At 43.4% G+C, this 144179-nt stretch overlaps 2 protein-coding genes and 1 pseudogene across 2 annotated transcripts; 2 read left to right on the top strand and 1 right to left on the bottom strand.

The window, feature by feature from the left end:
* The first annotated feature begins 27767 nt into the window (after positions 1-27767).
* On the top strand, positions 27768-34034 carry BMP10 (bone morphogenetic protein 10). Its single transcript, XM_008147511.3, has 2 exons — positions 27768-28101; positions 33094-34034. Exons 1-2 carry the CDS (start codon positions 27768-27770, stop codon positions 34032-34034), a joined length of 1275 nt encoding a protein of 424 aa, XP_008145733.1.
* Positions 34035-45200: 11166 nt separating this feature from the next.
* Positions 45201-45292, top strand: LOC114233731 (U6 spliceosomal RNA; annotated as a pseudogene).
* A 17827-nt stretch (positions 45293-63119) lies between these two features.
* On the bottom strand, positions 63120-140741 carry ARHGAP25 (Rho GTPase activating protein 25). The gene is made up of 11 exons (XM_008147512.3): positions 140274-140741; positions 102476-102675; positions 96027-96114; positions 90969-91085; positions 79008-79215; positions 74218-74350; positions 73297-73370; positions 71506-71627; positions 70503-70699; positions 67108-67640; positions 63120-64335 (listed from the first exon to the last, which is right to left on the bottom strand). Exons 1-11 carry the CDS (start codon positions 140332-140334, stop codon positions 64128-64130), a joined length of 1941 nt encoding a protein of 646 aa, XP_008145734.2. The 5' UTR covers positions 140335-140741; the 3' UTR covers positions 63120-64127.
* Positions 140742-144179: the final 3438 nt, after the last annotated feature.

Raw genomic sequence — 144179 nt, 5'->3', positions numbered from 1 at the left:
TCCAAAGTTAGGCAGGCATGGACCTTATGGTTTTTTAGGAGATATCAGTTCCTACATTGCGGAGCAACAAGACCACAGCCACTCTCAACCATGGCCTTAGCTTTGGAATCAATTATGTTCTAGGGCAGTGATGGGCAACCTTTTGAGCTTGGTGTGTCAAACTTCGCCAAAAAACTGAGCATAACTCAGGTAGTGTGTCACTTTGAGGAAAAAACTAACTCCAAGACTAGTCACAAATGTTTCATTCTCAGGAGCAGCAAATGTTTCATCCTCGGCATGCAGCCGCGTGTCATCAGAAATGGCTACGCGTGTCAGTGCTGACACGCGTGTCATAGGTTCGCCATCACTGTTCTAGGCCATGCTAATTCCAGCAACTCTGAGCCAGGGATCTGGTAGCTCAGAGACTGTGCTGCTTTGACTCTGTTTCCTGGTACTGGTTACTGAGCTTTTGTCACATTCCTTATGAATGGGGCTTTATTTTCCATCCAGGCCCAATCATGGTCTTGTACCTGAGCTCAGCCCTCAGTTCTTCCAGCTCCAGAATCCTGCCTCATGGGTCTCTCAGAGCCTGCAGGCTTGGTCTTAACTCAGCCTTCCAGGTCTCCCTGACGCTGGACGTTTGCTTCCCTGGATCCCCAGTTGTTTTCTACCCAAGCTTCTCTGCCATCTGATTCTGCTCTGCCTACAACCCCCTAATGGACCTTCCTGCTGCTGAGCACCTGCTCTGACCTGGGCTCTGCCTGCCTCTCTCACATCCTCCCTGAACTTGCCACGGACCTGCCCAAATCACCTCTCTTTGTTCCTCCTGAGTCACCTACAGGAGCCTCTTGAAAGTGTCTCCAAAGACTAGGGCATATAGTCTATTGACCCCAGAAAATGGTAAGATCAGACAAGCATGTTGGAACAAGCAGCAGGAGCAACAGGCAACCCCTCCATTGCCAATCACCAAGAGGCTGCTGAAAAATATGCACCCTCATGGGGCCTGTTTTCTAAGACTTGCTGAGTCATTGAGGAAATGTGACCCTGGGGCCAGGCCTCTCGCAGCACCTGCTGTTTCTACTTCCTATAGCCTTAAAGAGAGAAATGAGAACGTTCAATTTTGCCTTATAAGGTAAATGCGGGCAATTCTTTTGGAAGGTGGGGCTGTGACTCAAAGAGGCCTGCAGGAGGCCAGAAGAGAAGGTTTCTGTGCAAGCATAGATCAGATGTTCACACACACACAAACACATACACACACGAGCAGTGCCCTTGTTCCAGGTCTGGGGAAAAGGACATATTCCTTCAGCCACCACACACACACAGCTCTTCTTTGTCCTCTGTGAGTTCTTTCCCTCTAAACTCACAGAATCTGGATTCATTGCTGCAAGAATTGGGGGTTTTGGGACTTTCATTCCCACCACCTAGGAAGCAGGTCGACATGACCTGTGCCTCTAAAAGGAAACCATCTGTCAGATCTAAGAGCCCATCAAGGGGTGGGGCATGAAAAACAAGGAAACCTTAGCCAATTTGATGAACAGAATCAGAAACTGTATTAGATTTTTAAAAGATTTAACCACATGGTAAACATTTCTTCAGCTGCATTGTGAGACCACATCCTTGAAAAAAAAAAAAAGACCTTATTTACGAGACAGTTATGAAAGCCCAACATCCTCACTCGATTCTTTTCTTATCTCTAATCTAGTCCTATAACCTAAGTGAATGCAAGTGGAACCCTAAGCAAGTAGAATAAAATAAAGAGAATTGAAAGGCCTTCTACTTTCGCTCTTTTGGGCTCCAATTTACCCTGTGGCCTGGCAACAGCAGGTGCTGAATAATTCGTTGAATGAACTGGGGGGTGGTCTGGACCCAAAGAAGGACAGCCACTGGAGGATTAGGACAGGCTGGGGAGGACCACACCCAGATGTTTCACCTTGGTCAGGTCATCTCCCTTGACAGCTCCTATTGTCCATGCACGTCACTGGAGGTGACCTATGGATATAGGTAGCTATGGCCAGAGCACCTCCATTTGTGTTTTGACTCAAGGGTCAAGGACACCTTAGGCCTCTGGACAACTGATGCCATGCCTTGCCCATCTCCTAGCTCCTGATATGTCTTCACGTCATATCCCCCCAACATTCAATGATCTCCTTAGGAAGAAGGGCCACTTTATCTCCTGGCATAAATCCCCCATTGCAATGCCTTCTTGTTTGTGAGGGTGAGCGATTTGCCACCCAGAAATATACCTTTTGGGATATTGATTATTTTAGGCTGATTATTTTTAAGAAACAGAAGACCAAAGAAAAACCTTTGACCTTCCCCTAACTGCCCAAAAGGATTTAGATAGAAGATCTGCTCTAAGAAGGGCGTTATCATCTTAGATAACTATAGTTTAATATGAACTCGGTGTGATAGACAGGGAGGAACCCAGCAAGGCCTGTTTGACCAAAGTCCTTTCTCTGTCCCATTGTTAAGGATGACCCAGCAAATGTTTATTTACCAAAAGTTTGCTTTTCCAGGTCCATGTGAATTACCTTCCTCCCCTTTGAAGTACAAACCATTATCCCCCTTTCTCCTTAGCTCAAGATGTCATATAACTTTCAACTGCCTGATTCGTCATCAGTTCCCATATTCTTATGTGTACACATGTAATAAATTTGGTTATGTTCTCCTGTTAATCAGTCTCATGTCAATTTGATTATTAGACTAGCCTGAAGAACTAAGAAGGGTAGAAGTAAAATTATTTTTTCCTCCCTACATTAGTGTGCTATTCCTCTGCCCCTCTCCTTATTTAAGTTAGCTGATAGCCAACCTTTGTCCCTAGTTAGTATACTGTTTTGGAAAGTGCTGTTCAAGGCCCTTCACAATTACTTATTTACTGCCCATGACCTACAGCCTAATTGCCAAGTGGACCAGTTCATAAGATAGCAGATATACATTCACAGTAGATCAGCTGTTTCCCTCTTACCATATAACTGTTCCATTTATCACACAATTTATTTACATCATTTTCATGTGCTCGCCAGCCATATCTCCCCTTTTCTAAGTGCAAGGAAGTATAAGAAACTGTATGACTTTTCCAAATATTGACTGCCCCTCCTTTGGAGGGAGGGAAGCATTTTATCTCCCGCCCCACTGATGTCAGACTTGCCCATATGACTTGTTTGGGCCAATAAATGTGAACAAAAGTGGGATGTGTCACTTCTGGGTAGAAGTTTAAGGAATCAGCATTTGTTCCACCATATTCCCTTTCCTCCTGTCAAAAGCAACAGAGATGTTGCAAATAGAAGCGACTCTGTCCCCCTTAGTCCCAGGAAGATGACACGAAGTAAATCTGCAGCCAACATGTAATGCACATGTTATCAGCAAGAAATACACTTTTGCTATTGAAGGTTTTGAGGCTCATTACTGCAGCATGATGTGCAGGGGGAAGCACTACACCCCTGCTCCTTGTGTCTCCATGAAGGGGAAGGCGTGTCTTCCATTCTTTGGGAAGAAAACAATATGGTAGAAATACTTCCAGCTTTTCTCCATCCTCCTCCCTTCCTCTTAGAAGATACGCATCTTACCTGTTTGGTGATGTGGGAGTGGGAGGTGGCATAGGGAGCTCACTTCTTCCAGTCTCCCATCAGGGTCTGTGAGTGTGCAGAGTGTTGGCATCTTCTGCAAGTGGCAGTGAGGTAAGGTCCCAGGGGCAGGCCTTGTGGGGAAGGTGGTGCCAATAAGGTGGTTGGTAAAATATTAAAAAGTCCATGTGAGAAAACACCTAAACCAACCAAGCTTTTATTAGTGATAAAGATGATAATGTTGATATCCATATGTCTGCTCCTGTCTGTTATTAACATTCACATCTGAACTTGGAAACAAGGGTGTTATTTATTTACCCCTTAATATTCCAAAGCACAACATCTATGTGGTCCAACTCCATTTCTCTAGCTTATCATATAGCATCAGTGACAACCCCCAAAGATTCCTGGGGGGAGCTGTGAGCCATCCAGAAGGACTCTCTGGCACAGCCTGACAAGCCAAAGATGGTGTAAGGAAGGTGTTACTGCTCTGACAGCAGACGGAAAGAAGGGGATCAGAGGACTGCTGTTGGGGGTGTATCAAAACTCAGAAGTTATCCTTTATCCATCTTTCCACACCGTTCCTCACCAAACTGCTTCAGTGACCCAAAATAGGGACTCAATATCTGATTGAGGAGGTCATGGGCTGCACCTCTGGTCCACACCTCTTTGACCAGGTCCACTCACTTAGAAAATACATTTGAGCCATTTGTCTCACTCTGCTCTAACTCTTCCTTCCCTCTGAGGAACTAACCCAGGAAGGCCAATGATGGAACTAGACCAGTCCTTGCTACTAGGCCACCCCAAACTACTAAAGCATTTGGTTTAGCCTCTCCATCAGGAGAGGACAATGGCTTTCAATGGGACATTAAATAAGTGTTCCATGTTGAAAAATGAGAACTAGAGAAGTTATGTGACTTATTGCAGGCCACACAGCTATTGTTTCTGTGCCTCCTTTCAAACCAAATAATACTAATAACAATGATGATTCACTGAATATTTCCTGTAGGTCCAACCCCATGCTAACCTCTTGCATTTAATTCTCATTTAACTCTCATACCGTGTAAAGTCAATCTTATTATTTATTAATTTAAGGATGAAGAAATGAATAATTTTTATAACTTGCTTGATACTTGATCCATAATTGATTCTACTACCCATTCTATGCAGTTGTACTGTAAAAGTTAGTATTACAAAATTACAATACTGTATCATAAAACTTGAAAATTGAGCCTGAGGGCTACTCAGTATCTTACATGTGGTAATGCAGACCCTACACATCCCCAAAAAGATTTGAGAGTGTTAGAGCTGGGAGGCATTACCAAGGGTTTGATGGTGTGGGGTCTCTCCCACTCTTTCTCCTTCTATCACTACCCTAAGTGTGCACAAGTGTACACACACACACACACACACACACGAAACACAGAATTTCAATGTCAGCTACCACAGAGAAAAAAGATCCTCAGAAGGCCAGCTACAGCTATACCTCGCAGCCATGCTGGTCATTTTATCCAGACCAACAGGTCTCTTCCAGTTTGCTCACTGCATTGAAACAAAAACTAGTTTGATTCGGTGGAAATGTCTAATTTTAAAAATTAAATAGTGAACTGGTCAACTGAATGTCCTCACCTCTCATGCCTTTGTTAAAAAGGTAAATGCTGGAATGCTCACCACTAAGGGGCTTTTGATGGAATAAATTAACATCCCATCTTGATGGGCTCATTTGCCAGTGTAAGAAAGAACAGACAGAGCAGAATGCTTCCTACATTTCATCAACAGATGAGCACCAGTTCCATGTTATTTATTTATCCTTTGTTTTGACTTTGACACAATTACAAAAGTTGTAATTAAAGAGCAAATAACTTTATTTTTCTGACCCCTTTGAGTGTTAATTGCCATTCTGATGCACATTATCATCAAATTCTTAGTTGTATTTCCTACAAACCAGAACATTCTTCTACAAAGTCACAATACAATTAACAAGATCAGGAAATGAACATTGCTACCATCTAATCCTTAAGCCCTCAATCATGTTTTGCCAACTGTTAAGGACCTTTATAGAAAAAGAACCCAGTTCAGAATCACCCGTTGCATTTAGTTGTCATGTCTCTTTAATTCCCTGCAGTTTGGAACATTCTGCAGTCTTTCCTTCACTTTAATGACCTTGACACGTTTGAAGGCCACAGGCCAGTTATTTTGTAAAATGTCCCTCCATTTACGTTTATTTGGTGTCTCCTAGGGTTAGATTCCAGTTATACATCGTGGGCAAGAGAATCACTGAGGCAATGCCATGTCCTTCCCATTGCATCGCATCAGACGGTGCGTGACTTATCTTTGTCCTGTTCCTCATGATGCTCACTTTGAGCACTTGATTAAGGTGGCTCTGCCAAGCTTTTCATTGTAGTTACTCTTTTTCCCTTTTATAATCAACTAGAGGCCTGGTGCATGGAATTCGTGCACAGGGGGTGTGTGTCCCTCAGCCCAGCCTGCACCCTCTCCAATCTGGGAACCCTTGAGGGATGTCCGACTGCCCGTTTAGGCCCGATCCTGGTAGGACATCCCTCTCACAATCCAGGAGATTGCTGACTCCCAACTGCTCACCTGCCTGCCTTCCTGATTGCCCCTAATCACTTCTGCCTGCCAACCTGATCACCCCCTAACCACTCTCCTGCCAGCCGGATTGATGCCTAACTGCTCCCCTGCCAGCCTGTTTGCCCCTACCTGCCTTCCCCTGCAGGCCTGGTCATCCTTAACTGCCCTTCCCTGCAGGCCTGGTAGCTCCCAACTTCCCTCCTCTGCCAACCTGGTCACCCCTAACTGCCCTCCCCTGCAGGCTTGATCACCCCCAACTGCCCTCCCTTGCAGGCCTGGTCCCTCCCAACTGCCCTCCCCTGCTGGCCATCTTGCGGTGGCCATCTTGTGTCCACATGGGGGCAGCCATCTTTGACCACATGGGGCAGCCATCTTGTGTGTTGGAGTGATGGTCAATTTGCATATTACTCTTTTATTAGATAGGATAGAGGCCTGCTGCATGGGTGGGGGGCCAGCTGGTTTGCCCTGAAGGGTGTCCCGGATCAGGGTGGGGGTTCCCTTGGGGCATGGGATGGCCTGGGCGAGGGGCCTGTGGTGGTTTGCAGGCTGGCCATGCCCCCCGGTGACCCAAGAAGAGGCCCTGGTATCTGGGATTTATTTATCTTCTATAATTGAAACTTTGTAGCCTTGAACGGAGCCAAGCCTCCTGCTTGTTGCGTGGCTGCAGCCATTTTTGTTGGGATTTATTTATCTTCTATAATTGAAACTTTGTAGCCTTGAGTGGAGGCCTAGGCTGGCCAGGGTGTGCTGAAAGCTTGGCTTCCTCCATTACCAGGGAAACCCAAGCCTCCTGCTCATTCTGTGGCTGCAGCCATCTTGGTTGGGTTAATTTGCATATTCACTCCTGATTGGCTGGTGGGTGTGGCTTGTGGATATAGCGGAGTGATGGTTAATTTGCATATTACTCTTTTATTATATAGGATAAGGATTTGGTTGAGAGATGTTTTGGAAATATGTAAATATTCCATTTCTCATTGAGTATTCTATTTATTTATTTACTTACCTATTTATTTACTTATTTATTTACATGTGTCATATAGACTCTAGTTTTCCTATTTTATTCAGTGGGTTTTAACCATTAATATCATTATTTATTTGATGCACAAATTGTCCTCAGTTTGGTCAGAGGGCATGCTTCCCACTGTTTCCTGTGAGTGCCCCATCATGCCTTGAGCACTTCCTTAGTGTCTTATTGAGCAGAACAGATGTGCCAGGCTCTCCTGTAATCTCCCTGCTCTAATCCTGGAACGAGCCATTTCTTCAAGGAGCAATGGCTCCTTTTCCTGGAGAATGGTTCAGAAAGCAGGATCCAGTCTCTAGATGTGCTCACTGCTGTTGTAGTACCTGTGTCTCAGGCCTTCTCAGTGGTCAGAGCTAGGGAGTACATGGATGTATATGCATACATACATTCATACATACTTAGAACTGGATTGAGACATAGATATAGATGTGTATGTGTCACATTTTATATCTACATATTGATAATTTATCAATTTATCATTCATATCATTAATTTATCATTCATATCAATATCTGTATTTATAAAAAATTATAGTTCACACTGATAGCTACAATTTATATTTAACAGCACAGGGTTCATTTTAGTTTCTTACTTCCCATATTTATAACTCCCTTCTCATACAGCCAGGAATCTGGCTCCCATTATCCTTAATATATTTACTCATGTCATCAATCATCCTGCAAGGGACCAATGCCCCGTAGCCAGCAGCACACCTCTGCCACGTGGATGCCCTTCTTACCCCACTCAGACCCTGACTTCCTGCATTAGCCTGCCACGCTTCCCACTCTCACCCATCTCCCTGGCATGGACGCCTACTCTGTTGTGTCCACCTAATGGACTTAGGGAGAAATTGTATTAAATTTTTCAGGAAGAGAAGGAAAAAAAACCCACCAGAGAGAGCACTTATTATTATTATTATTATTATTATTATTATTATTATTATTTTGCAAGATAAAGCAGAGGAAATCTCCACCATAGCACTGTATTATTTGAATGTTCTTAATGGCAAGTATTTGAACTGGCTTAGATTTGAAGGGAATAAATCTGGAAATAATATCCTGGAAGTTTTACACCAAAAGGTGTTCCCAAGTAGAAAAATCTTTGTTCAAAGACAGCCTCGACAAGCTGTGATGACCTAGCCCAGAAACGACAAAATTAATGTGCATAAAGGCCCTGTGGAAGTCTCTTTGTGGTTTGTCCTTCAGACTGGGGGTGGGATGGGTTGGAGGTTGGGGGAGAATGTGCTAAGCTGGGAGTCAACTTTGGTTCTAATCTTGGCTGCACAATCCATTTAAGGAGAATCCCAGACAGATTCTTAACCGCTGAGTATCAGTCTTGTTAGTAAAACCTGATCCTCTCCCTAGGTGCTTTATAGTCAGACAGCAAAGGATCCCACAGGACCCCTGAATTTATAATATCGTCTCCCACTCACCTTGGGGGCAAGGAGCAGGCCTTACTCATCATCTCCACCGTGCCAGCCGCCCCCGCCCCCCCGCTTTTGTTTTAAAGAGGCATTTAATTTAATATCTATTTTTTCTTTATTGATTAAGATATTACATATGTGTCCTTATCCCTCCATTGCTCCCCCCCGCCCCCCCGGCCCACCCCTGGTGCCAGCCCTTGTGGGTGAGTGAGTGCAGGACCCAATCGCCCCAGGCGGCAGGTCCCCTCTTTGGAAGCATCCTCTGTTCGCACTGCTGAGAGCTCACTCCAGATTGCATTGCCGGGAGGGGAGTCATGCTTATTAGGACAGCTGGTGCCCTGCAGGGACTTACATCCACCCCACCCAGGCCCTCATAAAAAGCCCCGATTCCCTGATAAGGGGAGGAAGTGACTGCCGCAGGAATTTGATCTGTGATAACCCGTTCCCCGACTCTCGTGGACTGCAATGCGCAGCACTTGGCCTGTCGCTGGAGGCAGCAGCAGCTGCAGCCTCTAAGGAATGTGTGTCCAGTCCTTGCTGCTGAAAGGCTGGAAGGAGAAGCAGAGCCCAGGACGTGTCAGGGCGGATGCGTCCTGATGAAAAGGGCATGAACCTCATGTGGGCAGCAAGTGGGGACGGCGGGGTCGCAGGGAGGAATGTAGAGAGGGTTAGGAGGTCTTGCCTCCCTGGGCCTAATTTTTTAAAGAAACAGAAAATCTATCCTATCTGTTTCCCTTTAATCTTGTAACCTGGCTTCTCTGAAAACTGGGTTTTAAATGAATTAAAGTTAGCGGTGCCTCTTGTGCTCATTCATGAACTTTGTAAAGCGCACCCTCCCTCTGGAGACCAGGAAATGGTCCATCATCTTAGTTTGCCGTCTAAGGATCCCAGATTTTTCAGTTTAGAGTGGCCAGGGAGGAGGCACATTTTCAGAAGAGTCAGGTAATTAAGAAGGGAATGAAGGAGGAATTCCTACACTGTTCAACCCCCTGGCAGGCATCCCACCCATTCATTAGGATTATCTGTTAGTGGAAAGAGCCCTGGATTAAGTGAGGGAAGACCTGGGTATCACCTCCCCCAGAGAAGGAAGGTGGACCCCTGAGCCTCACATTCTCCATCTGTACAATAAACACCACACGCTTCGGCAGCTCCAATATGAAAGTGCTGGGGAAAAGGCCAACAGCTACAAATAGGCACCAAGTATTATTGGGGACTTTCCTTCTTTTCAAACACACATATTCCCTGGAGGATGAAACCTACTAGCATTCACTTCTTAGTGTTAATTGTGTTAGCAGATAGCATTCTCCTAATCCCTAACTATAATTAGCAGCAGAAAAAAAAGAGAATTTTGTTCCTACTCTCACAGCACCAGTTGATGGGGTGAAGAGCTTTAGAGCTGGGCAGTTGCAGGGCAGGTGGAGAAGGGATTAGCTGTGGAATGTTAATGTGAAGTGATGGGAATGCTCTGGATTCATAGAGAGCTGTGTTCAAGTCCCAGTTCTTTTAGAGACTACGTCATCTGGGAAAAGTCTTTTAAACATCTTCAGGCCTAAGTTTCATATCTGTAGAATAATGATGGAGGCCTTCAACAGAGGATCTGCAGGCACTAACTGTGGGTTAGGTTGTGATAGTACAATACACCTTAGAAAACAAACCACTGTCTGGTATATGATGTACAATTACCATGAATTATTTCCTGAAAAGAATTAGGAGTATTTCCTCTGAAGTGGTAATTGAGGCCTGAACTAAGGACTATTAATTAGTGTCATTTGTAGAATCCCCAGTACAAAGCACAATGTCTGGCATGCAGTAGGTGCTTATGTATGATAGAGACAGATTTATACAGTGTAAGCCTTCATTTTAGCGCAAGGAAAAAGTCAACTCCTCTGCTTGTACCACTGACTGTTATGAGTTCATCCCGTCTGCTTATCAAAGATTCCCCCTGTTAATTTTTTTTAGGTACAAAGAAGTATTTAAATAGTAAAAAGAAGAGGAAACAATCTAAATAGTTAATAAGAGATTGGTTAAACAAATGTAGATATATGCAAATGGAGTTTTATGTAGCCATTTAATAAAGATTATGTAAATGTACATTGGCATAAAAAGATATTCAAGTTACATTGTTAAATTTAAAAAGGTAGATGTCCAACCAGTGTGGTTCAGTGGTTGAGCGATGACCCATGAACCAGGAGATCATGGATTTGATTCCTAGCCAGGGCACATGCCTGGGGTTGCAGGCTCAATCCCTAGTAGGGGGTGTGCAGGAGGCAGCTGATCAATGATTCTCTCATCATTGATGTTTTTCTCTCTCTCCCTCTCCTTTCCTCTCTCTGAAAGCAATAAAAACATTAAATTTTTTAAAAAATAAAAAGGTAGATTACAGCTCTCATATCATGGAGAAAAGTCCAGAACACTTATTCCCCAAAATACTTACAGAGGCTATATATCTTCACAGTAGGATTAAAGGTTTATAAACTAAACTAGAGGCCCAGTGCATGAATTCATGCATGGGTGGGGTCCGGCTGGCCTGCCCTGATTTGGGCCTATCAGGCCAGGCTAGCTGGGGGGAGGGGCCACAGGTGGTTGGCTGGCCCTGCCCCCTGGTTGAACTACCGGTCCAACTCCCAGTTGAGGGTACAATTTTCATATTAGCTTTTTATTATATAAGATTTCTTCTCTCTTTTTTCCTCTTATTCTTTATAAAAGCTTAAATGAGATATAATTTACATATTTTATAACTCACACTTAAAGTGTGTAATTCAATTACTTCTAGTATATTCACAGAGTTGTGCAATCATCACCACAACTTTAGAACTTTTTCAACACCACAAAAAGAAAATTCGCATTCCTTAGCCATCACCCCTGAGTCCCCCACACTATTCCTTTGCAACCACTAGTCAACTTTTGTCTCTATAGATTTGCAAATGCCTGCTGGTTTATGTTTTAAATTCACATTTATATGTATTAAATGTGCTTTTCAGTGGAAGTCCCCTGAGAGTACCTCCAATGATCATGCATCAAAACTACCATCACTTAAGTGGATCCTCTGGACTGAAACCAGGGACCAAAGTTGCATCTGTTATTAGAGGTGGTTTAGACCCGGCAGTAATGCTGCTTAGCATGTAAGGTGAGATCTGAAGATCCCAAGTTCCTTTGACTTCTCATGGTGCTCTTATCCTGGAGAGAGAGCTTTGTAACTTGTAGCTTCTTGCATCTGGGATCTCTTTTCATTGTTTGGAGAGGGGCAGAGATATGCCTGAAACCCCCACCTTTGACTTAATACCCATTTCCATGCTATGGTTTGCACAGTCTTATTTTTCATCCAGAATCACTGTCTTGAAGTGAAATGGTTTCTAGAGCATAGATCTCGTTCCCAAACTCAACCAGGTCAACTCAAGTCATACATATTTGTTATTTATGTTTTTGAAATGATTGTGTCAACTTGATCTTAGGTATCAGAAAAAGGATTTTATAACTCAGGAAAATAGGGTGATTTTTTTTTAAGTAGCTAGTTGCCCATTTCCTAAAGTTCAGATATTTCATATATATAAATTTATTTCTCCAATATTTATTAGTCATCTCCTATGTAGATGTTTATTAATCAGCTCCTAGTTAAGTGCTCAGTTATATAAGAAAGTATAATCCTGACTTAAGTAAATTTATAATTTGTATGCCTACAACCCCAGTCTTTGAACGCCATGTTTCTTTCCTTATTTACACTATTAAAGAAGTCAGTCTCCTTAACTCTGATAGCAACCAACATAAGCCCATCTTGAAAACACAGCATACATTAAGTTGAACCATATGAAGTTACTAATAATCTACATTTTTTATATATAAAAATGGCAATTTCAAATGGCTCAATCTAATAGAAAGAGAAAAATTTGCACTAAATAATGATGATGAGTGCTTAAAGTTTACCTGAATTGGATTTAAAATATTTTATAGGCCTTATCTCTTTTTAGTCTCACAGCAACCCCATGATGAAGATAGTACTTTGATCTCCATTCTATAGATGAGAAAAAAGTATCAGAAAGATTCAGTAATCAGTTCAAGTTCATATGGTCAATAAGTGGTCTTATTGTCTGGTCCCCAGAAAGGTCTGCATGACACAAAAAGACCATGCTCTTAAATAAAACTATATTAAATAAAACATTAAAGGAATTGGAGAGAAAGGAGAAGTTTTTATCCAAGTGTCTAGCATACAGTGTTTGCTTAATAAATTTAGAAGGCAGAGAACATGATTACTGTTAGTAAAAAAGCTGAAGTATGAAATTCTTTCCATAGCCTTCTTTTATATTCTGAAAGCTAAAGAACAACACCCCTCAAGATGTAAAATGTGTCCCAATGAGTCCCATCTCCATCTGATTTTGTTTTCAGAGGTTCTGAAAAATGGAGGCTTCACACAATTCTCCTTTAGTCAGTAATCTGATGACTATCAGAAATCTTCAGCCTGTTGGCCAAAAAAATTTCATTTTCACATTAAGCTCTTCTATTCCAAAGGGGCCTCAAACACTCCCAGTATGCAACCATAAACAAGTTAAGAGATAAGATATATACTCATAAAAATTAATAGTGATAGGAACAGTCAGTAGAAGAGATATATGAACTATGAATGGGTCCTCTCCTAATACGTTCCAGCAGAATTCTATTGCATCTATGATTCAGGCAGTCTTTGGGCAGAAGTAATCTGTCTGGTAGGATACCTCTGAGTTTGCTAACAACAATCAACAACTGATAAAACACCAATGTGTGAACCACTTGACTCCATCTTGTGATGAATTCGCTTTCCCAAAATTCTGTCATTGTAATCCACCACTCTATAAGGCTTTTCTTTTGCAAACTGTGTGCTGGCAACTGCTTACACAGCTATTTCAGAATCCTTGACATTTATTGACGCTTTTTGGGCAATGGAATGATACACGTCGTTCTCATAAGTCATTGGTACCAAAGGGCAATGCTAAATTCTTCCAAAGCATTCTGGGAAGAGCATCAAGAAGATGGCCATAAATGCTATCAGGCACTGCCTGCCACATGAGCAAACGGTTCGGTGAGAGGAGAGATACAGAGGAGTGTGACAGGGTGAGCATGTGCAGGATAACTAAAATTAGTTTCCAATCTGAGATCCTTCTTTCTGCCTTCTCTGGAATGGCTGTCATTATCCACAGTTTTCCCCATACATGGTCCATTCTGAAATACTCGCCATTCAGAGGTCTAAATGTCAACTGCTCTGAAAAAGCTACTGAAATTCTGATGATGAATGAATGTATAACATTTCAAACAGATACTCTGTGGAATCTTATCACTCTGCCAGAAAAGCAGCCAGAGAGACAGCCATGGTCATATATTGATGAAGGGCCTCATTTATGGCCTTGTAAAGCGATAGCTCATAAAATACCAGCACATAGTTGCAGGTTGATACCTCACCCCAATAACAGATCTCCATGTTGACCTGCGTGCACTTCTCAGTCTTCCCAGCGCTGCCTGTAGGCAGCCCCACCCCCCAGTCAGAGGTTGGACTGTCAGTAGGCAAATGAAACCCTCTCCCAGAGTCTCAGCACAGAGCCCTTCAGAGACCAGCTGTTGCATAGGCCCAAGTGAAAGGCAAGGATTTCCCCCAAAGTTCTCCATCAGAGAAGAGGTCACCTTACATGGGAAGCCTTACAAAGTCTCATCCTACAATTACTGTCTCAATTACTGTTGACGAATGAAGTACTGCTTGGGGAAAACATCAATCTAATAACCTTAGTTCAATATTTACTGAGGTCTGTCTGTTTGAACTGACAAAATTAAGAAAAAAAAAGCAAAGAAATGTAACGCATATTTTGTAAGTTTTTTTGGAAGTATGATTCCAATAGCTACCACTGAATGATAGAAGAAGAAAAAAGGACCTTAAAGGCAATAAAATAGGTGTTTACCCTGGACAGGTCATAAAAATACACCTCAGGACAATTGAAAAAACTAACAGCTAATGTTTTCCAAGTGCATGTCTGTGCTTGGGATCAGTTTTAGAAGTGGATGATAAGATCTGGAAGCCGTGCTAAATGACTTGAAAAGTGGCTTGAGTGATGTCACTGATGTTGAAGATTTATGTGAAGACTTTACCTAAAAGGAAGAATAAGTAGTTTTAAACTCTGGAGCTAAATAGATCTCCAAATCCATGGTAATGAATATGAGAACAAAGCCTTATTACATGGTAACAATTATTAGAACAAAGCCTCATTACGTCAGGCACCATTATCCCTGCTTTGTAGATGGTAAAAGTAAGGCCTTGGGGGGTTAAGAAAACTGCCTAATCAAAGCAAGTAGCAAGGCTCCCTGACCACAGGTCACACTCTGAGCCACAGGAAACCCTAGGCTGGACTGTGTCTGATTCTGGGCTATGTGTCTGAGTTCTATTCTCAAGCCATGAAAGCGAAAATAAAGTATGCAAGGATTTTTAATTTCATAGGAATCAAAAGAATAGAAGCTTATCTACAGATTTAATTCACAGCTGAGGTGGAAGCATCACTTTGCTTCAGGGTACTGCACCTCGAAGATGCCTAAAGGACAATTCCCTAATGTTGACTGCTTGTTGAAAGCCCTGTGGGTGAGGTCCCTGCAGAAGTTTCCTTCTGCAGAGCATGGAAACAAGCAAGCCACATGTGCACAGAGCAAGAGAGTGTATGGGCGTGGCTGAGGGTGATGGGAAAGAGTCGATTGAGGGTTGTGGGAAGGAATGGATAGGAAAAGTTTGAGAAACATTGGCCATGCTGGTAAAAAACAAAACAAAACAAAAAAGGTAAAGATGGTGTTACGGACTTTTACTAAGTTACTTGGGACATTCATTAATTTAGTAAGACACTTGAGTGAGTGACACTGGAACCTGACACCTTTAATAGCAGAAATTCAGCAATAAAAGAACTTCTTTCTCTGGAAAAATTGACCTCTCACTGGTTTTGTACCAAGAAAAGAATAGCAAAGTAGCAAAGGAAATAAAGCAGAAGCTATTCTTTATCTTCTCCCTGGGAAACCCCCTATTTCTGCAAGGCCCTCTCCCTCTGGTCCTTGGCAGCCTCCTTCACAGCTGTCTCCCTCCTCTTCTCACTGTTGAACTCACTATTTCTACTGAGGACCTCGTCCTGCTGTAAGGTGACTGCTGCTGGTACCATCTATTCATTTTCTTTACCAGATGCTTACTTCATGTAGTGTCTCAGAGCAGCCCTCCATATTTGTCATCAGCCCTGTGGTTCTGTGGATCCAGTTGACTTTACGACTGAAGTTTGCAATATTACTTCAATATTGCTGAAATTCCAAGTAGAGTTCACTTTAATAATTATGGAAATGGCTTTAGTCCTACTTGTATTGACTGGTTAAGATTCTTTAGGGGTTGCCTAACATTTGTTATATTTTACCAAACTTTATGGAGAGAAAATGATATGTTTTAGTGACATCTATTGGTGCTGGGATATATGGATTGAGTTGTATTGCTCACTAAGTCAAAATTTTGGAAGCTAGAATACATCATACCTAAATAACATGTTGTTGCTATTAAAACGCTACACATGCCCTGGCCAGGATGGCTCAGTTGGTTGAGCATTGTCCCGTGCACCGTAAGGTCACAGGTTTGATTCCCAGCCCGGGCACGTGCTGCGTTGTGGGCTTGATCCTCCATAGGGGGCATGCAGGAGGCAGCCACTGATGTTTCTCACATCAACATTTCTCTTCTTTTCTCTTTAAAAAGGTTAAAAAAAAAAAACATGGTTGTTTAAAACACACACACACACACACACACACACACACACACACACACACACAAAATACTACACATAATTTATCTCCTGAACTTCAGTTTCAGCATTTTCAGCTATTTCCCTGACATATTGACTTTGCTGCTCCCTTTTCAGTTCAAGTGTACTAAACTAAAAACACAAACCAACTCTAAGACCACCAATTTTCCAATTTTTATATTTTAAATGGAAAGTAAGTGAAAAGTCATTTTTTAAATATGTTCCTGAGCAGACATCTCACTTTTCTCTCAGCTGCTTAGACTCTGGAGTTAGAATTTCTGGGTTTAAATTTTAGTTCTACTACTTATTACACAATCTGCTATAGGCATATTATTTCACTTCTTTGAACCCCAGTTTCCTGAAGTGCAAAATAGTGTCTACCTCATGGAATTGTGAGAATTAAAAGGGATCACTCCTGTAAATAAAGTACTGCATTGTCAATCACAGAGGGTACTCAGTATTTGCTGTTATTATTATTATTATCATTATTATTATTACTTCTACCTTATTCTTGTTCTCATTTTACCCATCAGATGATTTTGCCTCTTAATTCCCAGAGGAAATTGAGGCTATTAGGTATGAAGTTACTCAACTTCTACCACCTCAACTATTGTTGTATTTCCACCCATCTTTTCCTTTCTCCCTTCGTTATAGACAAAGGTATTCTCTTTTCTATGCCTTTTTTTCTCCTCCCAGCTGTGGTCTCTCTGCCACCTCCTTATTTCATCAAATCAGCTCCTCTTGGGAATGTGCAATAGTGTTGAAGTGAATGACTGACTTTGGAATTGTCAATCTTGGATCTTCTTCCTGGCTCTCTATCTAGCATCCTCATCTGTGGAATGGAGATGATTATAGCACCTAGGTCATAGGGCTTGGAAGAGAATTAGATGAGACAATAACCAGAAATCATGGGGCTCAGTACCTGGCACAAAGTATGATCTGAATAAATGGTAGCTTTTTATTGTTATATCTGTTGGAGTTGCCAGAGCAGTGCCTGTCTTTGCAGCCTAGTGCCACTGTGCATTACACAGTGTAGGTGCTTAATAAACATTTGTTCTAGTGGTGGTGGTGAATGATGAATTATTAGCCATGATAAGTTGCCTCTGGCTGGGGCTCAAGATTCTTGATTTCTCAAAGAGCTGCCTGATATCACCACCACAAGTTCCAGAGAGCAACATTTATGTAGAAGGGGGAAGCTCCAGGCAGAACAATTTTATTTCTATGAGGATTTTCTCCAAAACCTAATGTGGTCTCCTGATGAGCCGGACTGGACCAGGCAGAGGAACACTTTTATTTTGGCCATAAGCAGGTTCAAAGTTTAGAACCCAAGGGCAGAAGCAGTGTCCTTGTCTCAACCCAGATAAGAAGAAAAACCACATGCCCAGTCCATGGCTCAGTGGTTGAGCATGGACCTATGAATCAGGTGGTTATGGTTCAGTTCTTGGGGGAATGCAGGAGGCAGCCAATCAATGGTTCTCTCTCATCATTGATGTTTCTATCTCTCTCTCCCTTCCTCTCTGAAATAAATTTAAAAAAAATATTTAAAAAACCAAAACAAAACAACGGTATGGAAAACACAGCTAAAAAAGAAGAGGCCCAGGGACTTTCACCCAGAAGGCCTAGAGAAGGAGATGGTGGGTTGGGAAGGATATGTCCTCCTAACTTAATGATGGCCAGATCCTTCTTGTCTCATCAACCACTTGGAGGACCAGGATTCTCATGAATTAAGCCCTGGCTAATATTCCCAAAATATGTAATCCACAGAGAAATAGCCAGTGGAATCTCAATATTTTCAAAGCGATCCCTGAGGAAGAAGAGTAGGTGGCTCTGATGTGGGACAGAAGGTGGATGGCAAGAGGCAGGAGATGGAAGTGCATTTAAGAATTAGAATGCACCAGCAATTTGAGGAATATTGGGACATTAGGCAGGTTAGTATCATTAATTTAAATATAAGTTCCTTTGAACATCTTTATGCTTAACTGTATAGTGCTATATAGAACCCAATGCAAATAAATATGTAATAATATTCATCACAAATGTACTCTTTGGTTTATTGATTCATTGAGCATGTGCTGTGTGCCAAGATTCCAGGGATAAATTAATGAAATACAGCCTCCACTCCATGTATTCAAGAAGACAGGCATTCTAACCTTATCTCAGGGAAGCTGATACAACTCACAAGTATGTCAACCATGCAACAGATCATGACCATTTCTGTGCCTGGAATAACAGTTTGGGGATGCATATTTTGAAATTCTTTTGATCACAAATTTGGTCAGTTGGCTTTCTTACAGAGTTCACTTAGGTGTATTATCTTAGCTAAGCCAATGATTGCTATGTGGCAAGAGTGGCAGGATCAGGTGACTACAGAATCTCCTTAAAACAAGTCTTAACATTTTTCTATTATTCAGCTACCAAACTCCATTTGGTTGTCTGTTTGGCTACTTAAAGAATTCTAATATTATCATCAAGTAGAATTCCTTCTAAGTTTTGTTATCCATCCCAACTGTACAAAATCCTCAGAGATAATTAGCCCATGAATCCTAAACACAAAACCTTGATAGATAATTCTCTAATAACAATTTTGGTGGGCATGTGAAGGATATACATGGCTTTGGTCCCCTGGACTTCCACACAATGTGAATTACATCAGAACAAGTTTAATTGAGGGCCCTTATCTAAAATGCACTTTGTCATTTTCCAGTTATATATTCACATTGGTTTGTAAGAATTGCTGTCTTATGACCATCATATGATTACATTGCAACTTGACTCTGTCACCTGACCTTTTTCCATTGATGGGAAGAAAGAAAGAAATATTTTCTTGGGAGATAACAGCCTTTTAAGGCAGAATTGGCCACCCTTTTCTGTTCAGAAGCCAGAAAATTGTTTCTGTAAATAGATCTGCTATTTCCATGTTGCCTAAAGCCAAAAATCATCCATGCTTTCCTTTTCTCTTTGTTCTACGGATGGCATTTAATGAAGATGGGTTACATGTAGACCCTGATTTCACCAAGAAATGTGTGATGTTCAGCAGCAGTTCTGTCACAACACACTCAGGCTATCACTCTGATACGGAAGGCCTTCTCCAAGAAGCCCTTCTGGCATGCAACCTTCAGAACTTGTCAAGTGAAAGTAGTCAGAAAAGTGGCTGCCCACTGATAAGGCGGGTCTCAGTTATTTCTCTCTCCATCCTCCTCTCTTCCTGCAGCCTGTCTGAGGCCAGCCGGGTTGACCTCCAATATTCCTTCCAACTTCAAGAGTCAACGGTTCTAAGTGACTGATATGCCTCAGTGGATCATGAAGCTGGGGAACAAGGGGTTACATTTATAATGTTCTGTATGGTTATACATTCTCAGGCCATGACACTGACATTCACAGATTGACATGACTGAAATGAATCCTATCTTTTTTTTTTATAAAACCATATTTATTTTTATTCTAGGTATTCATCCTCTTGTCATAGTCACCTTCCAAGTTCAATAATATCAGGGGAGGGGGGTTTTGCTTGACCTTGCAGTTCTAAGGAAGGTCCTGGTGGTGATCACTCAAAGAGGGAATGCGTGTTGTTCCTGCAAAGTGTATTCTACAGATAGGTGACCATATTTTGTAAAACTATGAAAAAAAGAAAGGAGGCTAATATTTTGCCTATCCTTCTGGGGAAACAGGACAAAACATTTGAAAGTGGCACTGTCCTATGAAATTTAAAAATATTAGAGGATTCATTTGGCCTTCAGGGAAACCACATTAACAGCAAGTACATTAACAGAGAAGTGTGTAATCATATAGTGAAAGCTTTCTGTCATGCCCTATACACCTTCTCAGAGTTCAACTATGTGGACTAGTAAGTAATCTAACAAAGTCTGGTTAGACAAATCGGAGGGAGCAGTGGCAAGAGTATGCATCCAAGTTCCCCAGCATGTGACATTGGGATGATTCATTTAACCTTTTGAACCTCAGTTTCACCTGTAAAATGAGGAAACAAAATGCTACCTTGCATAGCAGAGATCAGCTAATGCATGGGAAATGGCTGACACTGGGGTTATTCCTTTTTCCACATGATCCTGCTTAGAGAGCCCTGGATACGGGCTCCTCATAGAACTAGAATCAAAACAACTGGAACTCTACTAATTTCCTTCACGGAAAGATTGTCCTTATTCATGTCTCTTAGTTTTTCCTCTGAACTGCTTTCCAGATCTGAGTGTCTTGTGAGGCATGAATGGCAGCTTATCTTGCTGAGAGTGTGGAATAAACCCTTAGCCAGTCTCTGGTGTTAAAGGGCTTGACTTATCGCAGTGTGGTGGCAAAGCGCCCTGGCTGGGTTTACATCTTTGTCTTTGCACTCGGTACGGTTGCTTAGCACAGCTGTCAAACACCTCGAGTGATTCTAAGAGCATGTTGATGGACAATCCATTCCACTCCTAGGATATCCTAGGTCAGTGGGCATTTTCATTTTTAGCATTTACTACTTAAGAAGGGAAAGCCAACAAAACTTTTGTTAGATTTTAAAAACTATGAAAATGTTATTTTAGATACAGATAATGTAATCTTCTGCAACGTTTAAAGCTTCTTGTCTCTATGAACAAATGTGTTTCTCAAAGGAGGTTACGTGTAACAATCTCCATTTAAAATGTAATGTGAAAACTCACTATTCTAAAGCTAATAATAATACTATTTTGCTACTTTGGAATTTTATAGTAATATCAGTTTACATATTTTTTCTAAATGTGGGTTGTCTTTATCCTCCCACAATTTTTTTAGCAAAGGGAAATAGGATAATAATTTTTAAAATATATTTTATTGATATTGTACAGAGAAGAAGGGAGAGGGATAGAGAGTTAGAAACATCGATGAGAGAGAAACATTGATTCATCTGCCTCCTGCACACTCCCTACTGGGGATGTGCCCAGCAACCAAGGTACATGCCCTTGACCAGAATCGAACCTGGGACCCTTGAGTCCGCAGGCCGACGCTCTATCCACTGAGCCAAACGGGTTAGGGTGGGATAGGATAATAATTTATCTACTTGTTATCTTCTAGGGTTGGAGATAGCATATGAGGCACTAGTTCTTAGGATGAAAGGAGTTCTGCTCCCAAGACTTCCCCAAGGTTCTTTATATGACAAAGATAAAGGTTCAAAATTGTTTTTACGTATTGAGCCCTTAATTATTCTTTTGTCCAGAAAACTGCCTCATGCTGTGCTGCAGATCCCAGGAATGAATGGGTACAGCAGGAGAAGAAAGAGAATCCCAGCCTCAATTAGAGTCCCTAAAGTCAACCAACACAGGTATTGGCAAGGAAGTGAAACAGTAAAAAACTCCTGCTGGGAGGAAGTGAATTGGGAAAATCATTTAGGAAAACAATTTGTCAATAAGATTATTGATAACACACTGTATATAATAAGGGGAAAGAAATAATCCAAATGTCTATCAACAGTGTAATGAAAGCAATAAATCTTTATATATTTCTAAAACAAATAACTATGCAATAGTAAAAATCAATGAACTACAGCTACATGCATCAACATGTGTGCATCAAAACACATTCTGCTGAGTGCAAAAAAACTAGAAAACATAGAGCATGGTTTCATTTATATATAAAAATAGGCAAAACTGGCCTGGCCAGCGTGGCTCTGTGGTTGAGCATTGACCTATGAACCAGGAGGTCATGGTTCAATTCCTGGTCAGGCCATATGCCTGGGTTGTGGGCTTGATCCCCAGTGTGGGACATGCAGGAGGCAGCCAATCTATGATTCTCTCTTATCATTGATGTTTCTATCTTTCCCTCTCTCTGCCTCTCTGAAACCAATAAATACGCAAATTAAACTGTGTATTCTTAGGGATGTGTTCATATGTAGTAAAATCATAAAAATGTACCAGGCTGATTAGCAGAAAATTGTCTAGTAGCTAGGGTTATATTGGAGTTTTTAAAGGTATTAGTCTTTTCTACATTTACAACTGGGTGGTAAGTATACAGTTGTGTTTGTTTTATTATTGCCTTAAAATACTTTTATATACTTTATATAAACATTTTGTGTATATGGCACATTGCATAATTAAATTTTAGAAGAATGTTAAATTAATTCTTTGCAAATATTTAGATGAATAGTGTAAGGTGGTATATAATCTATGTAGTGGGTCTCAAAGAAATAAATACATATAGAGGATCTCAAAGAAATGCCTGCATACTTTGATAATGGATATTTATTTTAAGTGACATTTATGCTTTTATGGTATTACTATAAGTCATCTAAAGATGAATATATTTAGTTGTTTGCAATCATATATTCCTTCAAAGACTGTTTATTAACTACTATGTGCCGATCTCTAGGCACTTAGGCTATATCAATGTACAAAACAAAGATTCTTGCTATCAAGGAACACATATTCTAGTTGGGGAGTGAGGGGAATGGCAGAGAGAGATGAACATAAAGCAAGGAACGTGCCATATTAATAAATTCTATCTTATGCTGGAAAGTGATGAACAAATGCTACAGCAGGGTAGGTAGGTTCAAGATTGCCTGATGGATTGCAATTTTAAATAGGGTGGTCACAGGGCAGGTTTCATTGAGGAGGTTAATTCTGAGCCAAGACTTGAAGAAGCTGAGATTGACCATGTGAATTATCAGTGAAAGATTGTTTCAGGCAGAGAGAGCAGTTGAAGCAAAGGTCCAAAGTGGAGTAAGGAGGCCATGGGGCTGGAGTGGAGTTGATGTGTCAATGACATCAGAGAGATAGGAATCCCAGGGATTTTGCAAGACTTTGTCTTTTTCTCTGAGTGATGATCTAATATCATATCAGCATCTGGCTGCCATGTTGAGAATTGACTGTTAGGAGGTGGGAGCAGAGGCAGGGGACCCGGTTAGTAACCTATTTCCTCAATCCAGACAAAAAGTAACGTGGCACAGACTATTAGTTTCCACTTATTTCTGAGGCTAATGGCATTTTACAGAGAATAAATGTTATTTACCACTCGGCTTTTTTTCTTCCTCCTATCCGCATTTCAAGTAAGCAAATATATTATGTTCTCAATCTTACAATATGTTGTCACTCATATTTCAAATGTAAAAATCCAATGTCTTTACATTTCAATAGAATTGTTAGGTTTTTCTTTACTACTTAAAAAATCCTCTTACAAGGTTATGGGGCATCCACTCAATGGAATTAGGCAATTACAATGATTAATGGCTGTGAAGATTATATGGCAACATGAAACACCCTTAAGATGGAATGTTCAGTGAAAAAACAACAACAAGAGGCGAAGTTGTGTATTTGTGTAGTATGATTAAAAAAAGATCCATCACATCCGAATTGGCCCAGCCCTAACTTACTCTTGGACCTCATTTCCTGTAACTCTCCCCTTTTCTGGATGTTCTATAACCATTCTGACCTGGCTGATGCTTAAGCCTTACAAGCAGGCTGTCATTTTAGAGGCTTCACAAAGGTTGTTCTCTCTGCCTGCAATGCTCTTCCTGCATGGGCCCCCAGGTACCTCCCCAGCCTCCACCAGAAAGGCCTTCTTTGGCCTTGACAGTGAAATAGCAAACCATCCCCTTGGCACTTCCTATTCTCTTACTTGGGCCTGTTCTTTCCACTGTACTTATTTTATTTGTATATTTATTATTTCTCTCCCTCCAACTGGAAAGTAAATTTCACAAGGTCAACAGTTTGGTCTATTTTCTTCAGGTTTTGTTTTTGAACAGTACCTGACTGAGAGTATGTACACACAAGAAATCTTGTTGAATTAAATAGTCTTACAAAACCTCCATTTTTTTTTATTGCTAACTTGATTATGATGGTAATTCACATTAAAGGCCCTCTGGGACATTGAAGGGATTATATGGAAGGTTATTGAAGGAGAAAGCTTAGGAGTATTTAAAGCACACCATTGAAAGAGTTTTGAGTTGAGTTGAGTTGAGTTGACATGGCCTCTGTGTGTGGCTGTGTGGGAACCTTATGGCAGACTGCTAAGCCTTGGGTAAGCAGCAACCTAAAGGCTAAGTGGTAACTAGAGACGAGGAAACATTTCTCCTACTGAAATGTAGACTCTGGAATCTGGAGTTGATGAGAAATGCCACTGCCAAGGCAACTTCTAACCCTTGAAGGAGGTGATGGGGTAGATGGTATCAGAAAAGGGCAGAGCTCCCTGACCCATCCTAGGGACAAAGCCCTCCCCCCGCTCTCATGGTTTCCTAGGTCTGGGTACAGTGGGAAAAATCTGGACTGATGAATGAGAGGACATCCAGATAGCAGTCAAGGGAATAAATCAGTGCAGACCATCTGTCCTTATATTGAATTTGCAAATTCTAATGCCCATAGCTTATAGAGCTCCGGCTTGGGAATTTTAGGCTGAACTTATAGTCCCCTGTAATACATAGTACAACAGTACTGTGTAGTGCTAAACTATTCAAATATTTCCATACAAGTGGTAACTAGCTGCTGCCTGAGCCCATCCCCCAGCATCCCATCTCCTCAGGATCCAAAGCTCAAGAGGGAAGCGTGGGGCCTCTGGGGTCCTGCTCTGGCACTACAAGTAGGATCTGTTCTGATTGACTGGAGCCTGGTATATAGCTTGCTAAATATTTTTATCACACTTGGTTTGAGAAGGTATACCCCAAAGGCCTGAAAATTTCTGAGTAGGTAGCAAGAGTAGTGTAATGCTTCCGAAGTGAGGTCCAAGGTGGAGGGTTCCAAGAACCTGGAGTCATGCATGTTCAGAAACCTCCTGACTTCATTGACCTCTTGTCAGTCAGGAGAACGTTATCAGTAACACATATCCAGGGTCTGTGCTTTACTTACAGGAAGCATCAGCATTCACAGAGGGATAGTCCAGGGGTCGCACCTTGTCTGGACCACAAGATCCCTTTGAGAGGCCAATGAAATTCAGTCTTAGATCCTTCATATTTGTACAGTTATTGAAACTAGCCTTAAATCTTCGAGACTGGGAAGTGTAGTAGGATCCAAAATAATGAGGTCACTGCAAAGTAATACATGGTGTTCAGAAAAATCAAGGTAGGGGAAGGAATGGGGAGCTTTTTGAACCGTTTAGAATCATCAGGGAAAGCTTCTACAGAAAATCATAAGGATAATGAGATTCTGCAGTTAAGTTATAAGCTATCCCAGGCCTAGAAGAGGGAAGAAGGTTATATCCCCTTCCTCTTTGTATGAAACCCCATCTCCCTCCTCATCTACCCCCGCAGAGGTGTGGGGCTTAAGGACATTGCAGTTAAGGAAGCCATAGGCATTGAGATGTGGTTATAGACATTTTCCTATTCTATCCTTTGATCAGCCCCAAATATAAACATTTACGATTTGGAAACTGGTCCTAATATTAAGCCCCATAGTCACTCTGGCACGGAGTACAAGGTGGCCGGTGATAGCTCAGTTGCACATCTTACCCCTGAGAATGGAAAGAACTAGAACTCTGCAAGGTGGGATGCCCGTCTCTCCTCCTGACCTTTGAAACGGTGCACCCGGGTTATAAGTGCCGCCACTTACTCTGCTGTCCTGTGGCAGTTACCCGCACATGCCTGCCGTTCAGAGATCTGGAGTGTGCGTTGACATCTGTGTGTGTGAAGATAAACGGGCTTGTTTTGATGTAGGATATGATACAGGAGCCCTGCTGGCATGCTGTCAGAAAACTCATGTTAAAACGAACCACCCACAGGATGCGGTCCAGCCCCCGGATCACTCACTGGTGGACCTGGTCAGGGTGTAATCTATTTTCAGTCTATGGTCATCTTTTTAATGTAGGAGCAGAAGTTTCAACTGAAATGGAGCAATGAAGCAAAATCAACAATTACTAAACAAATGGACAATTTTGAGAAGTTTTTTTCTTTAAAAGTCTGTTCTTTTTTAAGGTATTTTTTTTTAAGTGCTGTAAAATTTTGCATTTTAGGAGAGGAGAAAAAATCAAAAGATGATTATTAACCTTGGGAGCCTCGAGGAAGTAAAAGGTGAAGATACTGTAGTTAACCTATTGAGGTAAATGCGGGAAAATTTAACTCAGAACCTAAGAGTAGTTCAGTGTACCCAATATCTAGACACAGCCCTTGAAGCACAGTCAGGGCGCCTGAATCATCACACAGGGAATGAGTGCACTGAGCAAGCCAGGGAGACACCACCAGTCCAGCTGCCTCAGCGGTGAAAGCCCCACCCACCCACCCCAGTGCTGCTACTACCACTAATTGGGTTGGAAAGTGAGATGAACTTGCTTTGTCTTTCCAGTCAATGCCACCATGGTTTTTCGGACCAAGGCATTTGTCATTTTTCATTTGCCTAATAATGTTATGCATCAAGCTTTTACTAGAGCCACTTGATGATCATTTTGATTGAGCCATCAAGGTAGATTTGTCAGGGATTTTGGTGTTCTTAATAATTCATTGCATGGGCGAAGGACTTGCAAATTGTTGCCTGCCTCCTGACTATTGACTCCCTGAGGAAGAGCTGGGCTGGAGATAGTTAGCCTTTCAGCATCGCTGCTCATGCCCCAGTCTAAGGGGACACTGATTCAAAAGTTAGATTGTCTTCTTCTTTTTTTTTTTTTACAAGAGTCCGACTGCCTGGGTTCAAGTCCTGGCTCTAAGAGTTTGTAGCTTTGCGACCCCTGGCAAGCTCTTGAACTGCGGTGACCCATACGTATGATGGGGATAATAATTGGGTTATTACGGGGAGCACGTTAGGTCATATGTAAAGCACTTAGAACAATGCCTGTTTGTAGGAAAGCACCTAATACATTTTGGTTCCTTTTATAATGAAGCACTCTCCTTATTTTTCAAAGCCATTACAGCCAGATCAAATCTGTACAAAAAAAGACCATTGACTCTAAAGTGTATATTAACTCACTTATATCTATTCATTTAACTTGAAGATTTTGGATATTTGGTCTGTCTTAAAAAATGGTTATGTGAAGATGGAAGCCCCATTACTCGAATTAATAGATACCGCCATCGATGTGTATTGTGTTGATTCTCAATATTAGTTATATGCATGTGTGAAAATGAACCGCTTAAAAGCAGAATTTAGGCATTCCTGCCAAAAGGAAGTGAATTGAAAGGAAGGGAAGCAGAGCCTTTGCAAGGAGAAAATTGTCCTATCTCTCAGCCAGTGTCAGAATGTGGAAATGTTTACAAAATGCTCATTAAAAGAAAAAGGGATTGCAAGATAGAAACAAAATCTGGTGCACAAGTTTACACTAGTGAGATAAGAAAGGCTAGGCCCCTATAGGGTATTTTGTTATCCAATTACTGCAACCTGACTTTTGGGGGAAGCGGACGAATGGTAGGGGGAGGGAGAGAGAGGAAGAGTTTCCAAACTTGTCTCCAGTGACACGAGACATTTACGCTCAGTGAGATAAAACTGCCACTTAGAGCCCAGGGGAGCTAAACCTTCCTGGGTTGGCCTGGGGGCTTGAGCAGAGTCATGGATTCCCTGGCCCTGCAGCTGTGCGCTCTCCTCTGCCTAGCGGCTCACTCTGCCTCTGGAAGCCCCATCATGAGCCTGGAGCAGTCGCCTCTGGAAGAAGACATGCCCCTCTTCGATGATGTCTTCTCAGAGCAAGATGGTGTTGACTTTGACACCCTGCTGCAGAGCATGAAGAATGAGTTTCTCAAGACATTGAACCTGTCTGACATCCCCATGCAGGATTCAGCCAAGGTTGACCCACCAGAGTACATGTTGGAACTCTACAACAAATTTGCCACGGACCGCACCTCCATGCCATCTGCCAACATCATCAGGAGTTTCAAAAATGAAGGTAAGTTTACATTTTATCAATGACATTTGGCTTGGATCTTTTTCAAGAAGTGATAAGTAAATTTCTAATGCATGATAGAGCGAATAAGGGTGAATACAGACATACAGACATACAAAACAATACACATATGACCTATATCATTTTAATGCTTATTTTCCAAATGGTATTGAAAGGTACTAAAGAATATCTTTTAATTCAAAGTTATAAAGTGTCTACTATTTTGACCTTATAATGGGATCTTGAAAATTTTTTTTAATTTTTTGCAAGTAATACAGAAAGTTAATGTTGGCCTACTACTGTACCGCTGTTGGTCACTTTTCAGATAGGCCTCCATTTCCACTTGGCTTTTGATCGATTACAAAATGTGTCAACCTCTATTTTGATTGAAAATGATGAAAATAGACAAAAACCAGAAAGTTGTGATTTGTGTTTCGCTCAGGCTTTGGACCAGTTTCCCTTTTGTGGCCTTATTTAAAAGATGCTCAAACAGGATGGAAACTTCTATTTTAGAGATTCTTCCTACAGTTTTGTTGCATTTGATGTGACATGTATATCCTTGAAACACTGTTTACAGTTTCTAGGAAGTGTGCACGGACCAGTTAATGATCCAGCTTCTATCTGTGCCTTTATGGAGAGTGAGGCACAAGCTTTACATATCAGTGGAAAGATGTGTTTTCTCCTCCCAGATCTTTATTCAGTAACTAAATCTAATGACCTAGGAAGTTAGTCCTTTGTTTATTATGGTGTTAGTTAGCTCCTCCAAAAATCTAATATCTATGGTAAAAACTGTGGGTCCAAAGAAACTAATTCTTTAATATTTACTAATTATGCTTTTATAGACATTAGCCAGATGAAAAATAGGGTTTAGATGGATTTTGGCCAGACTGTCTTAAAAGGAGAAAGGTGGTGTCAAGGAAATAGCTCAGGATTTGGAATTTTGAGAACAGGTTGATTTAGTAGTTGTGGATAATGAGTTCAATTTCTCTGAACCTCAATTTCCTCATCTGTATATTGGGGATACAATACAATTGAGTGATTCAAAAGAGGTTCTGAATAAGAAACATTCCATTTCCTATGAAGTGTTGAAGAAACATTAGTTATTCCTGATGAATTCCCTAAATTCTAGGCATTACAGAAAATGTTGATTAGGTATTGCTTAGTCCTGGAGATACTATTTGCCTTAAAAATTTAGTTGACAGACCAAATTTTATAATATTTAGTAACATATTGGATATGGTATTTAGTAACATAATGGAAATGGCAAAGCTGAAATTACAGATTCCTTTGGAGGTGAGTCTGAATTGCAAATCAACAGTCTTCTTCCATGGGAGTCCTTCCTTCCTAGTATTTCTGTGCGCTGAACCCTGGGTGCCTAGCTCAGAGCCGCTCCCATCCTCCAGGGAAATTGGGGTTTTTCAGCTTTCACTTCTCCCGTGGAGGAAGTGGATGATCCAGGTCAGAAAGCAAAATTACAGTGTTTCTCATCAGCAAGGTTTGGGTCCTCACTCCATGGACAACTCAGGCGCCTACAGCTCCGCCAGTCTGTGGGTGGGAATACGAAGTCCCCAGGACAGGAATGCTGCACTGGGCTCGCCCTGCTGGCTGCTATTGTCTCTCTTTGACTCTTTGGGTCTGCTCAGTGCAGCTTTCAGGAGACAAAGACCAACAAAACAAAACAAAACAAATCCCCCAATCCCTCCAAATCTAACTAATCAAGGGAAACAATTGCCACCTCGAAAGTGGAAAAAGCATGACCAATATTCCTATCAAAGCTCTGACTTCATCTTGTCATCTGGGGGAAGTCAGTTCTCTGCTCTGAGGCGCAATTTCTTCTGGTGTAAAATGCACAGAGCAGCAATACCTGCATTGGAAGGACATTGTAAGAGCTAAATAAAACAATGTTTACAGAGCACCTGGCACATAAAATTTGCTTAGAAATGTAACTCCTCCACGTATTACCTACTATATTTGCATATGCACAGTGAATTTATTTTTAAACAGCTTTATTGAAGTACTAGAGGCCCGATGCATGAAATTCGTGCAAGGGCCTTGGCCCTGGCCCCTGCCCGTCTCCACTTCCTAGGCCAGGGGGCCTCTGCTGCTTCTGCCTCTGCCCCTGCTCACTGCAGCTTTGTTCGAAAGGAAGGACATCCAGAAGGACATCCGGTCTAATTAGCATATTATGCTTTTATTATTATAGATAATTGACATACAATAAACTGCACTTATTTATAGTGTATAATTTGATAGGCTTTGACATATGTAAACAGCCATTGAAACCATCACTACAATCACGATAGTGAACATATTCATGACCACCAAGTTTCCCAGTGTTCCCTTATAATCTTTTCCTCTTACTAGAGTGAGCTTTTATTCTGCTTTTCTCTTGAGTCAAGCAACCAGTCTACTCCCCTATTTTTGATCTTCACATGTTCCCTGCCCAAGGTAAGCTGTCTCCTCCGTTCTTATAAGGAGGGGACAACTCCCAAGCTACTTGATGTATTAAGGACATATGTTACACTTATAAATCAATTTGGTCTGATGCTTGGAATCATCAATTAATCAATATGTTTAAAGTGCTGCCTCAAAGGTAATCTGGCAGATTGAAGGCATAGAAAGGAGTTTAGGATGTGGTACTTGCCAGCATGATAACAGTCTAGTTGGGAAGATTCATTCATGGGAAGACAACAGAAATACAAGGATGTACATGGCAAAGGAAAAAGGAGAGATAGAGAGTAAGTACTCAAGTGACTTAGAAGGGAGTGAACGTCCAGGTGGGAGGTTAAGGAAGGGAAGGTTCCACAGGGAGGAGTCACAGCTGGGTCATTGGAAATGAGGGGATAGGGCTTTGAAGAACTTACCCCAAGGTGAAACATACAGTAAAGCAAAAGGGTGTTCTCACAAGTGATGAAGATATCAGTCTATTTTAAACAGGGTTTACAACTTATTTCATCTTTCAACAAAGATCAATGGAACAATTGCAATGTTTCATGCACTGGAGAGGATGAATGGGAGTAAAGACTGGATCAAGAGGTTAAGACCTGGTTATAGCTGTTTTGAGAGTCATGCTAGAAAGTTGAAATGCATTCCAATTGACCAATATTTTCTACTGGCAGTATATGAGATGATTTTAGTCGAATCTAGAGGAAGCTGCAAATCATGTGAAATAATTATACACTTTTTTTACAGTAATTAGAAAAAATCCACATATCACCTCAAACCCCTCATTTCATAAATGCTGTTGCTTAAGAAAAGTCTAAAAGAGGTTCAAAGTATAAAATAATCAGATCAATTTATCAGTTGGTGGTGCTTATCATCTTCAGTGTCATGGAACCCTTTGGTTGATGACAAATGCCCTCAGGAATTCCTTTTAGACATGTATTACCTGGGTCAAAAGTACAGGAGCTTTGGAATCCTATAAAATTCTTAGAAAGTCAACATGATGATATTTGGAAGTGCGTTTCTAAGATGAAAGGACCTTTAAAATGTTATTTTATAAATATTCTTGAATGATTTGTATGTGCCAAACTCCATGCCAGGTGCTAAGGGTATAAAACTAAGTCAACCAACTTATCCCCAAGGTTCATTTCCCCTATTTCTTCTTGTCAAGGACTGCATACCCCAAATCAACTGCTGTGACCCTCGTGGTATATAGCTATCTTCTTGACCTTGTCAGGCTTTGGTGTCTAAAACAGGGATCAGCAAACTTTTTCTATCAAGGGCCATACAAATAGTATATATTCTAGGTTTTATAAAAAGTTAGAAGTGCACAAATTCATGCACCAGTGGGGTACGTCGGCCTGGCCTGTGGGATCGGGCCAAAACCAGCTCTCTAACATCCCCTAAGGGGTCCTGGATTATGAGAGAGTGCAGGCCAGGCCAAGGGACCCCACTGGTGCATGATTGGAGTCAGGAGGGATATGGGAGGTTGGCCAGCTGGGGAGGAACCACAGGAGTGTTCCAGGGTGTGTCTGGCCCATCTCACTCAGTCCCAATTGACCAGACCCCAGCAGCAAGCTAACCTACCGGTTGGAGCATCTGTCCCTGGTGGTCAGTGCACATCATAGCCAGCGGTTGAGTGGCCTTAGCATATCATTAGCATATTATGCTTTGATTGGTTGAACGGCTGACCAGACAACTGGACACTTAGCATATTAGGCTTTTATTATATAGGATTTTTCTCTCTTGGGAGTATTTAGCTGCACCATTGTAGTGCAATCATCATCGCAGATAATACAGAAGGAATGGGTGAGGCTGTGTTCCAATAAACCTTTATTTCCAAGACTGATGACCCATAGAATATAGTTTACCAACCCCTGGTCTAGGTGGAGGTCTTTAGGAAGAACAGTGCCCAGCCAGCTATGTGGGGATCTCCACCCATTACAAATGCAAATATGACAAACCACGAGGCCCTCTGAAAAGTGTCAGGAAAAGACCAATTGCTCTGGTGGGGTAGAGCATGGTCCTGAGACACCAAGGTTGAGGGTTCAATCCCTGGTCAGGTCACATACAAGAGCCCACCAATAAATACATAAAGAAATGGAACACAAATTGAAGTCTCTCTCTATCTCTCAAAATCAATCAATAAGCTTTATTTATTTTTTTTAAAGAAAAGAACAACCATCACATGTTCCATTTGCTAGCTCTTCACTGGTTAGAAAAACTGGGGGCTTGCCTACACTATCTCTAAGGTCCTCCCAGTGCTATAATTCTGTGGCTGACAAGCTAGCAAGCAAGGCTGGGTGAGTTTTCCAAAATTCATTAGGCTGCCATTTTCCAGTTTAGTCTTGGCTTAATTCATTCTAACATTCTACCATTGACATTTCAGTGTTCTCTGTGTCAGAGAATGCTAACATTGTGTTTGTTTTCACTTATATCCCCTTATTCTCTCTGTATCAAATTTCCTTCATAGAAAAGCCCTCTTATGACATAAACAAGTGTCTGTTTTTCTCTGTGACATACTGCAAATGCCACTTTTGTCTTCTTTTTTAGAGTTGATTTCCCAACCAGCCAGTTTTAATGGGCTCAGAAAATACCCTCTCCTCTTCAATGTGTCCATCCCCCACCATGAAGAGGTCATCATGGCTGAACTTAGGTTGTACACACTGGTGCAAAGAGATCGCATGATATATGATGGAGTGGACCGGAAAATTACCATTTTTGAAGTACTTGAGAGCACAGAGGACAATGAAGGTGAAAGAAACATGCTGGTCTTGGTGTCAGAGGAGATTTATGGAACCAACAGTGAGTGGGAGACTTTCGACGTCACCAGTGCCATCAGACGTTGGCAAAAGTCAGGTTCATCCACCCACCAGCTGGAAGTCCACATTGAGAGCAGACACGAGGAAACCGAGGACACTGGCAGGGGACAACTGGAAATAGACACCAGCGCCCAGAATAAGCATGTCCCTTTGATTGTCGTGTTTTCTGATGACCAAAGCAGTGAGAAGGAACAGAAAGAGGAACTGAGTGACATGATCACCCATGAGCAACTTCTGGATCTGGACAACCAGGGCCTGGATGGTTATTCCAGTGGTCCCGGGGAAGAGGCTCTGCTGCAGATGAGGTCAAACATCATCTATGACTCCACTGCCCGCATCAGAAGGAATGCCAAAGGAAACTACTGCAAGAGGACCCCGCTCTACATCGACTTCAAGGAGATTGGCTGGGACTCTTGGATCATCGCCCCGCCTGGATATGAAGCCTACGAGTGTCGTGGTGTTTGCAACTACCCCCTGGCAGAGCATCTCACACCCACAAAACATGCGATTATCCAGGCCTTGGTCCACCTCAAGAATTCCCAGAAGGCTTCCAAAGCCTGCTGTGTGCCAACCAAGCTGGAGCCCATCTCCATCCTCTATTTAGACAAAGGCGTTGTCACTTACAAGTTTAAATATGAAGGCATGGCTGTTTCTGAGTGTGGCTGCAGATAGAAGAGGATTTGTGTTGCTTATTTAATAACTGTATATGTGTATATTTTATGTTCCTATTTAATAAGATTATTTAATAAGGGTGTACAGATCATAGAGGTTTACTTAGGGAAATGGACAGGTTGGTTTGTTGTAAGAAATGCTTATTTTGTTATACAGTCTCATTCCTTCTGATCTGTGTTTCTCTGGACTTGCCATTTCCTGACAATGCCACCTCCAACAGCAAATGGCCAGACCATGCTATTTGTCTTCTATGTCAATTTGAAAACAACAATCCCTAAGCAGAAATATAGTGTCAAAAGATAGATTTATGTGTATGTATATGTGTACATATAAGCTTATAAAACTCTATTGGTTCTATAGAGGTAGATTAGACTCATACACATGCAAAACTCAATCAAATGTGTATATATTAAAAGCCAATGGTATGCTCTCAGTCATCTCTTCTCTGAGTAGGAGTTATGTCAAGATAATTTGCACCAGGGATTTAACCATCCTAGGAAATATTACATTTCCTAAACATTACTGGGAATGTAGGCGGGGCTTTCATCAGTTGAGTGTTCTGCCATCACTCAGAGCAGCAGGGCCTGGTAAAGGATGTTGTATGTGTGAGGAGAGGGGTTATTTGATGCAGAAACCAAATGGGTTCAAGAGGTAGTGGCCTTAAGGTGCACTAGCAAAGAATAAACCCACCGTGGCACCCATGTGCTCTAGGGAGCAGTGCCTGGTCAAGAAAGGAAAAAGTGGGGTTTCAGGGTGACATCTGCTTCTGAGATAATAGGAGAGCAAGGCCAATGTTGGCCTTTATTGCTACAGAAGGTAGAGGAGGTGGGAGAGGGCACATAGGGGATGAGAGAAAAAGGATCTAGATGTTATCCTAGGATGTATCTGTAAAATTATAAGCCATTCTAATCAGAGAATTAAATCTTTTGGACAAAATAAAATTTTCAAAGAACAAGAGGGGAAAAAAAACAGAAGGAATCTGTCTGTTGGCCTCTTCACTTCTTAACATTTTTCTTCAATTCTTAATATTTCTCCCTTGTCTCTGCACCTCTGTGTTTGTTTTGTCCACCTTTCTTTCTTCCCTCTTTCTTCTTTGCCCCAGAGCCTCGTGTCTTTCTCCCATTCTTCTGCCCCTTGTTTTCACTGGCCTTCATTGCTCCAATGTGACCTGGAGGGACACCGGAAAGCATTTCTTTCAGGATGAGTGGAGTTAGTGCTCTAATTTCTAGTTTCCTCCCTGACATTTAATTTGATTTGCTTTTAACAATATCCTTTATGAATTTTTTTTTTCATGAAGAATATTTAAGAATAAGGAAAAGAAAATGAGAGTACAAATGAATTCACCTAAGTAAATGAATTAATAAATAGGCATACAAGCAAATGACTGAAAGCTAAGCCTGAATTTTGAAATCAGGTTTGCCCATGATAGAAACTTTATAGCCTTCCCATTCTGCAGTGTTCCCATTTGGGAACTGGCCAGGACTAAGGACTGGGAAGTGTTCCTGACAGCAATGGTCTGCTGGTTCTACCAGCAGTTGGCCAGTTGGAAGGACACTGAGACTCTGGCTGTGCTCTAACCCTCCCCACTCCCATGAGGGATCATGGGCTTTGTGCAGGAGGAACCAGAGTAGTGCAGTTCTCAAGCTGTTCTGACACCTCAGGGCGGATGACACAGATGGTTCAAGCTAGAATCAGGAATGTGATTTCTAGTACGTTGTCCCCACTCACCCCATTGAATGCTTTCCTAAGAAGTCTGGCATGTTTTATAACCTAGGAAACCATCAGCTTCCCTTTCACAAAACTCTTGGGGTTATAAACTCATATTGCACTAGAAAATAGAGGTAAGGGAAGTGATTTTGAAAGACATTTTGCCCAATTTGGACCTCAGCTCTGTACATCCAGATGCATAGATTCTGAGAGCAAATAGAGGGAAGATCTTATGGGATTCATTGGCCTAAAAAAGTGGTATTGTGACTATCAGTGAGTATACAGTGAGTGACAATTTGAGATGGTCATGCAATTCAGATCCATTCATTTATGGAATAACCTCCATATACAATGGTACGTGTGTGTGTGTGTGTGTGTGTGTGTGTGTGTGTGTGGTGTATGTAACTGGCTGTGGATAGCCACACTTAGATCCCTCAGTGGGATGTGGTACATCCTTTACAACCATGGTACACACTTTATACTCATGTACTCTACGGTACTTCTTATTCTTCTAATGGACACTGTAATAGACATACAGTAAAACCTCAGTTGAACAAGATAGTTCTAGTTAGAGAAAAATCAAACAAAATTTTATGTCTAAAATATTTAAGACAGTGGTGTGCTGGTAAATGCTTTACAGCCAGCAGTCCTGGGGTGAATAAACCCTGATTTGTGAATTTCTTGGTGTAAATACTCCCCTGGCCTATTTCAAGGCACTAAAGTGATGTCAACTGGCTTGCAAAATTCCTGAACTTAACAGCTGTTCTCAGGAGCCATGCTTGCTGGCTCTGGCACCTCACTCCTATCAGCACCCTGCTCATGCCCTCTGCCGACTCGCCAGGTTCCTAGAGAAATCTTGTTGCGAGCACTTATAGTCACTCTTCTATTAAAGAGATATGAAAATCTAGGCTGTCTGCAACTGGGTTGCACATCCCAGCTGCTTCTTCTTTTCCCACAGCCCAGACATAAATATGCATTTTCCCGATTTTCTTCTTCCTTATGGAAAGAGGGTGCAGAAAGCCACAGATTGGTTATTGACATATTGCTAGTGGCAGTTTTTTGTTTTTGTTTTTGCTTTCTTCTCATCAGAAAATGAAGGACATGACCCATAAACAGAGAGTCCTCCCAGCTCCCATCAGGCCTCATCATCCTGCATGTCTCTGATGTTGCTGCACTAATATGAAGCCATAAAATTGTCAGAACCTTAGAGTTTTGTGAAAGAGTTTTGTGAAAGTCGAGCTCACTAACATCTTCTCTGATCATAGACCTTGGCTACATCCAGGTTTATGGCCAAATTCACATCACTGAAGTTGACCAACCCAAATGACTCTTGAGGAGAAGTGTAACGTAGAGACTTGGGCAGCCAACCACCAAAACATTCATGTAAAGGTTTCTAGGTGTCCTGCTATTTATTGATGGATATATTTATTTTTGTAATATAGTGTAGAATACCAAATATTTTATTTTTATGTTTGGGATTCTTTCTTGGATAAAATAGTCTTCTGTGCTTTTCAAGTAGTGTCTTCCCCAGAGTATGGCTCCTTTACAATATTTGGCCTGTATTGTTATCCTCTCTTTTCACATCAGAATTTCCTGTTATTTTAGGGAGCCTTGCCATAAGCTTGCCATCATCTGGTATATTTGTGTCTCGTAGGCATGCTGTGAGCTCCTTGGCACAGTGACTGATGTGCAAATAGTACAGTTTTAACTACATGCTGTCGTTTTGACTGAAGTGTAGGCGTTCCAGAAAACATTTACCCAATAAATTGTCATGTCATTCCATGAGTTGACATTGTCATTTTTCCATCAGAGGCAAATGCCGTCAGACTGTGAGGGACTATGACTGCTGTTCAGTATTTAATTGGCGCTTTTCATTCCCAAACAAGGTGCTTTTCTGCTGACCGCATCCCTTGCTTTCATTGGCCCACCAATTGAAAGACCCGGTCGGATAAGTCCCTTTGTAATTGGCTCAATTACTCTATACATGGAAAAGAAGTTCATTTATGGATTCCCAAGAGTCAGCCTCAAAGCGCCTAATTCTTTCCCTGTGTATAATTTTTGGCCTGAGAAACTAATGGTAAATACTGTTCCCAGAACTGTTGGTAATTGTTTTGGTATTCTTCAGAATCTAGATTCTTTAAGTAAAAGATATTCTCAGAGAAAGAGATTTTACATATTACTTCTTACCGGGCTCCTCAACAGCCCACAAAGTCCAGCAGGGCTGGGTCAGAACAATGCACAATTTGTCTGTCACACAGGACAGAAGGGACGCTGCCCTGTTTAAGAATTGTGGATCTTCTCAGAAGGTCACCAGGGGTTGTACTTGGCCTTTGGCTGTCTGGTGAAAAGGAAACACTACTGTGACTTTGTGCATTTTCCTGGCTCCAACAACCACATTTGATTTCACACATTAGATGGCAGGAAAGTAGATAATGCTGTGCAATAGTCACATAAAGGGTGTCTCTGGGTGTGGAAATATATCCATAAGATTATCACTTCATCAGGGAATGACTGTGTGTTGTGATCAGCATGCTTCTGTGCACATGAGCACTTGTCCTGTGAGTGTCTGGCCCGATCCCAGTGAGGTCGCCACATGCGCATGTCCACCCTGCAAACTTCCACACATGGGGGAAATTAGCTATGCCACGATCACACTGAATCAACTGAAACACAGTAATTTTCTTGTGTAAAACCTGTTTGCTATCCATGTCCAAATGTATGTAGAAATTGCTAGGCCGTAAACGGAAGACGGGAAGAAATAGTTTACACCGTGTTCATAAATTAAATGTGTATATTCAGAGTTATCTTGTTAAATAAAATGGAAAAATTATTTTGATAATTATTTGAAACCTTTTTACTTGAGATGAAATCTGTTTTGCTCTCCTTCCCTACTTTTTTTTCTGGTTTCCATTTCACAATATATCCAGATGGAATAAAATTTCTTGCTCAATTAGTGGACTATGCCCTGAAGAAACAATAAATTGGTTTTCCCTTTCAAGTGATCTCGCCAGAGAGTGAGATTCTGTTGTGATATGGTCTCCCACTTCGCACAACTGTCTGTAAAGCCCATGAATGCCAGACATCATAGCAAATGAAAGCGTCTCCTCTTTGTCAATCACTGAGAAATACTTCTTCTCTGAGTTTAGGATGAGTCAGACTAAAGAGCAATTACTTTGGGGGAAATTTCCAGGCTAAATTTTGCTGAAATTTGATTATTGAACCTCTTAGAATCTCAGGCTTAGATGGAACTTTTAAGTGATCTGGCACAATCCATTCCCTCCAGCAGCCCAGCAAAAACCCTTTCCATCTTTGCTGCAAATAGAAGCGAAGAGAAGGGAGTGCACTACTTTTTTAAGGGCACCGGTCACATTTTCAGTTGTACTCAGTTTAACGAATAGGTTAGCTCATTACGCACACAAGTCACTGCAGGAGAGGCAAAGGTAAGCAGGAAGTTGTTCGAGTTCTCCCTTATATGGAACTGAGGTCTCTCCCGGTGTCCCTCGTAAATTCCCAGTTCATAACTCTTGAGACGGCCCATCCATATCTAATCCATTTTCATGACAGCCCCACGGTTTGCAAACAGCTCTCCTGTCCCCCTGGATGCATGGCCCCCATTTCCTGCAGTAGTGGGCATGTGAACACATGGCCAGGCGCAGTGAGCCCTCAGCCGGAGGGAAACACACGGGAAGCCCTTGCTGGGAGTAGACCTGGCCCTGAGTGTGTCATAGACCCTGTGGGCAGACAGACCCCGCTGCCTGTTCCGGAAGGAAGTTCCTTCTTATGACAGAACGTGGGAATTGAGGGATACAGAGTCCCAGGTGGACTAAAATTCCTTCCATCAGACAATCACCCCGCACCTCTTTTGGGGGGAATCCTCTGAAGTCTGGCTGACAGGCCATATCTGGTGAGTGTGTCAGCAGGGAGCACAGCCCTTGTCCCTCACTATTAGGACAACTGATAAGGGCAAGACAAGCATTCTAGTCATGGAGGGAGGGGAGCTGAGAACCCAGGTTGGGGCTTAAGCCAGGGCTGGACTGAAAAACAACAAAAAGCCAGTCTTAGTCATAATGTCGAATTCTTCAGCAACCTATTCATTCTCTTCTGTAAATAATTCCATTTATGGATGTCTCTCGCAGTGTGGTGCCTGGACCCATTCTTCACATATATACGGCCTGAGCACAGAACCAGCCACCTTTGTTCTAGGAGTGTCCTGTCTACTGATAACTGAGACGGCCTGGGATGGCATTGGGCAGACATGGCCGCAAGTTATTTTGGGGGGCGGGGGTGAAGAATGATTTCCAAAGCTCTTGCTATCCACATAATAACACGTTACAGTCTCTAATAGTGCTCTGAATGTGAATTGATCTTCGTGGTGTTGCAGGATAATAGGGCCATGAGACTGGCTGCATGTGACTCTGATCACATGGACGAGAGCCCACTTTTGCGCACAAGTGACTATTTGTAAAGAAGAGGCCTATTTGGAGAAGGTGAGAGCTTGTTAACTTGGATGGTTATAAATGGATTATGCGATTATCTCCGACTCACTCTCCCGAACTGTCAGTTTACAAGAACCAGTCCCTGCCCTCTCTTAACCTTCCTTAGACCATTAGCATGGATCCAAAGTGCTCATCTTGTCCTGAGAAGAAAGTCTAGAAACACATGGACAGCCCAGTCCATTTTTACTCTTCAATGTGATTCTAAGAACCTTATCAAAAATGTAGGCCACTCCGTTCAAATTGAGATTCTTTGGTGGAAGGCGTGAAGCACTGTCGTCAGACCAGGCTCCAGCAGAGAGTTTCCACTCACAGGACACAGGGCCAACTTTTCTGCACAAAGATGGGAACGGTGTTAGAAAATCCGGTCCCAGCCCCTTATTAGTATTCCTGCCTCAAATGGGTAACATGACCTGACCAATTATGAGGAAATATCAGGTAAATCCGTGTGAAGAACATTCTGCAGGATAACCAGACTGCACTCTTTTAAAATGCCAGTGGCAGTGCCTGGCAGGTGTGGCATCAGTCAGCCCATGAACCAAGAAGTCAGGGTTCGATTCCCAGTCAGGGTACGATCCCAGGTCAGGGTACATGGCCGGGTTGCGGGCTCAATTCCTAATAAGGGGCATGCGGGAGGCAGCCAATCAATGATTCTCTCTCCTCATTGATGTTTCTATTTCTCTCTCCCTCTCCCTTCCTCTCTCTAAGATCAATAAAAGTAAATATTTTTAAAAAGGTCAGTGGTAGTGTCCAACTCTATCAATTGTATACTCTCGAGTGATCTTCATTTACAAAACTCTTTTGCATGGCTATTGCTCTCTTTCTGAAGCTGTGAGAAGCTGTGTGGAAGGAGTAACTGGGCTTTTGCCTAATGCGGTGTCTAAGCAGCAAGCAGGCAGCATTAAAAATAAGACCTCCGTGCAACAGGCAAACTCACGCGAAGAATCAGAGGAAACAGAAGAGAAAAAACTGTGCATCAGTGTGGCAAACCTGAGGTCAACACATGAGCCGCAGTGAAACATTCTCCTGAAATAACCAAGCTCAGCCCTGCATTCCCTGAAAAGACGTGTGCTCTTCAGGCAACAAACCATCTGCTTGAAGTGTTTAGAAAACGGATCTCCAATCACTGGTAATTTAAACTTCCTTATACCCCAGTTCAATGTTTGATAAGGAAGGAGTGCTAACAGGACGGGAACTGAGTTACTATATTTAGCAGCCCAGCCAGAACAAAAACCAGCCCCTGCAGCTGTTCTGTTTATGCTCCAGACCCTTCTGTTTTAATTAACACAATATTTACACGAAACCAGCTCCTGTTACATCTTTTGCTGCAACTGTCACATGTTTTGTTCTTTGTTGTTATTTTTGCTTCTTTTTTTTTTAATTTCCTGCAAAACACAATTGAGAATATGCCTGAATGAAATATATACACTGTGAAATCATACCATAGATAGCATCCTAGCTCCCAAGGGCCAAGCCCACCTGCTTTTGGGGTCAGGGATTAGGTTGCCAGGTGAAATGCAGGATGTTCAGTTAAATTTGAACCTAAGATAAACGAGGAATAATTTCTTTAGTATAAGTATGCCTCAAATATTGGATACTAAAAAACCAGCTTGTTTATGTGAAATTCAAATTTCATTGGGTTCCCTGTGTCTTTATTTGTTAAACCTGGCAGCCTTAGTCAGATATTGCTCAGAAGGTTACATGAGTGGTAAGAGCCAGAGAAAAATGAAATACCTCTCCCCTCCAGTCCCAAATGAGCGATTCACAGGATCATAGATCAAGCCTATCAGGGTTCATTGTCAAAGAACAGCTTTGAGATGTGAAGTTGAAATGCACTTGACCACAACACCTGCCAATACTAAAACAGCAGCAATACCTAACACATCCTCCTCCCCATTTCCCTGGACAGCTTACATTCAAAAATTCTTTTTCATGTTGCCTTTGCCTTTAGATTTTGTTATATTCATAAAAGTGAAATCACTGCAGAAAAAGATATGCACACTTAGAACATTCGGAGAGGTACTAGCAAGTTACTCTCCAAAATGTTTACCAAATTATACTCCATTCGCTGGTACAAGAGTGCTGATTCTATACAGTTTCTGATATTCAATAATACTATTGCTTTTCGCAGTGAAGGCTAATGTGGTTGAATTGTGTCCCATTAAAGAAAAAGACATGATGAAATCCCAATGCCCAATACCTCAGAGTATGACCTTATTTGGAAAAAAGGTCTTCAAAGAGGTAATCAGGTTAAAATGAGGTCATTAGGGTGGGCCCTGGCCCAGGCTGACTGATGTCCTTATAAAAAGGGCAAATTTGGACACAGACTGGCAGGAACACAGTGAGAACACCATGTGAAGATGAAGGCAGAGATCAGGGTGAGGCATCTCCAAATCATGGAACTCCAAAGATTGGCAGCAAACCACCGAAAGCCAGGAGAGAGGCAAGGACCAGCTTCTTCCTCCCAGCCCTCAGAAGGAACCTGCCCCGCTGACACTTGAGCTCAGATTTGCAGCTTCCAGAAGTGGGAGAGGATACTTTTCGGTTGTTCAAGCCACACAGTTTGCAGTACTTTGTTACAGCAGCCCCCGGAAACTAATACAGATGCTAAGTACAACAACTTTAAGTAAATGTAAACTTAACTCTTTAACGATTGGTGAGTTTGACTACATTTTCATATATTTCTTGACTAATTCTCTTTATTCTATCCATAGGCTTTTCCTGTCTTTAACTTACGGTTTATATATTGCTAATATTCTTCTGATTTGTTGGAATTCTATATTCTGTCTAATTAATGGTTTGCTATATGCTTTCTGTTCCTTAACTTTTAACTTTTCAAAAATATTACATTTTGCTGTTCAAAAGTTTTACATGTTTACTTAGTCAAATCTGCCCATCTTTTCCTTTGGGGCTTCTTGGTTCTGTGCATCATACTTACAGGTGGTTTCCCCATCTCTAAATTATTAAAATGTTCTGTCAGCACTGTTTGGTCTGGCTTAGTAGAGGGAATAGGAGAGTTTTTCCTGACGAGGGCCATCATCGGCCAAATTCACACTGGGCCTGGGGAAAAAAAAGTTTAAAGCTTCACTTTTTTTGATAAGTTCTTCAAAAACCTCCAACTTTGCAATTGCCTCTCAATCTGTAGTTTCTGTGGCCTGAGAGCCAGTGGCTCACTCCTTCTTTGTTACTGTTCTTGCCTGGTGAATCCACACTGTAATGCCAGGGAACCAGGGACCAAACCTGGTCAGTTCTTTTGCATTAATGTCCCTTCATGTCTTTAAGCAGTCTGATTGGATGGTGTTCCCGTTACTATCACTGGGTAACGTGCCATACCCAGAAGCCTTCCTTATACACACATATGGCCCCTGACCAGCGGCTCTCTCTCTCTCTCTCTCTCTCTCTCTCTCTCTCTCTCTCTCTCTCTCTTCAAATGGTGGCAGGTTGCCAGAGTGTGTGTCCTAAGAGCACTGTATTGCCTTTTATTATCTAGCCGTGAAAGACATGCAGTGTCACCTCTGCCATATTCAATTTGGTCGGAGTGAGTCACTAAGTCCAGCCCATAATCAACAGGATGGGCATTAGACTCCATCTTCTGAAGGAGGGTGTGCTGATGAATTTTCAGATATCTTTTAAGACTCCCATAGGTGGTATCTAAGAAATGTCTAAGCCGGTTCTTTTTTCTGTGCACAGCCCACGCCAGGGCCATGAGGAATTCACAAGTATTCCTCGCCCTGCCTAACCCTGAGAGAGCGAGCCCATCCCTGCTCAACGGTAACTTCTCTTCTTCACTCTTCCACCAGATCAGCTCACCAGTTGGTCTCTTAAACTTGGAGTTCCTGGGTGGGGCTCAGACTTAAGTCCTTGATGCCCTTCCCTGCAAAAATAGGAAACACATATCAAGCTCTCTGAGGGGTTCAATTTGAAGTGAAGAGCAGGTATTCTTACTCCTCCCCTTAACTCCAGAAATTAGTTAGTCTAAGTAAATGAGTAAATGAGGATACAGTCAAAATGAACTGAGAGTCACCAAAGTCAAGTTTTGAAGAATACTTGTAGGCATGGAAAATATTTTCTTAATAGGAAAATATTTTTTCTTAAATTAAGTCAAATGACAAAAGTTTTTTTTTTTAAAAAACCTCAAGATAGCTAAGCAATATATTTAAGCTAGAACTGTATGCTTCTTTCAGTTCTTTTTGTTTATTAGATTTTAAAGCTCTATTCAGAATTCTTGCTCTTTGGACAAAGGAGTAGGAGAAAAATTAAGCAACTTTACTCAAGTCATCTAAACAGTCAGTGGAAGAATTTAGTACAACACCTAGGTATCCCAGCTTCTTATATCAGGATTCAGTCTGATGTGAACAAGATGTTTTTAGTGAAGTTATATCTTTTTAGTGAAGTTATATCCTAAGGTTTGCCTCAATACTTGTTTGTTTTAATGATCAGGGGAAAAAAAAACACAAAAAAAATCCAGATCCTATTAGACTATATTTTTCATTTTCTAAGCATTCATGAGCATATTTTAACAAAAGACAATTTTTAACAAACAAATCCTACTGAGAAATATTATTTAGTACATAAGGATCTACCTAATGTGGTTGAATGCCACTGGCTTGAGGAGCTGCAAAGTGAGAAGCAAAGTGCTTTTGAGACAACCCAGGACATGGTGTTGAAAAGCTACGTGTGGAGTTAAGTAAAGGTTGAAAGCAGTGTGGATTCAGCAGGCAAGTACAGTAACCAAGTCCCATGATCCATCACCTTTAGTTTGTTGTGTTTTGCTATGACAACTGCTTATCTTTGAATGTTTTTGGATCCACAGCTGACACTTGAGGATGTGGCTTTTCTTAACTGGCTTGACAAACAAAGACTAAATATGAAAATATAGCAACACAGCAAGAGATTTCCATATGAAGTATATTAGGAATTTTATTATAATTACTCTTTGAATGATCACACAAGTGATATCAAAAAGACACTTTGGCAGCACATATAGTAAAATTAAAACAATACAGAGAAGATTAGCATAGGAATGACACCCAAATTCATGAAGCATTCCATATTTCTTTAACAGAAACAAACAAACAAACAAGCAAACAAAAAACACTACATGGAGAATATTTGTTACTCTGAGCTCTGATATTTACCAATAAGGTGCATTTAATCAATCACCTAAAGCTAATTTGAGCTCTTTAGAGCCAAAAACTAGTGCTCTTACTATCAATAATTTAAAATCATTGATAGATCAAACTGTTAGTCTCTAGCCCTTGTGCCCAGGCAAATTAGAGCAATGCCAGATTGCAGACTCTGGCATGCCACTCCGAGTCTGCATGGCCATCTTGTCCACCAGTACAGCTCCAGCCCCTGTCTTCTTCCTCTACCATCAAAGGATCCCACCATTATCCTGAGCATTCTAGAAGAGGATGGCCACCCCCCAAGGCCAGACAAGTAACATAAATAGGCAAGGTGGCCTGGCGACTGTGGACCACCAGAGGGCTCAGGCTCTGACTGTTGGCAGCAGCAGCTGTGAGGTTCCAGACAATTGTTGCCACAATAGAGTTTAGGCCCAGGTGTACCAGATCTTCCAGTGTTTAAGATAAACTGGAAATCTGGAATTTAAAAAATTTTTGAGCTTTTCCATCTGATTCCAGAAAGTGTCTAGATCCTGGAAAGTACAAATCATGCAAAGCTGTGAGCCAAATTTGGCCCATAAGCTACTTCTTCGTCTTCTCTGGCCTTGATGTTAATTGGAACCCTGGGCGAGTCACATTCCTCTTGACTAGGACTAGGACTTTTCTCACTGATCCCATAGTTGTGAATATTGTGTTCAGAATTGGAAAACCGTTCTTCTTGAGAGTCAATCTCTCTATTTGATTCTCAGGTGCTTCTCTTGGTCAAGATGGATCAGGTGATAAATTTTAAAAAAAGAAAAAGAAAAAACAGTACTTCCTAACCCCCAGTTCAGGGGAGTTTGCCTCTGCTCCTTGGTGCTTTCCCAATAGCATCACTGATGTCCCCCACAGCCCTGTTAAAGGCCCACCCTGGATCTGGCATTGTTCCTACAGTGTAACATTAAAATGAGACTTTCTTCAACAAAGAGGCACTCTATATTGATGGTTCTCAAGCTAGTTTGTGCATCAAAATCATCTGATGAATAATTTTTAAAACAGAGTCCCTGGTTTTACCCAGGAGAATGATATTTAGTCAAAGGGTCTGATATGGGGCAGCAGTTCTCAAATGCTTACTTCTCAGGACCCTTTACATCCTTAAAAATTATTAAGGACCCCAAATAGCTTGTGTTATATGAGTTATATCTCTTCACATTTACTATATTAGAAATTTAAACTTAAAATTATAAAACATATGTTTATCAGTTCATTTAAAAATTAAACTCATTGTGCACTAATATAAGTAACATATTTTTTGTGAACAATAAATATGTTTCCCAAAACAAAATTTATATCACGAGAAAATTGACATTACTTTATAATTTTGCAAATTTCTTCAATGTCTGGCATAATAGAAGGCAACTGGGCTCGCCTACCTACTTCTGCCTTCAGTCCATTGCCATATGTTGTTTTGGTTGAAGTAAATGAAGAAAATGTGACCTTGAAATTTGTAGTTGAAAAAACGAGATATATTTAATAGCTTTTTCAGATAATTGTAGATATTATTCTCTAACACTACACTAAAACTTATTTCTTAAGTGTTAGGAGCAAAGCAAAATCTTAAATCAATGAATTCTTTGTACTTGGTTACATTAACATCCATTTATTTTCTTGCACTTTTGAGGGATCTTTTACCCAAGAGTGAAACTATGTAACATCATGCATTTGTTATTTGAAAAATATTTGTTTACAGATCTTCTAAATGTTGACAAGCATTTTGTTATACAATATTATCACATATCACGTAGCTATTGGAAAACCCCATTGTACACTCTCACTAGAGAATGAGAGTGATAAAAGCAAATAATGTCTTAGTATTATTATGAAAATAGCTTTGACCTCTATGGACCCTCTGGTATAGCAAAAAGAGCCCTTTCCTAGAAATACATAGATTCTGCCTCAGACTGTGCTACTAAATAGCTCAGTGACCTTAAGAAAGTTTCCTCACCTTTCTAGGACTCAGTTTCTCAATGGCAAAATGGGAGTTTGGAATACAAGTCCGTATTTATCCGTGGGGCACCACTGGCATTCAAGACAGAAGAATTTGTTGTTGTGAGGGACTGTCCCTCATGCTATAGGATATTTAACATCCCTGGCTCTTCCACTAAATGTGCGTAGTGCCATACTCTACACTCAAACACTGTGAAACGCCCAGACCCTCAAGAGAACCCTTTGCGGTGTGACAGTGCCTCCAGTCTAGACCTACTGGATTAAATAAACTTGAGGTTTTCTTCCAATTTTGAAGCCAATTCTATTAGAAGAATTTAACATATTGTTAAAATTTTTGATTTGTGTGTGCACCATCTATTTAGGTGTGATAGACATAAATATATTTGATTTAAATAAATGTTTGTGGCTACTTACGTGACATGGAAGGTAACAAAATTAGAAGAGCTAGAGTGGGGGCCGGGAGGGGAAACAGAAACAGGAAAAAAATTCACATTCTTTTGGCCATAGTTTTACAAACTTAGGATTCTTAAAATCTTTCATAGTGGCTAGTACTTTTCACATTCACTTGTGCCACTGACCAGAAGTGTGGAAAGGAAGAGCGAAGCTAGATTACCAAACTTCAGGGAACATAGAGATACTGTGCAATCATCCCTCAGCCAGCCCTGCTTCCTTCCGCTCCTGAAGGGGCAATGTGGCCAAGTGGCTGAAAGCCTGCTGAGCCAGCCTGCCTCCCTGAGGTCCCTCATTTGCCAAGGGGTACTAAAAGCACCTACCTACCTTTCCGAAGATTAAACGTGTTAATGCACAAAGTACTTGCAATAGTGTGTGCCAAAGGGTAAGAAAGCAATGCTATGCCATTAATGGCGTTACTCAGGATAGGCAGGAAGCCCTGCTCCCACCCACTGAAAACATTGGGCCACCTTTGATGTTTTGTTCACCTTTCCCTGTTGATTTTTACATACTGTTCCCATAAGGCTGAGCATAAAGCTGGTTTTATCAGACTTTTATTGTGTGCATGACGGATATTGGTTATAACAGAAGGAAGTGCCATCTTGTAATCTTCCTGACTTCAGCACAGAGCTCTCAGGGAGCTCCTCTTATGTCCATTCTAAGTGAGAGCAAAGGAATTTCCCAAAGCCCAATAGAGCTGGCACACAAGAATTGGGGGGTTGAAACACACATTTTCTTTTTGTGAATAGTCTCCCCAAGATATTTTTTCCTATTGATTTTTAGAGAGAACGGAAGGTAGAAAGTGAAGGAGAAGGAGAGAGAAGAAGGAGGAAGATGAGAGAGATACATCGATTGGTTGCCTCCAGCAAGTGCCCTGACCTGAGTGGGGCCAGGGAGGGCCTGTGTATTGAACCTACAAACCAGGTGCATGACTTTGACTGGGCGGGAATCAAACCCGAGACCTTTAGATGCGCAAGCTGACGCTCTAACCACTGAACCACACCAGAAGGGCAGAACACATTTTTAAATGAGTATACTCTGAAACTGTCTCCGTTGGCAATGAAAGTCCCACCAATACAGGCCAACATTGTGATGAACCCTGAGAAGAAAATTCCAGGTTTTAAAAAAGAGATGACCCTTGCCAGGACTTTTCCGTAGGAAGCAGCTGAAAAGGTTTGGAGGTGAATCTTGGAAGAATGCTTCCTCTTCTGAATTCGGCAATTCATGCAAAGTTGTATCTTATTCCGTATCCTCCTCCAGAAAGAAAGAGACGGATTCTGTTTTGTCCATTCCTCTCTTTGCAGGACCTCCCCTTAGGCTCCAGAGAATACTCACATCAGCAGAGAAATGAGGGTGGTGAGGAGATGAGCAAAGTTGCCTACCTCTAGGTTTAATTGTGCACCTATTTGCAACTGGCTTCCGGTTGACGCCTGGAGTTCTGAGAGAAGAATTCTGACAGATGTGTATATGTCATCAGCCTTGCAGAGAAAGGCGGAAGGTGACCTCACTGTAAAGCTTCGGTATATGTGTGTGTTTCTGAATAAACACTCTCTAGCAGAGCTTCTAGGTCTGCTGTGTTTCTTAATTCTGTTTTTAAGTGGCCTAGAAACTTAGCCACTCTTTCCTGAAGCTTCTACCAATGACGAGTTTAAGTACTTGTTGGGGAATTGGCAAGCTGATTTTAAGGTCTCTTCTAACTCTGTACGTTACATATTTGTAGAGCTGGCAATGTCTTCAAATTCATCCAGTTCAACCCTCTTATTTTCAACACGAAAGCTGCAGCCAGAGAGGCTGAATGAACTTCCTAGATCAGGTATTTCTTTCATAACTGGAATGAATCAATAACCATAACCCTTTCCACTCCTTAGTCTAAGGTTCTTTTTTAAAATATATTTTATTGATTTTTTTACAGAGAGGAAGGGAGAGGGATAGAGAGTTAGAAACATCGATCAGCTGCCTGCTGAAATCCTCCCTCCCCCCGCACTGGGGATGTGCCTGCAACCAAGGTACATGCCCTTGACTGGACTCGAACCTGGGACCATTCAGTCCGCAGGCCGATGCTCTATCCACTGAGCCAAACCAGTCAGGGCAGTCTAAGGTTCTTGAAATTGAGGTCCATGTGTTCCCCTGGAGATGTGTAGCTATGTGCACAAGGTAGCCAGTGTTGGGAGATGTGTGATGCTAGCTCCAGCCCAGCACTCCAGTCCCTTTCGATTAATGTCCCCAGCTCAGCTTACCTGTTCAGCTGAAAATGATGAATCAAGAAAATATTGTTTCCCCAATAATTACTCCAGGAAAGAGTAGTATTGGTTGGCACTGTGAAATGGAGAAGGAACAGTCTTTTATTTTTCTTTATATTGTTTTTCTTGACATACCAGTCCTTGAGCACACTGCACGGGTGATTGTAGAAGGGGTGGATGAAGAAGGACACTGAGGATGCCCTGTCCACTGCTCTCACCCCATCACATCAACGCAACTCACTCCCCCAAAGTAATTAAGTCTCTACTTAGAGTAAGTGCCCTGTCTCCGAGAGGCCCATGTGCTCCCAGATGGCTACACAACTCCTCTAAAATGAGCTCCTGACTCTTAGGGAGCGGAGCTGCCTTTGCCATCACATTTCTTGAAAATCCCAGCTCTCTCAGGACTGCAGCACACAGAGCTACACAAAAACACACTGGAATTTAATGAGCCTTGCTTCTCTACCCCTTGCTTTTTTTTTTTTTTTAAATCCTCACTCAAGGATATTTTTCTATCGATTTTTAGAGAGAGTGGAAGAGAGAGGGAAAGACAGAGAGAAATAGCGATATGAGAGAAACACATTGATTGGTTGCCTTCTGCACACGCTCTGACCAGGGCCTGGGTTGGGGAGGAGCCTGCAACCAATGTACATGTCCTTGACCAGAATTGAACCCAGGACCTTTCAGTCCGCAGGCCAACACTCTATCCACTGAGCCAAACCTGCTAGGGCTCTACCCCTTGCTTTTGACATCAGTAACTATTACTTGCTTCCAAGTAATTTTTTGTCTACTAACCAGGTTTTCCCCTAACAATGCTGTGTTTTGCCAGCATTGTTAGCATGGAACACAGTCTGAATTTGAAACCTGGTTCCACTAGTAATAGTGGTGAGACTCTGGGCTAGTGATGTGATCTCGCCAAACCTCCTTTATGTGCGTGCTTATGTATTTAGTTACTTCTTATGACTTTATTATTACATTAAATTGAATAATCCATGTAAATGGTTTGCATAATGTCTGGCCTATTGTTAAAGCTTAAATTTTAGCAATAGTAATAAAAGTATATTTAGCTGAAATTATACCTCATCATGACAAATTACCACAATTTATCATCGTCAATATGATGATGATTAGGAGAATGGGCGTTAGTATAAAGCCAATCTGCTTTTGATTATTGCAGTTACCACTTACCCTCTTTGGGCTGTTTTTCTTCTGTGGAACGATCTCCCTGGGAGGAGTAAGTGAGGGTGGGTGAAAATATTAATAAATAAGAACTTGGGCCTGGCTAATGGCTAAGTATCAATAAGCAGCGAGTGGCTCAAAAAGAGAGCTCAGTGGCAGAACTGCCTTCGCTGCGAGGGAAAGCAGGAGCTGAGGGAGGCTCTTCCTCCCAGGTGTTTTCTCGTTCAATTTGCATTACTTTATAGGCAGATGATTAGGCCCAGAATTGCAATCCTGAGTCCACCAATGAACAAATTCTAATTAGGCCAGAGGTTCCCAAACCTCCTCAGTTCACAGTGCTCTTAGTTTTTTACGACGTGGTTTGTGGTGTCCTGGGGCCAAAAGGAATACCTGATACACCATTTAGTAAATAGTTAAGTCTAAACAATTCAGTAAGCATTTATGTCTTAATAGTTCAGGCGCTATTTGAAATAAATACATATACATCAAAATAAAGCAATACTAGTTTTTAATTTCATTTTTAGACAACATAGAAGGAGCTCTCGAGGAAGAGTGCTAGTGCGAGAGTTTTTCCCAAGTGGCCACCCTTTCCAATTTTGCACACAATAAAGTATGCACTTGATTAAAAATTAGTAGTAGTTATAATTACTAATGGGCTATGTGCTTTTGGGCACTGCACATTTCTCAAAGCTCCAAACCAGATTGGATGCTGCCATTTTCGTTTCCTGCTCCATGTTGATTTTTGTATGACACGTGCATCTTATCATAACAACAACCAAAAGCTCAGCTTCAATCGATTTGCTGTCACTGAAAGGAGTATAGTTGATAAAATATTAAAGCTGTGAATTACTTCAAGCTGGACTAGGGGACGAGAGGCTGAGGTCAAAACTCTCCACCACAATGTTATCTTCTCAGAGTCTCATTACTCCACACAGCTAGTGGCAAGCGAGGCTTGGATCCCACAAATGTTGGGAATTGCTGTGTTTCCCTTGAAAATATAAAATATTGTGGGGCCCTTGTGAGTTTGCTATGGCTCCCAGCACACAGTTTGGGAATCGCCAGAGTAGTCAATTACTGGGTGCCAGGAACTCTGCTACACACGGGGTCTAACGGATGAACGTGGTCTGTGCCACCTGAGTCTTGCAGGTTAGTGATGAGACCAACATTAATCAACTCATCTTACCTAAACACGCATTCTTACAAACTATGCTAGTGCAAGGGAGTAAAGCCAGCACTTTGCCAGGGGGACCTTGTTCTCAGGCCTGAAGGGACACTCTATCCACATGCAGTTCTCAGCAGGTGTTTCCGTTGGCATCCACAAACCTTCAGTTGTACTTAGCACCATCCTTCCTAAAACAATGACTTGGACAAAGAAGAAATCCAGTATGTCCAAATTTGGAGAATTAAAAATAACCATGTTAGTCATAATGAGATGCATCCAGATGGGGTCAGAGAAGCCCATATAAGTCATCTTGTTACCCCTGGTTCTCAGTGGTGACATTCAGAGGGGGGTCTCCAAGAAAGACCACTTCACTCCTATAAGGCTTTTGCTACAGCTCCTAGAGGTTGGTCAGGGTGAATGTCTGCGGCTTTTAGAAAGGATGCCTTTTGTCTGGGTCCCGGGCAAGCTGAAGCTTACAACCTGGAGGCAGGCTGTCTGGTCTCCCGGGCCTCTGTGCACTGGGCCTTCACCCTCATCTGTACATCCCCTTTTTAAAAGCTCACAGCATGTAAAAATTTAAGAGGAGGGGCAAGGCCGCAGACCTCGCTTGCTGCTAGCAGTGTGGGATAATGAGACTCTCAGAAGATACTAGTAACATTGTGATGGAGTTTTGACCTCAGCCTCTCATCCCATAGTCCAGCAATTTTCAATTCACGGTACATGTAAACTAATAATCACTAAAATTCTGCGGCACACCAAAAAATATATTATAGTTTTTGCTGATCTAATAAAAAAATAGGTATAATTTTGATTGACTCACAAAAAAGAATAAGAATAGCAATTACCTACACTTTTTGCTCCAGAGTGACTTTTAAAAAATATTTTTATTTATTTCAGAGAGAGGAAGGAAGAGGAAGAGAGATAGAAACATCAATGATGAGAGAGAATCATTGATTGGCTGCCTCCTGCACACCATACACTAGGGATCAAGCCCACAACCCAGACATGTGCCCTGACCGGAATTGAACCATGACCTTCTGATTCACATGTCAATGCTCAACCACTGAACCATGCCAGCCAGTAAGTCCCAAATTGACTTTAAAAAAAATCAGGTGTCAATACTTGTATATAAGAATTTCTAGTACCAAGAATTAACCATTAAGACTCAACCTTATTACTCAATGAGACCAATATAATGTAACTCTATTGTATGATCTATATATTATATTTCAAGACAAGGCGTTCACACAGGACGACTATTGTTGTGATGCCATTTTTTTTTACTGACAATTAAGGGAAAAGAGGTCAGTGCCCCTGACTAAAAAGTCAGGTATTGCCTGTTTTAAAAATTCTTTTGTGGCAAACTGATTGAAAATTGCTGCCCTAGTCCCAGGCCCACCCACCAAAAAGACCCTCACTGCTCTGTTCTAGCCCAGCGTGGGGTTGATGGAGAGGCATGAACCTAGAGCTCCCACTAGTGGCAGGAGTGGACCACCACCATTACTCAATTATTCTCATTGGGTTTATCAACCAGGCCTATGATCTACAAGAAGCATTCAAAAATGCCATCTTCACCTTTATGGGAACACTCCCCCAAACACTGGCAGTTCTCTGTGGACCCACAGGGGAAAATGATGTTTCCAGGCCTTTATGAATTGTCTCTTCATTGTTGACACCCACAGCCTCAGTTACTAGGAGGGAAATGTAAAGTGACCTCATTCTTACCACCACCCTTCACTTCTTCCTTTTTCTGAGGCCTGTTAAGAATCAAGAGATGTGAATTTTACACACACACACACACACACACACACACACACACACACACAACTTATCATTATAGGTTATCCCTGCCTTCTACCAGCTGGGAGATAGTAGGACTGCTGGGGAGTTTGGAATGAGTGGCTTTAGAAAAGCCCTACACGGGCATGAAGAAAAATTCTGTCCCCCTCCCTTCCTTGATGATGCTTCTCCCCTGTCTGTTTTTTCTCAGCATTAGCATGGTGAGATTGGGGGCGCCCAGCATAAAGGGTGCAAGTTCACATCCAGCCCAGGTACAAAGGTCTAGCACAGTTCACTGAGGGGATAAAACATAGATTGGGGCAAAATCTTTATAGTATTAAAGAACGTGCAACTGTCTGGCATATCCCCATAAATCCACTATCATAATAGCTGGGTGTGTGTAGGTTTGGGCATTCAGGGTTCTTGGGTCAAGTTAAGAACTTTTTCACCACACCTAACTAATAAAAATACTTTAAAATAATAACACTTTATAGATAATCTAATTAAAATGCTGTATATTACAAGTAAAAGCCAGGTTTTCTGACCCCCACCTATTGCCCTTTTCATGCATCCAGGGGTCAGCACAGTTTTAGACTTTTGATGTTATTTGTCTCCTCTGATAGGAAATTTTAAACAAAAATAAATAATTAGCCATGTCTCCTATTTATGATGAGATTAAAACTTTTACTGATGTGCAGAAGCATTTCCAAAAGATGGGGTCCTGCTTCATTAGGGATCTAAGTGACAGTAGTATTACAAAGGTTATGTGTCTCCCTCCAAAATTCATATGTTGTAGCCCTAACCCCCAGTACCTCAGAATGTGATTATATTTGGAGATAGGGCTTTAGGTGGTAATTAGGGTAAAATGAGGTCATTAGGGTGGGCTCCAATTCAATATGACTGGTGTCCTCTGAAGAAGAGGAGAGTAGGACACAGATGAACACAGAGGAAAGACCATGTGAGGACACAGATAGGTGGTCATCTGTAAGCCAAGGAGACTGGCCTCAGAAGGAATCCGCCCTGTAAACACCTTGCCTTGCACTTCTAGCCTCCAAAACTATGAGAAAAAACACTTCTATTGTTTCTTGTGGCCCAAGAAAACTAATGAAATAAGGTTAGTTTTTTTCCTGATAATTTTAATTGTGATACATAATTAAAGTAATATTATTTACTAGAGTAGAACTATGATTCAAATTCAGATAATTCTCACTCTGGAGACTTTATGTAAATGGAAGATGGTATTAAAGATTCACCTTGAGCTTCCAAATGGCTAGTAAAGAACATTTGGGGGAATTTATTTTTTATGGAAAGATTGCTTTCTAAGTGGTGTGGGAGGGTAAGTATGTTAGGGTCATTCATCCCTCTGTCCTAGCCCATGAAGCTTCTGTCTGAAGGCACAGATCTGCCTTCTGCATCTCCTCCGGGCATTTCCTCCACTCCAAGTGCTCTGGTGTGAACATGGTTCCTGGAAGACAAAAGGAGGGAGCCAGGTCCCTGTGTTAGCCGCGCAAGCTCATTCTCCCACATTGGGTCAAGAACTTAAAGCTTCCCATGTAACCTTCTGTGTCATAGTAGCCCATTTTCTCAGGCTACATCAGGATGCCCAGATGCCCTCACTGCGGGCAAGGATCCTCAGCCCCCAGCCCATGTTCTCACAGGAACTGGGAGAGTATAGCAGTCGCCCCTTATCCACAGTGTCATGCTTCATGGTTTCGGTTACCCTCAGTCAACAACAGTCCTAAAATAGTAAATCTCCCCAACCATCAATACCATGTGCTCCTGACATTCAACCATGGACACCATCATGACTCAATGATCCAGCATCGTCCAAAGCAGATGCTCCTTCTCCTGATGTATGTCAGAGGTCAACAGAGCCTAACACTACATCACAATGCCTACATCATTCACCTCCCTTCATCTCATCCCACAGGCATTTCATTGTCGCACATCATCACAAGAAGGGTGAGTATAGTACAATAAAATATTTTGAGAGAGAGAGAGAGAGAGAGACCACTGTTACATAATTTTATTATGTACTATTATAATTGTTCTACTTTACTATTTCTTGTTAATCTTGTACTATGCCTAATTTATAAATTAAACTTTATCATAGGTATGTATATATAGAAAAAACAATATATATATAGGGTTTGGTACTATCCTTGGTTTCAGGCATCCACTGGGGGTCTTGGAGTGTCCCCCAGGGAAACCCCTGTAGTGCATGGTGTCAGGTCTCACTGTGAGGGCCAGCATGCCAACAGGGAAACAGGTCACAGAGCCTTTTTGAAGGAGAATTCTTCATTCCGGGGTCTTGAAGTGCAGGACACACTATTCCTCAGGCTAAGAGCTCGCATTTGTGTGGCTATTTCACATGCATCATCCTTGTGTGGCGGGTGGGACAGTTCTCCCCATTCCTGCAGTTTACAGGTGAAGACGGTGATGCCTCACAGAGGAACACCTACACTGCCAGGGAAATGAATGGCGTGGCGAGGTCTACAGAGGAGACGCCCTTAATGCAGCTGAATGCAGGTTCCTGAGGCAGAGCTGTCCTGGAAGTTGTCCTGGGCCCCAAAGAAAGGCAGTCAAGCTGGGATGAGTGACGTGTTCAGCTGACTTGGCAGCACCTGGGATAACACGGGACCAAGGATGTGCGCATGCACAAAGGGTGGGACAGGAGCAGGTACTGCAAGAGGGGCACTGCCGGATCATTCTCTAGGGGCCCACCACCCTGAGTGAAGGTATTTGAGCCTGTTCTGTCGGCAGGCAAAGGCTCATGAGGCAGAGTCTCCTGACGGAGCTATTTGGTGTACAGTGTGCCTGGAAGTAGACTCAATAACCACAGACTTGCAACAACTGCCCCAAGATAATAATACCTCTGGTTAAAGGTGACCAGGACCACCCACCACCTAGACAAAAGGAGGGGGTCATTTTAGAATGGGAAGTCTGTGCTTCTAAGTTAGCAGCCTTCTGGCTCTCTCCATCACTCAACTTTTTGATATTGACCTCCTTACCTACAAAACATGCTTCTCATCTGCCATAAGTAATAACAGTGGTTAATAATAATGGCAAATAAAAAAAATAATAATGGCAATAGCTCCACGTATTAATAAACAGCTATTTTAAGATAGACTTCTTGGAAAATCTCTTGTGATCTCAGAATCCTCTTATCCCCTCTCTCTCTGAGCTTTTACCAAAGTACATATGGCAAGGGTGGAACACCTGAACTTCCTCCTTCTCGAAGGGTGACGCTGCCAGGTCTGCCCCACTGAGACCGCCTGTGGGAGAGGCCTCTGGTTGCCTCCTGGGTGTGAGCTGTGAGCTGTGTCCACTGTGTGGAGGACAAGGCCCGTTCCCCCCGGGTGAGTTGCCAGGGAGCAGGGCGTGGAGGGCAGACTGTGACTTGGAGCTGTGCCTGCCCCCACAGCTACACAACTACACATGGCAGCCCAAGGCAGGAGGCACTCACCACCTCCCCTCTCCGGAGTTCCACATGGTGAGCCCCTTCTGCCTTCTCCCCCTCTCTGCGGAGTTTCTAACCACTGCGCCACCACACCCCGCCTTGGCTATGATCTTCAGTTCAGTGGTCCAGGAAGAGGCCTCGGCCTCGGGTTGTACTTTCTGTGGAACTCCCGTTTCCTGCCAGGTGCAAGCTTCACTTATGTTGTTGCCTCCCTTCTCACTTCACTTTACTTTCCAGTCAATCTGTTCCCAGTTGGCCACACTTGGCTGTTAATATGTGGGAGCAGACTCATTTGCCAAAAGCCAGTGTGTCAGATGAGCAATTCACCCAATTACTGGAGATCGTCTGAAGCGTTAGCATTGCCCTCACGTGCCCCAAGCCCATCTCCAACCCCAGAAGCTGTCAGAAAACAGCTTCCCTCTGGACGTGAGACAGTTTGCAGAAGCACAGTAAAAGGCAGGAGCAACAGCAGAAGCCAGGCACTTCGCTGTAAGATGGGGATACTGCTATCTAGCTCTGGGGTTTGTGAGGATTAACTCAGTCAATACAAATAAAGCACCTAGAACAGTCTGGCAGGCAATAGGCAGCACCCAATAAATGTTAGTGATTATTAGTATTAAAACAATCGTGACTTAATTTCACACATGCATTTAAATTATATGACTTAAACTACACTAGGTGAAAAATAAAAATAACAATTTAAATGGGAATGCCAGGGAAAGAAGATAGATAGAAATCACTAGGGCCAATTCCGTGGTCCTTACCCTTGGCCTTGTCCTTTACCAGGGAAGGGAGAGGGGCTGGAGATTGAGTTCAACAATCAGTGGCCAGTGATTTAACTCAGCATACCTGTGTAATGAAGCCTCCATAAAAACCCAAAAGGGTGGGATTCAGAGAGCTTGGGAGTTGGTGAATACGCGGAGATGCGGGAGAGCACAGAAGCTCTGCATCCCTTTCCCCATATCTTGCCCCATACATCTCTTGCATCTGGCTTTCCTGAGTTATATTATTTCATAATAAATGGTAATTTAGTGAGTAAAGGGGTTGCCTGAGTTCTGTGAGCCACTTCAGCGGCTCTCAAATTCCATGGATTTGTTCATGACTAAGTTACTGTTATATTAAGATTTCCGGGTAACATTGTCAGGTCCCGTTTTCCCCACTTGCAAAATGGGTATATAACATAACTCTACTTTCTCTCTCTTAAGCATCTCTTATTCTAAATGAGTGAATACATGATAAGCCAGCAAGTAGGGCAGATAGGAGTTTAGTTGTGTTGATTGGACATGTAAAATGGGAACAGGTAGATTTAATATTATCATTAGTCTTGACTTGAGCCAAACGCAGCAGTTTTACTGGTAAAACCATGTTTAATAATACTGTCTACATATTAAAATTAACAGGGAAGTTTTTTAAGAGAAAAAATCATGGGCTCCATGCTCTGCTCCAAGATTCTTATTCAATCGACATGAGATGGGATCTGAGCATCAGAATTTTTTTAAAAGTTCCTGAAGGGAATTCCATTGTGCAGCCAAGACTGAAAACCAGTCTTAGAAGAGCATCAGTAATGCAAAGTAGGTGAGAATTACATCACATAAGGTGGATCTTGGTTGTGACCAAGAGGTGAACCCACTCTACATTCTAGAAGCACTCGACAACTGATGTTCAGCGGGTTTCAAATCATGATCGGGGGAAATGTCACTTAGATAAAAGCCAAGAATCACGAGAATCCCTGAAGGGTGGTGGTTAAAGGAGCCCTCAAAAATGATCCAAACTGAATTTTCTACCTGGTTGCTGTGTGAGCACCAAAGTGAAGCCAAAAGGGAGGTCTCTGGGCCTCAGTTTTCCTAGCTATTAAAGGAGCAGGTTAGATTAGATAAGTTTAAGGGTGTCTTCCAGGGCTGTTATTCTAAGATAGTTTTCAAGCCTCAGAGAAAAGAGATGTTGACATTGCCCATTCGTGTTGGTATTCTCTGTGCATTCTTTGTCGGAAGTCACTCAGCAGCTCTCTCTGATGCTGGCCACGTGCCAGCCTGGGCCCCTGGAATGAGAGGCAGCTGGATCTTCATCCTTGAACTTCCCCCCACCCAGTCTTCTCCGGCAGGATCAAGGCTTTCGTGAGAGTCTTGTGAAGGCAGCCTGTGTGAATTGCAGGGCAGCCTCTGAGTGATCGCTCTGCTCCCAGCCAGCACATGGCCTGACCACTGATGGCATCTGCAGAGGAAGTGGTGGAATGTGGAAGTTTACTTGACGACAGTGCATACACATCCTCCTGTCTTGAGTCAGGGGGAGCCCAGCCAACGGCTGCTGTGCCCTGATGCTCCTTGCTCATCCCCCCCAGCTTGGTGGCCTTAGGCTTCCTCTGAGACTCCTGCTTCACGCTTTTCTGAGGGGTGGGCCTCTGAGCAGGGCTTAAGGAATTGGTCAAAACAACAACAACAAAAACGCTTATTGCTCACATCCTCTGCAGCAGGCTGGGTACTATCGATGTCACACTGGATCTCTCCAGGCCTCAGAGTCTGACCAAAATCCACTGGAAGGTAATTGCTATGGTCTGAGTGTTTGCTCCCACTCCCATATTCAAATATAGAATTCCCAAACCCCAAAGATGGTGATATTAAGAGGTGGGGGCCTTTGCACGGTACATAAATCATAAGGGTGGAGCCCTTGTGAATGGGATTAGTGACTTATAAAAGAGACCCCCACAGGGCTTGCCCTGGCTGGGAAGGGATGGGGGAGGGGGTCAATTGGGGGAAAAAGGGACATATGTAAAACTTTAGATAATAAAAAAAAATAATAATAATATAAAATAAAAAAGAGACCCCCACAGAGATTCCCCAGCCACCCACCCCCTCCACCATGTGAAGATATGAGGAAAAGTCTGTAGCTTGGAAGAGAGCCCTCATCTGGCCCTGATCTTAGACATCCAGGTTCCAGAACTATGACAAGTAAATACCGCCCCATCTGGGGTATTTTGTTATAGCATCCTGAATGGACCAAGGCAGGAATCATCCCAGCCAATCCCCTAATGCAGTGGTCGGAAAACTGCGGCTCTCGAGCCACATGCAGCTCTTTGGCCCCTTGAGTGTGGCTCTTCCACAAAATACCATGGCCTGGGTGAGTCTATTTTGAAGAAGTGGCGTTAGAAGAAGTTTAAGTTTAAAAAATTTGGCTCTCAAAAGAAATTTCAATCGTTGTACTGTTGATATTTGGCTCTGTTGACTAATGAGTTTGCTGACCACTGCCCTAATGCAGTGTGTCCTCTCCAGTGCACACGCATGCTTGAGGTTGTGAGGGAAATTAAGAATTTAGCTAGGAAAAAGGCAAGGGGTTTTAAAACGTGATTGAAGATCTTTTTAGGCTCTGGGTCTCTGTGCAGATAGAAGAGGTGGTAAGGTGAAGGCAGTGAGTGGCTGGAGACAGGCAGATTGAGTCGATACTGCCCATGGAAGGGCTTTGAAAGTGAAAGTGGGAGCCCCAGGGTCCAACAGAGCACCGATGACACAGGTCAGTCTTTGAGTTCCGCTTTCTAGAAACTAGCATCTTGGTCCAGGTGAAGCCACCTTGTCGTGCATCTTATGTGCACCCTTTCAGGGCATTGAAGACAGTAGCACCGGACCCCAGATCTTTCCTTGGACTCATGAGATCCTAGAGTCCTTGGAAAACTCTTCCTTGTGCTCCCCCCCTTTTTAAAATATATTTTAATGATTTTTTACAGAGAGGAAGGGAGAGGGATAGAGAGCCAGAAACATCGATGAGAGATATTGATCAGCTGCCTCCTGCACACCCCCTCCTGGGGATGAGCCCGCAACCAAGGTACGTGCCCTTGACCGGAATCGAACCTGGGACCCTTCAGTATGCAGGCCAACGCTCCATCCACTGAGCCAAACCGGTCAGGGCTTGTGCTCCCCTTTTATGGGAGTTGGCATAGGACCAAGTTGTGGCAGCTTAAGCAAGCAGAGTTTCCTCTTGATCATGAAGAGGAAGTGACACTCCAGCTTCTGAAGCTGGAATGGCAGTTCGGTTGTCTCATTGTATTGTTGGACAGGGTAGGACCAGAGGCATCGCGAGACCAGGAGAGAGTTGGGATTCAAACATGGTCCTTCCGCTCAGCCTGAGCTCTCACTTTAACACCCAGCTTGGCCCTGTCACATGGACCTCCAAACAACAGACTCCAGGGCTTCCTCTTTGCACCTTCACACAAATGTTTGCCCCCTTAGAAACTGCGCTGCCAGCTACTTCCTTATTCAAGGTTTTAGCACCCAAAGAATTGTGTGAGGAACCCATGGGAGAACATGGGAGGGAACACACGTCTGGCAGAATTGCACACACTCATCAATGTAAATTAGGTGTTCAGTGAGTATTTCCATGTTTGCTACTCTGTAATTTAAAAGCAGTAAACCCCAGGAAACCAAATGTTTTATTGCTTTAGTATGTTCTAAATCCTTTCTCCACCTCCCAACCTTCCACAAGCAGGTCTCTGAGAGAATGCCCTAGGTGCTGCTCACACTCTCCATCAGTCTGGTCCTCAGGTGGCTGGGGTGGGTGGAACAGGGCCTGAGTAGCAGGATGGAGAAACACTGTCCCCTTACCTCTATCTGCACCTTTCTTTCTGTGAATAATAGCTCATGGCCACAGGCAGGGAGAAACTAACCAGGGTGAAGAACACAGAGAAGAGGAGAAAAAGTAAGAAAACAAAGGGAGAAAATTTAAAAATGGAGGAGATCCCCCTGCTCAAAATAAAGTTGTTTCTTAACTATACCTGTCTGCTAGACTCCTGTAGCAGCCAGGGACGCTTGGTCTCATACATAATAATAAAAAAAAAAAAATGGAGGAGACACAGATGCTAGGGAAGGCTGAACTGTCACTGTGGTAACCATAGATTTCAAGTCACTGATTAAGCCACGTAACTTCAAGAGTTCAAGTGAATTTATGGGAGCAATGGGATGACATACGAAGCTAGTGCAAATAATACCTGCAGGGAAATCAAGCCAATGGTCTCCAGAGCTGAAAGCATATTTGAGAATATCTATATCTAACCCACAGGTTGAGAACCGCTGCTGTAGAGCCTAAGACCATCGGAAAACACAGATATTTACATTACGATTCATTAACAGTAGCAAAATTACAGTTATGAAGTAGCAACGAAAATAATTTTATGGTTGGGGGTCACCACCACATGAGGAACTGTATTAAATGGTCGTGGCATTAGAAAGGTTGAGAACCACTGATATCTATCTATCTATATATCTATCTAGATAGATATAGATAGATAGATATAGATATATAGATATATGTTTTTATCTGATTACCCAATTTCTGTTTATGTTTTATAATATATATGACATAGTGACATGTATATAATTTATAAATAAATAAATATTCCTATATTGGGGTGGTGAATGCTCAAATGTTTTCTACTAATGGGGTACATGGTCAAAATAACTTGGAGGCCACCTCACTAGAAAACCATTAAAGACTCCTCCATCCAACCTGGCAAGGCCTGGGACCGCACCAGAGGCCTCCGCCAGGTTGGCTTAAAGGAAAAATCAGCTGTCTAGAAAGGTCTAGGGCCTCATGTCCCTTTTTTAAAGGGTGAAATCACTTGTATTTTGGTGAAACAGAAAAAAAATATATTATTATGACTGTCACTATCTAAACTCCCAACCATCCTCAAAGGAAGTCACATCAGAGCGTGTCCGCCTGTGCAATTGTGGCCACTGAAAGGCAAGTAAGGACTGGAATCCAGTCTGTGTCCCACTCACCAAGCCCTGTGCTGGTGGATCGGTGCCTCTGCCCCAGGGAAGAGGGCCTTTTACTAACTCTCACAAAGGTGTATGAATCAATAGCCCTGCTTTTATTTATTTATTGTTTTGCTATACTTGAATATAATTTTCTCATCTATGTTGCTTTCATAAATACAGTTTATTGTTCATTTTCTCTTAGTCTACTAATAATTTTGAGTTTCCAGCTCCTGGAGATGGTGCGTCATTGGGGAGTGTTAGAATGGGGCTCTGGCTTTAGCAAGGGCAGCCCCTCAAAACCATGATGAGCACTCAGAAGCTGAAGGTCAATTTCAGCCTTTCTGTCTCAGAGATGCCCTCGGCCATGTGACTAGATGAGTTGTTCCACACCTAGACAACAAAGAACTAAGCCTCAGTCCAGCTTCAATTGGGGACAGCTTGTTCCCTGGGTCCTGAGTTGTGGACTGGCCCAAATGTCTCCATCGGACATAGCCATCGAGCCATAGAAAGTTCCAAATCACTCAGCCTGAGACCACAGTGGAATAATGCAATCCTTTTGAATACAGCCACAGGCAGTCATGGATGTCTATATATGTCCCTGCTCAACCTTATCTTCCTGCAAATTCCACTGATTTATTTACTGGAAAATGTGATGTTTTCTTCCCAAATGTCCTCTCTTCTTAGGGAGTAATTTTGCTTCCCAGCTGTCACATAGCAAGGAAAAAGGGAGCAGTGTTGGGCCTCTGTGGGCTGCTTCCCCTGTACTCTGGGGATTCTCATGCATCAGCCTTAGGCTCCTTCATCGATTTGACAAATTCCTTGACTTCTTCTTCCAAGGTTTTGTTCCTCCTCTCAACATCCTCCCGGGAGCGCTCCACATTGCGGAGGCTGATCTCCAAGGCTGCAGACTTCTTCTTTTCCTTCTCCAGTTCTTCATTGAGCCTCACCACCTTAGCCCAGACGTCATAATTTTCCTTCTCAAGGCTACAAGGAAGGAAAGAAATGAATGAAAGAATTGAGTATTACGTCTAGACTCCCGTATTACGTCTAGACTCCCCCTTCTCACACCCTCCTCTGTCCATTTTCCTTTCCACATCACAAGACCCATACCCAACCTGTACCACTTATTTACGTCCCAACCTCCACGTGAGTATTTCCTAGGAAACTGAATTCCCACAGCATGTCTGAGCCTGTTTTGTCATTTAACACCATCTTATGACATCTCTTGTATTTGTTGTTCATCTCATTTTATGTTTTATATCTTCCACCTGATAATAGTCTTTAAAAGAAGGGACTACATCTAATTATATTTATTTCAATACCCCCTCCTCCCAGCGCCTTGCATAGTCCTGCTCAACAGAAATATTGATTGACTACTGAAGCCCCATCCATGTTCCACAGATTCCATTCCCAACACCTTTGTACACTTAAGAGCCTTCTCATCCTGCTTCAATGGTGAGTATGGACCAGCGCCTTCTCTTAGTAAGGCCTCCTAGGAATCAAGATTTGGAGAAGTACAGGGAACTCCCCTTTGGAGCAGCAGTCTTGGCAATGCCACCCTCATTTCTGAATCCTGCTCCAGGTGAAGAATCTATTGGATTCCTGAATTCAGAGGCTTTTCACTATTAGTGGCCAAAATCCTAATCTCGTCCCAGGTGGCCCCCTGCCTGGCTATGCTGAATGAACTCTCAGGAATGAGAATACATATGCTATTTGTCAGCCAAAAGAGGAGATTTCAGGCTTGTGGGAAGATTGTGTGATTGGAAATTTGCTTCAGAATTTCATTCTGAGCGGTGCTGCCTCCCTGCTCCCCCAAATGCCTGATCATTTTACATGGAGACAAGCTCCCATGTGAGCCCATGCCTGACTTCTGTCTTCAAGGGCTTTGCCCCATTCTGCATGTAATGCCCCTTGTCTACCACTTCCTGTTGCTTCTTAAAATTAAATTAGTCTCATTCCTTCTGGTCCTCCCATTACAAAGCTCGTTTTCTTCTCCAAATTCTCTATACCTCTTTTTTCGGGAGACTTCTCAAATGAGACATTATGCTACATCTTGACCAGTGATTTCAGTGGAGAGGTAAGAGCTGAGTGGGCTTGGGAGCTGGTTGAAGTAGGTTCAAATCCCAGCCCTACCAATAATTAGTTGTGTGACCTTCAAGAATCTTTTTGTCCTTCCTGAGCCCCCATTTCTTCTGTAAAGTGGGGCTATTACCTATTTCAAAAGATTGCTGTGGGGGTTACATGAAAAGATGTGTCTGAAGCATGAAGCTTAGACACTCTAGACTGTTTCTTCTCCTTCCACCAAGGATGGGAGGCCCCTGATGGTGGATTCAGATCATTCCATTCAGGAGGACTGTTCCATTCATGGCAGACAGTTCTTTCCCTACCCTGTCAATGACATCCATGTTAGAGTATAGTGAGAGTCTTCTCCAGGATGCTTTGGTGTAGGAAGCGGTTACAGGGTTAAGCCTCGGACTGACCTGCTGGCAAAGTCACAAACAAGTCCCAGCTTGGAAGGGCACAGTCCTCTAAGCATAATTAAGCTTGATCCTGTAACTGCTCCCTAGATCTTTCCTGGGTAGCTAGTGGGCTGTGAGAGGGGCAGCAAGTGCTGCCAAAACAAGTGAAATTTACAAGAACATTGTCAATTGCCTTGTTTGTCCCTGATTATAAATAAAGCCTCAGCTTTGCAGTCTGGATCTGTTCTGTGGCCTCAGCCAGAAAGATCCACCCAGGCTTCCAGCTTCATGAATCTATTTCTGCGTCTTGTTTTCTTTATTTCTATTATTTTCTCAATCCCTGGCCGCCTCCATTTAGAACCGGTTCGTTCATCTCTCTTTCCGCGCAGGACACGGAAAAGGGAGATCCCCGCCATGTCTGGCCCCCGCCGCATCAGGCCCCCGTACTTTGGTCACTGCCAAGGCGTCACACGAGTCTTTTAGTTCTACCATCGATTGATTTGTGCTCTGGCCTCCATTTCTCTGCCCTCTCTCCTCTCAGTGACTTCCTCCTGCTCTAGCCCACCACTGCTCTGGTGCATGAACACTGAGACCTGCTTCCTTCCTCTGGCCTCTGCACCTTTGGTCTCTCTGCCTGGCCTGCTCTTCTCTCATATGTAGACCTGACTTGTTCCCTCTTCTCCTTCAGGCCTTTGCTTTAATGCCACCTTCTCAGTGAGGCCTTCTTGACAACCCTATTTAACATCGGAGCCCCCTTCTGGAATACCCCAACCTCCTGCCCTGATTTATTTCTCTCCATGGCATTTTCTACCATTGGGCATATCATATTTTTTCATTACTTGTTTGTATTGTCTGTCTGTTCTCACTAGAAGGAAAGCTCTATTAGCACAGGGACTTTTGTCTGTTTTGTTCAGTGCTATTCCCCAATAGCTGGGATGTCACCTGGAGCACAATAGGTACTCAATAAATATTTTCAGAATGGATAAATCACACTAATGTGAAAAAAAGTTTTAAGTTCCTCTTAATTTATTAAGCATGTTGATCCTTAAAGAATTGCTATTTAGAAATAGTTGATTAAGCTACATAATTTTTCATGAATTTAATTTGAAGCTCAGAGTTTTCACTAGCTTAGTCACTCATCACTGCCTTTACCCTTTTTTCTTATCAGGCCTAACTGCGATAGATTACTGTATTCTCCAAACTGAAGGTTTATAATGTCACTTCTTTGGCAGATGAGAACAATCCCTGTTGCTTCTTAAGATGGAAGCTGAGTGGCTCCCCCCTGTATGTGACTTACTTTTTAATCTGTTCCTCAAAGGCTTGTTTCTGTGTTTCTATTTCCTTTTGCAGCTCCTGGACTGTCCTTTGCAAAGACTCCAGTCCCTCTTCTCCAGAGTTCTTTGTCCCAGGTCCAGTTTCAGAGTTTGGGCTCGAAAGAGTATCTCTCTTGGAGTCGCAGGCATGGGAAGAGAGTGCCCCTGCTTCATTCCCAGGAGACCCTGGCAGGGTAGGGATGTTATCATAGGTGGAAGTCCTCTGGGCATCAGAAAAGTTCTGCACACCTTGAGACAGTGTTCTCCTATGCCCCTCCCCTGCCTTCGCCTCTGAAGAAGATGACCAGAACTCATTTTTAAAGATCTCCATTTTGCTGCTGTTGGCACCTTGGAAAGCTGCTGTTAAGAAACATTTCCGATTAGGGAGGGTCTGAGTCCTTTTTCGTGATTGCAGCTTCCAATCCCCTGGCTTTTCCCTGGGAGTTTTGCTGCTGTGTTCCAAAAACATGTCACTTGGCTGTTGTTCAGTGGGGCTGGTTGCCTCTGAGTCGCTGGCCTAGAAAAAAAATGGCCATAAAAGTTACATGGGTTTTTCCCACTTGTGTCATGTTCACAAGAAAAAAAAATAGAGGCTTGAAAGAAAGCATCTCTGGGCAGCACACCTATGAAGCTCTTCATTAGAAGACCATCTGTTCATTGGTCACATTAGTTGGTTATCTGACTGGCATTTTTTATTTCTGAAAGGACATGGTACTTGAAGGAACTCATATTCTAAAAGTGAAGCACTGATTAAAAGCATTATATGTTTGAGGTAAAAGAGTCCTAAACCAGGATTCTTTTATAACTTTAGAATGAGGAGGCTTTTCTAACTAGGACTCAAAATCCAGAAGCCATAAAAGAAACATTTGATAAATTCAACCTCCATGGCATGAACGCCCAAACTTAAAAGAACAAAATTGAAACAAAGAAATCACCACATACTAAATCAAATAAGAAATGACAAACTGGCAAAAATATTTGCAAGGCATATCACTGACAACAGGCTACTCTCCCTAATATATAAGGTTCATAAAAATTGAGAAGAAAAAGACCAATAACCAATTGAAAAGAAAAATACCAATAACCAATGGGAAAAGGACAAGACAAAGAGCTCACAGAGGAAAATGCAACTGGCCTTTACATATAAGAAAAGCTATTTGGACTCTCTTATAATAGGAAAACTCAAATTAAAATTACTGACATATCAGTTCTCACCTATCAAAAGGACCCCCACCACAAAAGAACCCCAAATTTGCCAAATCTGACAGTACACCTCTGCGGGTGAAACTGTAGGGAAACAGATTATTTTATACATCACTGGTGGAAGTACAAAATGGCACAAACTTCATTTGATAATTTTAATCAAAATTACACATTACAAATCTATGTAACTTCTGGGTCAGCAATCTCAGTTCTGGGAATTTAGCCCAGAAATATAAAACATAGCCCTGCATACAAAATGAGGCATAGTCAAGGTTATTCATTGCAGCCTTACTTGTAGTACAAAGGAATGAAAACCATCTGTTTATCTATAGGGGCTGGTTAAGTAGATTATGGTACAAGAGTGGAACACTATACACTTGCAAAATCATAAGGTCATCTGAGGTAGCTGTCTATGTATTAACATGAAAAGGTCTCCAGTATATATTGTTAAGTGGAAAAATTCAAGATACAGAGTGGAGTGTGTGTGTGTGTGTGTGTGTGTGTGTGTGGAGAGAGAGAACTCAAAAGAGATTGTTATATTTTGTGTAAAAGGGAGATTAATAACAATTTACATTAATATCTGCTTATATTTGCATAAAGGAACACTGGAAAGATAAATAAAAAACTAATAAAGGCAGGGAAGGATGGAGTGGGTGGAGGTAGAGGAGGGATCAGGACTTCTCAATGTAGCTCTTTTTCTTCCTTTTTATTTTTTTTCAGTTAAATTAGAAAGGAAAAGAAAGAGAAAGACAAAAAAAAAAGAATGAGTTGTAAATGTAAAATCTGAAAATAAGGGCTGAAACTCTTCTGCTAATCAACTGCTTCAGCAACCTCATCTGGAGCCTTGAGGTGAGAACTAGATCAAAATCTTATTCTGTAACATTCTAGTGCTGCCACCTTGGGCCACCTGGTCAACCTCCCTGAGACTGAGGTCCTGAGACATAAAATGTGCATGATAAATTCTGCCCAATAGAGTTAAGTGAGGAGTCCACAGCTGATCTGTTTACATTTCCCAGCAAAGTGCCTGCCCAGAACTGCCCACACTGTTATCATTAATAGAAGAAACCTGTCAAATGAGTATAGCAATGGCTAATCTGAAGCACTTCTAGGATGATGCCACTGTACAAGGTATGAACATTTCTAAATATTAATGTAATTTTTGACTGTTAGTAAGATGCATTGTGTCCAGACTTTACCTAAGAAACATCACCACCAACCACTACCTACTTTTTCTCCCAATCCTTTCTTAATCATCCTCAAGATTAAAAGTACTACAGGCAACTTACATTACCAGGTCAACCCGAAATTTTCAATTCATTTCTTGGTCACACATAACGAATCAGGCCGCTATATAAAGTTCACATGTTCTTTTATATTAAAAAAAACAAACTTTTTTTATAAATATATAAAACATATTTGACCTTTGTAAGTTGTTGCCCTCAAACAGTCTAAATTTCAGAGTCTACAGAGTTTTCTGACATTGGGAACGTGAGCCCCAAGCCTTCAGTACAAATGAGGGGGTTGACATTGCTGAGACAGTTTATCAGAGAATGGGAAATATTACACGAACACATCACATGCTCTGAGAAAGAAATCACGTTTCATGGGTTAGCAGGAAACCAGTTCTCTCTAGACTTTGACCCAGAATTTTCACTAACCCTCACTAAAACATTTACAAGGTGGTATATCTTTTTTCTCATTGAACTTCTCTGGACTGTGTTTCAAAGTGTTTCCCTTTGGAGTGTGCTTCAGTGAAGAGTTCCATTGCTCAGTCATTGGCACACACATCACTAATTCCACCTCCAGGATGCAATCAGAGACTAGACTTTGAAAGAGGCCAAGCTTTCAAGATGCCTGGGGTGGGAATGGCTGGGGGTAAGGGGAAAAAGGAGACATGTAAAACTTTAGACAATAAAAAGAAAGAAAGAAACAAAGGAAGGAAGGAAGGAAAAAAGGAAGGAAGGAAGGAAGGAAGGAAGGAAGGAAGGAAGGAAGGAAGGAAGGAAGGAAGGAAGGAAGGAAGGTGAGATGCATTCAAATGAGTCTATACCAGCTGTACCCATAGCCACAGCATCATCAAAAACTCCTCAAATTGCCACCCACAGCAGCTCTTACATGGAATGACCTGGATTAAAGGAAGAGTCATATGGAAAGAAGAAGGCTCTCTGCACCTTACCGTGTTACTGAAGCTGTCTGTCCTAGAAATTGGGACGTCCTCAGAGGCATCCCAGCCCACAGAGCTTCGAGCCACTGGAGGTTTCTTGGGGTCATTTTTGGGAGCTGGGGGTGACAGGGGTACATCCTTGGACTTGGGGAAGAGGACTTCATGGTCTCTGATCATCATGGTCATCACTCTTTGGATTTGAGGAGTCCCTGAAAGAAAAGAAAGAGATTTGTGGTGCTGGACCATGGCGTAGTCCTCAAAGGTCTCTACCTATGGGATGTCTCCAAAAGTGTCTCTAAAACCACAGCGCCCCAAAGGACCTCATTTTGCTCCTCATGGGACTCTTCTTAATTGCTTGGGGTAGGATACTGTAGTGAAAGGGATGGGCTAGAACAAAGATGTGGATTGGAGTGAAAGATGGTTATTTTCAGTTTACTCCCCATTGGCTCAGTCTTTAGTCAGGAAATCAGCAATCTAACAGCAGAGAAAATTAAGACATCTGTCTCTCCTAATGTGGTCTTCAATGTGACATGCGATTTTTATTGCACACACAGTGAATACGTGCCAGGCATATTGCCTCCCCAAATCTATGGCAGACATCAGTACTCTATGGCAGGAATTTTGCTCACTGATCCAAGACACAGCCTCAGAAGCCGTTTCAACATAGCTTTACAAGTACTCTTTTTCTGACTTGGCTTATAAAATTAAACTTGTTTACGCTCTTTGGTTAAGGATATTTAAACATAATAAAAGATTAAGAAACACTAGCTAACTGTTTTTGTGCCAGCCTATTGTATGTACTGTATGACTTTTAGGTAAATCTTTAACCACTGCTGTGATCTGGAGAATGGACATAATTCCTGCCCTGCCTACTTCACAGGGCTATTTTACAATTCAGACAAAATAATCAGCTGAAAATCCATGGCAAATTGCAGATCAGTGCACAGACATAAGGGCTAGTGTCGTAACTGTTGTTAGTTCCTCTGTATGTGTCTTACTACAGGACCATTCTTACCCCTCATAATCACAGCAGGGTCTTCTACCTTTGACCTGATAAGATTCACACCAATCACAGTAGCCAGATTATCCACACTCATCTTGTTAACAGCACAGTTCAGCTGGATTTCATGTAGGAACCTGTGAACAGACAGGCAATCCCAGAGTAAGAAATAGGAATTTGCCAGAAGAAAGCACTTCTGGGTACCAACGAGATCTCAGAGATGCATCCCAATTCTCCTTCTGATCTTAGGAGTGGGATCAGCCTGCTCTTCACAGAAGAGTTTAGCTTCACCCCCAAAGATTCAAGATCAAGGAAGAATAGAAACCAGCAGGGATCTGCCCAGCTGAGGTGGTGGCCTTGGTCTGGGAGCAGGGAGGGGAGTCACATTGACAGAAGGCAGGATCCAGTTTCAGGGGTCTAAGAGGAGACTAGAAGGACCAAAAAGGGCATTTGACTGCTCCTTGTCCTTCCTTTGTAAGCTTATCTCCCAGGCTCTCAGCACCCAACATGCCCAAGTCTCCATAGAGGAAAATCTCAGAGATGGGAATCCCAATGCCTCCTCATTCTCATCCTCTAATTATAGCACCAAGTATCTCAAATTCTCAGCAGGTGCTCAATAATTAACAATTAATTTTTACTATAATTCTACACAGTTGAGGCATGCGCTTCTGATTCACAATTAAAGAAAAACTAAACAGCCAACAAAGGAATTTCTACTTTTTCTGGAAACCATTTTTAAATGGATAGGCTGGAGCAACATAAAATTTGAAACACAGAGAAATGATCAAATAAATGCTGATCTGTCCAAATGAGAAAAGCTTATGGAATATTATGAAGTTATTTATAATCCTATTATATGACATAGGAAAGTGCTCACAATGGAACATTAAGCCAAAAAAGAAAGCAGAATACATACATATATATATGTAATTCCAATTTGGTATAAAAATTGTTCCGGTAAATTTATATTGATGAATGTAAAAATCAATCATAGAGACAAAAACATCCAGAAGGAAAAACACTCAGGTCTTTATAGTAATTTTTACTGGGTAAGGAGATTGTGGGTAATTTTTATTTCTTCTTTACAGTATGTTGCATTTTCCTGGTTTCCAAATCAAGCATGTATCACTTTTTATAATCTGGAAACTACAACAAATGATGTTTTAAAATTAAGATAAATTTCAGCTCTGTCTGGCATGGAGATCCAGGCTCTCAACTCAGCAGGTCTAGGTCAATCCACATGTTGCATGCTGTTACAGAGATGACACATAGCAAGTCCTCAGAAAGGGGAAGTGGAATCTATGCCTCTGGGGCACTAAGCCAGAATGATGGGAGATAATTCTAGAAATATTATAAAGATTTTGGTTCTACTGCATGTCCCAGGACTCTGAGCAGTGCTGAGGAAAGCCTGAGGAGGAAGCATGTACATTTTGTGTGGCGATCAAATTTTCAAGGGGTCCTTTAAATTATCTTGTGAACATAGGAAACTACCTCGGAGCTATGTAAATAGAGTTGACCCTCCAAATATATGAACTAGAGTCTCTGAGTTCACCGAGACACTCTTTCCTTCTCTATCCAGGAACTTATTTATATTCTTATTCTTCTTATTAAATTTATTGGTGTGACCTTGGTTAATAGGATCATATAGGTTTCAGGTGTGGATATCTATGATACAAGATCTGCATATTGCACCGTGTGCCTATCACCCAAAGTCAGATCACCTTGCATCACCATATAATGAGGCCCCCCCTTCACTCCCCACCCCCTTGACTAGAAACTGTGTAGCTGATACCAGGGGGCTCCTACCTGCAGATGTAGCTCAAGAGGCTGTAGTTGTCTCGAGGAAGGGTGGAGAGCTGCTTCATCAACTCCTGCTGAGCCTGGAAAGACATTTTTAATACCCGTAAATGAGCCTGCTCACTTGCCAGCAATGAGACCTTGGAACATAATTGGTGTGTCTGTGTAGAAGCAACACTTTGGCAGTGCTATTGGAGTGTTACACCTCAAGTGTTCATTAAGCAATTACTGTGGGTATGAGTTGTTGATAGTCCTTGCCTCCGGTTCTTGGAAGAAGAACAAACAAATAAAAAAGTAACACTACAAAAAAATATATAAATAAATAAATAAAAATAACGAGCCTCTCCATACTATTTTTTTGGAACATTTTGTGACTTTACAGTTATTTAAAAATAAAAAGTTATTGAAAGGCACACACAGAACTCTGAGAAGAGGAGTTATCTCAGGGAGCCACAGACACCACAGGCAGCTGAAGCTGAGAGGAACAAGAAAAGCTCCTTCCTTCCTCTCTCTGGCACGTGCATTCTTTGTATGCCCATGTCTGGCACTTGTGGTCATCATGGAGCTAGTACAGTCCGACCTCTCACTTGCTTTCCAAGTAGGGCAGCTTGACCTTGTGTCCCAGTGGGTCTCAACAAGGCCATTTTGCTTGAAACCCTTCTCAAATGCATCCTCCCTCTCTTACTAACTTTAAAGTGACTTTGGGGTATTTGATTATGGGCCAATTCTTCATTGGGTTGTTACATCCCATGAAGGCTGTCACCATGATTGGCTTCATTTGCCTCTGGTTGCCAAGGAAGTTCCTGTTGGACAAAGTATCTCACCAATGGGTACGGGCCCCCTGGCACACTGTTCCCTGCCTACAGAATAGTGTTCAGTAACCATCACCTTCTTTCCAAGCAGGACACCTAACTCTAATGAGATACCAACCTTTGCCTCATCTGCATTCATGAGTTGCCCACAGAGCAGGAATCCCTCATACTGGCTCCAGGGAACCACAGGCTCTGGGAGGTCTCGGAGGTAGAGCTTTAATAGGGAGGCCACTGTGTGCACATCTGTATCTCTGGAAGAAAATGAGCAACACCCTTTGAAAGCAAAAGTCCAGAAGGCTCCTCAGCTTCCCCCTGGTGATCCACTGAATAGAATCCAATAGGTCCGAAGGGAAGCTTTGCAGAGAAGTAAAGTCTGATAAAGGTATATTGACCAAAACATTTTTGCTAATTCCTTTTATGGAATAATCCCCCCAACACCTTTTCCTTTATCTGTTCTGCCTAACTGCCTCAAAGGAAAGTTCAAGGTCTACTTTTTCATTAAACCTTCAACAGTTTAATCTTCATTGCCTTCTTCTTTCTCCAAGTCCCTTAGCACCTCACAATTTAGCATTCTGTACTTAGTGTCTCATTTTTCATGTGATAACTGCTTTATATCCATGGTCCATTGATCTATTTGATCCCTCAGAATCTTAAATTAAATCTGAGATTCATTTATATATTTATGCAATCATTCATTCAATCAACAAGTTGTGAAAGAAACTATTCAGTGCAAGATACCATGTCAGGCACTAGGCTTTCAGCAGTGAACCAAATGGACACACAGGAAACCTCACCTCATTGAAACACAGAGGTGTGCAAACTTAAATGTTACCAAGTCATTACAATACTGTGTGGTTAGTACCATGACAAGGGAAGTCCTGGACCTGGGATCGCATGGAAATGTGGAAAGGGACACTTAATGCAGAGTTGGGGAGCCACAAGGGACTCTTCAGTCAAGATCTGTAGAGTGATCAGGAGTTACAGCGTGGGGCAGGAAGCATGTGGATCAGCCCGGAGGGGGAGGAAGGAAGCCTGCTGCAGGAGCTGAGACAACATTGATTTGATCACCTGATTAGCAGAAAGAGACATGGGCTCTTCAGCTCAGCTTCTCTGGTTAACAGCAGGAGTTGACACACCATGATCCCAGAGCCAAATGTGGCCTGCTGCCTATATTTGTACAGCCAGCTAGCTAAGAATGGATTTTACATATTTTAATGGTTGGAGAAATAACTCAAGAGAAGGATATTTCATGGCATGTGAAAATGACATAAATTTTGAATTTCAGCTCCCATAAATAAAGTGCTATAGGAACACAGCTATGCTCATTCATTTTTGTATATTCTTTGGCCGAGTTAAGAGCAGAGTTGAGTAGTTGCCACAGAGACCATCTAGCCCACAACATATAAATATTTTATATGTGGCCCTTTAAAAACGTCTGCTGACTCCTGGTATATAGAGCTGTTGCATTTATTCCATAGAGAAAATAAATCTGAATCTACCATATACTGGAAGATCATTAGTAAAGAAATATTTATTTATTTCATATCAAGAAAAACTGATGTTCTTAAGAGATAGCCCTGATAGTATTTAGAAAGCTGTGATGTGGGAAGAGGTTCAGATAATCTGAGTGTCTCCTTTGGTCAGCAATTGGGAATATAGAATCTGCTGGGTGGAATACCTCCCGGTGAGAGACAGGAGGGGTGGATTGGACAGGAGGAGGAGAAGGGAGGCCTTGGAGGCAGCAGAAGCGAGAATACCAGGACTTGACTAGAAAGCTCTGTCTTGGCGTTGCGTGCACATTTTTGAACACTTGTTTTTGACAGCCAGTGGTTGGAGGCTCCCCCTTTGCAGCCTGTGAACTCTGCACCTCAGCCTGCACAGACCAGACTGCTGTCTAAGCTCCATGGCGGCCCTCAGGAAGTCAGGGGGTGGGGATTCAGGAAGAGACTTCCCTGCTGAGTCATTGCCTAAAAATATCCCCAGGCAAAGCCCTCTTGGCAAAATGCACAAGAAGTTCCCAAGAAAGTGTCAGAAAATCAACCAGCGCACACCTTGCAGGAGTAGCATTCTCCTAATGTCGCCGTCCACCCAGGTCTTAATCAGAATCCAGGGTCTACGGTTCGGTTGGGGTCTCTCTCACCCCACATCCAATTAGTCTCCCAAGTCCCCTCAATTCTACTATCCAAATGTCACATGAATATCTCCAAGTCCCTCCCCTCCTTCCACTCCACTCTTCAGAAGGAGTACCCCCACCACCCCACCACCCCCCAGGACTGCTCAGCCTCCTAATCTAGCCTCCTGCCTCCAGGGTTCCATTCTCTAGTGCACCATCCCCGGCCTGGCATAGCCCCCAGCACTCAAAACACACCCACAAAAGCAATGTAGAAAACAAAGAATTTGAAATGAGAAAAACAGCATAGAGGATATGTCAAGAAAACAGGAACTTTTGAAGAGAAACAATAATAAAAACTACTAGACAGTTTAGTCAGGAGAAACAAAGACAACATTTAATAGCCAACATTAGAAGAGAAAGGGGTTATAAACCACAGATTCAATATAGATACCTCAAAGTTGTAATCAAAGAACACAGTTAGCTATGTAAATCATCCTAGAACACTGAAATGCACAGGAAGCTGCCCATTCATTTTAACAGGGGAAGATACGGCTGCATCGCCTGGCTAACTCCTCATGCTTCTTTATTGTGTCTCAGCTTAAATGTCATTTTCTTGGGGACCTTCCTAAATCCACCAGACCATGTCAAAAACCCCTGTTCTAAATTCTCACAGTACCATCTCTTTTTCCTTTTTAGCACTTAATACAATGAAAATTATAGTTACTTCTATAAATTTTTGGTTTCATGTCTGTGCCCCATTGGGACAGGGCTGATCAGACGTCATTGTTATAGTCTAAATTTCCAGCATGATACTTCCTGATTTTGCTGTTCCTCCAACCCAATGGAACATCCTTAAATTTTAAATCAAAGACTAAAAGCAAGTCAGGAGCCAGGTGGTTTCTGAGTTCAAGCCCTGGTCCCGCAGAGATTAGCCAGGGCTCCCCAGATAGCTCTGCCCACCTTCCCTTGAAAAGGGATCTTATAAAGCAGAATGTCTTTGTGCATTTCTCCCAGAGATAAGAGGTCCTGGGAGTACACTAGCTCTGTGATCAGGCAGTAGCCAGCCTAGTAGAGGCTAGACAAAGAGATTTTTAAATTCATATTTTTATCTTGAATGAGAGCCTGACACACCTGTACTAGAATCTGCCAATAGAGTTCCTTTGATTTCCTTCATCTAGTGAGGCAATTTGGGGAACTCACAGTGAAACTGCACATGTGACCAATGTAGGCGTCTAGATGAGTACCCACAAGGGTCATGTGGGCCCAAAGAACCAGTCCTGGGAGGACCCTTCCTATTTTTGGCTGTGGGAACTCCTCAGTTCTGGCAGCGGAGATGTGTGATAACTTTCCTCCTTCCAGATCCAAATATTTGAGAAGAATCAAAGACTCTGACTCTACCACCCAGGCTGATTTTATAGAGGCAGGAGCTCGAGGCTAGGGCAGGTATTTGGCAACCCCCCGAAACCACCGCTATGCCTGCTGGCTGGCTGCACATTGCTTTTGCAACAACCCACCTGCATCTTTTGATCAACTCAAAGCTAATTAAAAACATAAGAAGAAAAGTGAATATAAAGGTGGCAAGCTTAATTGAACGAGTGCCTGGTAATGAAAATCAATTTACGGTGATGCTAAAAGGTCCTTAAATTTCATGCCCATAACCTGGTATATAGTTCCAATAACAACTCCACCCATTGCTTTCCTGTTAAAATAGAGCACCCTTGCTACACTAACCTGTTATGTGCAAGGGCAGCAAAGACAGGCCTATGGTGGTCCAAACTAAGACAGTGGCTGCGAGGATGGAAACGGATGGGTGTTAGAGATGCTTCGGAGGCAGAATGGAAACACTGGGGACTGGAGTGAGAGGAGAGGGAGGGGTGAGCAGTGAGACTGTCCACACAGCATGACACCCAGCTATTCACCCTTCCCCAGGATCAGCCCTGCTCCTCAGTCCTCAATAAGCTTGTGAAGAATTTCAACCTTTGGAAACTGGATAGTGATCAGGCCTGACTTGCTAAATCTTGGTTTCTGGGCCGCTGATTTGGAAAGAATACTGACTTTTTTCTTGCCAGCAGGACAAGTGCACGCAGGCAACGAAGGCAAATATTGCACAATAAGCAGAGCGCGTGCAACGTAGGATGGGGGTTGTACTAGCTGCGCATGGCAGACTAGAAAACCTCGGCTGGGAGGCTGGAGGAGGTGGGGAGGGAAGGGAATGGTGGGGAGAAATGACCCTGCACCACATATGCCCCAAACAGGGCTGGGCAACATCCATGGGAAAACACCAGACAGCCAACCTGTTCGTATGTACTCCCTCCAGAAGGGCTCAGAACTAAGTTCAGAACTGGATAGTACTGTGCTCTCCCGCACTAACAAGGGCTGGTTCTGGCCGCTTCGGGAAAGCTGAGGGAGACCATCACAGCCCTTGGATCTAGACATGGTGTGTTCTCCACCACACCCAGTCTGTTGTACAGGCAACTCAGCCCCACATTCCTTATCTGCCGCGAAAGCTGGGCCTGGAATAGAACCCATCTTTTCCCTTACCCCGTACTTCCCTCCCCCGTATCTGCCCAGCAGGCTCTCCGGGGAGCTCACCTCTCTCTCAGGTCAATGATCACCATGCTCTCCTAACTGTGCCCCAGGCTCCCACATTCTAAACTTTGAGCAAAACAAAGGCTCTTTCTGTTGCAAGCCAGGGCTCTTGGCAGTGTCTGTGTGAGTCCCAGAGCTCAGCTGGAAGAGAGAAGTCCTCTGACGCAAGTTAAGGCAGAGGGAAGGGTGCGGTGAAGGCAGCGTACCTGTCAAAGGAGGGCCTCTCCCCTGCATCGAAAGCATCTCTGAGCTGCTTCACCAGGTTGTCCTGCCCAGGCAGCCGGAAGATGCCCTCTTCACTCAGGCCATGCTCCAGGATGAACTCCGCACACTTCTCCACGAGGATGGGCACCAGGTGGGGGCCGAACTTCTGCTCATAGGCCACGGTCTCATCCAAACGCTGGCCAAACACCGCTGGGAGAGAAAAACAGGACCTTCCCATGATTTTGACTCCCGTTGGATGAACTGACAGGTCAAAGTGCTCTGCCTATTTCTTGAATTTCTGTGTTGCCTGTGACCTCAAAGGTTTTAGGGAAATGATACTAAACAACATAGAGGAAACAAGTCGCCCACAATATTTCCTGGGGCTGGAAACTGGGGTAGTCGCTGTCAGTCTTTTTCTATGGACACACATTTTTACGTATTTAAAGTAACAAGTCACTTTTATGGAGTGTGCCAGGAATTGTGTTCAGCACTTTGCATATCTTTTCTCATTTAATCTTGACAGCAATCCTATGAAGTGGTATTAATTGTTATGCCCCCCCCTTACTGGTAAAGATACGGAGCCTTAGAGGCACTGATGAACTTGGCCAAGGTCAGAGGCCAGGGCATGGTACAGTCAGAATTCAATACAGACAGTATTTGCAAGAGAATGTGCTCTTAACCACAGCAGCAAGCAGGTGATTTTGAATAACCTGCTTGTGTTATATAGCATTAAACATCAGTCTGTCACATGGATATCTCAGAGCGTATTAAACCAGTATGGTATTTGAATAATTTAGGTTGGTTTCCTGTGCTTGACTATTTTAACATTGCCACACAGAGAACATATTCATTTGCCTAACAGAGTTCCTGGAATGTACATAGCACAATGCATTTTTCCTAATTAATTGTTTAATTAATTATTTGACATTTGGGTGGATGAGCACAGGCTATTTCTTCTTTTGAACCATTTCCTTAGGGCAAAGCCCCACATGTAGAACTACTAATTCACATGGCTTGAACATTTTAATCACTCGATGGTATGCAAATCGCATTCCAAAAACACTGTTCCAAATTACAGTGCCTCCAGCAATGCATGCACGGACCAGCCTGCCCCAGCCCTGTCAGCGCTTGGCTCCGGCCTTTTTCCACCCCAGCGGTGTAATAAAGTTAATTTCTAAATCAGGATAATCAGTGGCTACTCATTTTTTTCCCACGAGGCTTGGAAGTTCAGAAGACCGGTCATGGTTTCAGCTCTGTCCTGCCTGCGTTTCCCCCTGTTATAATTAGGTCTGTGGCACCAACCTCTTCAATCCATGGACACGGGTTCCTAAAGCCCTTTGGTTTTTTCCCATGATTCTCTCTCTAGTTGGTCCCCTGGACGAGTCTCTAATTAATGTGGATTCCACCTATTAAGAGCTCTAATGTGTTCTCGAATCTCTCGTGTCCTTTCCACCCTTACCATTGTCCCAGGTTAGCCCAGGCTGGATTCCTCTCATCTATGACTGTGTTTCTTCTATGTTCAAAGCCCTCCTACTACTTACCTATCTAAACCACTGGTCTACCTGAGCGCATTCCTCCTTATTTTTAATAGTCAGCCACCTCTTCCCAAATTACCACAGCAGTGTTTTTAAAATTACCCCTCAGAATCCTCGGGGTTTCCTCTGAAGCCCTTCCCTCATCACATCAAGTGCTTGAGAGGTGAGGGCATGAGATCCAGGAGCAGCTGAACAAGCGGGTCTCTGTTCTCCCTATTCCCAACCAGACCTGCTGGGCTGTTGTCTGTTTTACTTGTGTTTCAGTGAGACTGATTAAATATTTCTGTGGCTAAAGTTTGGAAGCTGGGGCTGGCATTCTTTAGACTGGCATTCAGCCCGGCCCCCACCTACCTTTCTGGCCTGACTTCCTGCCACACCCCCAAAGGCAACTCACCTGGTGTTCCCAAAGCCCACGGTGCTCTCCAATGTTCATGCCCTCAAATGGCCTCTTCTCACTGCCGAGTCTGTTCATCTCTCCCCTCTCTGTCTGCTGGAATTCCATTTATCTTCCTTGGCTCCATTCAAATATTGTCACCTCTGCTAAGCCTTCCCTGACCCCAGTCTGAGAGATTCTATCTCTACTCTGTGTATCCGTATCCTTCTCAAATGTCCCAATCCCTTTCTACACTGTGCTATAATTATGTGTATGTCCCTGTGCCCTCTGTATGACTGTAGGCTCCCTCATGCTAGAAATATGGGGATGGTCTCTTTTTATTCCCAGTGTTTAGCGTAGGGCCTGTCACAAGGTAGAGTCAAGAAATTTTGCTAAATTATTTAATAAATCATTTCATCTTCAAGCTAATGCTTTCCATGATTAATGATAATTTTGGCATTTATTTACTTTAAACACTAGTCGATATCTCAGCAGACAAATTCAGCTTCATGCTAACATTTATTGAGTACCCTGCCATGTGCCAGGAGCAGGCCACATGGCATTCCATTGGCTATACAGAGTAAGGGATTGCTATTCTCAATTAGCTTGTCATCAAATTATGAAAATGAAAAGAACCCATGCAAAATAATGAGAAACAATTAGAGAATGTCAATATAATATAGAATTAGATTGCTGTTTGTCTGTGAAATGACCTGGATAGATATATTCACCAAACTGGAAGGAAATAATTAAAATGATCTGACTTGCAATATAGGCCACATGGCATTTGTAAAATTCCCTTTGAGGGGCCGAGGGAGGAGCACTTCAAAGGGACAGGTGGATGTGTTTCAGAGTAGTTGAAACTTGAATTCAAGGGGCCCAATGGGCCTCCTAAGGAAAGATCTCCCAAACACAATGTGACAGTGTGCACACAGCTGTCAGAGTTGTCAAATGTGAGCTGCATTTCCAAGGTCCCCAAGCAGAAGGAAGGTCCACTTTGCAGGTGATCTGGAATCAAGCTTCTTCTTATACCCCTCTGCGTAGGCAATCCTCTAACTTTTCTCCTCTTCTGAGTCCATCAGTCTTGTCCACTTTCACCAGTACACTCATTCCCCACATCTTTTCTCTCCATCATCTCTACTCTGCTGATTTCCACTCCCTCTCCACGCCTTTATCAGGTCACTGGGAGCTATGCGTGAATGCAGCCTAACATATCATGGACATTTGTATTTCCAATCTCTGTGAGGTCGGTTCCAAAGCTTCACCACTCCCCTTGAGCTCACCACCATTCCCTCTCCTGTCTCAGCAGGTGACCTTGTCTCCTCTTTCCCTTATCTCTCCAAATTGAGGACATCATGAGTGAACTCCCTCATTTCCAGTCCCTGCCTCTCTTATTCTTCTTCCTGTCTGTCTGCCTGACTCTTAGAGGGAGAAAAGGACCCTGTGCTTCCTCCGAGATAGTGTTTTCTTCCACCCTTTTCACCTCTTCCAAGATTTCACTCCTTCTCTTTTTGTATTTTTCTCTTTCAATTGAAAGAGCCCGTATGTGTCTAAGACTTTGCTAATTTATTAAAGACTAATCTCCTATCCCAGGTCTCAAACAACCAATGCTTTCCTTTCTTCTATTCACTGGTATATTCATCTAAAAAATGATGAGTCTACTTCTTGAAGGAGTCGTCCACCCTCACAGCCTTTACTTCTGCCCTTAGCATTCACTTCTCAACCCCTCAATCCTCTCCATCTGGTTTAATCAGCCTGCATCTTTCCACCCAGTCTGCCCAATAAAACTTCCAGTGCCCTCCTATGCTTATTCCACTCTACTGGTCTTCACTGAAGATTCTGGTAGGGATGATTCTTCTTCCTTTTCAAGACTTTCTCCCTACATGGCTACAAAATCACCCACTTTCATTTGATCCCCACATCCCTATGGGCTCTTTTGCAGTCTCCTTTACTGTGCCCCTTCTTCCACCTGCTGTGCCATTTCCTGGCATTCCAGCTCAGATGTCCTCCCACTCTAGACATTGGGATATCACCTACAATCTGGTAACTTAAAATCCACATATCTGCTCCTGGTCTCTCCCTATCTCTATCTCCATAATTTCTCTCTCTCTCTCTCTCTCTCTCTCTCTCTCTCTCTCTCTCTCTCCCCCACCCCCCACCCCATTCCACAAGTCCAACACCTAATGGCAGTTTTCCCAGTGTCTTCTCCAACCTCACTCTCATTCTACCCACCCTCCCCTCACAAATCACCCTTCTTCTATAGCATTCCTCACAGCTATAGCATTTGGTCAATCCAGCAATCAAACACCAAGCACGTTAATACAAGGTACCTGCACTCAGCCCAGTTAGCAAAAGTGTGAGTGTTGAAATGATCTGCAACACCCCTCTTTCCTTCCAGATAGATCAGTACATTCTAAATTACACTTTCAACTGTCTCTCCTCTCTATCCTTGCTGCCACTTTCAAGATTACTGTAATGATTTCTTATGCAACTCTGTTTCTTGCAAATTCCTTTCACTGGAATTCACAAATCACTCGGCAAATACAGACTGAGCATCTGCTGTGGTAGCTAGAGATTATGATAGAAAGAGTGAAAAAATGGTCTTTGCTCTTGGAAACTCTGGAGCAAATGCCCTTCCTCCTTCTCCCCACCTAGAAACCTGATCTTACTGTAGCCCAAGTTCAAAGGTCATCGCCTCAGAGGGACTTGATCACTCTCCTCTGTGCTCATAGAGCTCCCTGTATATACTTCTATTCCATCACTTCTCATGGATTTTACAATGATTTATTTAAACATCTCTCTCTTCCACTGGACTGTGGGCTCCTCAAAGGCCGACAGCCTGTCTGGCTCACCATCTATTTTTATCTCCTGGCACAGAGCCTGGCACATGATGGACCAGTCCTCAAGGAGCTGTTATTACCTGCTGTCCCCTACCCCTCCTGTACTCAGCCTTGTCTCTCCTGAATACACTCTGATCAGCATTTCTTCATACTTGCACTTGTCAAGATCAATGGCCTATTTTACATTTATAAATCCTGGGGTCACATTCTCCATCTTCATATTAATTCCTCTATCAGCCCCCATCAAATTACCCCTCCTTCCTGATACAAATTTTCACATGGCTTTTGGACCACCACTCTCTCAGTTCTCCATTTATCTCATTGGCTGCTCCTTCTCAGCCTTTTCTGATGACCCCTCTGTTTCTCCCTGTCCTCCAAATGTCAGAGTGTCCCAGGCTCTCTTTTTCTCATCTGCACATACTCTGTAAATCTCACGGCTTTAAATATCACCCATATGATGAAGACTTCGGGACTTTACATCTCCAGCCTACAAATCAGCCAAAGCTATTCTCTCCAACAAGACATAACTTCTGCAAGCTCTAGACACATCAGGACCAACTTCTTACGAGAGAGACGGAGCATCCTTGTTTGCTTTAGTTTGTCTAGGTCAGGCTTCATCACTCTTCATCTCAGATCGAATATGAGGAGTTTGGTATACAATATCCTTGGAAAGCCAGAGACCAATCCTGAGCTCTGCCTACCTCTGACTTCTGGGTTTTGATTGCCACCCTTTGATCCTGGATGGACATGAAGTAGCCTAGATATGGGGAATAGATGAGCTGAGACATCCCAATGAAACTAAGGAAGAGTCCAATAAAGGAGGAACGGGGTGGGAGACACTCAAAGACCATTCTCCACCCCAAGGCTTCCCTTCTGTACCATGGCCTCCTAGGTTGCACCTGCTCTTTCTATCCTCTGCCAGCCACTCATTCACTAGAAACTGCTCATCATATTGGACCAGTCAACATTAACAGAGGCATTTCCGTCTTAACAGATACAAATTTTAAATGATTAGCTAATCACAATATGTCATATAATAATTAATTAAGTTAATTCTATGACAAACTGCTCTAGATGCTTTCACATGGGCTCTCATTTAGTCCTATAAGAAACATAGAAGCAGCCAAAACTGGTTTGGCTCAGTGGATAGAGCGTCAGCCTGCGGACTCAAGGGTCCCAGGTTCGATTCCGGTCAAGGGCATGGTTGCGGGCACATCCCCAGTTAGTGGGTGTGCAAGAGGCAGCTGATCGATGTTTCTCTCTCATTGATGTTTCTAACTATCCCTCTCTCTTCCTGTCTGTAAAAAATCAATAAAATATATATTTTTTAAAAAAGAAACATAGAAGTAGATATTACTGTCCCATTTTACAGATGAGAAAACTGAGACTCAGATCAGGAATTTATCCAAGGACACATTTGCCCCATGATTACAAAGTCAGTGATTTAATACTTTCTGTTTAAAGTCAGTGGAATACAATTGTCTAGGAGAAATTTCAGACATCATCCTGTCTTAAGGGAAGGGAGGAAGAGGTGGACTGATGCCCAGTTTCTGCTTACTGGCCATCATCCAGCCTTTATTTCTCAAGACCCCTCCCTAGTTTTGTTTAAACACACACACACACACACACAATAACAATAACAGGACACTGGGTTGATTTGGGGAAATTAAAATGGAAGGATTAGCTGTTACTTCCTGGTCTCTCCTTCATCATCACTCAAACATTCCTGGGTTCAAGACAAAAGAGCCCTTCTCTCCCCCCCCACCCCCCTGTCACCAGGAGAGACTGCCCGCCCCCTCCTGCTCCCAGCTTCACCCCTTCCCACTCGCCCTGTCTGCTAAGCATTGGTACCTGCTTCCCGTGGGCGCAGTTCCAGGAGCTTCCCCATCCCTGACAAGGGAGGGAAGAAGGGGAGCTGGGCAGAGTGTCTTTTAGAGGAAGACGTGAATCACAAAATAGCGAGGAAATACCTTTCTTCCGGAGCTTGTGGATTTTCTTCCTGAAATTCCAGCCAAAGAGCAGTGCCAGAGAGGGAAAGCCACAGCCCATTGCCCACTGCGGCATCCTGGGAATATGAGGCAGGCAACAGCGAGGAATCGCAGCCTCTGCTGGGCCAGCCTCAAGCCTCTCCTCCTCCCCAGGCTGGGAGAGCCACCCTCTCTCGCCTTCAGACCAGCACATGCTTGTAAATACTGCTCGGATTCTGACTCCAGCACAGAAACTCTGGGATCTGTAGGCACCTGCCCCGGGCCCTCCCTTCCTCCTTCCCACACCACTTCCCCTCCCCACTCACCTTTATACACATGACTCTTGGCTTTTAAAGAGCGAACATAAAGCTGTCAGGGCCCACAATAAAAATAAGTGCCTCCTTTTACTTAGCAGCTAATTGTCAACTGCCATTCAAGGGATACCACGGAGGTGGGTTAAAAAAATTCCCTCACGCAAGCCCTTACCAGCATTGCCCCATATATCAAAGCATCTGGCAGGAACACAGGATTTCACTTAGTGTTGATGAAGCCAGCCCACCCTTCTCTGGAAATGCTTTCACAGTTGCAGGTGGTTCAGTCGAGCCTTCAGAGAGAATAGTCTTGGAGGTGGGTTGTTGGCTAAACGGAGATGCTTTTCCCCCTCCCGTGGAGATGATTTAGCAAATAGTGCAGCAACCCTACCAGACAGGCCCAGGAGACTTGAAATGGACTTTTGGCATCACTGGGGTAAGAGATGGGGGTTGGGGTTGGGGGTGGGAGTGAGGCTGAGATAGTCAGGAGCAGGGAGGATTGCCAGGAAAGGCCCTGAGCAGTGTGATGCTGCCAACCAAGTGTTCATCCCTCCATTCACTCATAGGCCAGGAATAGAGGACTCATCTTGGACCCCACATTCTCCTTCATGTTGAATTCATTCCTAGATCTGGCAATGTTACCTCTAAAATGCTGCACAGACCTATTCACTTCTCTCCATCTCCACCATCACCCTCTTCCAAGCCACCTTAAAATGAAGACCAACATCTTTATCAGGGCTATCTTCACTGTTTTCACCTTCCTCTCAATCCAGAGCCTGTTCTTTCTGTCACAGGACATTCGCACATGCTATTTCTCTGACAGAGACACTTCCTCTTCCTCTTTTTCTGCCTAGTTAGCCTCTATTAGCCCTTCAGATTTAAGCTGAATCATCACTAGTTCGGGGCTTCCCTGAATTTCTTGACAAATACAATTCTCCCCCACCCCCCATCTTACCATGTGTTTTTCCTTTGTGCTACTTTTCAGAGTTGTAGTTACATGGGTTTCTTTGTGTGTGTGTGTGTGTGTGTGTGTGTGTGTGTGTGTGTGTTTAATTAATTTCTGTGTCTTATACTATACTGTGAGTTCCTTGAGAGAAAGGACTTTGCCTTTTTTTCTCTTCTCTTCCTTCCTCACTCCTCCCACCACTCTCTCTGTCACTATTGTACCCCTGGTGCTAGCACAATGCTTGGCCTATGACACATTCTCAAAAAACATTTGTTGAGTTCATGAATAAACTTTTATCTGTCTGGTGTTAGGATCTGGGGGAGGGGAATCAGGGAATTAATAAAAATAAGTAAGAAATTATTCCTTTTAATGTCCACTTTAGCTAGAAAGAAAGAACCAGAACACATGGAACAATAAATGGCAGACACAGCACTCTCTCACGAGCCACACTGCACTACAGATTGTGAAATCATGCTCTGAAGGACAAGAGAACTTCAAAAATGAGAGGAAACAAAGGAACCTAGGCACTTAACAATTCCATATTTATATACTCTATGTCTAGTGTTGGCAAACACAAAAGACGCTTAACACATGGGACATACTAGTACTCCATGGTCTTATTATCTGGTTGGGCTGAGCAGACCTACTAGTGTACACAGTTTAGTGCAGTGCTTATGCACCCAGCAGTGGCCTGAGAAATGCCTCAGATGGCCAGCCTCCAGAGGAAGAGGGCAGAACATGTCCCGACTGAGTAACAATTTGCAATGTGAACTGCCTGATCCCTGGGGATGGGACAGAGACCAGGTTTCAATGTGGGGATCCAGCGGAGGCAGAGCCCTCTTACTAAAAGGAGGAGGTGTTTTGAAGAAAATGGGCAGCTATGAGTCTGAGAACAAGTCACCGGAAGTGGAGATGTGATCTCTTCTCTTCCCTTTATCCTACTTAAGTTGCAAAAACCTGGAATTGCATCCAGAACTTCTGTGGAAGGTGCTGCTGTCTAAGGTGCGACAGTGTGATTGATTGTAAGAAATATATACTTGGTCTTTGACTCGTTTCTTGGCACAGAGCTCGTAAAACTCTTGGAACCTCCATTATGAGAGTTATAAAGGTATCTTTAATCTTTTGGAAAGCACCAGATGATGAGAGGGTTGGAACTTTCGATCCCACCCTCTCAACTCAGAAGTCAGGGGAGGAGAGAGGGCCTGGAGGTTGAATCAATTCCCAATGGCCAGTGATTTAATCAATCATATTTGTATTATGAGGCCCCCATAAAAACCCAAAAGGACAGGGTTCAGAGAGCTTCTGGGTTGATGAACACATGGAGGAGAGTGGAGCTTCTGGAGAGGGCATGGAAGTACCATGTCCCTTTCCCCACACCTTGCTCTCTGTATCTCTTCCATCTGGCTATTTCTGAGTTATATCTTTTTAGAATAACTGGCATATAGTGAGTAAACTGGTTTCTTGAGTTCTGTGAGCCACTCTAGCAAATTAATCAAAACCAAGGAGGTCATTGTTGGAAATTCCCATCTATAGTCAGCCATCCTGAAGCACAGGTGACAGCTGGACTTGCCATGACATCTGAAGTGTGTACGTGATTGGGGTCAGTCTTGTAGGACTGGGCCCTTAGGCTGTGGAATCTGATGCTATTTGGATAATGTCAGTACTGAGTTAAGTTGCAGGACTCCCAGCTGGTGTCTATGACGTGTAGGAGACATCCACTCTCACATTGGAATTGGTTCCTGAATCAGATAAGGTGAGAGGAATGCTCAGGGCCAGCTACCAGGCAGGAGGAGCCACAGGGAAGAAGTTGGGTATGCTGTGGAAACCACGTAGGCCATCTTTCCCATCAAGGGAGAAAGGAGCCAGGAAGAGGACTCGGGCAGGAAGAGGCCTTAGCTTTGCAGAACTGTCACTAGAGTGACTTTGAAAACTTAAGAGTTGGGATTCATTACCTGGGGGGTGTAGATGACTATTGGGGTCTGAAAATACCCTGAAGTTGAACTCAAACTTATTTTGTATGAACATATCTTTGAAGAGAGTATCCAAAGCTTTTATTGAATTCTTTAAGGGGTCTATGAACCCTAAAGAACTTCACTAAAGCTCATCATTAATATGCTTGAAGGAAGATCATTCTAGAGGGAGCAACCCATTTACCGAATAATTTTGCAGATAAGCTGGTGGTCATTTACCAAAGTGGACAGCCTAGGGGAGTAGAACACAGTGCTGCTTGGATAGAGGGGGCCATTCCTGGGCCTATTCCTTTAATAAACATTTATTGAGTACCTACTCTGTCAGGCACTGTTTAGATTCTGGGATACCACACTCCCCAAAATAGAGGGAAAAATTCCTGCATAAGCAGATTGAAGCTTTCATTCTAGTGAGGGGAGACCAACTCAAAACAAATGAATAGAATATTTAGCATGTTAGAAGAAGGTAGGAAAGGAGAAAAATGAAGCAGGAAAGGGGGATAGGGAGGGCTGGAAGAAGGGTGGGGAAGGGGTTCAATGTTAAATGAGATGATCAAGGGCAGGCTCACTGAGGTGATGTTTGAGCAAAGACAGGAACAAAGCAAGAGACCAAACTATACAGCTACCTGGGGGAAGAGAATTACAGACAGCAAGTGCAAGGACCCTGATTCAGAAACATTTCCAGGGTGTTTGGAGAAGACCAAGGAGACTGGTAAGTTTGGAGAAGATCAAGGAGGCTGTTCTGTTGAAGACAGATTATAATTCAAACCTAAGCAGTATAACACCTCACAGGATGGTACAGTGAAGGTCATGAGCAGTGAGCAGGTTCTGGGTGGGAAAATCCATAGAAAATTTCACAAATGAGGCAGCAGCAACATTCTCAGACTTCTCAGTGGTTGAGGGTGCGTGCCCTGTCCAGCTAACAGAACCAGAGGATCTTTACAAGTGGAAGTGAGCTACCTACCGAGGCAGGAGCCCTGGCCCTGCTGCTCCATGGCTGGATCCCTTGGGCAAATTATTTACTTCTTCAGGACTCAAGTTTCCTGACTTACAAACAGGAAGAACAGATGTCTGACTTGCCCCAGGACCCCAGACTGCACTCTGCTATCTTCAAATGCCTTCTCATCCTGAGATCTATTATTTGGGTTCAATGAGAGGCCTGAAGAACATCTGAAATGCCACAGCAAAGCCAAACCCTGTTCCTTGAATAAATAAATAGTGCTGTACTCTGTTTTCTCCTCCCTTGGACTTTCCCCTGCCTACAGGACTTATGCTTGACTTTCTTAGGATGTTGACCTTGAGGAAGGGGGAGGGAGAGATCCCCATGTGGACAATGACACAGTAAAGCAGTGTGCAGTGGCAGGGCTGAGCCAAGCACAAGGGACACAGATGTTGGCTACAGCACATAGGTTAGGGTTAGGGTTTAAGGTTAGGGTTAGGTATACGATTAGGCAACATCCACGACCCTTGTCAATGCAGACAGCCTAAAGTGCTGGGCTGGGGAAAACAGAAAATGTCAACCATTTCACAATCCAGGGCAATAAGGAAGGTTGAAGCTACGTTTATGCAGGCTGGATAGCATATAATAGAGCTTTAGTATATAAAAGCTTCATCTCAGCCTGATTAGCACCATAAAATTATTGGGTTTAGGAATTGGGAAATGTTTAATGAAACCATGTTACTCTTTTTTTGTAATAGGTTGCCGCTGTCCAGGATGACTGAGGCAGGCACTCCTGAGTTTGGCTGTCCCATCCAAATTACTTCTTTTCTTATAGCCCCCACATGGCAGGTCACAGGCCCCAGAACTGCCTCCCTGCCCCAGACCCCAGGTTCACAGGTGGACTCAGGGACATCCGCTGAGATCACCTGAGACAGGAAGCTAGAGCCTTGACAATGATCATGACCTCAGAGTTGTCCTCAGGCCTTTGAACACTGTTCAAGGAAAGATCATATCTAGAGCTACTTCCCCCCTATCCCAGAGATGTTACAGACACCTGCCCAGGAAAGCCTGCCGGGGTCCTTACCTCCAGAGGGTGTGCCAGCGACTCTCTTAAGGAATTTAACCCATTCCTCCATCTCCGCCTGGGAGCTGGCCATGAGGACATAGGAGTCCTGTCCCGTGCGACTCTGGTCCCATGAGGCTAGAGGAAGAAGCAACACTAATGAAGGTCTTAGAGTGGAAAGGGGCTGGAGCAAGAGGAAACAAAGAGAAGCTGAACCTGAATTGCTTCCATGGTTCAATTAAACAATCCTTTAAACAACACCAAAGCATTATCTGCTTGTCCTCGGTGGCACTGAATATCTGTGCACCCTTATTGTTTTGCTGATGCTCTAGTTCTCTAGACAAGCACTGACCACAGAGAGAAAATGAGACCAAGAGAGAAAATGAGAAAAAATGATAATAGAGGACAATAGGGAGAGAGGAGGAGAAAGGAAGGAGAGCATCAAACATGGGTCTTGGGAAGGACAAGAATATAATCGAAACCCTTTTCAATTACCAGGTACTCTTAAATTTCAAAGTGCCTTTGCAGACATCAACCCAATCTTCTCTCAATGTCAGGGCCTTTCCCTCAAAGAGAGCCTGTTTTAGCACCACATTTGTGCTCAAACCTATATTTTCTTTCAGGAAAGCAAAAGACTTTCAAATTCCCACTGGTTCTGGTCTCTTGAACCCATCTTAATGTCACCAAGCCACACCTTCTTTCATCTTTTGTGATGACCTAATCCTGAATCTATGTTACCATTGGGTCATCTGCTGTTCTCACCAGAAGTGTCAGTCCACGGGAGCCCTGGCTATTCAGGAACATCCTGAGATCTGGGTGTTTCCAAAAGTAGACTAGGAAGTAAAAAGTTCTCAAGGCAGAACTGAAACATTCCATAGAAATCACACTATCCCTTTGCTCTAGTATCACTTCCTCTTCACAAGTAATGTAACTGAAGCCCAGAAATTCAAAGGCATCTGCTCATTAGTACCCAGTAAGTTACTGCCAAACTCAGGGCAGAGCTGCTGGTCTCCTTTCTTCCAAGAAGAGTAACCACTAGGCCATATTGCTCCCAATTTTGGCCAAAATTTATCTGGTGTCCTGCCCCACCATGCCCACACCCCAATCCATTCTGTTGTTAAGAACTGCCTTTCAGTTAACCCTGATTCCTGAGAGCTCCTTCAGTTTGACCATGGCAACCCCATGGAGAAACATCCAGCTCTCGAGATGTTGCGGAGTGGTCAAGGCTTCCATGGACTCACCCTTCTGGTCAGAAGATCTGATGACCCAATGTCAACATAGATTCAAAATCCGGCCATCCCATAGAGTAGAGAAGGCGAGGCACAGTGATATTAACACAGGTTCAAGAAACCAGGTCCAAAAGAAATTTGAATATCTTTTGTTGCCATATAAAAATATGCACATTGAAGTGCTAGGATGGGCTCTCTTTGAGAGAAATTGCCTAACATTAATACAAAGCCCATGAATAGCAGTTCTGCCCTCAGGGACCTGCTTTCTTTGACTTAAACAGTTTGTTCAATGTGTCATATGTTGGGCTATTTCCTTATCAGAAAGAAGCCTCCCTTCTTTTCTTCCCTGCCTGAGCAACTCCTACCCATTTTTTAAAACCTAGCTCAAATGTCATCCTCTCCAGGGATATTCCTTACTATCATCTCTTCCCACTTCAAAATAAGTGGGGAGTCCCTATTCTAAATCCCTTACCATCCTATCCTTACCTCTCTCACAGAAGTAGCTAAATTATCCTGAACATTATTTTCTTATCATTAATATCTAGGCAATTATTTAATACCAGAGGCCTAATGCACGAAAATCATGCAAGAGTAGGCTTCCTCCCCCACCCCACCCCACCCCCACCCCCGGTTGCCAGCAATGGCTTCCCTCTGGCACCCGGGACCCGGGCTTCCCTCGCAGCCCCGGCTTTGTCTGGAAGGACAGAAGGACGTCTGGTTTAATTAGCATATTACACTTTTATTATTATAGATGTCCAAAACTAAAGCCTGCTCTTCCCCCCAAAATTTGCTAGCTGCACAAATCTCAGCAAATACATCCTTCTAATTGTTTAGGCAAAAACCTTGCAGTCAACCTTGGCTTCTCTTTCCCACATCCAATCTATCAGCAAATGAAGTCCCATCTGCCTTCAAAACGTATCCAGAAATGATTATTTCTCACCCCTTCACTGTTCTCATTTCTCACTTGCATGATTGCAATAGCCTCTTCACTGGTCTCCCTGCTCTGTCCTTGTCTCTTTTTATTCTCAATTCAAAAGAGTGGAAAAACATAAGTCAGATTATGTCATTTCTTTGTTCAAAACTTCCCAATGGTTTCCCATCCTTAAGCATAAAAACTAAACTTTTTACAATTGCCTGTAAGTGCCAGTAAAAGCTGTGTTCACCCCTGACTGAATCTCCTACTCTTGTTTCCTGTCATCATTCCACTGTAACCACATTGGTCTCTTTGATGTTTCCTGAACATGTGAACAGGCTCAGAGACTTTGCATTGACTATTCCCCTTTCTGGAATGCTCCTCCTCCAGATGGGCACTTGGCTCACTCCTTAAGGTCCTTCAGATCACTCCTCAAAGGTCACCTTCTCAATGATGCCTACTCTTCCTGCTCTATTTAAAATGACAAGTCAACCACTGCCATCCCCATCTCAACCAGCACTTTGTCTTTCTTTGCTTAATTTTTTTCATAGCACTATCCCAGCATAAAAACTATACAATTTACTCATTTATTTGTTTCTTTTGTCAGTCTCCTCCCATATAGGCTATACGCAGGCTATTTTGTTCTTTGCTGGATTCCCAGTTCCCATAATAGTGCCAGGCTCATGGCAGATGCTCAATAAATTTGTTGAATAAGTGAATGACATCTAATAAGGCAGTATGAGAATCAAAGGCAGCATATGCACCGGAAGAAATAACCCCCTTATCCCTAGGGACTCCCTTTGGGTGGGAAACCAGATAGTTTTCTGCGGGAGGTAAGAAGGGAGAAGGAAGCCTGCCCTAAATTTTTGCCTGTCCCAAATAAAGAAAAACATAACTACAAGAAATCCTGGCCCTGATTAGCAGGGTCATTCCTTATGCCAGCAATGGCCCCTGAGAATCATCTTGCACAGGAGAATGACAAAAAGCAGGACTGAAAATTCTCTGCATCATAACATAAAGGGTTGTATCTGGGAGGAGACTTGGAAAAGATTGCACCTTTAGGAAAATTGTTCCCTACCTTACCATGCTTTAGAATTGTTTTTCTTTATGAGACTGTGTGTGTGTGTGTGTGTGTGTGTGTGTGTGTGTGTGTGTGTGTGGTCTAACAATTTCCCCAGCAGCCTGCATGTGTGAGTGAAAATGAGAGAATAAATCTTCATTTTACCCTAGCACAGCAATCTTTGAGGGTATTGGACATTGGTGCAAAGACCATTGTGAGTTTGCAGTTGGAGTTTTCAGTAGAGCTACCCTAGATTGAGAATTCAGGCTTTGGGACACGTGTGACCATGGATGGTGGCAACCCATGAATGGTGCTGGGGAGGAAATCCTGGGTCCAGAGAGGAGAGGCTAAAAAAGCTCATTCTCTGAGGAGGAAGAGAGAAGGATAGACCTTCAGATAAAAAAGCAAGAGATGACCCATGAGGAGGCTCTTTGGGAAGAGCGGAATTGAAAAAGAAATATTTTTCTTTGTTTTATATGAATAGCCATAGCCAATTTTATGATTTACTTCTACATTATAATTTCCTCTAGTTCTTTCTCAAATATCAAACACTTACATGGCATTAACTGTATACCAGACACTGTACCAAGTGTTTTATATATATTTCTTTATTTAATCCTTACTATTATCATCATTGGCCCCATTGTACAGATTAAGAAACAGAGGCAGGGAGAAATGAAAGAACTTGATCACAGTTACAGAAATAGTAAATGGCAGGAAAAGGTTTTGGACCCGGGCAGGATGGCTCCAGACTGGGCACATCTAACCTCTCTGCTACACTGCCTTTTCCATCAAGTTTCTTATGCATGTAGCTGCCTCATGTGAGTGGTGAGGGGGGAGCTAAGGGAAGGGGTTCTCAGGGGATGGGTGGCCTGCCCTGTTATGTCAGCATGGTGCAGCTGCCTGGCTGCTCGGCCTAAGCAGCAGACCTGGAGTTCCTGGCGGGGCCGGGCTGGCAAAGGAGCAAGAGATAGAGAGAAGCAGCCTAAGTGTGATGGATTCACACAAACACAAACTCCCCTTGAGACAAAGCGAGACAAAGCAAGACAAGCTCCCCTTGTCCCAAATGCATTCCTGGAAGGTAAAGTGACTCTTGATTGGGGAAAGCACCCTCCCGTGTGCTGCTAACATGTTCAATAGGTGAATGGCAGCACCTGACACGAGCAAAGTGCTCAGCAAGTCGGAGCTGTCATTTCTTGTTAGGCCACATTGAACCACAGGAGAGACGGTTGACCGTCAACTACTTTCCACCTACCAAAATGGCAATTTCACATTGTTCAATTTAGAGTTTAGTATTAATGCCCCACTCCCCTTCTAGACTGAACTTCCTTTAGTGAGCAGGGATGATGTACTTTCCAGATCAGTGTCCCAGTGCCTAGTGTCCATGCTCAGGAAATGCATACAGAGTTGAACCGAATGCGCACCCACTTAGTTCGCTTGCTAGTTAATGAGCTGGTATGGTTCATTGACTACAGACGGAACTACTATGTATTCTTCTTTTGTTTGTTAATCCTCACCGGAGGATGTTTTTCCATTGATTTTTTTTTTTTTTAAGAGAATGGAAGGGAGGGGGAGAAGAGAGAGAATCATCAATGTGAAAAAGACACATCAACTGGTTGCCTCCCACATGCACCCCAACCAGGGCCAGGGACTGAGCCTGCAACCAAGGTACATACCCTTGACAGGAATCGAACCCACAACCCTTCAGTCCGCAGGCCGATGCTCTAACCACTGAGTGAACTGGCTATGGCCGACTATGCATTCTTATTAGGTTGGTTGGTTAGCTGTTGACAGACTCACTGAATGTATCTTTGACTTATAGGATCCAGAAGAAAATAAGAATGTAATATACCTCTGGCCCACCTTTTGTCACTTACCTGGAATGACTTCAAAGACAAACTTCCCCGCTTCTTCTGGGTTTGTGGCAATCTCCTTGATTGTACTTCCAGGTAGATACATACAACCCTGAAAGATCAAAAGTCAGGCCTTTACAATGGGCAGCAATTTTATCACCTATTAGTTGGAAGACAGGTAGGATAGTGATGGGATGGAGAAGAACATGGAAAGCTAGGCCCTTCTGCTATTCAGGCCTCAATCAAATAAAGTGGTAGCTATCGGAGAGCAAGCTAAGGATAAGATCCTGACAGGAGAATGGGCTGAGGGGGCATCTTCACCAACGCTTGCCTCTTCCCACTTTTCCAAGGACCTGACTTCCTGGCCAAACCAGATATCAGGTCTTTGTGAAGGCCGGGTGGACCATGATACCTGCTGGGCTGCAAGAGGGGGCATGAAGGGCGGAACCACAGGGAGTCATTCAAAGGGATGGCGTTTTCCCCCTTGCTAAGCACCTTAAATATATTATTCATTTAGTCCTTCCAGCAATCCTCCAGGCAGGATATCATTATGCCCATTTAACAAGGCAGAAAACGGGATCAGAAAGGTTCTGTAATTGGCCCAATGTCACAGAGCTAGTAAGTGGCAGAATAATAATTCATCTCAGAAGTGAATTCAAAACCCCTTCTATATGAAGATGCTATTAGACAAACAAGTCACTCCCACCATGTGTATGCTCGAGGCTTTACCATTCACAGTGCACTGTCACAAGCCTAGCTCAGTGGTCGGCAAACTGAGGCTCGCGAGCCACATGCGGTTCGCGAGCCACGGTTTGCCGCTCTGTTGACTAATGAGTTTGCTGACCACTGACCTAGACTCTCGATTCCAATAATTACAGACTGTTGTTGTTCCTTGTGATTAAGCCCCTATCCCAGTGGTCGGCAAACTCATTAGTCAACAGAGTGGCAAACCGCGGCTCGCGAACCACATGTGGCTCGAGAGCCGCAGTTTGCCGACCACTGGCCTAGCTCATCAGATCCCCGCAAAGCTCCATATCAAGAGCACGGCAAGATTTGCCACTTCTACTTTGCTGATGAGGGAATTGATGCTTGAAAGTCTAAGTGACTGCACGAAGGGACAGAGTGATTATGCCCTACATTAGTTACTCTAATTTACATCTCACTGGCTGTTGGAGGTAGCATGTCTGATTCTGAGCTGAGTAGACCTGTGTCTTTATTCTACAACAAAGTGTGGGTAAAGAGGAAAGGCAACAAAGAAGCTATGAAGGCAAAAGTCTTAAGGAATTCTCAGATCAGATCAGGACCCCAAAAGAACAAATGTTTATTAAAATGCCTAGAAATAAAAATGTCTAAGACTGAGAAAGTAGAAGAAAAAGAAGAAATGGAGGAAGAGTATGAGAAAAGGGAAAAAGAAAAGGAAAATGAAGGAGGAAGAGGAGAGGAGACAAAGAAGGCAGGAGAAGAAAACGGGGGAGGGCGGAATTGTCTATAAAAGGGAAGTCTACATTTCTTTTTTACATTTCTCTAAGTTCATTACTTAAAAATAACCTCCATCTACATGGTCCTCACCATCTTAAAATATCAATGGCCTCATAAAAAAAATGACCCTGAGGTTGTGTTGTTGAGGTATGGAGGTATTTGCATGACCTATGGTGCCATTTTCAGATAGAAGGGAGCATTGCCTGGCTTTGTATACATTCACCTAGTGTGAGCTTTTAAAATTTACATCTTATCTCCTTGGGCTCCTTCCCAAAATCACAAGGAGTAGGGTCTGAAATCATTAAAAAACAACAATAACCCCCCCCCCCAAACAGAATTATAGAAATAAAAGAATATCAATAGAGCCCAGCTGGCATGGCTCAATGGCTGAGCACTGCCCTATGAACCAAGAGGTCATGGTTTGATTCTCAGTTGGGGCACATGCAGCCAACTGATGATTCTTTTTTTGTTTAATATATATTTTTATTGATTTTTTTTACAGAGAGGAAGGGATAGGGATAGAGAGTTAGAAACATGGATGAGAGAGAAACATTGATCAGCTGCCTCCTGCACACCCCCTATTGGGCATGTGCCTGCAACCAAGGTACATGCCCTTGACCAGAATCGAACCTGGGACCCTTCAGTCCGCAGGCCGACGCTCTATCCACTGAGCCAAACCAGTTAGGGCCAATTGACGATTCTTTATCATTGATGTTTCTATCTCTCCCTCTCCCCTCCTCTCTGAAATCAATAAAAATATTTTCAAGAAAACAATATCAGTAGAAGTCCTTTGAATAATGATGATGGTGATGCATATAACAATTATGATGGGCTCTGACAGAGAAATAGTTCAAGGTTTTGCTTTTGCTAATCCAGTGGCACCTGGTCTCTCTCAGGCTCAGGTGATAAGGAGCCTTAGGTAACAGGCTTTCCTAGGGGTTGGTCACATTGATGCTTGATCATTCTTTCATGAAACAGGAAGGCAAGGAAATAAACATACTGCAAGGGACTTCCCTGTGCTGGGAATGACAGTGGGTACCTGGGCAATTTTCAAGCATTCAGGTGGCCCCACGAACTCCCAGGCCCCTGGAGGGTTTGCATTTTTAAAAGGCATATTCCTCTCCAGAAAGGTTGTATGAATTGTCATTTCCACCAGCTGTGCATGAGAATTCCTGTTCCCTATAACACTAAAATATCTAAAAAATCTTTAGCAACTTGATTAAAAAACAAATCCTTGCCAATTTGATAAGGGAGCAGTAGTATCTCATTGGTTTACATTGCATGTTTTTTTAATTATTAATGAGATTGAACTTTTTATGTGCATTTTGTCAATTGCATTTTTGGAGAAATTATCCACTTGTGTCATTTTCTCATTTTTCTATTGAGCTGTTTCTTATAGCCTTGAAAGAATACTTTAAATATTAAAAGTATTTGTTTGTTATATCTACATAAACAATTTTTCATGCTTCTTATTTGACTTTTCACTTTATTATGTTGGTTTTTATGTAAGGTATGGACATTTTAATTTATGCAATTAAATTTGCTTTCCCTGATGCTGTCTCTGTTGCTATGCTTATAAAACACCTGCCTCCCAAAGATTATGAGGATAACTACATTTTCTTCTAGGATTTTTATTAGCTCCTTTTTTTTTCACATTTAAGTCTTTAATCCATCCAGAAGCATGAATGGTGTAAAACATGGTGTGGAACCAAGCCATTACTTTTTCCAAAGAACTTAGCTCATGTCTGTAACTTTCATTTCATTTTAGGTATTTGCAATGCCTGTGAATCCCCCAACAATGTTAAATGGTAGCATAATAAAAGTACTCTATTTTGAATAGATTTTTCTTTATCTTAATGAAGTAATTATGGATATATGAAAAGTCTACAAAGATATCCTTTTAATTCTTGTTTGTAATAATAATATAGAAACATCAACCCAACTTCTCAACTAATTTCCAGTAGGAAATTAGTTAAATGAATTATAAAATGTCCATACAATAGATTATTTTACCACCATTAAAAATTACATTGTAGAAGAATATTTATATAATGGACAATATTCACAACATATTGTTAAATTTTTAACTAAAGAATATTATTATGTTAACTCTGCATTTAGAATAGACAAGTTTACATACACACACACACACACACACACACATACACATATATATATATATATATATATATGATTTGGGTAGTTAATTTTGCTAATGGGATCATTTTTATTTCCTACCTTATGCTTTCCCACATCTTACAAATTTCCCATTATGTACACATATAGCTTTTGTAATCAAAATATACATGTTCAAATAAAGTAAAATATTCTTTCTAAGAAATTCACTGTATTCCTAAAAACTTTTTAAAAAATAAACTTTTTATATCTGAAATGAGTATTTAATTTTACCCGATGCTTTTTTACAGCCATCAATTTAGGGGTTGTGTAGTTTTTCTCATTTGATTTATTGCTCTCTACCTATTGACCAAATAGATTATATTAAGAGATTTCCTACAAAATAAACCCTACTTGTCATCCTAGAAGCAGCTTTATCTAATTTTCCCAGACTCATGTAATCCTGAGAGGACTTTCCAGACGTAAGGGAGAGAAGCTAGGACCTTCACTAATTTATTTCACCCTTTGACATCATGTATGCTTTTTCAAAACGGAATTTTCTTACATGTGTTACATATCATTTGATCCTAGGACAAACATAGGCCAGGTATGATTGTCTAATTTTACCAAAAAAAAAGGGGGGGTGTCCAGAAAAATTAAGTAAGTACATGGTCAGAGGGTAGTAGAGCCAGGAAAAGAACACAAGCTTGGAGAAAGCATACCTGCCACCCTCCACACCTCACGGAAGTAGACCCCGCTGAGCTGTCCTTTCCGCTCATTCTGGAAAGCCCACACATTGTTGCCATCTCCCTCGCTCTCTGCTGATGGGAAGACTTCCGGCATCAGCTATCAACGCACCAGTTACCATCCTCTGAGCCTGTAATTACTTGGATCTGATAGAACTGGCTTGTTCATAAAGTGAAGGAAATCTGGTCACCATGCGTAGGACGCTGAGCAATAACCGGGGTGTGTGTGTGGCGGGGGGAGGGGGGGGAGTCTCTGGCCCTTTTGTGGCCTCTGCAGTGACAGACATCACAGCCTCCAGTGGAGGGCCTTGTTAGCCAGGGGCTGCTGACACATCATGGATCCTTAAGTCTGTCCTTAAAGAGAACTCTTATTACCAAAATGACCATCTCATTTCTTCACATACCCTGCCAAGAACCCCCAATATCTTCACCCTTCTTGGGGCGTTTTTTTCTGGTTCTGGAAGGTTCTAGAACAGTGCTACCCAACCTTTTTTTGGCCATGCCCCACCTAAGCATCTCTAAAATCCTGATGCCCCCCACCCCGTGACATATAATTCTTATTATTCAAAAAGTGAACTCCTATTCACGTGGAGGAAGCCTAAAAGGCCATTAACTTGGTCTGAACAAACTTCCAAAGACCATGGCATTCATGAAAGAGAAAAATAAAAGAACAAAAGGACAGTTGAAGTACTGAGGAAAAAAATCACTAAGAAATTGTTTTTTAAAAAAAAGTAATAATAATATGAAGTGATATAAAAGAATAGCAAATAACGTTTCAAAACAGAAAACTGAAATGCATAAACATGTCACAATATATATTTATATACTGTTTATGAAGCCCCTAGAACCGTAAGAAATGCAAAAAATTCACTGTTAATAACTCATTTTCAAATTGCCCCCCTTAAAAATCAAATTTCCCCCCTGTGGGGCATGTGCCCCACGTTGGGAACCACTGTTCTAAAGTCTGCCTTCCACTTCCAGAGACATGAGCTCTAGATAGGGTGACCAGTTGTCCTGTTTGCCCTGAGACACAGAGTTTTTTCCTGGGGTCCCAGGGTGATTGCTAAAGCACCCCTTTCACTCTCAGGCAGCATGGTGGCCACGAGGAATCAGTGATGCAGGGAGAAAAGATCTAGGCCCAAGATTTAGGATCAAAGCCCTCTAGCTCCATTGGGAAATCCTGTTTGCTATGCTTTCAAAGTTTATCAGGCAGCTGACCCATTTCCCTCCAGCTCACAACTCCCACTGAGATGCTAAACATCATAACCTCTCACCTTGTGCCTCCTTCCTCTGTCCCTGAGTCTATTTTTGGACACTGCATGGACAGCCATCTTTTTACAACGTAAGTCAAAGAATGCCCCCTTTCTCCCCATCACCCTCAGTGTAAACACGCAAGTCCTCATTATGGCATACAGTGGCCTTTACAGTGTGTGTCCATCCTTCCCCCTCCGCAACCTCTCTGACCTCATCCCCTCTGCTTCTTTGAGTCCTTAGCTCTGCTGATCCCACACTGCCCTCCTTGCTATTCCTCACACGTGCTCCGCCTCAGGGCCTCTGCACTGGCTAGCCCCTCTGCCGAAAGTGCTCTTCCGCCAGAGATGTGCCTGACTACTCGTCTCTCCTCCTTAGTCCTTGCTCAAATGTCACCCTCTTCATAGGTCATTCTGACCATCCTTTTTTAAAATTGTAACACCTCCCTCAAACGCTCACCGGTTTATTCCAACAGTGTTCTGGCATATAATAGATGCTCAATAAATACCGATAGACCAAACAAATAAGTGAAAGCCCCCAAATCCATTTTCTTGACCCCAAATCCACTCCCTCTGAGCCCCCATACTCAACATTACCATCAAGACCACGTTGCCAGCCTTGACTTAGAGCTGCCCTTAGGAAGTTCCATGGCGTTCACCTGGGGGTTTCCTGGAGGAGGGTCACCCTGTCACCTTTGCAACTCAGGTTACTTTTCTAGAAAATGGTGAAAAGGAGAGAGTAACCTCCTCTCAAAGGAATGTGTGTCCAGTCCCAGTACGAAGGCCCCTGGGAGTTGATAGCGATCTGGGCGGGCTCCACACCCGCCTCCTGCAGGCCTGGGGACAGAGCCCTGGTAATGGGGACAGCCAGCCTGGCCGGTACCTGTGGCTTCGTGTCCTCTTCGTCCTTGTAGTAGTAGAGCTGCTGCGCCCTCAGCACGAAGTACCTCTGCTGCCAGTTTTTCACGATGGACCGCTGCTTCTTCAGCCAGCCCATTTTGATGGGCCTTTCCAGCGGGTTGGGGGTGGACGACGGGTGGAAGGCTGCCATCTGCTCGCCGGTCATCACGCTCCTGGACCGAGCTATGGAGAGGAACAGACAGGCAGGCTGGCTGAGGGACATGAAGCAGTGTGCAGAGAGTGGGTGGAGAGGCGAGAGAGGAACCCCCGAGGGGGTGGAGAGGCGGCTGGGGCCCCAGCCAGGTCCTGCTCAGGGGTCCAGATCTGTATCAGAGAAAAATCCCCCGTGACCCAGAGAGCTGCCTGCTCCCGCCGAGGCCAAGGCCGGCCGTCAGGAGCCCGAGGAGGAGGGGGGAGCCCGGGGCCCAGTGCGCACGCAGTCCGGCGGCCGGCCTCGGCCCCCTCATTCTGCAAAGCGAAAGATCGGCTGGAGACTTCTGAAGAGGAAGTGGCCGCAGCATCTGACAAAAGGTGCTTCCTTTTTCCTGCGTGGGAGTCGGTATCTGACAAGAGAGAGGAGAAAATAATGCCTCGCTCTGAGGGTTCAGGGTGAGTCCCACGCAGCTGCAGAGGCACCGGAAGCTGCCGGGCATTCTTCACCGAGGGGGAGCTGCTGTGTTTCGCTCCGGTCTCACTATCAAATAGGGCCCTTCCCCAACTGACCCCCAAAACCCAGACCCCCAAAACCCCGGGCCCTGTCCACACAGCCCGCATGCAAGAAGCTGGCACCTCCTGAATTTTCCTGATGAGTGGCACTGAGTGCCATTCTGTCCCCTGCTCACTGAGAGCGTTCGCAGCCTTTTCTACTGGCCCAAGGGCCTCCCATAGCTGCGTTCTTGCTACCTTTTCAGTCCAGCTGTCCCTCCCGTGTGGCTGATAGCACACAAGTGTTCCAAAGGAAAGTGGATCTGCCAGCAGAACACAGAAGCAGAACTTGAATCCAAGCCCTCGAATCCACCGTATTGTGTTGTTGGCTTTTGTTTTTACATAAGAGCTCTGCCTGCCATTGGAACAGGACCAGATGTCCACACCTTTTCTCCGCAGTAACTCCATCCAGAACAACTCTCTCCTTTTCTTTCCTCCACAGGGAGGGGGGGATCACCCTGCCTGTGGCCCTGTTTCAACATGTCCTCTGAGCCTCACCTACCTCCTTTCCCAGACAGTTTAACAGTGCCCTTGAAACCACCTTGGAGCTCCTCATCTCCTTGACCTTGAACTGTGTTCCACACTTGCCAGTCCCCAGTGTCTCCATTCCTCCCCTGGCTGGAGGAAGTCTCCGTCTTACCAGGCTTTTATTCAGCTTTTGTGGGTTCCCAGAGCAGCCACGACTGAACTAAGCCAACTCCACTCCCCCCTAGTTGCCTCCCACCTGGTTAGAGACCAGTGCTTCCTTTCCTGGCACTTTCACCCTGAGTGCATTCTGCAGCTTCTCTGTGCCTCAGTTTCCTCTCTGGTTAAGATAGGATAATAATAGTCCCTACTCTATGGAGTTGTCATAGAGAGTAAACAAGCTTACATATATAAACCACTTAGCACAGTCCCTGGTTCAAAGTAGCATATGTTACTCATTTCTATCAACAGGTGACTTTACTTCCTACTTCAAGGATGGAGATCAGCTTTGAGACCTCCCTAAACTTACCCCTTCATTTCAAAAAGTCACTCCATTGTCCAGCTTTCTCTCTTCCTTCATTCCTATCCCTAATGCACTGAATTGACAACTTTTCCCATTGCTTTTAATTCCTTTCCTTCTATCTCATTCTAGGCCTGTGGTTTTCGAGCTTTATTTATGTTCATGGCATACTTTCAAATACCAAAGTTGTGTGTGTCATTAGAGAATCTTTCTCCCACTGACTCCAATTGTATTCAGAGTTATCATCCTATTCACATGTCGCCTTTCAATCCTGTATTGCTGTCTGATGAGGACTCTGCCCTAAGTGGGCTCCTTTGACCCTCACAAGGGGTCTGTGTTCTTGTCACACACCAGCTGGCAGTCACCCCTTACCTCGCACCAGGAACCAGAGAGGTCATACTATGTTGTACACAAGCAACAAGACATACTTGATTCAACAACCTCCTTCTGGATAGACATCATCAGATGAGTGCATATACTCAACTGTAGTAAAAAGTAATTTGACATGTTGATGACAATTTAGCAGCATGGCTTTGCATCTGTGAGTCCTGGAACCCCAATTAAAATTCTTCTCAGATTCTCGCTCCTTAGTTAGCTGCTTGCTATCTTCCAGATCTTACATCTGTAACCCACAGAACAGGCATGGGGCTGGTCCCTTACGTAAGGCTGTGTAAAACTTCTGAAGAAACCATAGGAGGGTTTCAGCAGGAGTAAAGTGGGGAGGAGGGAACTGGAAGAACTGCATACAGCACTGTGGCTCTCTAGCTCTGAGACTGTAACTTGCAAAGACTCATATCTGACCTTGAAAGATAGTAAATAGTAGAGAAAAAAGTGGTTCACACACACACACACACACACAAATGGGGAAGACTGAGGCACTGTGGCAGATGCTTTGTGATTCTCTTCACCTTAATAGCCTCTGTGTGGCCTAACCCAGTGTGACTTTTGTCACTATGCAGCTGAAGCAACATTAGACTTGGGAGGGAGGGGGAGGGAGGCCTCCTCCTCGCAGGGGCATAATTTGGAGTCTTCACTTGGCTTCTGGATGATCATGTCACCATGAGGAGCCAGCACAAGAGAGGAGGAAGACAGACAGGTACCACCTGGTGATTTTGAGGACTCAAGCTTCATGGGGAACTCCCAGAGGCCCACAGAAATCGTTGGAACCACTATAGGAGACAGGGGAACCTAAAGGTCTCCAACAGCACCGAAGAAGTGGGATGGGGGCACAGGAGCCAAAAAAACACTGCAGGTTGAAGAGAATGAACTCCGCACAGAAGAACTCAGCTGCTGGGATATTATTCTATGGTTAGTTCTGAGAAATTGTTTATGCTCTGTTGTGGCAAACACAACAACCACAAAAACAAACAAACAAAAACCCCAAGAAGCATCTGTGCATTGCAGAATGGCCTGGCAAAGGCAGGAGTAGGTATGGGAATCTGATTTCTTAGACCCAGCCAGGAGGGGTGTAGATGCCCTCGTGACAAGTAGACAGCCACTTGTCTGCCTGCATATTGTCAAGGCCTTGACTAACCATCTTTTATATTCCAGATACAAGGCTGTTCACCCATACATCCACCGTGTTTCTTGAGTGCCTATGGCAGTCTCCAGCGTGGGCGGTGTGACTGTGGTCATGGGTCGTGTGTTACAAGTTAGAGTGTGGATGGCTCAGTGCAAACCTCCGCCCTGCTGAAATTAGGCCCAAACATGGGGGAGATGCCGGGGGTGGGGGGGGGGGGGGGGTGGACTCCAATTACTAAGTAGGGGAACTTTCTGTCCTGTGTCAGGGTCATCTCCCACCTCAGCCCTCAGCGTTGCTCATCAGCCAGGCATATCATGAGATGATTTAAATATCAAGGACGAAAGCCTGCTGGGCCTTGAGTTTCACTTAGTTTTGACTAACCTTTCCTATTAGTTCCTTTGAACAGTCTCTCTTTGTGGGTGCGACTTGTTCCCGGATAAAGTAAACAAAGAAATCTGTTACTATTTATGGAGCTATTTGTCGTAATGAAAATAATAACTGTGATAAGCTTCGCTTGTGAGCCAGTCCTTGCACACTGTGTGCATGCTCCCAGCCCTTCAGGAAGGGTTTCTGAACCAGGCTGTGGGCTAGAGAGGGGGCTGCAGGCAGGCCAGGGAGGCAAGGCGGAAGGCACTTGCTAAGCGTTTACAGAACACTCTGTACAAGGGGGAAATGAGGGCCTCGTAAAGTCAGCAACTCACCCCTACTGGAGTTGAGAGAGAAAGAACAGCCCCTCGCACTGTGCTTTCAATACAGTAGCCACTTGCCATGAGTGCCTATGTACATGAAAATGAAGGAAGAAACTAAATTCAGTTCCTCAGTCACACCAGCCACATTTCAATTGCTCAGTAGCCCCCTCTGGCTCCTGGCTAGAATGGTGGACAACATAGACAGCATGTCCATCATCACAGAAAGGCCTATCGGTCAGCACTTCCCAGAATCTGAGTGTCATCATTACTAAATAGGCCACAAAGGTTGGGCAGCATTTCATCAAATAGAGACATCAAGCTGGAGGGCCCAGAGAAAAAGTGGCTTCAGGTGGCCGAGAAGTTCAATCTTGATCTAAGAGGTAATAGGGAGCCATTTCATGTACCTTAGCAAGGGAGGCCTGTGATAAAATATAGACAAGTTATGTAATTGTACTGCATGTGCTGGATTTTAGTGTGTGGATGAGTGAGGGCACCAGGAAGGAAGGGAGAGGAATAGAAGTGCACATTCCCAGGAATGTTATTTCTGCAAAAATTGGCTGTTTTTTGCCTGAAGTTGGGACAAGAGAAAATTAAAGAAGAAAGTATAGATGGCGAGGTCAGCTTGGGAAGCGTTACCACTTCCTTTCTTTATATTCCCATCTCTTGACTTCTAATCCCCCAAAATAATCAATCACAAAATCTTCTAGGGTCTACTTTTGAGATATTTCTTCTTTCTGCTCTCAATTTTGCCTCAGTTTAGATTCTATTTCAGTAGGCTCCGAAATTGTAGGTGAGATGGAACAGCTCATCCAAAGCCGGAGGAACTTCTAAAGGTGTTTCCTCAGTATATTGGTATGAGGAGTACATTAGTTTAGGAACTATCTATCTATCTATCTGTCTATCTATCTATCTATCTATCTATCTATCTATCTATCTATATAAAAGGCTAATATGCAAATAGACCAGAACAACCGAACAACTGAACAACCAGTGTCGCTACGACATGCACTGACCACCAGAGGGCACACGTGGAACATGGCAGGCATCAGCAGCAGGGGGCAGAGTGCGGAACAAGGCGGGCATCGGGTGTGGCGGGATGATGGAGCAGATGAGCAGGGCACTGGTCACTGTCATTGGGGCGAGCCTCTGGTGGTTACTGAAAATTCTTTGCTCCTGCATGCTGCAGTCCCGCCTGGCGCTCATACCTGCTGCCGGTGCCAGCCCCGCTCACACCCACTGCTGGCGCCTGGCGCAGGTCCCGATCTCTCGGCGCCATCAGTGGGTACAAGTGGCGGCTGCCAGCCCCGATCACCCCTGAGGGCTTCTCCACCTCCCCCCTGCTCCTGAGGGGTGATCGAGGCAGCAGCTACCACTGGCACCTGCTGACGGCACCAGCCCCAATCACTTCGCACTGTCAGTGGGTGTGAGCAGGGCCGGCGCAGTGGCAGCAGTGGAAGTGGGGCTGCCGGCAAACAGGGGACCCGGGGCTGCAGCAGGAGGGGCCATGTGGGAGCACGAAGGATGGGCCGAGAACCACCCCTGTGCCCACTGCAGCCTTGCAGCCCACAGTTCCTTTCAAGGTGCATGAATTTGTGCACTGGGGCCCTAGTGTTTAAATAAATTTGAAAAGGGAGTAGAATTTATATGGCATCTCCCCAGAAACCCTCTCCTGGACTGCAGACCCATCTATCCAACTGCCTGCAGGAAACTTTGTGGGAATCTGAAGGTCACCATGTTGCTAGTTGAACTTACCACCTCCCCCCTCCTCATCTCCTACCATTCCCCTACCCCGCACCAACAAATACACCCAAACCTGCTTTCCCTCCACTTGTCTCTATGATATGCTGTGAGTGACCTCTTCCAACCAACCAACCAAACCAGAAAGCTACCCCATTCCTACAGACATCAGAATCAAAAACTCTTTTTTTTTCTGATCCAGCCTTCCCCACTACCCTGACCTGGCTTTTTTGGCCCTCTGTCCCCTCCTTGGATTTCTACAATAGTTCTCTGACCTGTCTCCGCCTACCAGACCCACCTCTAGCCCATTGATGACATCATTTATGACATGGTCCTACTAAAACACAAATATGGCCATGTTATTCTCCGGCCTAAAAGCCTCTGATGACCCTCCAACATAGTTATCCTAAAAGATGGAAGCTGAACTCCCTACCATGGGGCTCAGAGTCCTTTGTGGTTTTCCTACTGCATTCCCTGCTCTTCCTGCATACCATCCCACACTTCATCCATGACAAAATGCTATTCCCCTTGCTGGAATATTCTCCCCAGCCATGCCCATCCACCCCTAATTTTACCTCTTGGAAAGCTCTCATTCATCTTTTAAGATTTAGTTCAGGCCACACCTCCTATGAGAAGCCTTCTCAGCCCAGCCAGACTCAGTTACTTCTTGGGCTCCATTCCTTCTTAACTGGGTCATATGCCCATCAAAGCACTTACCTTCCTGCCTGATCGTTTTTCTTAATGTCTTCCCTCTCCACTATAAGAATACAGGGACTCTGCCTTGATGCTTTGGCCTTGCTCATCCTTGTATCCCCAGCACCTAACACAGTTCCTGACAAAGAGAAGGCAGGGTGAAATAGGGCACAGGCTTTTACATACACAGCCTTGGGTGAGTCATGTTCTATCTCTAGGGGTTTACTTCCTTCTCTGTGAAATTTTGATAATATTATCTACCTTGAGAGGTGGCTAATCTATAAGTATTAATAATGATGAGTGGACAGGCTCCACCCAATGTCTGCTTCTTAAAACATAGCTGTTATAAATGGAAGCTATTATTATTAGCACTATTCTTATAGTACTAGAGGCCCAGTGCACAAAATTCATGCATGGGTAGGGTCCCTAGGCCTGGCCGGCCTTCCTTCATTCTGCACCACTCCCTGGTGGTCAGTGCACATCATAGCAAGCAATCAAATTCTAGGTCTCCCAGTGGAACTTTCGAGGGGACACTTTGCATATTAGTCATATATATATATATATATATATATATATATATATATATATGACTCGATTTTATGCTAAATGAGAGAAAAGAAAGAAGAAATGAAAGAGGGAAGGGATGAAGAAGGGAGAGAGAGAGAAAAGGCAAAAGAGAAGACTAGCTGGTCATTGTACAATATTCCAGTTGCAAATCCAGAGACCTGAATTAGGATGGTGGCAGTAGGAAAGGAAAAAATAAGAGAGATAGTTGTGAGGCAGACCACCAGACCTCAGCAACTGTCTGAACAGGGAAGATTGGGAAGCAAAGAATTTGTGAGATTGCAGTTTGAGAGGCTCAGATAAGGTAGCCTTCTCTATCCACTCATGTGATTCACATTGGCTAAGCACTTGGCATGGACCAGGAACTGTGTCAGGTTCTGGGACATAAGATCAACCAGACACAACCCTGCCCCCGAGTACCTCATAGACATAGGAGACCTGCTCATGGAAGCAGGGAAGGAAGCCAGAGAACAAGGTGGGTATGAACAGGTAGGGAGCCTGGTTCTGGCCATGAAGAAATGTGAGGGTGGACTGAGGGCTTTAGACTTCCCAGAGTTCTGGGTTTGATAGGTAAAGCCCGTGGATTAAGAAAGAGGTTAGGGAGAAAATGAGGTGCAAGCGAAAGCCAGGAGATTTGAGTGACATGAAAATCTCAGATCTGACTGCCGCTGCCACTTGGGCTTTGTCGGACGCAACTGCTCCATGAAGTGTCGCTGCAACCGCCACAGCGAGTGTGCTGCTGGGAGGGATCAGAGCTGGGAGCAGGCAGCCTGGCCCAGGCAGGACCGACATTGTGGTTTTGAACTCTGTGGTCTCTGTGGTCATGGGGTCAAGGTCAGCATGACAGACTGTTTCTGAGCCCCAGTCAGTTTCAGGCCCCGGGCAGTGATGCTGGACAACCCAGAAACGAGCCTCTTGTGGGGGAATCACTCGGGCTGGTGAGGAGACAGACTCCACTGTAGATAGTCATGACTTGAATGTTGCAAATGCCAGAAAACCCATCTTGTAGTAGCTTAAGCAAAAAAGAAATAGTATTGGCTCTCAAAAAAAAGAAAGAAAGAAAATCTCAGATCTGAAAAGTAACACAATAGATGTTCCTAAACCAAAAGAAAGGATGAGCATAGAGGACTTGAGCATTGAGGGAAGCATTTTTTTTTAAATATATGTTTTTATTTATTTTATAGAGTGAGGAAGGGAGAGGGAGAGAGAGAAACATCAATGAGAGAGAAACATCAACACTGACCTGCTGCCTTCTGCATGTATCACACTGGGGATCCAGCCCACAACCCCGGCATGTGCCCTGACCAGAAATCAAACCCGTGACTCTTGGTGCATGGGTCGAAACTCAACCACTGAGCCACACCAGCCAGGCGAGGGAAGCATTTTTAACTTGAGATTATGAAGATAAACTCAGATACAAGACAGAAAAGATGTGTGGGCACATTATACAGAAAGAAAATAATGTTCAAATAAAAGATATATAGCACAGGTTCCCTTTAACAAAGAAACTCATCTTTCTTATCCCTAATCAATCAGAAAAATTTATTGAGCACTTCTTATGCACAGGGAGAGCATGGTTTAAAAAATAAAGGAAACCATCTAAATTAGTGAACTCGAGACTTGTGGGGTTTCAAACATGTACTGTGCATCTGGCACATAAAAATGCAGTCTGCCACTCCCTGTTGCCATGGCTGCCTCAGTTGCAGCCCATTTCATGATGTCATACTTGCCTTGAGTGAAAAAGTGGGATCAGCAATCAATTCATGGATTACAAAGTGTTAAGGAGAGGTAAGCATCTAGTTTATCTGGTAAAATCAGAACGAGAAAAGAGTACCACTGATGAAAGTGTAGAATGGAAGCTCAACCATCAGGAAGTAGGTTCCCAGTGGCCGGGTTTTTATATATTTTTCTTCACCAATGTAACCACACCTCCTAGAAGCGCATCTGGCCAATTGAAGGTACCCAATACATATCTGCTGAGTGAATCAGACAAACATTTTAGAATGAAATGTGAGCCACTATCGGGCATTTTGTATTGGCAACAAATATTGGCCAGTTTACCTAATTGTGGGATTTCTAGACAATTGCCCCCTCAGTAGAAGATGTCATTCCTGATGTAGTAACAATCCACATCAATAGTGATATGTTTAATACAAACACTTTATAAGTCTAGTTTCATTTAATGCTCACTCGAATGCTTTATGGTAAGGACTGTATTGTCATCCCCATGTTACTGACGAGCAACTGAAGCTCAAAGAAGTGAGATGGTCTGCCCCAGTTACACGGCTAGAAATCTGATTTCAAAGCCCAGTATCCACGCAGCCCCTGGAGAAGCATGTATTCTAGTGGTGGGGAGAGGCATTGGCATTGAGAATCAGTGTGTAACAATTCACAGGGCTAGACAGTAGAGTGAAGTGAAGGAGAGATGGCACCCCTCTTCATCTGGGAAGGGAACAAAGCCACTCTTTCTCACCCATCACGTGAGGCACCTGCCTCGGCCTCCACCCATTTTGCATTAATATTATGCGTAAACGAATTTGTGTTATTTTTTTCTATCCAATGTGTACTCTGCAAGGCTCAGCTGGCCTTGGAACAAAAAGTGACAACGCAATGGCACTGAAACCTCAAGCGCATCGAGAGGCTGTGCTGACGCCCCAACAGGAAATAGACATATTAGGTCATCCTGCTGTGTCTTACCAGACCTCTGCCCAGGCTCATTTGAAGAGATGTAAGGATTCTGACCAAAACCCAATGTGGTCCAGGCGTGGGAGGGAGGAACATGGAACTGACCTGAGGCGGGCCCAGCGCTCACAGCCCACGCCCCACCCCAGCTGAGAAGGGAGCTCCTGGGGGACGTGTGAAGTAGCAGACACGACATCACTGCCTCCCTGATAAACAGGGATTCCTACACCGTTGCCTACATCCTGCGTGCGCACGCGCGCGTGCGCACACACACACACACACACATGCACACACACAATCCCCACATGCTCCATCCCCCATACACCACACACATGCACACACTCAGTCTGTCCAATTATCACACAGGGAAGATGGCCCACATAAGAGAAAATTAGGTCTTCTAACTTCAGAAACTCCAGTCTTGCTTTCTCTACCCCGCTTCCCCCCTCTCCAAAGCCAACTGCCCTCCAGGATAAATCCCCCCCCCCGCCCCCATTCAGGAGGGTGAGGAACTTTTAACATCTTTCCACTTTCAAAACCTGGCATGTAGAGTTCAGGATGAATTTATCTTGCGATTACTCTCCTAGATTTTTTTATTTTAATTCTAAGTTTCATTTTTAACTTTGGTATAGGGAAAACCCTGCCCCATGTCAAAGGCAACAAGCTGGGACTGAGGACAGCAAAAGGGGCTTGCCCTGTGCGTGCACCTGCAATTCAATCTCACAGGGTTTTCAGCACAATCACAGGGGAGACAAATTTACATACCCTCGTTAAAAAAAAAATCTCAAAGTTGTTCCCTGGCTGCCTGCTAGCATTTACAGGAATTGAGCAGGTTTAATTTCCCCATGTTCTATCGCTTGTAGAAATGTCCTTCATTGTTTCACAAGCGAGCATTTCAACCCAAAAGAGCAAATTCTGCTTTGGAAAGGGTCTTAGCATACATGGCTATATCTTTTGCAGAAAGAGGCAAAAATGTGACATCAGTAGCAATAGGAAGGGGAGAGAGAGAGAGAGAGAGAGAGAGAGAGAGAGAGAGAGAGAGAGAGGAAAAAGAGAAGGTGGGGTGGACACAGGGAAGAAGGGAGAGAGAGAGAATTTAAGTTTCTTCTTAGGCTTGCCCAGTCTTTTGCACTCTGGCAAATTCGCTTGACTGGATGTATGTCTTCCAGGGTCACCCCTCTGGTGTGCTTGTGTGTTTCACAGGAATTTCCAGTGCAGTTGCTTCTTGTGGGTGTATGGCTCTATCAGTTGCAACACTTCACAGCCCCCCTCTGCCTATTTTTGCATAACAGGAAGCCGAGTATAATAACAAGAAGCTTACAGAATTGTGACTGCTTCCTCCTAAGCACTGCCGGGGCTGCCTAGTCCTCAGCACAAGGAGAAGTGGAGATTTGGCAATTGTTGTAGACGATATGGCTGTTTAACTGTGTATCAAGCTAACAGCCTTCCCAGACAGCCACGTAAGGAAGGCCTTGGCGTCACGCAAGACTATGGGACGTTGTGTTCTGCAGCAACATGGTGTGCTAAAGCAAGAGGGCCTTAGAGGTACTGACCTTTTCATTGTCAAAGCCAGTCATTTGTTCTAGGTCAGAGGTTTTGCTCAGTCACTAATATTTGTACTTAAAGTATTTGTATTTTATAGAGTCAAATGAATTCCGTGGCCCCAGCAGCCACAGCAGCAATTCAGCCCTGGCAGTGCTCACGGACTAGTACCGATGATCAAGCACTCGACCTTGACTGTGTCACTCTTGGGGCCTTCACTGGTTTTCAGAAATAGTGATCTTTAACCTTGTAATTCTACTAAGAATGTGAACCAGGAACAATTCTTGCAGTGGGATGGGCCTGGCATGCAAGTCATAATATGATTCTCTTATTCTACAACCTGATAAAAATATTCTGTTAAATATTATTAACACAATTAGATTATGGATAGAGAATATGATACCAATAAATTACTAATTAGTTTTGGTAAGTGTGATCAGGCAATGCAGCTGTGATATCACTGTAATTAGGCAGTTATTAATAATAGGAAAGGAGCAAAAGGAAGGTCAGACATTCTAAGTGTGTCATTTGTCACACTCCCCAAGGAACCACCAGCAGGTTACTGGGGGAAGGGGCGGGACAAAGGGGAAGATGGGCATATGCACAGTGAGTCGAGATGACATAGGTAAGATACTTGCCTATCAGTCAAGCCTGGGGAACCATGGATTGGCTAGAGTAGGCAAGGCCACTGCAAACCCATGAAAATTTGCTACTACAAAATCCCTCAAAGGAGCTCTCTTGTGACTCCTGGCTCTTGGCTCTCTGGTTCCTTTGGTTTTGCTCCTGCTTCCTGCATTTGCCCATGTTTCCTCCATAGCCATGTGACCCTTCAGACCCCATATCAATGGACTGATGGACTGCAGCAGGAAACACACACTAAACTAGCCTGATGCTGGGTTGATTATGCCCTAACATAGTACAGAGACTCTGGACACTGACTTTGATTTTAGCTCTACTGAAAGCAAAATGGGGCTTCTATGGTGGGCCTGAGGGAAATGGGACCATGGAAACTTTGGGGGCTGATTCCACAGAAATAACGCTCCCTATGATATCTCATCTTCCCGTGCGAGCCTCAGAAAATTCCTTTTCTTGGGATATCGCCAAGAGCCCACTCCCACTAGCAACCAGTGGAGACCTGGAGGTCTCTCCACCAATAACTATTCAAAAATTAAATTTTCATATTTTTAAAGATGTATACTTAAGCATAAGGAATAAAAACATAGTGCCTGGAATTTGCTTAAAAACATCTCAGCAAAGAAACAAAATAAAAGGAAAAGAAAGGGATAGAGAAAGCAAATTTGACAAAACCGTGATAATTATTGAATTTCAGTAATAGATATACATGGAGGTTCAGTATACTTATTCTCTGTGTTGTGGTTTGAAATATGTATATAATAAAAACACTCTTTTTCAAGATTCTATTAGGCTTTTTTTTTCACACATCAGCTATCACCCTGAACTTCAACTTGCTCGTTTTCCCAGGCCTGCATTTCCAGACCTGTTAGTGACTTCTCTGAGCACAGCAGAATGATACTATGCAGATGCTGTACCACACACGTACACATTCCCTCCAGAACAGACCCTGCCCGTCCATTTCCCCTGCACTGTCATTTTATCAGTTAATGAAGGGGAAGAACCGAGGGACTCCTGATGTTTCCAGTTATGGATAGTATTTCCTGTAAAGCCAACTTTTCTTCAGTTAGTGATGTTGATGGTGTGTGTGTGTGTGTGTGTGTGTGTGTGTGTGTGTGTGTGTGAAAGAGGAGTGGACAACCCCACTTTGAAAAAGAGTGCTTGCAGGGAAGGCTTTGTCTCACATGACAATTCCTTTTGACTGGGAGTAATGTCTGGGACATCTGGGGCCTAGTACAGGCACAATAGAAGAATGGAGTGACTGGTTATCAGTGTTTGCAGTGGCAAAAGTTGGAGGAACTGATAGCCCACAGTCTATCAATGTAACAGGATTATCGACACTTGATAGCTCCACTGGCCCTATGGTAGAGGGACAGGCAGTATGGTGCAATGAAAGGTATATCTGATTAGGCATCAAGAGACCCAGGTTCAAGTTCTAGCTCAGACATAAGCCAGATGTGCAATTCTCTGGGTCTTTTTGAGCCTTCATTTCCTCACTTGTAAAATAACAGGATAGAAATAAACCATCTTGAACGCATATTCAACTCTAAATTTTTTGATTGACCTACAAAACATCTCTCAGCCAACTGCTTTGTGCAGTAATCCTACTGTAGATGCAATGCATCAAACTTAATTTGCCAACTGATGCAGGACTCCATTTCTACACCAAAAACATATGCCTCTAGAGATGCATTCCTTTAATTGATTAAGAAAAGTTGGTTTTGCAAAATACATACTCTGGATGATTTTGATTAAACAAGATGGTTTGATAAGTTTCTGGTTAGAGTGTTTGTGAATTTTAATATTAGGTTAAAGAAGATCCCCTTTGCAGTCCCCTTAAAAACGCAGGGTGGGAAGTAGGAAGACAAAAGTCACTGTAACTATTACTCAAGGACTGACAGCTCAATAGGCTGTGTGGCCTATTTATTCTGGGGTCCTTAATTCCCAATTATCACAGAGCCACCACCTTCTGGATAGATCTCTCCAACTCTAAACCAGACTTTACATATCCCTTTTAATCAAGGAAGTCTTCTAAGAATTTAGTTAAAGCAATAATATATGTATATTGTTTATTTACAAATGAATTCACTGCAGTAAAAAATGTATACAACTAAATGTCCAATAAAACAGATTCGGTTGAATGAACTATGATATATCTATAAAATAAAATACTATGTAGCCTTAAAGTAAATGCTTTATTGGCTTCCAGGACATGGGAACACGTTGAATTTATGAGTAAAGTTAAAAATTGCTTCTTCCAAAACAGTATATATATATATGGTAAGTACATTTTGTTAAAAAATAACAACAACATGTTCTACACACATATTGTGACATAGGAAAAGCGTAGATACACATGAGGTGTAGCACAGAAAAACAAAATGGCAAGATTCACGTAAGAATGGTTATTTTCCAGAGATGTTGGATTATGGCTAATTTTTCTGTCTTCTATTTGCTGTCATTTTTCATTCTTTTTAAAAAAGTTATTTGTAAATGCTCTATGTCAGTTTTCTCTTCAATGACCTGAAGGCTGAGTTTCCCAACCTACACATTGTAAGACTTAAAGTGGGTCAAGAAAGATGAAATCACTGAGAGGAATCTGTCCCAATGTTAGGAAGGATTTACAGAATCTAAACCAAAGCAAATTCCAAACATTTTGAAATTGAGCATTTCGAGAGCTAGCTTTGTCACCTTGGGCAAATCACCCTTCTGTGCCCGATGGGACATTGCACCAGCAAGAGACAATATATGTGTCCTTTATGACATCTAAAGTAGGTATAGATTTGCTTATTATTCTTGTTGTCGTTAACAAGGTTTATACATATATAAAATGAGGTTGTTGATGAAGATGCTTGCTAAGATCCTTTTGAGCCCCCCAATTCTAATGTTCTTTGCATACTCACAGTTTCTACCAGTACCATAATGTATGCAGCAGATGAAAGGGCAGCAGATGAGGGGTTCACTATTTGGGAAAGAATATAAAGGAAAAAGCACTCTGGGAAGGAAAGGACCAGTACAGCTTGGAGCTATCAGCCAAGACACCCCAGAAACCATAGAGTTCTTTGGGGCTAAGAAGAAAGGGCAGTGGGAATGCCGAGGGAGCATGAAGGGGGTTACTCTAGGAGCGCTCAGGAAGGAGGAACCACTTGGAATTCCATGCGGTATGACCTCATGGTGTAACAGTTCCATTTCCAGATTTTCATTGCAATAACCAAAGCATTGCTTCAGTGATAATGAAAGAAAAATGGGAAATGAAAGTAAAAGTAAGGAAGGATGCTATCTGTGTGCTATCTGTTGGGAGGATTTCTGTAAGATGTCAGATGGTGGGCATTGACCTGACAGAAAAGCTAACCAAACCACAATTCAGTATATATAGGGAACAGCTGCCCCAGAACGGGGGCTCGAATGTTCCAGAAAGAACCAGAGCATCACTGCTGGAAGCAGGAGACAGATGCTTACAGAACAGAGGCCTGGCTGGGGCATGTGGCCAGCGTACCCCAGGTGCCCAGAGTCCCGCCAGAGAAATCAATGGTGGCCCTGTCTTGCTGGCTCCTAAACTGAGGCACTGCACTGATGAGGGTAGGAAATAGGAGAAAAAGAAGCTCCCTGAACAGAGGAGGAGCTACTCTCTCTAAACTGGATGCTTCTTAAGCCACCCAGCCATTCCACCTCTAGGACTCTATCCATGGGAAGTGAGGCGGACGTCCACAAAACTTCCATGCAAATGTCCCCAGCAGCAGTACTCATAATGGTCAAACTGGAAACAGTCCAGGCTCCATCAGCTGGTGGATGGAAAACACAACGCGGGATAGCCAGGCTGTGCAGCACCACCCCAAAATAAAAAGGAATGAAGTACTGACACATGCTACTCATGGTGAACCTCAAAAACGTTATGCTAAGAGAAGGAAGCTGAATGCAAAAGACAACGTATTAAAAAAAAAAAAAAGACAACGTATTAAGAGTCCATGTATAAAAAATACCCACCGATGGCAATCCTCAATGGACGGAAAGCAGATGAGTGGTTGCCTGGGGTTGAGGGTCAGAGCAAGGACTGACTGGAAATGGCAGGAGGCAACCATTTGAGGTGGTAAAGGTGTTTTTAAAGCTGCACGGGACTGCCCTGGGATGGTGTTTCTCATAGTTAGAGCCAGCCTGCAGACCAAATGGTCTCAGGCTCAATTCCTGGTAAGGGCACACACCTAGGTTGCAGATTTGATCCCTGGTCCCAGTAGGGGTGCATCAGAAGGTAGCCAATTGATAGGTCTCTCTCACATTAATCTCTCTCAACATTAATCTCTCTCTCTCTCTCTCTCTCTCTCTCTCCGCCAACCCCTACCTCCCTCCCTTCCACTCTCTCTAAAAACCAATGGAAAAAATATCCTTGGGTAATGATTAACAACAAAGACACTGCATTGTACTGATGCTGTATGTTATAAATTTCCTAAAAATCATTGAATTGTACACATAAAACAAAATAATTTATGGCATTTAACTTGTACCACAATAAAGCAATAATAAGAAAGATCAAGAACTATATCTATTTAGCTGCCACACACACAAAGGATCCCACAGTGGAAGCAGTGAGGAGCTGAACAGCCTGCATAGAAAAGTAAGGAATAATTCCTAAGTCATTTTATAAAGCCCATCTTAAATAAACCATACACCACATGAAATTTGAGATTTGCCCCTGTTTTGTCACTCGTGTATCCCAAGTGTCTAGAATACTCCTGGGATGCAAGGATAGTTTAATATTAGGAAAACCATTAAGTGATTTATTAATCAATAGGTAAAAGAACTAAAAAGCCATATGCTTTGAAAAGATTGTGAACTTACATTTTATAAAGTTCAACACTGATTTGTATCAGAAAATGAATTAACAAGAATACTTCCTTAGTTGGTAAAGAATGTGTCTCTAACCAGCAGGAGGGAATTGAGAGAGTACTCTACGTCCCTGAAAATTCAACTATGGAAAATTAGAAGAATCATAAGTTCTTAGGAATCAGCTCAAGTGTTTGGTATTTTGCAGTGCAAGGAAAATGATGTACAGGTGCGACACTTCAAAGAAATAAAAAATGATACAGCAAAAAATTTCTGACATTTCTACCATGTCATATAATTGAGAATTGTGGAATGTGTAAAAATTTCCATCCCTGAGACATTTTGCAATGCTGTTGAAAGTTTTGATGGTTTGACAAAAGAAATCATTCTAAAATTTAGGAAAAATAAATAGAAGAAAATCAACACCAATGTCGTGCTTAGAACTGCTGACTTGTGGGAAATAATTGATAATTTACTTTGTCATAAAAGTATGTTGTTTGCTGGTGTTTCTGTTCATTTCAGCCAACATTTTGCAGTACGTGGGTGAGGCTTTGCAGAAGGCAGAACTTCCCCTGTGATTCTGCCGCTGACATCCTGCCTCCTCTTCTAAGCTGTCAAACATTATCAGCTGTCGGGGGGGGGGGGGGGGGGGGGGGGGGCGGGGATGGCTTGGGAGGTTCCCTTTTATCACCCAAGGTTCTCACAAAAATGTTAGGATTTAGTCTGCGTGCATCTGTGAGCAACCAAAGTGTCCCTGTCTGACTTGGGCTTTCTGGGTCAGACACAGGCCGGGCCCTAATATGCCTGATGGTTCTCGCAGCCTCTACACCAACTCTCTTGTTGCCCATGGAAGAACTAGAAGAACGCCATTCTCCTTTCTTTTTTCTTTACCCACGTGTTTGCTTTCAGCCGACTGTCACTTGAAGGATGAACTAAACATTGAAGTCCTGGATACAGAAGCTGAAGAAGCAGGAAGCTCAGACAGACAAACAGGAAGTGGGAGAAGGGAACCACGAACCAGTGACTTTGTGACTGACACTGTGACACCCAGGATTCACTCCCATTTTCGAGGACCTCTGACCTGGCACATCTTATAGCATAAGAGACCTTTTCCCGGTGAAAACTAATTGCAGTGTTTGGGTGGTTTTTTTTTTTTTTTTTAAGGGGATAATTTCACTAAACTCCAAATGTGCACTAAATAGAGGTTCATCCAATAAAATAATTGATATGTCTTATAACTGTCGTGGGCACATTTAGGAAAGAATTCATAATATTTTAACTTCAAATTTTTAAAAATGGAAGAAAGGATTTACTTAGTGTGCTCAGAGATGAATCCTTTTTTCTCCTTCAACGCCACCCTTGCCCTCTCCCCTCTTTCCTAGCATTGTTTTATTGTCCCGACTATGATATGGCTGACTTCAAACCAACTAAGAGAAGTGGAAGGAGGCCGAACCCAGACTTAAGAGCAGCCCCTGAAAACATCTCTTCCTTTTAATACATGGGAAGGTGTTTCAAAATATAAATAGAAAAACATAGCTAATTAATTGCCTTGAACATTAAGTTCCGTTGATATGTAGCTCGTGTTTTGCTGTACGAATGTATTTTTGAGGAGATGGGCTTCCAGAATGCCTTTCCTACTTGCATAAGTTTGCGAAAGAGGATTGAGAGTGTTCAGCTATAAAAGTAGCACTGACTATTCCAGTCTTCCAGTACTTTCCCCTGCACGATAAAAAAAATGCTTTGGAAAATGTGACTTTTGTGATCTTTGGGAGGAGGCCTGGGAAGGGAGGGCTGAGGTTCACAGTGACACAGGAAATCTATGTTTGTGATGCTGAAGTGTGTGGGTGTGTTCACATGGGCAGAGCTGCAGAGGAAAAACGAAAGAACATGTTTGCAAACCATTGCAGAGGCTGAATGAGAGGATCAAAAAAAGTCTTTAACACTTATGAAACATATTTGATATCTGCACACTATCCTGGGTTGGGATTCTGGAAAACAGCCCTTGACATCAAAAGTGCAGTCTATAAAAGAAAAATGTGACTTTGGACTTCATCAAAATAAAAAGTTTTTGCTCTGTGAAAGGCACTAAGAGAATGAAAAGTAAGCCACAGGCTGGGAGAAAATATTTTCAATCACTTATGTGGCCAAGGGAATTGTATCCAGAATATCTAAAGCATTCTCAAAGCTCAACAATAAGAAAACAAACCAATTTTAAAGACAGGCAAAATATTTGAATAGATACTTCACTGAATGAAAAGATGTTCAATGTCATTAGTCAGCAGGAAGACAATAAGTAAAACCACAATGAGACACCACTGCAAGCATTTTAGGATAACTAAAATAAAAATTAAAGGCAAAGCAACAATCTCAAGGACTGGTAAGGATGAGAAGCAGCTGGAACTGTCATACATGGCTGGTGGGAGCACAAAATAGTACAGCTGTTTTGGAAAACAATTTGGCAACTTCTTACAACGTTAAACATATGACCCAGCCGTCCCACTGCTCAAATTTACCCATGAGAAATGAGACTTTATGTTCACACCTGTGAGCACATATTTATAGCAGCTTATTCATAATTTCCAACAATTAGAATCAACCCCAACATCTTTCAACTGATGAATGTCTACATCCATGCAATGGAACACTAGGGACCAATAAAAAAGGACAAAAATGTGTGTATATAAGCAATAACATGGATGAATCTCAAATGCATTCTGCTGAGTAAAATAAATCAGACTCCAAAGGCTACATACTGTATGAGTCCGTTTATATGACATTTTGGAAAAAGCAAAATGAGAGGGATGAAGAACCGATGAGTGGTAACCCAGGACTGCAGCTGGTGAAGGGAGGTTAACAAAAAAAAAAAAAGAGATGAAACTGTTCAGTATCTTGATTGTGATGGTTATCACACGACTCTGCGCATTTGCCAAACTCATAACTGCAGACCAAAATGAACACATTTTACTCGATGTCCATTTCAAAACAATTTTTTTCATCTGCTCACATTTGTTACACAGAATCATCTGCTATTCTCACCCTGTCCTGATCTTCAGAAGTTTCCATACTAATGCAAGTTCTGAATGGAAAACAAGTGATATCTACCACTTCACAGTGACTCGAGTGAGGTGTATGGCCTCAAAAAACATGGAACTGTGGGAAGACCAACATACCAAGCTAAATCCCCCAAGTTGTAAGAGAACAGGATAACAGAGTTGATATCTGTGCTCCTACATTTAGCTTGTCCCTTTCATGGATGTTAGGGAAGGTCAAGGCCTGCCATCCCCAGCAACAAGCTCACATTCCTGTGAAAAACATCCAACCGTGCTCCTCACACAGATTATTCACTGTGGTTTCCCAGATAAATAAGAGACTATAGCAAGGGGTGTTTCATTCCATACACAATCTGTCAATTCCAGTGGTACTGGTTTTAGCATAAGGGATAGCACGATGTTGGAAAGTTAGTGGGTTTAACAACCCTGCAAAGGAATTCTCTTGTGGAAAGTAGTAGAAAGCCCACTGGGTAGTGTTCAGGAGACCTGCTATCCAGTCTTGGTTGTGCGGCTAACTTGCTGTATTCACAGAATTTCTCCATGCTTTATCATTGTCTTAGTCAACAAATTTTTGGCTGCAAGAAACAGATTCTGAGTCAAGCTGGTGTAATATAGATAGACTAGAGGCCTGATGCACGAAATTCGTGCACTCAGGGAGGGATCTGGAGCGGGGGTGTCCCTCAACCTGGCCTGTGCCCTCTCGCAGTCCGGGAGCCCTCGGGAAATGTATGACTGATGGTTTAGGCGCATGGGGAGCATGCCTAAGCCAGCAGTTGGACATCCTTAGTGCTGCACCACCGCTGCTGCGCTCACCATCCGTGAGCCCGGCTTCTGGCTGAGTGACACTCCCCCTGTGGGAGCGCACTGACCACCAGAGGGCAGCTCCTGCATTAAGCACCTGCCCCCTGGTGGTCAGTGCGTGTCATAGTGACTGGTTATTCCACAGTTTGGTCGATTTGCATATTAGCCTTTTATTATATAAGATAGATGATAGATAGATAGATAGATAGATAGATAGATAGATAGATAGATAGATAGACAGGCAGATGGTTTTTATCCCCTAGGGTACATTTGGCAATGTCTGGAGATATTTTTAGTTGTCACAGTGAGAGGGCTGCTACTGACATTAACTGGGTGGAATCCAGAGATGCTGCTAAACAACATACGATGCACAGAGAAGCTCCAGACAACAAAGTATTGTCTGGCCCCAAATGGCAATAATATTGAGGTTGAAAACCCCTGATATAAATATAGACACATACATATCTATAGATAGGTAGATAGATAATGCATGTGTATGTGTGTACAATTATTTAAGTATAGCAAATTATTTCAAAAAATCTAAGAAATGTCGAGAAAAATAGCATGGCTTCAGAGGAGTAAAATTCAAGGTAGATTTCGCTAGTGATGAGCTCTTACCAGAGCTCAAGGGCCATCCTATTAGTGCCCTACAACTTGCAGGACTCAGTTCCAAACACCCATTCTCTGTGGACTTCAGACTGAGAGAAAACAAGATAGATGCATCTTGAGTCAGCGGCCCACCCTGCTCCAGTCAACACTGTCCAAAGTGTCAAGGTTACAAAGGCCACGCCTGTGGCCACCCATGGAGACTGGGAGCCCTCTGAGAGCAGGAGCTGGTGAAACAGCCCCAAGGAGCCCTGTTACGTTCATCCAAAAAAGTGACAATAGCGCCACCTATCTTCTAGAAGCCTACTGCTAAACAAACGGCCATGGGCCTCAGGTCATCTGGAAGGAGAAATAGCATTTCCTCCTTGAAAAGGAATTATTAATCTGTCTTCCTCTTCCCCCCCCCCCCCTTCTGATCTTGCAGAACAGTTTGCAATCTTTACACTGTTACAGAACAAACAAAACCATAACTTATGTTCCACAATTTGCATGGCTGATTTCATGCACATTAATAAGTTTTTCTTCTTTTTGGCAGGCCCAAGTTTTACCCTCTTTGAGCTGAGAGGATGCGGAAGGTAATTTTTCTGCCTGCCTGTTATAAGAACCAAGTGAGATCATAGAACGTGCAGTAAATCACTGCCCAATACAATAAAGCAGAGCCCCAAATTCAATCATCTACTGTACACACACGGTCACGTTATTTTGAAGCTGATGAAATGGTGGCATGAACCTGCTCAGCTTGCCAGTGGCTGCTCCAGAGGTCTGGCTGCCCCAACTAAACCACCCCAGCTCTGGCTGATGTGCTGCCATCTGGTGGCCATGGGCAGCTTCATTTACACATCAAGGAACAGGATGCAGGCCTGTGGCTGGCTAGGACCTGCATTTCAGAAACAAGAAGCAATTCTAGGAATTTCTCAGTTAGGTGTCAGCATCCTATTGGCCCCAGCCAGGAAGACTGGATCATAAAAAGACTGTGGACTAGGGAACCCATGGGAGGTTTTCCCACTCAGCCACATGGAGGCTTCTCTCTTCTGATCACCTCACACTCTCCACTTTTCCCTTCTTTTACCAGATCCTTCCATCTGGGTGTCTCTGTCTTACTCCCTTTGTCTTTCCTCATTTCCCCCTTTCCATGCTGCTCCTCAGCACTTATCTCATCTACCCACTTATACCAACTGACCATATGACAACACCGATGTAGAACCTTATTATTTGTATTTCTTGAGTAAAGCTGCCTTGCACCTGAGTTAGGAGCTCCCTGGATACTAAAGATGTTGAAGAAAAGAATTTGTTAAAGAGAAGATGTTAAAGAGAAGAATTTAGAGGGAGAACAGGGCTGGTGAGCATGGCTCCCCCAGGCCCCTCCTTTTGAAGGGGAGTAATTCTTTGGCCACACTTGAGTTTCAGTCATCAAGAAGACTTTGATTATAGGAGCAAGAAGTGACCCTTGTGACCCTATTCAGAAATCTAAGACCTGTGACTTAGAACCCAACCTCTCTCCAGAATAGCTGTGTGCTCAGTCACCCACATGCTGTTCCAAATTAGCTTCAGAAATCAAAAGTCCTACTTCCTTCTCCACCAGAAAGTCAGAATTGCCTCTCTGGATCTATCCATTGTTCAATACTAATAAAGGTAGTAAAAAAGAACCTGCATAGGTCTTACTTTAACTTACTTCAATCTCTGGGATGGAGGAAAGTGAGCAGATCTTTTTGATCACCTACGATATGCCAGGTGCTGTTCTTGGTACAATGACCTAGAAGTGAAGGACACAGACAACGCTCTACCTTCAAGGAGCTTACATCGTTATAAAGAAAAGAAAATAAGATAATGGGACAAAGAGAGATTGGAGTAGTGGGGGCTGTATTAGATACTGTGGTCAGGAAAGACCTCTTAGAAGAGATAATATTTGAACTGAAACTGAATGGAGTAGAGGAAAGGCCATGGTAAGAATTTCAGAAGGGTCTTTTAGAAAGAGCAGCGGGCAGGTCTTGAGGTAGCCTTGAACACCAAGTGTTTAAGGAACTAGAAGGTGAGTGTAGCTGAAGGGCAGAAGAGTGGCAGATAGGTTGTAAGAGAGGGGTAGTGGGCAGGGACCATCAGTTTGAATTTCATTCCATGTCTTATGAAGGTTTTAAAGAAGACATGACATAACTTGGTTTCTACTTTTAGAAGATAGCCTGGCCATAGTTCAGAGACAATAAGGTACAGGACAATGGTCGAGGCAGGCAAGAAGTGGTGGTGTTTACAGTATTAGAGATAATGGAAATTATTAAATAAAAGACATTAATCAGTAATGGGTCTAAGTTTTTTTCTGGTGGATGTGATGTAGGGTGGGAGAGAAAAAGATGAATGGAAGATGACTGTAGGTTTTTAGCCTAAGCAACTTGCCAAATGTTAGTGCCTTTTATTAAGGTTAGGTAAACTGAGTGGGGAGAGCTGGGAAGAAAGATCATTCTGAATTTTGTGGTGGGCACCCTAGTTGGAGAAGCCTATGAGACATCCAAGTAGAGACGTGAGCAGTCTAGAACCCAGCAGAGGCGGTAATGTGTAAAAGTGCACATGGAATTTAAAACCGTGGGAAGGGATGAGATCACCCAGTGAGCAAGGGTGGATGAAGAGAAGTGGACAAGGGAACTAAGTCCTGGCACCAGAGCTGGCTTCAGACATGCAACCTGTGCTTACACGATCTCTTCACTTGGCTTAATGCTCTGCTGTCACCATCCTGAAATTCTTAATAATTTTGAACAAGGAGTTCCATATTTTTATTTTGCACCAGGCCCCACAAAGGATGTAGCCAGATTTGCTTGGGACACTTCAAAGTTAAGAGGTCTAGTGGAGGAGGAGACTCCTGCAAAGAGGACTCAGGAAGACTGGCCGATGAGGGAAGGGGAAGCCAGGGAGTGTGGGAAGCCTTGAAATTATTTCAAGGAGGAAATGGCTGCAGAGTAGTGGAATGAGAAGAGGACAGAGGATTCACCCCGGGCTTGCCAAGGCACAGATTTGTAGTGACTGTGGTGAGAACCTTCTTGGTGGGGTGGTGTGCACCAATGCTTAATTAGGTTGACTACAGAATGAGAATTGACAGGTTCACCACTGACATTTGAGACCCTGTGGCAAGAATCGAAATGGAGGCCCTATCCTGCATCCCACACCCCTTTCTCTTCCCACTTCCAGCTCCATTTCTCGTAGTGAGGGGCCTCATACACACGTCCATGTACGCATCAGCCCAGACATCCAAGCTCTCTTCTGGGCCTCCCTGCAAGCAACCATCTTTGGGAAAATAATTGGAGGGACCCAGTGAAACATTTGTGTGGGCCCTGGAAACAGCGCTGGCCTACAGGGAATGTCACAGACCCAACTGGTCTAGAAGGCAAGCAGGATCCAGGCTACAAGTGGGCACGTCCCCCTGGCCAGACACCTCACCCCGTGAGGAGGAATACAGCAGACGCTGGACCCTGTATGATCTGGGTCTCTGGATGGGGGCCCTCATTGCCCAGGGCTAAGGGTAGTACTGGAGGTGAAGATGTGGGAAGGTGAAAGCACTTGGTGGCAGAAAAATGAGGGGGTTCTCATTCAGTTGATTGTATGTTTTCTTTATGAAATATAAAAGTGAGAGTGTTGGTGGGAGGAGGTGGTAAGGCCTTGAGGAGAGAAAAAAATAAGTATTGGGGAAAAGGAAAGTAAATTTACTAGGCAGGCATAGTATACTTGTCTGGCTCTGTTGAATGTCTACCTAATATGTTTGGTCACAAATTTAAGTGAGACCCGGTGTCACGTTTATCTCATGTTCCCCAGCCATGCTCAGCTGCCCAGGTACAAGCACCGAGAAGGTGGACCATTGTTTAAACAGGTATAGGGGTTTTTCCACGTGGTTAGACAGCAGGAGAGGGGGGCAGGAGATTTGAGGGTGTTGGTTCAGTATTTCTACAATGCCAGAATTAGGAGTCTACGCTAAAGGGGATGTAAGGGCTGACTGGTAGTAAAAAAGTCACAGAACCATGGCAGCAGTAGCTCATTGAGATCAGAGCATTGCTGAGTGGGTGAGCTGGGCTCATAGGGTGTGGCAGTCACAGCGTGGGAAGCCTGAAAGCAAGATTTTAGAGATGGTACAATTATAGAGATGACATGGTTTCCTTATGAGTATGAGTGGCTGAGCTGGTTGGAGGATGTATTATTGGAGATGGGGCCATTAAAGGAGAAATACTACCAATAATAAAACAACAAAGGATAAATATTACCAATAATAAAACAACAATTGGTGGCCGGGCACTATGCTAAGTGACTTGTACACACATTACTTGATTCTTATAACAACGTTATAAGGTGGCAGGACTACCCATTTTTCAGATGAGAAAACTGAGGCACAGAGAGATTAATTACTTTCCCAAATTCAAAGAGGTGATTAAAGGCTGAGCTGGAAATCAAATCCAGGTTTATCTGACTTCAAGGTTGGTGTTCTTAAGGACATCCCGTTCCCCTACACTCAGGTTTGGCTTCTTAGCTAAGTAGAGTTGGGGTGGGGTGGGAGGGGTGTATCCTCATTCAAGAAACACTTTTTATCTGGAACCTCACTTTTTATCTGTAAAGACACATAGATGACTAAATCATCACTCACTTTCATTATTACACTGGGTGTTTCAGGCCACAGAAGGATGAGATATGGGATAACTTTATGCTGGCCAGAAACTGGTTAAATCCAGGACTTTCTGGAAACAATGGAAACAAACCAAGTTGATCAGTAGTACTACAACTACTGTACATTGTCTGTGGGCGCTCTCTATTGGCCATTAATCAGAATAGCAATCTGGGATTGGAAATGTGTTTTTTGGTAGACTTGAATTAACAAATTAAAACTTGCCCCTTGTATATATTTAGAGGCTATAGCTCCCAGGAGGCAAAAAAAAAACCAAACTTTAGTTACAGAACAAACCCTGTGTCAGCGTTTTACTATGTGTACCGGTTAATAATGGCGGATTTTGTAATTAAAGAAAACACAATAATTTCAAGAGAAACATCAAAAGTGCTTTATTCAAAGTAATGTCCATCGCTAGCTACACATTTCCCCCATCTTTCAGGTAATTTGTGGATACCGTCCCAATAGAACTTTTCTTGTTCGAGGCAAACAATTCAGAGACCCAATTTTCCACTTCTTCGTACGTTTTGAAGTGCTGCTCAGAAAGTGTGTGTGCCATCGATCGGAACAAGTGGTAATCTGAAGGAGCAAGGTCTGGTGAATACGGCGGGTGGGTTAATACTTCCCAGGCAAGATCTTTTAACGTGTCTTTAACTGGTTTTGAAGTGTATGATGGTGTGTCATCATGAAGCAAAATTACTTTTGTCTTCTGGCCCATTCTGGTCATTTCACCATCAAAGCGTGGTTCAAATTGATTATTTGTTGTTGGTAGCAATCAGTGTTAACGGTTTCATCTGGTTTTAGAAGCTCATAATACACCACTCCTTCCTGATCCCACCAAATGCAGAGCATTGTCTTCTTTCCAAAGCAATTTGGCCTTGCAGTCAATGTTGATGGTTGACCTGGATCAACCCATGATTTTGTGCATTTGGGATTCTTAAAATAAATCCACTTTTCATCGCCAGTCACAACTCGATGCAAAAAAGGCTTTCTTTCGTGCCATTGAAGCAACATTTTACGGATAACTTTTCAGTTTTCCATTTGTCTTTTGATCAGTTGATGTGTCACCCATTTTCCTTCCTTTAAAATCTTTCTCATTGCTTGTAACCAATTGGAAATTGTTTGCTGAGCAACGTTTAATCTTTCTGCAAGTTGTTTTTTAGTTTGACACGCATCTTCATCCAGTAATGCTTGTAATTGTTGGTCTTCAAACTTTTTCGGTTGACCTGGACGTTCTTTGTCTTTCACATTAAAATCATCACTTTTAAAGCGTTTAAACCAGCATTCACAAGCATGTTCACCATAAGCTTCCCAAAGTATCTGATAACTTTTTCTTCAAAATAGAGTAATGAATTAAAACTTCCCACAAATGCTCTTTTTTTGGCACAAAATTCGACATTTTTAAGTATAAAAATATCTATGATGTTAACACCTTCAGCAAATTTGACACATGAAGTTTTGAAACTTGCTGTCAATACAACAAAATAGCATACATGTCAAATTGCATATATATCAACATATGTATAACTCCATCTATTGAAAAAAATCTGCATTATTAACTGGTACACCTAGTAAATGTCATAATTGCAATGGTGTCACTTAGGAATTGATTATCTTCAGTGGGAGAGCCCCACTTCCCTCTGAGCGTCTCTCCAATGAGACTGTGAGCTGCGTGAGGTTAAGAGCTTGATCTTTTTAATCTTCTTACATTAGTACAGTGCCCAGTGTATTGTAGGTGTTTGATAAATGTGTCAATCAGTGTGGAAGGAAAATGAGCCATGTGGCATAATTCCACGGAAAAGGGAGAGATTAATTCTACCTGGGCAATCCAGGAAGTCTTCCAGGAGGAGATGAGTGGTGGTGGCCATGGTGATGGGGAGGGAGTGGTAGAGTTGAAAAAATAAATCCAGAAAGCAGAATGGCAAACCTAGGAGTCAGGTGTAGATTCCACAGGGCAGGGGGTTTTGTGTGATTCTGAAAAAAAAATACCCTGCCATGTGACTGACAGGTGTGGCTCCCAATCCTTCCAGTATGAACAAGAATAAAAAATGGCATAAGCACAGATGGAGGAAACTAACATGGCAGATTCAGGTAGGCTAAAGAAAGAATTTGAAAGGACTTCTGGCTCAGCCGGTGTGGCTCAATGGTTGAGCGTTGACCTATGAACCAGAAGATCACGGTTCAATTCCTGGTCAGGGCACATGCCCAGGTTGTGAGCTTGATCCCCAGTGTACGGTATGCAGGAGGCAGCCAATCAATGCAATCAATGATTCTATCTCATCATTGATGTTTCTATTTCCCTCTCCCTTCCTCTCTGAAATCAATCAATTTATATATATATATATATATATATATATATATATATATATATATATATCGAAAGAAAGAACTTCTGACTTGGGGTTTAAAAAAACCCACAATTTAAGGTTTAAAAGTTTCCCCATAATTGCACTCTATTTTTTTTTCACCTTAAACTGTGTGACCTCACTGGAAATTTAATTCAGTAGATATACAGAGCACCTATCACAATGATGGCATTATTTTCTCAAAATATCTGGTTTTCTCAGATATAGAGCACTAGGGCCGGGGTGACTTTCCTGGTTTTTATATTGAGTGTCTCATATCTTGGAAACCCCTGACTCGGAGACAAATTGGAATGGGTTGTCACCCTAGCTGTGCCGGAGGACTGAGAATGGCTCAGAAAGGGATCAGTGCCACATGAAGGGAAGGCAGGATGGTCTCAGAACGGAGCACAAGGACCGTGGCTGAGAGCTGGGGTGACAACTGTGCTCTGTACCTATTATTATCATAACGTTGGGTTGTGTGTTTGGTGAGATTTCTCACCCACTAGCTGTGGATTTCTGGATTCTAAATGACCAAGTGAATAGAATAAAATGCAGGAGGATGGTGAGAGAGGAAGAATACAATCACAAGAACCCTTGAGTAGCAAAGCAGAAACTGGGGCCAAGGAAGACGAGTCTCATTTTGAAGGTCCTGCTGTTTTCTCACAATTATATCTAAAAATAAGGGCCTGAAAATGAAGAGTAGGCCATGTCCAGGACTCCTACAGTAAATCAGAAAAAGTCGGCGGCTGCTGCTGTAACCCACATGTAAGTGATCACAGACATTAAACATTGGCACCAGGGAGACCCAGACAATCAACATTCAGCTTCACTCCAGCGGTCAGAGGTCCACGGGACAGCGGGGGACGTTAGCAGCTCTGGAGGAAGTGGCGACTCAGTAATGGAGGGTCTTCCAGGCAGCGCACAGCCCACATTCACTCTTTTCCTGCCCAAAGTAAGGGAAGCTGGAGGAACTGCTCCCACCGCAATAGCTCAGAGACCGTGGCGTCTCTACAGCCAGCATTCTGCAGGAAACTTACCAGGAGCTCCTCATTACTCTATTGGGAAGGCACAGCTCAGGCGCTTTACTGACTTAGGAATGAAATGACCAAAAAGAAATAGAGACAGAGAGAGAGAGAGAGAAGAAAGAAAAACAAGGAGGAAACTGATATATATACTAATAAAAGGGTAATATGCTAATTAGACTGGGAGACCTTCTGAGTGTCCTTCTGGACAAAGCCATGGTGGCAGAGCCAAGGCAGAGGTGGTTAGGGCGATAAGGCCAGGAGGGGAAGGCAGTTGGGGGTGATCAGGCCAGCAGGGGTGGGGCGAAGCAGTTGGGGGTGAGCAGGCCTCCAGGGGGGCAGTTGGGAGCGAGCAGGCTGGCAGGCAGCATGGTTAGTGGTGATCAGGGAGGCAGGCAGGTGAGTGGTTAGGAGCCAGCAGTCCCGGATTGCAAGAGGGACCCAGATTGGAGAGGGTGCAGGCCAGGCTGAGGGACACCCCCTCCCCCCCATGCATGAATTTCGTGCACCAGGCCACTAGTAGCTACATAAACATGATTGATACAATTGTATGCATTAAGGACAGCACATTCAAACATTGGAGGTAAGAGGAGTAGAAGCAAGACATGGCCCATCAACCACAGACCAGCAGGGTGGCTGTGGGCCAGGAAAGTGGATCAGCAGATGTTGTAAACACTATTTCTCTAAAGAAAAGAAAGAAGAACTAAACTGGAGTAAGACAAGCCAAACTCTAGCACTGTTGGCTGTGGCTTTCACCAATGGCTTGGTTAGGAGGAGTTAATATCATGCCTACATTGTAGCAATGCCCATAGTGGTGCTATGATGACAACTGATGTTTATGAAACACATACCAATGGTGCTTTTATAGGAAGTGTTTGACAAAGATCATCTCCTTTAATCCTCACAATAACCATATTACAGATGTGCCCATTATACAGATGAAGAAGCTAAAGATGAAGGTCACATAGCTAGTAATTAGTGATAGTGGGATTCAAATTTAGGCAGTTTGACTCCAAAGCTAGCTTTCTAATACCATATTATGTGTAACTGGATCATTTTATTGTAGCTAGTTCAGACTTTGTCAGAAAATTCTTTTTGTTAAATTTATAAAATTATTTTAAAATATTGAGGAAATATTCTGCATCAGTCTCAAAATCTTTATACTGTAGCACTTCTTCTTTCACTTTGAAACTCCCAAACCAACAAGGAAGCATATAAATGGTTCAGAAGCCATAGGCCAGAGATCCAGCAGTAGAGTATTTCCAGCCCTCTCTGGAACTAAGATCTGTGTGTACACATTTGGGGAGGGGGGATGAGCAGCTGAGGGAGGAAGTAAGGAAGTGAAGCAGTTGTCACCTGAGCTAGTCACAGTTCTGGTGCCAGACACCTCAAAGCTTATGGAGAATATGTGGAGGCACCAAAGTTGAAAAACACTTTTTCTTTAGAAAGATAGAGGTGTGAGTGAGGGAGTGCTGTCAGAATGAGAAGTTCAACATTGAGGATGCTCCTTGAAATGGATCCATCATATAGAGGTGAGCAAAGAGATGCTTTATGAATGAATGAATGAATGAAATGATCAGCCTCAGTGTACTAAAGATACCATTGTTTTGTGCAACTCCAGGGAAAGAATATGAGTGCTCATAGAACTGTGTTTTGATTTATGAACTGAAAATTGTAATGTCTGCTTGTTACTAATAAGTATGACATCTACCCACAGGATATCTGAGGAGTTGTGGATACTGATATGCCTATACTTCCATGCTCTTCTTAAAGTAAAAGATTTTATGGGGTTTTCATATTTAAATAGAAATCTTATTTACAATCAAGACATAAATATATTTCAAAGACAAAGGAAAATATGTTGTGATTGAGCGTCAATTTAGATCTGAGCTTCCGTTTAACTCTGAGTTTCCTGGGAGCCAAGACAAAATAAGAAACACGATAAATTGCACAACTGTCTTACCACAAAGGAGGAAACATGGCAGTCCCTCAAAGGACACATAGTACTTCTGAGCACTGAATTCTCAACAAATTTTCTCACATAGAGCCACACACAGGAGAGTGGCTGGCATTGTCCATTCCTTGTTCTCATGTTTGCAGCACACTCAGAAACAAATGCCATTAAATCACTAATTGCAGTAATGGCTAAAAAATGGGGGTGTAACATTAAAGTATAACTCAATGAACCCATACTGTGCGAGTATCAAGATCATGTAGTTTGATCTGAGGTTGGAAATGAGATTATCTATTAAAAAGGAAACACATGTTTGCTGAACGCCTAACGTATGTTATGGGCATGAAATATTTTCTTCCTCTCAACATACGTATTATGAATTCCATTGAATAATTAAGCTAAGCAACTTGCCCTTGGGATTCACTGCAAAGTAGCAGAAGGGTCCCAAGCTCAGGCTCTCTTTTTGTGCCACACACCTCCTCCCCTCCCACACTCCCATCAAGAAGAGCCAATGGGCAATTTGTGCCTTAGACAATCTTGTCAGTGCAGCTTTTTACAGGCAATTCGAGTTTATTCTCTCCAGGAAGGGCCTAGAGCGCTGGTGTTAGATATTACTGGCTAAGGACAAACTTCTTTGTTGAAAACCAAGCCATCTGTTGGCAGGTCGACTCATATCGTGAAAGTTCAGGAGCGTTCATTGAGCTCACCTCAAAGGAAGTCCACAGTCTCTAGAGTTATGAGCCTCTCTGTTTAAACGACTTGAGGAAGGATAATGATACTTTCCTTCCAGTGATTTGCAGACTTAGGGACTCCCCAAGGACAAGATGTCCACACTTGTGGCTAAATCACAGGTAGGAATTGGGTGGTCGTAAGGGAGCCCTGAGTAGAGAGGGCTCCAGGCAGATGAGAAAGAACAGAGAACTGAAAGAGACACTACTTAGTGACTGAGGTCTGGCATGCGAGTGTGTGTGTGTGCCTGAGGGGGCTGGTGTGGGAAGAGACAGGTTGGGAGGGTGAGCAAGGCCAGGTCATAGGATTTAGGGTTTAATCCCTCCACAAGGAGGAGCTATACAAAGTTACAAAGTTTTTTCTTCTCTGGAGAAACAGAGACTGTGTACAGGAAAACCAGTGTGAGAAAAATGGCAAATCCTAGACTCACTGAAGAACATACATGTCTAAGTCTTAAAGAAAAGAAATGGCCGTGATGGGAAGAATGGTGGCAGGACCAGCTCCTGTCCATAGGCTCCGTCCTGCGGCTCCCACGGCTGCTCTCAGCCCAGTGCTTGTCTAGATGTCTTGTAAGTTTTCTGCCCCCGCCCCCCAGGTCCCCCCACTAGCCAATGAGCCCTGCAGAAACAGCTAGCAGGAATGCCTCTTTGCTTGTAAGATGATTTTTTTGTTTTTTAAATGGTGTCCAAAGCAGGGGGAAATGTTTACAAGGAGAAAAATGGTGATGAGTAAAGCATATGACAAGAAATATATTTTCTGTCTTTGTAACTTCCATATCTCAGTTCCCCTCGGGGGAGTCTACAAAATTTACGGACCATCCCCTGGATGGAATCACTCTGATTGACCTGGGCTCCCTGTGGGTCTCCCGTGGTATTTTCCTGGCTCTCCACGCTGCACTTTTGTCTCACTTGCTGTAGCCACAGTTGGGTTTCACTTCAGCTCTTTACACACTCCCTTCTCTTGTGTCCAAGTAGCCAAGCACAGTGCTGCCCCATGAGAGGTTACACTTCTTTTCTTTCAAGTGTGTGAAGGAACCACCATCACCAACTTATTCTTCTCGGTTAGTGCTAGGATCTTTCAACCCCCATAGCGGGCATTGGCTACTCGAAGGGCCATGCTCCAGCTCTAAAGGGGACGGGAGGTGTCTCCATAGTTCTCCCAATAGACGCTCTGTGCACATGCTTTATAAACTGTAGACCAGAGACGGCAGACTACCATGTGGGGGAGGCACTCACAGCTGTGTTTACCAGGCCAGGGCCATGCCACATCTCACTCTAGACCCTTTGTCAGAGATACATGCACTGAGAGCCACTGAGCTCATCTCTGCCGACCCCAGTGTATCTGTACTTTGACCATGAGGGATCAGCAAACAGGATTTTGACTTCCTATCATCACTCAAGTTGGCCCTCTCTCTCCTGATGTTTAGGGTAACATCAGTCCCTGTCCCCCAGGTGGCCAGGAGGCTCTCGACCTGGACAGTCAGAGGCATGCGCCTTTTGGAAAGAACTGAGTTTATGCCTAAAGGTAAGTCAATGGCAACATAGGGACAGACATTTTTACTTGAACAGGAATAAAGACAGGTATGGACCTTAAGAGGAACTCCTCTGTGTCCGTGTTCACTATCTGAGGAAGGCATGTTCTTGTCCTGGGTGCTGCTTGCAGGTGTGGAGACCTTTATCCATCAGGGACCGGGAGCTGCTCAGGAATTGCAGTGGCTTCAGCCACAGCAAATGGACAACATTTGGTCCAGAACCCAGGCCAGACCAGGTTAGCACATTGTAAGTTTCACAATGCTGAAAGCCAAACAGACCAGCTCACTATGGGCTGGGTGGAATAGTTCTATGTTTATTGTATTACTAGAGGCCCAGTGCACACCTCGGCCTGGCCTGTGGGATTGGGCCAAAACCGGCTCTCTGACATCCCCCGAGGGGTCCCGGATTGCAAGAGGGTAAAGAGCAAGCCAAGATACCCCACTGGTGCAGGATGGGGCCAGGGAGGTTGGCCAGCAGGGGAGGGACCACAGGAGGGTTCCAGGGCATGTCCAGTCCATCTTGCTCAGTCCCCATCGGCTGGACCCCAGCAGCAAGCTAACCTACCGGTCAGAGTGTCATAGTGAGTGGTTGAGCAGCCTTAGCATATCATTAGCATATTACGCTTTGATTGGTTGAACAGCCGACTGGATATCCAGACACTTAGCATATTAGGCTTTTATTATATAGGATTCCTATCTAAAAAATACCCAATCATGTTGTTTGTTAATTTTTTTTATCATTTTTTATTGATTCATAGTACTGCTTTATATATTTAATTCTACCTCTGTGTATCTATGTATCTATCGATACATCTATCTAAAAGCACACTTTCAAATATGACTTCTTTTAATAAGAATAATTACCTGCATTGAATAAAGCCATATGGTTTTATAAACTGGTCTAGTTATGAAGGTCTTAAGTACAAAAGTTTTCATTCCCTTTACTCTGATTTTCTAAGGGACAGAACTAGACCCGATATCAGACAAATTATGATTTATCAGATGGAAAAAAATAAAGTGGAGAAAAACCCACCACTGTTGTCATTATTCACTTTACCTTTTGGAGACTAGAATAATGATTTTTTTGTTTGTTTGTTTCTGAATTTTTTTTCCCAACATTAAATTTCAGAGGGAAGAAAAGTTTAAACAACCCCCCTCACAGTCACTTTCATTACGTATCTCAGAGTCACATGCTCTCTAGGGCCTGTTCTGCCCTACTTTGGCTGGGGGAACTGAGAAAAAAGAAAAAAGAAAAAAAAAAGATGTGCCTGTGACTGGATACAATGTGGGTGGTCCCGACATTCACCCAGCAATCTTCCAACTAAACACTCCCAACCCACAGGACAGCAGGGGGCTTTCCCCGTGTGGTCAATACCCTCTCAATAGAGCGCCTCCATGCAAAGCACTGGATGTCAGACCCCCGGACAGTGCAAGAAAGGATGCTATGTCCCTGAACCCACCGTTCAGGGCTTACAATGGAGATAGGAAGACATGTGAAAGAGTCAGAGTTTTTGAGTAACAGTGTGAGAAAGCAGTGGAAGGTTGTCACGATTTTCATTGTTGGACTAAAATGAGTGACAAAGAGGCAAAAGAAGAAATGTGTGCCTTTGGAGCCACCTCAAGTGAAGTTTGTTGGTTCTGCATTTGCCTTTCTTCCAGCCTCCACCGGGATCAATGGGTCACAGGCAGGGTAGCCAGGGTCAGTTTCTCCCACCCATGCCAGGTCCGTGGTGGTGGTCGCCGGGAAGCTCTGCCGTCCAGCGGGCCCTCCCCAGATCTCTGAGATGGGAGTCCAGTGGAGAGTCCCTCCCCCACTCTCAGACACTTTCACTTTCACAGCAGCCCTGGCTCAGCACCCACAAGATTTAGGGGGAACTGGAAGCACGGATCGCCAAAAAAAGAAAAGGCTGGGGCCCTTTTCTGGGCCACATAATGGGTCCGTTTCTTGCTATTTTCCTAAGCAAGTGCAGAGCCTGGCATCTTCTGCGGGCTACTGCCCTTGCCCCTGAAGTTCTATCTTGCTAAGAGCCTCTTGAAAATTTACCTAGACAGCGAATCATGAGGTAATATTTGGGTTCCAGCCCCTTAAAGTCACACCGTTTTGGTGATCATCTCCTCCAGTGGTTCTCAACTAGGGAAGGTGTCCCTCCCCAGATGTCTAGCCATGTCTGGAGACATGTCTGGTTGTCACAACCAGTGGTGGTAGGGAGGAAGGGATGCTATTATCATCCAGTGGGTGGAAGCCAACGATGCTGCTAATGTGTTATCATGCACAGGTCAGCCCCCACCACTAAGAACTACCCAGACCAAAATACCCATAGTGTCCAGGCTGAGAAACCCTGATCCCCCCTCAATAGCCCAGGCTGGAAAAACCACAGGTCATTGGCTTCCCTGACATGACTCCCAGCTCCACACATCTTCATAACAGAGGTGAGTTTCTTTGACATACAGGGTGGGGCAAAAGTAGGTTTATAGTTGTTGGTATGGAAAATAATACAATAAATAATAATCCAAGAATAAACTCTGTGTTTCACATACTCACAACTGTATACCTACTTTTGCCCCACCTGGACACAGGGCTCTGGAGAGGGGACTGGAGGTCCTATGATTCAGGGACTCTCTCCCCTTGGAGGCCTCAGCTTCTAACCTGAATTCCCATTGATGGGACACTCATGAAAGGTATTCCGACTGTAGTGCATGGCATGGATAATGACAAGGGCTCCTTTCTATTTCATTATACAATTATTTTTATTAAATGGTACTAAATGATATCTTCTGCTGGTAATCAGTCATTGATTCAGTCAACAAACATTCATTGTGGGCCCACTAGGACCAGGCACTGTGCTCTATTCTAGATGAATGGTAACTCTCAGGATCTTCTCACTTCAACCATAGCCTCTACAGCAAGACTGCATCCGGTGGGATGGAGAGGTGAGTGCTTGTTAAACTGCAGATGCTTGGGCCTCCCTCCAGAGATCCTGAGTTCATAAGTCAGGATGGTGCTCAGGAATCTTTATTTTGAGCAAGCACTTTAGGTGACTATGATACAGGCTACCCATGGGACCATGATTTAAGGAACATTCGTAGAAAACATAAAACCTGCCCAACCGAATCCCAGGCCTGAGAATATGCACACCTGAGAGCTAACATAATTTCCTATAACCCTGAAAAAAATTTAACTCTTTAATCAATTAATCATCTAATCATTCCTTGTCTCACATTTCCCATTTTTAAACAGAAGGCAAGTAAGACCTGTCAAACACAGATGGCGAAAGGGTAGAATGACCCCATGTAACCAGAAGCAGGACACTCACACGGAACAGAACCATAGAAGTTTTACTTCTAAAAACAATTTTTTATGACATATAACAGAATGTAAATCAGCCAAATGCATTGGTTAGGAGAAGAATCTCTTGCGGATGTAAGACATATACATGCTAGCTACTCTCTGAACCGACATCGGCATGACATGACTCCTGGCTTGATTAGGACTAACCTTCCCTGGTTACCAAGATAAATGGCTTCTCTGATCACTCTCAGTTTTCTTTCAAATCCTTTCTCGGGCCTACATATTAACATTCCATTATGTGACTTGGCAATGGATCATTTATTTTAGCAACACGTTAACCACCATTAGAAGCCAAAGTCTAAACCTTGTTCCAAGCCAAGGTTTAGACTTAACACTCGTCTAATACCAAGGAAGTTATCTCACCATATGGGTAGAAGAACAAAACACGGGGGCATCATTTTTGGCCCAATTGCTCTACCTAAATTACTGTGATCAATTTAATAGTAGAAGAAACCCACTTAAAGAAACACATAATAATAATTATATAACAGATGGAAGTCAGGGTGTCACTATCATTAATGAAAAGAGGTGTGGTTTAAAGGTCAGAGGATTCAGAAAACATGCCAGCGTCCCTTAAGATAATTAATCTAAAATGCATTGCTCTTTTTCAACTTCTCTAGCTAAGAATTCCCTTCCATCTTGTCCCTTTAACTAAAATTGTCTTTATTTTCCCTTCACAAGTCTCCATGTCGCTGTCTTGTCTACATTGTTTCCTTTTGCTGCAAGTCTCAGCCCCGAGCCTGCGGAGAGGACCTAGAAGACCCAGCGGGCTCATGGAACAAGCTACCTTGACTTTGATCGCAGAGCAAGCACTTCAAAGACCACTATCTGGGCTCTGATCAAAATCCACTCCAAATATGGATAAGTGTCCACACAGGAGGGAAATAATCCTTCCATGATAGAGAAAAACTCACAGTTTTGTGTGCGATCTGTAGCTTTAACCCATCCAAAGTAACCCAGATCCCACACACCAGGCAGCTCCATTCCACTGCCACCCCCAAACAAAAGAGAACTCCCTCCCGGCATTTGGAAACGTTGACCCAACCTATCAACTTGAATGCAAATTTCCCCCCAAACCCAGATTTGCCAAGATCCATTTTTAGGTAAACTATTCTCCCTGCAGACCAACATGCAAATGGTGGGTGCTTAAGTAGAAGAACCACAAAGGCAACAAAAAGACATGGACCGTACCTATTTTCCCAGCCTCTCCTTTCAGGTTGAAATCCCAGTTTCTTGGCAATTTCAGGGACATTTTGCTTCCGGTTCTGGTGAGCAGCTGCTGAAGCGGTGCGTGTGCCTCAGTCCGGCCCGCCTTCCCAAGCCTTCCCTGTGGCTGGTGTGTGTGTGTTTTCTCCTTTCAGATTGCTTCACGGGCAGTCTTGGGTTTGAGGTTGATTTGCCAGCGTGTGTCCTCCTTTCTCTCAGATGAAAGGTCCAATCATCTGTGACTTGGGGGATGGTACCCAAACCTCCACCAAACCCCACCCACAGCCCCGGGGGCTGGTACCTCGTGAAGTGTGCACCCTGCTTCTCTTGCTTTCAGTTTTACCAGAAATATCCCAGTTGCCACTTCGCTCTGCCTCGTGGGAAGCAAAGCCCCTGGTTGAGAGAATCTCAGGCCTCTCTGAGGAGAGGTCCTCATAAACAACGGCTGCCTCTCGGCCCTTTTTTTTTTTTTTTTTTTTTGTTAACTGTCTGCTTCCTTGCATTTGAGGAAGTGGTGGCTGCTCCGTGTAGATGATACATTCTGAACACTCTTTCTTAAGAAGAGGTTTTTTTGGAAATGCTTGCATAAGTAGAATGAGTGCTCTTACGATAGAAGGCTAGAGCTTTGATTACAAAAAAAAAAAAAAGAAAATTCCAAGACTCTCGCCATCTACCTCTAAGCTCTCCTCCTCACCACATGGATGAGGCATCCAAAAATGGTCAGTCAGACAAGCAGCGTCCCCCAAAACTTACCGTCCTTGACATGTTTCCTGCTCCACCGACCGCATGGTAAGTTCTCCACCTGCTCAGGATGAAGGTGCCAAGTGACCTCGGCCTGATCTAGGGAGGGTTCCCAGGTAGGTAGCTAGTAGGTTGGCTTTCCATGGGGAGACCCTCTCCCATGGGATAATGGTTCTGTGGCATTCTGTACAGGGTGTGGGTTTGGGAATCAGACCAACATGGGGTCAAAACTCAGTTCTTCCACTTCCTCGCTCTGCAGTTTTTAACAAGTGACTGAATCTCTCTGGGCCTCAGTGTCCTCAGTGGTAAAATGGGTTGATGAGAACCATGTCTGCAAGGAGCGGTGAAGGCATCTAGCACAGAACTCGACACGCAGTGGTTGCACCACAAATGTTATGTCAACCCTAATTCTAGGTAGTTCAGTTCCGTGACAGGCTTTTATAGGTTTAACTGAGTCACGCTAACCTAGTCATTAAGCATTTGGCCCCAGAGCCAGACCACCTGGGTTCAAATCCTGGCTCTCCTACTTTCTTACTGTGTGATGAAGGACAAGTTTCTTGACCACTCTGTGCTTTAATTTCCTCATCTGTAAATGAGGCACATAATAGGCCCCGCTTCATGGGGCTGGCGTGGGGCTTTACTAGATAGGAGGTAAAAGAGTCACTGCTGGCTTCCATGCAAGCTACACATCGTAGTGCATTCATTCTTGGACTCTCCTGGAGGATTCCGTCACACTTTCTTCTTCACCTCCCACGAGCTCACTTTTTGTTGGTGACCTGGCTTCCAGTTTCATTGAGAAAGTTGTTGCAACTGGAAGAGAATGCCTGCAGGCTCCCACCGCTCTGTCTGCCACCTCCCTGCATGTAGGCCCACACACTCAGCCTTCTCCCGGTCACAGTGGGTGAACCGACTGTCATCACGCCGCCATCTCTATGGCATCATCCATTTCTTCTTTCTCCCGGATCATTCCTGTTAGCATTCAAGCTTATTATTTTTTATCCCATTATTTAAAAACGCCTCTCTTGATGCCAGTTTCCTCTCGGACAGCACCGTTTCTCTCCTTCATTTCTGAGCAAAGCTTCGGTATGGATTGTCTACACTTGCAAATGTCTCTGCTGCTATTCTCTTTGAATCCCCTCTGTTGATGTTTTTGCCCCCAGAACTCCACAGGATGTACTCCTATCAAGGACATGGATGACATCGCTGGCAGCAAAGCCACTGGTCATTTCTCCATGTCATCTCACTCACTTATCAGCTTTGGACACATTTGATCATTGTCTCCAACTCTGAGCCTCCTTCCTCCTGGCTCCCAGGACCGTCCCTGGCCTGGTTGTCTGCCTGCCTTTCTGGCTGCTCCAGCTGTTTCTTTGCTGCTTTCCTCCTCATCTCTCTGACCTCTCCATATTGAAGGAAACCAAGACTCTGGGCTTCCTTTCCATCCACACCCACACCATGATGAGTCCGTCTGCCTCAAAGCTCTCAATGTCACCTGTCTGATGACTCCAGTATAGATTTCCAGCCAGACCCTCCCCTGGTCCCCAAATCATACATATCTCTGCCATCTCAAACTAAACATGTCTGCAACTTCTATTCAGGGGACCCGGCTGAAGAAAACAGTGGTAACCTGAGGCATATTCTTCCCATTGTGAATGAAAGGAGCGTAAGAGGGAAGAACCACACAAGTATACTTAAAGCCTCTAGTCACAACATGTCTGCTCATATTCCAGTGGCTAACTCACATCATATGGTCAAGTCCAAAGTCAGTGAGGCAGGAAGTACACTCATCCCTGAGGGGATGGGAGAAGGAGAAGGCAAGGAATATTTGCTGATCAAGACTCCAATCCATCACACCAACCCACTTTACCCAGCTACCCTCTGGTCTCCCCAGGGGTGCGGGACTCCTCCGAACCTGACTCAGCCAACTGGAGACATTGAAGCCTCCCCCTCCCCCGCATTAGTACCAGCCAGACAGAAACACCACTGCTCCTTTTTTCTGCCCTGACTTGGGTTGGGGTAGTAGAGAGCTACCCTGAGCCCCAGCAGCATCTTCACCATCCAAAGTTTCAGTCCTGGGACCTTTAACTCAGGAACTCTGACAATATTGTGAAGGTAGCACTTAGAAACATATAGGGAACTTCCTTTACTGTTTAGGGTAGGTTCCTGTAAGTCTTGGAAAAACTCATGACTGATGGGGAAGTTGGTTGTGAGTACTAGGAAAGGCGATCAGAAGAAAGACACCCTTGGAAAGGCCTAACACAGCAGCCTTCCTTCCGAAGAGCCTGTGGCGGGGCAGCCAGCTGCCTGGTTAGGGATAGAGGGCAGCTCCCCTCATCCTTTCCTCCAGAAAATGAAGAACGAGATGTCTTATCTGGTCCCAAAGTTTCAATCGCCTCTGCAATCACAAAAGCAAAAATTCATTTATTTATTGAATGCTAACCATTTATTGAGGAATGACTTGAATTTTCTAGACACGTTCACGAACAAGCAGTCTTGGTTTCTGCTCCCATTCAACTTACTGTCTATTGAGAGAGAAGCACAAATAAGTAAATAGTTAAATACACCATAAGAAGGGTTATGTTGGGGGAACTCTATGTCAGAGGGGCATACTTGGGACTTGGGGAATGAGAGAAGGCTTCCTGGAGGAAGTGTCTTTTAAGTTAAAGTTTAATGAATGAGTTATGGGGGCAAGAGGATTGGAAAAAGGCTTCCAGACAAAGCAAACTGCATGCAAGCATGCAAGAGGCACAGAGGCAGAGAAGAACTCATAAGTGGCTCCTGAAATGGATGAAAGAGATGATATAGAGGAGAGAAGAAGCTGGAGAGACAGACAGGGCTGGACCGGGGCAGGATCGCTGGTAAGCCTTGGTAAACAGTTTTGATTTTACCCTGGGGTAGGGATGATGAGGCTGTGGCTGTGTGTAGGGAAAGAAAGGAAACAACTCAAGAGCACCCAGGTGGTCGGATTGCGAGCCCCAGCGAATTTCTGCCGCAGGAAAGAGAGGTGCCTACAGTTTGGCTCCAGTTCCTGGAGGGTGGGAGGCTCCAGTCACAGAGATGGGCAGGGCACAAGATTGAGGGCTGCAAATGGGGAGTGAGGAGGGCTGTCGAGGTACCCCAGGGAGAAGATGCTGGGCTCATTTTGGGAAATGC

Source organism: Eptesicus fuscus, chromosome 16 (assembly GCF_027574615.1).
Source record: "Eptesicus fuscus isolate TK198812 chromosome 16, DD_ASM_mEF_20220401, whole genome shotgun sequence".
NCBI classification, from domain to species: Eukaryota; Metazoa; Chordata; class Mammalia; order Chiroptera; family Vespertilionidae; genus Eptesicus; species Eptesicus fuscus.
The sequence above is the reverse complement of the archived record's forward strand: the minus strand, read 5'-3'. Positions and strand labels throughout refer to the sequence as shown.

Bases quoted from the DNA above. Each gene is read 5' to 3' on its own strand.
- BMP10 (XM_008147511.3), top strand. From the start codon at position 27,768: ATGGATTCCCTGGCCCTGCAGCTGTGCGCTCTCCTCTGCCTAGCGGCT. The intron at 28,102-33,093 runs GTAAGTTTACAT...CTTCTTTTTTAG, and splicing joins CAGGAGTTTCAAAAATGAAG to AGTTGATTTCCCAACCAGCC.
- ARHGAP25 (XM_008147512.3), bottom strand. From the start codon at position 140,334: ATGTCCCTGAAATTGCCAAGAAACTGGGATTTCAACCTGAAAGGAGAG. The intron at 73,371-74,217 runs GTTGGTATCTCA...ATGTCTTTCCAG, and splicing joins TGAATGCAGATGAGGCAAAG to GCTCAGCAGGAGTTGATGAA. The intron at 67,641-70,502 runs GTAAGGTGCAGA...TTTTTTTTCTAG, and splicing joins CAGACAGCTTCAGTAACACG to GCCAGCGACTCAGAGGCAAC.